Raw genomic sequence first — 113,250 nt, 5'->3', positions numbered from 1 at the left:
TAGCTGCTCTGATGTTTAGTTTCATAGTGTCTTCGTAAATTGTAATCCTTCTTCACGGCAACACTTTCCTTGCAAATTAAACAGACACACTTCCCCTCAGAGCCGGCCCAAGCCTTCATGGGGCCCTAAGCAGAATTTAATTATGGGGCCGTCTCCAATGCACTGCCCAAATCATTGACTATTGTTAAATGCCTTCAGACACCCAGTGTTACTGCTATTGCCTCGAATGTCCAGCTGGGTGAAAATTGTAGCCAGCCGATTTCCCGACCCTTCTAGGGGTGTCCGGGGGTATGCCCCCCCAGGAGATTTTTTTTTACTTTTTAAAGTGAAATGCATGAAACTGGTGCTCTTTGAGAGGAAAATTAAGAGGCTTAATCTGAAGAATTTTGTATGAAAAAATTATTTGGAAACACTGTCAGATGAATTACAAGCTATTGAAGAAGGACACACAATAATATTAATTTAAAATAAAATAGTATGCAGGGTCGTCCGGGATGGGCTCAATCAGTTTTGACACCCCTGCACTAGTGGGTTAACAAAAAAATAAATAAATAAATAAATTAAAGGGCCATATTACATTATATTTTTTAAATCGGCCGCGGGCCAATAAAAAGCGGGCCGCGGGCCGTAGTTTGGACACCCCTGTTATAAACTAAACTGAACATTGATTAATTTACTTTAGTCAAAAAATTAATTGACAATGAAAATAATTGTGGCCTAGCTTAGTGATACAACAATACAATAACAATAATACATTTTATTCTTACAGTGCCTTTCATGACACCCAAGGACACCTTCCAAAACATTAGTAAAAGAACAACAAATGTAAAAGTTAATTCAAAGACACTAGTTAAAAACATTTAAAATAGATTAAAATCGGGGTAGCATGGGCCAAGATGGTAGAGGTGAAGGCAGAGCAGTGGGGCAGACTGTAACCAGATGTGAAGCAATGACTCACAGCAGGAACAGGCTTGATGACGTCAGCCACTCTGCACGCTAAGCCCTGTGCGCGCGCGTGTGTGCGTGCGTGCGTGCGTGCGTGTGTGCGTGTGTGTGTGTGTGTGCGTGTGTGAGTGTGTGTGTGCCGGGAGTTCCAGCCTTTTCTTCCAAAACAACAAGCTTTACACATGCACAGTAATGTATGACCAACTCTCATTAATTGATGTTATGCCCTTAACACAAAGTGATTCAGTTAGTTATAATCTGAGGTCCAGGCTGATTAAAAAAAAATCATTAATTAATAAATTGCTTAGAGGTTGAGTAACTACATACAGTTGTCTCCTTCCAGTAAAGTCAGAAAGGGTGTCTCTCTTTCTGTGGTTTGCTCGGCCCCAATATTCTTGCTTTTGTTTGCCATGTTTTAACAATGCTTCACTAGCTTCCTGCACAAAAAAAATAGTTTTTCCACTGAGGGTGTTACTAAGCAACGTGAGAGCTTTCTATTAATGACTGTAAGCAGGAAAGATTAGTCTTTTTCCTCCCTTTGACTCTGTGCTGGTTTAGACAAGACACGTAGTCAGGTGGAATGTGAGTGTTGTTATAATAGCGTTTTTACAATGGGCCGTTCTGTTTTTGTGAAAGGAAATAAAAGCCCACATGCACACAGTGTGCTCGTAGATAAGAGCGTCTGCAGTTTATTCCTTGCTCTCCGCAGGATGTATTGCTCATGGAATATAGACTAATTGACACCTTTTGTGCGTGCGTGTTTGTTCACTTGGTTTCTTTTGAATTTGCAAATGGCATTGGATTGTCGAATGACCTAAAAAGCACTCCTTTCTCCTCTGTAGGTGAGCTGTCAAGCCGAGCGTGTGTTTTTTAAAAGAGAACCACCTGTGCGGAAGGATTTGCACTTGTATGCCAATGCGAATGAGAAATGTTTTGGGAAAAGGGCAAATCTCTCAGTTTTTTTCCTCCTGACCCAGTTTCTTTCTTTTTCTCTCTCTTTTGCAGAACTCCATCCGACACAACCTGTCACTACACAGCCGGTTTATCCGTGTCCAGAATGAGGGGACGGGGAAGAGCTCGTGGTGGATGCTGAACCCAGAGGGAGGAAAGAGCGGCAAATCTCCGCGACGCAGAGCCGCCTCCATGGACAACAACAGCAAGTTCACCAAGAGCAGAGGGAGAGCTGCTAAGAAAAAGGTTATTACAATAATTAAAAAAATTGTGTGGCCAGAGAATTTTTTTTAATTTAATTTATTTTTCTAAGAAGAATTTATGAAAAAGGTGAATGGGTGGCCCGAGGATGTTTTGAAAATAATCAGATTTTTGATAGACTTTTGATAAATATTTTCATGTACTATTACTCACACAAAGAGCTGGCTGATAAAATATATCATAATTAATACCAGACATAATCCACATTTTGTTTTCCTCTTAGTCTTAATGGCAACATACAATTATCTAAGCTAATATTCAGTTTGGTTATCATTTCCTCACCAAAAAATTTAAACATCCTCAACATTCTTGAGATAAGTTCACATTTATGATAAGGTATGACTAGCAACAAGACTGCTGCATTTACTTATTTCAGCACCCTCAAACCATGTGTTGTATTGCCAATGGTTTCTGTCCCAAACATAGTATGTCACACACTGAGTATCTCTGGCACTATACGTATGTCTCCTGGTCCACTGAGCCTCTCCTTGTCTTCCCTCCAGCTGTCCCTGCAGGGCGGGCCTGACGGAGGAGCAGACAGCCCGGGCTCTTACTCCAAGTGGCCCGGCAGCCCCAACTCCCACAGCAACGACGACTTTGAGGCGTGGAACAGCTTCAGGCCTCGGACCAGCTCTAACGCCAGCACGCTGAGCGGACGCCTCTCGCCCTTCATGCCCGAGGACGACCTGGGGGAGGCTGATGTTCACATGGGATACCCAGGAGCCCCGGGGGCCAAGATGACCGCCACGCTGCCCAGTCTGACTGAGATGACCAGCTCTCTGGGACACAGCTCTGAGAACGTCATGGAGAACCTTCTGGACAACCTCAACCTGCTCTCGCCCAACAACAGTCAGCAGGTTGGAGGAGGTGGGGCTAGCACGCCTGGCTCCTCCCAGTCCTCCCCCTCTCCCATGATGCAGCCCAGCCCTGGTTACCCAGCATACAGTTCACCCAGCATGGCCCCACAGCCTCAGCAACAGGAGTACCGTAAGTGTGTGTACGGCCAGGCGGGAATGAACACAATGTCCACCATGTCCTCCATGTCCATGCAGTCGCTGCCAGAAAGCAAGCCGAGCTTTGGGCCTAGTATGGGCCAGTATAACTGTGCTGCAGGGCTTCTGAAGGAGCTGCTGACCACAGACACAGACCAGCATGGTGACCTCATGCCCTCTGTGGACACGGTAGTGTCTCAGTCCAGTCAGTCCTGCATGTTGCCTCCATACTGCAGCAGCCAGCACGCAGCCAAACTCATGGGAGGAGGGAACGCTCACCTGCACACTCTCTCTCACACTCACACTCACACTCACACTCACTCTCACCCCCACAACGTGCACAGCCAAGCCCCGCCATGCACGTCACCGGCTATGAACGGCCGCTTGCTCATGCCCCTAGGCCACAGCGGGGCCCCTACGCGTTTGCCTCTAAGCAAAAGCCCTATGCAGATGCCTTATGGTCTGACTGGCCACCTGAGCGGGGGAGGTATGCCCGGTGGCTACTGCCCTCTCAACACCAACGGATACGGCCGGCCGGGCCTGCAGCAGCCCCTGCACCAAGAGAAACTGCCCAGCGACCTGGACGACATGTCCATCGAGAGGTTTGAGTTTGACATGGAGACGGTTCTGCATGATACACTGATGGACGGAGACTCCCTGGACTTCAACTTTGAGCCAATGGTGACCCAGCAGGGTTTCCCCCACGGAGTGAAGACCACCACACACAGCTGGGTGTCAGGATAAAAAAACTCCAGTCCAAGTCCAAAATAAAGTCTTAACTGACTTGTTGTTGTTGTTGTTGTTGCTGTTTATGTAAAAGGACACAATCAGAACTCATTTCAGACAAAACGTGTTTCTCAAGGATGTTCAATCCTCCACATCCCAAATTCACCTGCATATCTGTACCATCAACATTTCTCTTTCAAAAAATTATTATCGGCAAAGTTCTGGTTGTGATCTGCTGGGAAAAACACATCTTTAGTTGTGCCCCTGAACTGGTGAAGATGAAATCCGAATAATTTTTGAAATATTAAAAAGTCTGTACAAACTTATAAGTGCCAAACATTTTGCCTTAACGTAAGAGCCAAACTGAAGCACACCTCTCTCTGGTTTACTCATCACTAGGTTTCAGATAGCAGCAGCACAATCGGTAGAAGTGCTCCGACTCGTACCGTGATGTTTACCGTGTTTCCATGTAACGTTTTGTATGTACAGTGTAGTGATAATCGATTACCACTACGGAAGTAGAGTTTTGAAGGTAAACTGGCTCATGGGTTTTGTGGACTGTCATGATGTAAAGTGAGGGACTTTCTCAAGGGGTTCCTCAGATGATGATGTTACATAATAACTCACTTTGTTATTGCCTGAATGTACATAATTACACCATACAGTTTGTAAAATCAGGTCTCATAGTGTATTTTCTAAGACTGTAAATAGTGTTTACAGAGCGCAAGCAAAAATCAAGGCAGCAGAAATGAGCTCACAGAAAAAAAAACTGGATCAGATTATTTTAAACATATGGACGGATCTGTGCATGAGAATTATTCTCACTCAGACTGTAAAATGGTAAATACACTTTCAGATTTCTTGTACATACGTTGATAATGTATATTCAAATGATGTAGTAGATGTTTACTAGATTTAGTATATATATTTGAGACCTAAATTATTTGTGGGAAATATAGATTTATGCTGGTGCATAGCCTGCACTCAGACATCAGAATAGTTCTGAGTCATTCGTCACTCTGAACCTTAATACCATAGGGGCCTATTTATTGTGCCTAAAGAGTAGATATCAACTGCAGGCTTGAAGGGTTTTTATATTGTGTAATGTCTATGGTCCAGAATATACTCAAATCCAGCAGCCTTAGAAGTACAGTGACCTATTTTTTTTTTATTTTTTGTTTTTATTTGAAAGTCAAGAAGAATGGAGTGACAGTTGTCAAGGTTTCCCGAATGTGGCACGGCACTGTAAATGTTAAGAGGTCAAGGCAGGTTTTGTGGATTGAAGATCTTCTCAGTGCTGCTGTTGTTCACACTGCGGCAAAGTCCAAGACCCGCCAGACACAGTCATTGAAGACACTGTGAGCAACCAACCTCTCCTCCTGTTGAGGTTCAGACAATAACTCTGTGTCTCAAAAAGTTAGACCGATTTTAATTTAGTACAATATGATTTACTTTTTATTTGTCCAAAATGGCCCATGCTTTTAATGAGACTCCACTTTCACTCTGCCCCTCCTACCTCTACCTATCTCAATGTCTTTGTAAACATTGTGTATATCTGTAACATTTGACTAGATAGCTCCCAATCATCTTTTTAAGTAACAAGTAAAATTATTATTTTTTTAGAGTTGCCCCTGAAAATTTCCACCAAGTGTTACGTATCTTATCTAGCTTGTATATTTGCGTTTTTCTGACTCACTATCCAAACTAATCGCTGTACTAACACTGAGCTGACTTATTATTCAGAGTCACAAATGGTGTACACACACACAGACAGAATCGTTTCTTTTCGTAGATGGCGTCTCTTGACTCTTGAAACTTGACTGCTTCGTGAAGTTGACAGGTTTGGTGGCAGAAAGACCAGTGGCTTAGAGAAAAACATATTCAAACTGAAAAAAGCCTGCCTATTCAACATTAGTGTCTATCATATGATTTATCAAGAGACCAGCATATGTCAGTGGGTTTGTGATCATGTGTTTTCAAGGCCTCTTAAGTATGCAGGATTTCATTTGAGTCACACTACTAATTAGTTCACCTTTAATTAGTTTCTGTGTTTGGTTAAAATGAAAATTTGCAAACTTCAGACCAGTAGTAGGAACGCATTGGTCTGCAACACTGACATATTTTAAGAAAGCCACAGAGCGGGAGCAAGTTTGAGAAGAGTAAAATGGAATTCTTAACATTTCAAAAGGCCCTGTAAAGAAGCCGTTAATAGAAGCTGCTGATTGGCTCCTGAGCCAGGTGTTGCCTTTTCTTACCCAAACATGCCATAGTGTACTATATAGCTAAATTAGTCTTTTGAAGTTAAAGTGATATATTTAGCATTTTGTACCATGTGATATGTTCAGAATTATATGTATTTGTGCCGGTCACTTGAGTCAGGATAAACTGTAATGAATCCACATAGTCACAGGGTTCACTCTGAAAGCAAAAGAGCTATACTAAGTAAATTATATCTCTACATTTTTAAATGATTACATCTATGCATTGTATTCCTTAATTTTATGTTGCTATTGTTATATTTTTCTTTTTCTTCAAACTTATGACAGAGATATTTTATTGTAACATAGCGCTGTGAGATATTATGGTGTTGTTATTGTCAAAACTCTATGTTCCAGATAGTTGTATGGGAAAAAATGAAGTTTATTTAGAAAAATAGATGATGCAGTGATTAATATGCTATACGCTTTTTGTAAACTGACAATGTTGTATTTCTTGTATTTAGCTACAGTTTTTAGAAAATAGCATCAAAAAGCTAATTACTTTAAAAAAAATATGGATATCTTGCATTTATAAAATGAAAAACACAATATTTCGTCTGTCAGACACGTCCTGCTCAGAACGCAGATTCTGGACCAAGTTTTGTAATTTTATGAGTAGAACGATATTGCACTTTTACTTACATTTTATAACAAAGTGCTCCTCGTAAACAAGAGGAAGAGTTCCCATTACATATTTTAAAATAAAAAAATCTGTTACATCTAACTTATATATACAGGAATAAATTGGACTTCTGCTGTGTGATTTGCAATCAATAAGAATATGTAACGTGTTCAATATTAATGTATTAAGACCTGAATAAATGTACTTCTGTGTTAAAGATGGTTTAGATTTGTCATTCTACAATAGTGCATGCAGAACATTTTGGGTACTATTGAGTTAACATTATATTTTAACAATGCCATACTCTAGTTGGTTGTCCAAAACATCAGTTGATTGGAACCGATGTTTTCAGAGCAGATGATAGAAAAATTAAATAACAAACTGATTTAAATGCATATGCCCTTATTTACTGTGATAAAGGGCTAATCTGGTAAATATAAAATAATCTGACATGTTTTGGCTACTACCTTTTTATACTATAGCTTCTAGCAAGAGATCTAGTCTTCAGAATAGTAGATATAACAACTGATGATTCTTGGCTCCAGAGCAGTCAGTCGCTGATGATAGCCAAATTATTTTCTTGACAAAATCCATTCTGGTATTATATTGTTCTTCTTCAGCACTGAGTATTGTATCTAATACCTGAAGTGGTAATAGCAGGAGATGATTTTCTGAGATTGTCTGGCCTGAGCTCACATTCAGTCCAAACTAACAAGCTAACTGACATTTCCAGGGTCAAAGTGACTCATGCAAGTGTTACAAGACATCAAATCAAGTTGCAGAGGGCTATTAGCAAAAAAGCAAAAGTCATTATAAATGGTCAGTTATAAACCCATAGTCTGACAATCAAAGTGAATGCAGGGTAAAATATGTACATTATATACATGTTTGTCTCCGGTTCAATTTCCACTCCTGAGAACTGAAAAGTAGAAATTGTCACAAAGGATAAAGGGTCCCAGATCAGGAGATGTAAGCCATGTGCAGAGGCTTGTTTTAAAACAAGAAGAGAAAATTCTCTTCTGGTGTGCTGCACTCCCAGTTCTGGCGTCTCATTTCTTCCCTATAATGATTCCTCCTGGCTTTTCCTTACAGCCACATTCCGCACCATGCACCCCCTACTACTGAACCCGTTCACCCCAGACAGCAAACTGCACAGAGCCTCTCATGGCCCCACTGTCTTTGACTTTGAGTTGTAACTAAAAGATAACCTTTAACTAGACAGGCCACTGGGGACTAGTCCCATAAAAATGAGTGTTCTTCAGAAGTTGCAGTCTAGACTGGTTCCAGTGTGCAACAGTTTCTTTTTTCTCATTTTACCATTACTTTCTCCTGCTCGTTCCTTCAGGACTGACTTTAGCACTAAAGAAAAATTCCTGTGAAATGACGATGAACATCTAGGCACTGTAGCTGAAAGGATCCCCATCTGAGAAACTCTTAGCTATAGTACAGTATGTTGAGGAGAGCTGGTAAGGCTTTACTTAGATCATGAAGTACCTCACTGTATGTTTCACCTCCCCGTGTCCAGGATAATAAAGGACGTTAGTGTTTGCATTTCTTTACAGTGCACAGCAATGTGGGCCAAGGTTTTGGTGTCAGAGCGAAGTGGAAAGGGAGGTGGGAGAGGCGGGCAGCGAGGACGCTTGTGAGCAAATAGCTGAGGAATGTGGGTGTGGCCTCCTGCCAAAGGCATATGCGATCCTTATGTTCCCCTGAGTGCGTGAAGGCAAATGTGGTGAAACAGTTGAGGCCATTTCAGGACACAGATGCAGTGTGAGTGCGCAGTAATAGGCCATTGAGTTCACACTTTGTGCTGAATTTTTTCTATCCAGTTTCACCCCTGGGGGTATGGGCTTTTTTTTGCGCCAATATTTTGAATTGAGGAGGACAATGAGGCAGAGAAAAAAAAAGTGTAACATTTTATATCATATAAGTATGAGATGAATCCATTCAACAACAAAATAAAGAATTATTTCAAAACTGGATTTTCATCATTCCTTCAGAAGGAAAGTTGAGTCAATATTTGCAAAACAAGACTCAACACTAGAATACTGAATATCTTCCCCATGACCGGGTAACTGTCCATACTGTGAGTGCACTGAAAATAAATCTGCAGTTAAAACAGCCTAGGCTCTGTAAACTGGTATGTAAACAAAATGTATGTAATGTAAACAAAGGGGCCCACCATAGCTAGCAACATGCCAGTTTTTTTTACAGTGCACACACAGTAAGTGCAGGTAGTAGTTTGTGAGGACATTTTCACTAGTTTTGACAAATGGGGATTTTTATAACAATCATTCTACAGAGTTGTAATCGCAAAAAAAAAAGCCAGGAGCATCTTTGAAGAGACAAGAGTGTTGTAGTCATGCAAATATTTAGAAAGTCAAAGTGAAAAGTGGAATGGGCTTAAAACTGTAAAGTGGTTCGGTAGATTCCTGGGCTGTGAAAAGGAAAATTAACAATTAGACTGTCTCATTCAAACATAATAAATCACATTCTGTACCAAATCCAAAAATGTCCTTGTTCAATAACATTGCCAGATTAGTTTGGAATGTATATGTAAGAACTAGAGCATTTTGTACATTTGATTATTAAACAAATCCTGTATCAAAGGGACTCAACTGAACGTTACAAAACGTAAATATGAAGCCCCATTTTGAGAACTATTGTATCTACTGTACTTATCTTCTCCAGCCATCGTGCAAGCCTGAACACGCATGACTGTGTGTGTGTGTGTGTGTGTGTGTGTGTGTGTGTGTGTGTGTGTGTGTGTGTGTGTGTGTGTGTGTGGGTGTGGAAGGTGTGTCTCCAGGGCTCTGTAGGTGGGACAAATAAGTCTCAGAGAGACTGTGGACCCAAAAGACTGAGAGCCATGGGGCCTGTAACTAGTGAAGTGCCGACGTTGATGACAGAGCCCACGGGTGCTCACCTCAATCAGCGGAGGCCTGCCTGTTGTATTTTGGGAATTGACCCAGCAGAATTTAACATATTATTTTTTATTTGTTAGTCAATTCATCTGGAAGGCATTTTAAAATGTCTTTACCTGCTTCGTTATACCGATAAAGTCTTGTCTGATATTAAACGGACGAGTCATGACTGCAACAAAGCATCACAAATCCAAGAAGAACCTGTTTTGTCAACTCGGTCATCAAGAATCCATCGAATCAAATATGTTTAGCTCTTTGTACCAAAGTGTATTTAAAAAAAAAATTATTATGGGTATGTTACATCAGAATATGTTTGTACCCGAAATGGACTGGTGCGTTCCCAAGCTCAAGCCCAGGAGCCCAAAATTGTCTGTCTGCAAGTGCCTCTTTGCTAAGCCCACATACCCCTCTGGTTGACCCCAAAGCCCTTTTAGTTGGCCAAAGTGCCCCTCTGGGTGTCCCAGGTGTACTTCTGGTTGACCAAGTGACTTTCTGTTAAAGATCTCCTATTATACTACTTTTCTGGTCTTAATTTCTTGTTAAAAACTGCTATAGAGCAACCTGACATGAATCACATCACAAAAAACTATGTAGAAAACGCTTCCTCTCATCTGGGCGATTCAGCATGCTCTGCTGTCAACACTGTGCTTCGGCCATCTCCGCCCCCTTAAGTGCCCTTATAGTTTGTCCAAATACCCAAAGTTTGCCCACATGCCCCTTCACTCAGCCTACGTCCTCCTATGGTGTAGCGGCCTGAGAGCTCTTCCAGTTAAAGTGCCATTTTGGTTGCTCCACCGGGTCCTTCGATGAACCCCCTTTTAGTGCTCCTTAAGTGATGTTCTGATTGACCCATGTGTCCCCTGGTGGTTCCCAAGTGTCAATTTAGTAAGCCCAAGAAGTGACCCTTTGGTTGGGACGAGACCCCCTGCGGTAAGGCCATGTTATGCTTCTGTGGTTCGCTGACCTTCTCTGACCTTGGGGCTAGGAAAACCATAAACTTAAACATGAGCCTGCCCCTGTGCACCATTGCAGTAGCAATTGTTACACTCCATGTCCCAAACATGATGCATGCTACTGTAACTGTTTAGATGAACAGTCATGCTCCATTGCAACACATGACATTATACTGTACCGAAGCAACTCAACTTTTGGGCCAAAAAAAACGTCAACAAAACACACTGCAGGAGTAGGGGGAAAACAGAAACAGACAGACAGACAGACAGACAGACAGACAGACAGACAGACAGACAGACAGACAGACAGACAGACAGAGTAAAAGAAAAACAGATGTAACTGAACAGTTTTGTAAGTTGAGAGGAGACGGCAGAGTTCGCGGGATGTGATTTGTGTCCTGACTTGACCTCTGAAGCGCCGACCGATAAGACATCCGACAGGCATGACACGCATATGCTGATCTGATTTCTTCTACCTCTCCTTCCCTCTCTCTCTTTATCTTTTCCGCCTGACCGTGCACTGCTGACCGGCCTGTGTTACCCCCCTTTTGTGTAATTTATGCATTGCTGGAACCGATTATCCACATATGACTTCTTGAGCTTCCAGGTTAGTTACATTCCACATCAGTCTTTGCTCCCTGCAAGCCTTTGTACTGTCAAACTTTCTCGCTCAATGAGCCCTTGTCAAACACCTCTGACATTATTTTAGTATCCGTCATCACAGCACCAGATACTTATCAGTGGGAGGCTGAGAGCTCCGTTTATGTCATGTGATATATAAGCAATCTTGAGAAACGGAGCCAGACAGAGCAGTGTCTGTGAGAAAGTGTTGTGTTGAAGACCAAAGTGTGTAAGAGCCATAGGTCCCCTGACATCTAAAGTGGGCTTCATTAAGGTAGTTTACTGTCATACTGTTAAGCCCTCTAATGCTGGGAAGAGAGGGCTTAAAGGTGGAGTCAGTAATTCTGAAGAACTCTCGTTGTCAAAATCACTTTTTGTAAAAATCAGTGAATATCTCCTCAGTGACCCCCAGACCCCCCTTTTTGTTGTGAGCCCCACCTGTTTTTTACACCTAGAAACGCCACTGCTCCTCACAATCTGCCAACTGTACTCTGTGTACAATGTAGAACAAATCCAGTGTTAATAGACAGCCTAGACCCTGTAAACAGGCATGTTGCTAGCCACGGTGGGCCCCTTTAGTTTACAGAGCAGTTTACAGAGCCTAGGCTGTGTATCAATCAGAAAAAAATTCAAAGCACACAGTAAGATCAAGTAGCAGATCTTGAGGAGATATTCACTGATTTTGACAAAAAGTGATTTTGACAACTGGCATTCTCCAGAGTCGCTGACTCCACCTGTATGGTATTTATATTATTGGTTCACTTTTGACGCTTCATAGATTGAATTTAGTCATAAGGTAATACCCTGTGACCAACCCAGCAGCATACATAAACAATTACAGCCCATTTTTCTTGCCTATACCACAGGCAATTGTAACTACAGCCTGCCTTTGTGTTGCTCTAAGCTGTTACTATATGCAATGGAGGTCTATTCTAAGGCTCTTCACTCAGCCTGGCAATGGCTCGCTGACAGCCATATTCCATGATTTATATGAAGAAATCCACCCAGCTCTGGTTTGTGGTTGGCTGCGACTGGCATGCGTCTCATGGTATTTCCTTTACAAAATGATAGTAAGAGAGTCACACACCGGCACTCTCAAGAGTAAACAGGGTTTTCTTGAAAGGCACCCAGGATGTAAACACTGTCGTTTCCATGGTAAAATAACAAGAGGACAAAGAGGGGAAGGAGCAAAAGACATTGGCAAAGTAAAAGAACGGAGAAGGACAAGGAGAGAGTTAGCTGAAGCATGTTGCAAAAACTAAGTTCATCAGGCAGAACAAGTGAGCCATTGCTCAGTACTTTAGGGAAAGATGAAGGCCATGAATAAAATGTGCATGTTACAGTATTTCTGAAGTTAATCTTAAACTAACTACAGTAAATAGCTGAATATTTCTTGTTGAACATTTAAACATTGTTTCACTAATTCACTGAGGCAGGCATCTCCTTAACCACAAATGTAAAGAAACACTATCCTTGGCTTTCACCTTTTATAAACGCTTTATGTAAATGTATCTTTCCCAGAACTAATGCATGTGATATGTCTTACAAGAAAAACAGAAGAAAAACAAACTTTCTATTTCTTAGGTTACCAATCCAATCTCTGTAAACAGATCACAGCTGATAGTACACTTCCACACAGGAAAAAATGTCAAAATAATGGAATGCTGTGACTGTACTTTGCCGGGTTGTGGCTTGTGGTACAGTACATTATTCTGGTTTTGGAACACTAGCACTCATTTGCATGTTTAAGTCTCAACTTAATCCTCCTCGTAAGCCCGCAAAGATTGTCCACTCTCTCTTGTGGATAGAGCTGCCCTTTCCCTTAGGATGTTTTCATGACGAAGAATATAAGCTGTGGTTTGCTGGTGATCTGCATTGAGAGAGCTGTTCATCCTAACACATGCTGAATTGGAAACTTTAGTTCCTAAGAACTCTTTTTTTTTGCCTTTGTTGTTATCAAATTGCCATTTGAATGTAGTGTGAAAGGACACACATGTTAGTATGCATTAGTTGGCCTTACCTTGCCCATAAGTCATGAGTTTTAAAGTATTACTCATCAATGGCGGGGAATGGTGGAAAGCTATCCTCTCTATCCAGCAGCAGTGGGTCATTCAAACGCTGATGCATTTATTCATAGGTGTATTAGACAGGTGTATTATGTGTCCCTTTTACTCATGCGTGTCATAAGGTGTTTTATGCTTGTTTACGTTTGGCCCAGGAACATATCGGTTACCTGAGCCCCGGCCTGATAATCTGCAAGCGGGGTATAGGCAAACGTGTACGTAGTATTAGCAGGACATTTGAAAACAACACCGTCAACAACACGCAGTGCGGCAGACAAACACTGTGTTCTGATCCTAACAGAGCAGCATGTGTTTGGTAAAGTCTGGCACTGAGTTGCAGGTGGAGGCAATGCAATCTCAGTGTTTCAAACGGCAGAGTTGTCCCATCTACAGTATGTTGCAGTCAAATATGTTTCTACTGATATGAAAGTCAACAACCACATTATTGTCTGATTTTGGTTTGAGGATGTCGGATCACTCTGGTCTCTGCTACACTACAGTACATTTACACTAAAATGCCTTATTGAGTTCACATTTCAGGAATTTTGCTTATTTTTTGTAATCATACAAGATCAAAATAAGATAACTATTTTAAAATGCATGGGTTTCAAGCCATGCTTACAGAAAGGTTCATAGCTAGAGCATTCTTAATGTCTGCTGTTTAGCCGATGTCTTCATCTGCACAAAGCTGAGAAACAGACACACAGTAATAAAAAAAGAAAAAAAAGTCATACACCCAGCAGAGAACAAAGCAAAGGAAGTGGCAACCATTAACCATCTTTTTTTTTATAGAATAGAAACATATTTTGAGCAACCAACAGTTTTTCTTTTGTTTTGTCTGAGATTTGTTGAGGTCTCCTGCATTTGTTTTTAGCTTAAATGTGCAATCTGTAACCTCCCTCACTTCTGTCATCCTAACATTTATTTTCTGAACTTTGCATTTTTAAGGTTACGTCTGTATTGAGAGCCTATACAGTGTGTTTATGTTTTGTGACAGACATAAACAATGAAAACAAAAATCTTTGTTTGGTTTTTGAAATATCAATTTGTTGCCTAAAGGGCCATTTCTATGTCTTGACTGATGAAAGTTCTAAAAGGAAATTATCTGAACCATCTCTGGTTATGCTTTTTGAGTTAACAATACATATTTCTGTGGCTCAGGGCTAATAATAGTTAATAACAGACATCACGGCAGAGAAAAAGAAGAAAAAAAACATCAAGTTCTGGGAGAGGGCAACTCTTTAACCATTAACTGTGAGCAAGGCAATAAAATTGAGATTAAAAAGCCATAATGTCACATCTATTTTAGCTTTCAGTCTAGACATGGGAATGACCCCTGACCACTAATCAAACAGTGCAGCTCATAGGGGATTAAATGGCCCTGATTCTTTCTCTGTACGAAGTTGTGTTGTCGAGTGGAATAGTCTAAAATCCTACTTATTCTCCCCAAGTCCCTATAGCATCGCTCCTAATAATGTTTTTAGAGATAGCACTCAGTGGCTGGCCAAATGTGTGTGTTATGAGCTTCTTGGCTATTGACTCAGAGTTCAGGGAGGAGCTCATGTCAATAAACTAGCCTGCCCCATGCTGGCTGCACCATATGGAGAGGTCTGGTTGTAATTCGTGGGACTGGCCAGGGCATAGTGCCAGGGAATTAGAGAGGCAGGCGGCCGGAGACATTTTAATTTGTGCTGCCATGTGCAAAGGCATGCACCTCTAGCCTGGGTCGGTTCCTGTGATTAGGCCAGCTAGCGTATTCTTAGAAGAGGGCAGAAGCAAGAAAACATGGGGGAATAAAACAAGATGCAGCAACGATGTTGACTATCTAGCATGAGCTGGCTTAATATACTGATGTGACGTGAGTATACCAGCCTGACTTTATCAGAACAAAGTATCATCAGAACTTTACCCTCAGAGGTATATTTTCATCTCTAACATGATCAGATTCAGAAAGCAGATAAAGACCTTTTCATTGACAGCACTTTATTCGAACAAAGCAAACTATGATTAGTCTTTCTGGAGAATGCTTGTCATCAAAATCACTTTTTGAATACCCCCTCACAATCTTGTTACACAGCAGGCTCTGTGAACATGTACAGTATGTCAACAAAGGGGGCCCACCGTACATGCATGCTTACAGTGCCTAGGCTGTTTATTAACAGTGAATGTTTTTTTTTTCAATGCACACACAGTACGAACAGGTATTAGAATGTATGGAGATATTCACAGATTTTGACAAAAGGGGATTTTGACAACAAGCTTTTCCATAATCGCTGACTATACCTTTAAAGCCCCAATAACCAGATAAGTCAATTAATAATGGCTCAATTGAATTTAAAAAAAAAATCTAAATGAAGCCACTCCGTTGTTGTCCGTGAGGGTCTGTATTTGGTACACAAATGGTTAACAGGTCATTCTCTGCTACAATTCCATAGGACTATAAAAGGCCATTATGTGTGCTATGCTTCGGTAGTTTGCTATTGAATGATGCTGGTAGGCTATAACATAACAGTGTTTGCAGCTCTGAGCTGACAATCCAAGTCATTATTTTGTCGTTATTAGTTCTTGACATTGATGACACTTAAGTTAACGAGCCATTATTACTTTTGGGGTTTGTACTTTTGCACTACATAAACTTTGGACCGAGAAAAAAAGACACTCAGTAGAACAATATTAAATCTGACACTTCTAGCTGCTTCTGGAAAAATAAAGCCACAAAAAAATAAATCATTTTTGTGGTTTGTGATTGAGGCAGGTCCAGTGTCATTGTCATGTAACAGTGTCACATTAGGCCATGTACCTCTGATTACCACATCATGACGAGTTGTAATTGGGAGGATACATTTGGTCCCTTGGGATGTGGCAGGCTCTCCTGTCGGCAGGGAGGTGGCATCTTCACGTCTCCACGGCGACAGAATCCCATGAAAGTAACAGAGCAGCAGCAAACCCAACAGCCACTGATGAAGGATGACTTTGCTCCAGATTAAAGAGGAACGCCTCCTCCCAAAACAATCCAATTCAATGTTGAAAGTATTTAATAATTTGCTCTCACTTAAAAAAATTCAAATCCCTCCACAGATATTCCAACAATATCCTCATCGTAAATGGGCCCCCCAAATGTAGAAATTGTGCATTTAAATACCTATGTAAAATCTATATAATATATATTATTAGAATATAAAATATCTTTATAAAATATACATTGAGTTAAGCTGCAGAGTGATGTTTGCTCTGAACTGTGATTTATTTATTTACGATTGAATTGACTGGTGGTTTGTCAGATGAAAAGCTGTAAGCATTCCTCTGTTTCCTAGACAATGGGGTTATTGGATAAAGACAGTGAGATATGTCCAGACCCGGGGCAGCCTGGGTATGGGGAATGTTCTCCCTCTCATTAGTGAGCTAAAGGAGAGGATGCCAATTACCACTCTGAATCCCACAGGAGAACAGGAGCAACTCTAAAGGGACTTGTTAGGCTTGTGATACACTACACATAAAGCTGCATCATGTGAGAGAACACTGTATGGATAGACCTTTTAGCACTGCTAACTACAACCCATATGGATATACCTCCTAGAACTGCCAAGGACAACCCAGGAGAATTTAGCATCCAAAAGCTGAATTTCTCACGTTTTTAGTTATAATTTACCAAGTCATGCAAGATAGGTTAATACATTTTACCAGTGACTAATAAAGTATTTCCGGTAGTGAACAATAACATTATATTGAAAGAATAACTTATTTGTTTGAATAAAATAATGGGTGATATGACATAAACCCAGAGAAGGATTCATTTAATTTTATGAAAAGTTAAGTATAGAGATGACTAAATGAGGGAACAAATGTCCTCATCATTTCTGCTATGTTCATTTTTAAAAGGAAAAACAAATGGCTATACTTTCAGACTTTAAAGCACAGGAAAATGTATCATTGCAAAAGAAACTGTGCTTTTGCTTGAAGTCAAATCACTTCCACTTCCAAATACAGGCATACTGTAGATTGATGTTGGTGATGTCCTGGTGAAACTGGTTTGAAGTCACACTGCTCACATGTTACAATGACCGTTGTATGATGCTGGATCCCAACATGGGTTTTATTTTGAAAGCCATTATTCTCATGACATGACTTTATCCACTGGGTTGATTGATGAGGGATATGGCAGGTAAGTAATACATTTAAACAAGGGGAAGGGGAAACAAGACAATTAAACATATCTGAAGTCTGGAATCCAACAATATTAAGAAAACTATGTACAGTATCTGGAGGATCAACCACAATCACAACATGAACTCCAAAGCAACTTAGAGTCTATCCAGAATGTTCATTGTTAATGTCTAGTTCATTTTGCAACTTCTCTTGGGATTTAATGTTTGACCAACTGTACTTATATAATTGAGTGTGAATGATGTTGGATGTTTTACAATGAAAAAAAATCAAAATTGAATCTGTGGTCTCACGTCCAATCCATGAACAAAATATGTGTTTCTTAACCATAAGCCCTCCACCATCTGCCCCCCCCCCACCCCCATATCTCACTGACCTCCTCTCCCCCTATCAATCCCCCTGGGCCCTCAGATCCTCCTCAGCCAGTCTCCTCTCCACCCACACATCAAAACTCTGCAGCCTTGGCGACAGAGCTTTCTCCAGGGCAGCTCCCAGGCTCTGGAACAGCCTCCCCCAACATATCCGTGACTCTGAGTCCCTCACCATCTTCCAGTCCCACCTCAAGACCCATCTCTTCTCCTCCGCCTACCCCTAGTTCACCCACCAACCCAACTCTACATGTTCTTTTTGTTTGTTTATTGTTTTGTTTTTGTAAAGCGCACTGAATGAGAGAAGAGCGCTATATAAATAAAATGTATTATTATTATTATTAACCATGTGTGGTTTTCTGACCCCTCCTGTTGCCTTCTTGAACTCTGCTGTAAAGTCGTCTCAGTGATGTCACACAATAGTAAAATGAATTCTCTTTTATGGTTTGTTCTGTACTGACACAAAACAGCACAACGTAAGAAAGAACAAAGTCACAGGAAAGTGGTCAATGTGGTCACTGTGACTTTTTTTTCCCTTGTCTGCTTTGTATGGTTTTTATCCCATGTACTGCTTCGATGTCATTGCGCGTTTGTGTGTGTGTGTGTGTGTGTGTGTGTGTGTGTGTGTGTGTGTGTGTGTGTGTGTGTGTGTGTGTGTGTGTGTGTGTGTGTGTGTGTGTGTGTGTGTGTGTGCGCGTGCATTTGTGCCTGTGTGCATGTGCGTTGGGAGAGAGACGATTCAGTGTCACTAATGACTGCCTTCCCACGAGCTTAATCAAAGATTTTGTACATTTAATTGCCGTCATGTCAGTGCTCACCGCCACCTGCTGCCACCACGTCTTGCCACACATGTGCTCACCCCCTCTCTCTCTCTCGCTCTCCGGGAGCTTCTCCAGTTCTATCCATCTTCCATGGCTGTAAGGCTGAGACAACACAGCCTGCTGGGCAACCTGTACTCAACCGTCCAACCGAGCCCAGCCAGGCCAGCACAGCACGGCCCAGAGAGGACTGCTCAAAACACTACGGGAGGTCTGTCAGCACCTGGGCCTTACATCTATCCAAGCCACTCCTCACATAATTAAAAACAGACTTCAGCCTTAAACTGACAACGAATAAAGTGAGATGTATGTTTTTCTTCTCTTCTTCTCTCACAGAGGTGTCCACACGGCGGCGGGCAACCTGGCCTTGACACCAGATACATATCAAAGCAGAGGAGCTCTGGAGGGCGCTCGTGGTGTAGTGGTTAGAGATCACCCCCATGAGGCTCAGTCCTCTCAACAGCAGACCTGGGTTCGAATCCGGTGCATGGGTCGTTCTCTGCATATCATTCCCCTCTCTGCCCCATTCCATCTCTGTCTCTTAAACTGTCTATTAAAATGCACAAACAATAATCTTTTAAAAAAAAAGCAGAGGAGCTCTGTGAGACGCCGCCATCCCTGCGCCATGTTAGGCCTCACCCTTTACTCTCACGCTAACCGCTATCGGTGGTCTGCTGCTTTGTCCCTCAGAAAGAGCCCAGGATGGAATGTGGGCCCTGATCTGTTATCAGTCTCAGCTTGATTTGCCAGCTGATGCCCACAGGCCCGGTGTAAACGCAGACACAGTCTAACACAAGCTGATGTTAGCTAATGCGTTACAGAGGTTTTTACCCTTTGGATTTGTGGGTTCACTACAGCATGCATGACAGACATCATTAGTCCCCAAAGGCCTGAAAGATCCCAGGGTGCACAGTATAACACAGTGATGCAGCATCAAGAGCGTTTGCAAGAGTACTGGGAAGATGTACACTGTGCGCTCTGCCAGACAGGATTCAGTATGCAAGGACTGTTTTGTGAGGCATCCCTTTATCCTACACCTGTTACAATTGTAGTGATGCTTTCATGTTTCAATTTCACTTTATGGTACAGTACCAAAAACACATTTTATAGATTTTAACTATTGGCTATAATAATAATGATTAATCCATATGAAAGGTCGATAAAAGATCATACTGAACCATCTAGAATTTTGTTCCACAACGTTGGATTTTAAAACATAGAGCTGTCAGTTTTTTCAAATGTTTTGCTAAAACACATTGAATTAATTGTCAAATAAAGTAGTAGTAAGTATTTGTATGACTAAAATCAAACTGGAAACTTAACATGCAGAATCTGTCTACGGAAACACATGTCAGACTGGTTTCACACATATCCAACCTTTCACACGAGATCACTTCCAGTAAGCAGGTGGCTCAGGTGTTACACTTAATCTAATGTTATACTCATCCTTGAAAGTTTGCTAATTATCCCATACACACCACGGCTCCGGGCTAGACAGAGGAAAACAGGCCTGACCTGTAAGATGGGAATCACTTTGACTAAGCTGGCAAGTCTGGACAGGGCCTGGTGTAGCATGGCATCTCCTGGGGCCAGTGCACTGCTTACAAGGTGTGAGCCAGACCTGCTCCCATGGGGGCCTCAGCCAGGGAGCAGGTGGAAGGCTAAAGCTGCCTGTTTCACTCCCTGAGCTCATCAGTGGCAAAAACCTTTTTACTGTCTGGAGGAAATTCAACTTGCCTTCATAGCAGGCCTTTCAACAGGTTCTTATTTACTTCTTATTTTTTCAACCAAAGGATTTCTTTGATCGAGATTTGATGCTTACTATAATTGATTAAGTTTAGAGATAGTGGCTGACCTTAAACCCACTTCCAATACTTTGTAGCTCTCCCATTTCAAATCTTGGCCTGACAAAAAAGGGTCATAAACATAGAGAGAAAATAATATGGATGTAGCATCCGGGCTGACCTCAGTTATTCACACGGCATCCAATAATCCTGGTTTGTGCGCGTCACCATTTTGTGAGGGGGAGGGAGATAGCTGACGTATACCTCCAAGGCAAAGTGAGGGACAACGGGCAGAGAGGTGTCACTCAAGAGATCGCGCCAATACATTTTAACCTCCAATAAAATAAAAACTAGCGTGGGCCAAAAAAAATCACCCCCCTCAGTGTTGTCATGGAGATATGACCTAAACATACAGACTAAAATGGTTTCGTGGCCCAGGCTGTAAATAGGTTTAATAATGCTGTGAAAACGGTATGTTTAACATTGGAGTCAACGAGAGATGGCTGTCTTCTGCTCCCAGCCCCCAGTGGCACTTCCTGGTTACTACAGTTGTGGTCACTTCCTTATTGGATGCTGGTAAAAATCGCTGAGGTTGGGGCTTGGTCATAAACCATTACTGTAGCTGATTTTAAGTTATTCATATAATCATCCATTGGCCATAGCTGTTACTTTGATGAAGGTTATCTCTTTAAACCCATGCTCTAGAAGGCTAGTCGGTTATTGATTGCTGTTGTGTTTAATGTTGATTTGGTCTTTTTGGTAATTGAAGGAATAATTTGACTTTTTGCCATGTCTTTATGTTATGTATTTACCAGACAAGTATGACAACAATGTCCATCCTTCATCTGTCTCATTGGACCAGCCCTGCATGGGAACTGGTTTCCTCCTGCTCAGCTTCTTTCATATTACAATACATGCATTAAATGCAAATGCTTTTTTTATGCTGAAATACATACCTATTGTTCATTCTTATTATATAACGCAGCATACAGTATTCGTGCTCCGGAGCAAACCGGACCAGACAGCCCAGTTAGAGGACCGCACCGGCTGAATGGAGGCTGGACCATATGGCCACTCTTCAGGGAATAGAAAATAGATGGAGTACACGATCTCTCAAATTTTTCATGACAGCAGATGCAATCCGAGTGCTCTGTATTTGCTGACTCACTTTTTTGGGCCACCCACGTATGAGAGTGCCAGGCTAAAATCATCACACACTGTTTCCATGACAACCATAAATTATACCTCCAAAACAACTTTTTTCTTTCATCTCACACACAAAAAATGTAATTAGAAACTCGCGTCTGGATTTATAATTTCATAAATACTGCTGTTTTACAAAGTTTGAGGATACTAAGTATAACATAGAGCTCATGTTCTTCATGAGAAATACACTTTTTACATAATCGGTAAACCCAACTCCAATGGTTGTGCGACAAAACGTTTTTGATAATTTACCGTGTTGAACCCGGGCAAAGGCAACAAAAAAAACGCACAAATGCCCATAAATCACGCAACAAGACGAATGGAAAAGGGTTTTGTAAAAAGACTGAACCTCCATTCTTGAATTTTTATCTAACTTCCTACCGTGATTTCCTAGTTCAGGTCGAACACGGCTTCCGTCTCCTTGATCAATCTGTAGCATTTCATATGACGGAGCCAAGATATCACTTAAGAGAAAGTCAAGACCTTTCGCTGTATGAATGGGAGGAAATGGCTGTAGAGTTTGAGCCAGCATGCCAGTCATTCAATCATAACACCATGTCTTCTACAATACAAAAGCTTGTTTTCTCTGCATGGATTTGATTTGCTTCCATAATTTGAAACTGAACTATTAAAAAGCATTCCATGGAAGGTTTTTCAGATCACCCCCCCCCCCCCACACACACACACACACACAGTGAAAACAGGGCCTGATCTGGCCCCGGCCCCTGGCTTGTTGGGACAGCTGCTCACAGGATCTGGGCTCTCTGCAGGTTCCATGATTCATTTATCTGAGTCAACACCCCCCCGAACTTGAGCTTCAACCTCAACGCAGTCCTGATTCATGCACAGATTTTGTAAATTTGAATGATTGGTAAGATGGCGGCGCATATGCACGCAGCGGCCCGTCGCTGTCCCATAAGCGTGGTGTTTTCTCCTATTTCTAACTTTACTTTTGGCTTTTCTTAGAGTTTTTCTACGAAAAAAAAAACTCAATTACAGAGGTTATGTTTATCTTATTCTACTCTATTTGTTTTTTATCGTTCCTATTGCAACGTGGGCCAGAAATAAACGCCATTTTGATTCTTCACATCTGACAAGGGGTGGGGCGCCCTTAGCTCAGTTAGTGGGGCGTCCCCCCCGGGCCGAGCCCAGCAGCAGACCCGGGTTCGATTCCCGCCCGTGGTCGTTCTCTGCACGTCACTCCCCCTCTCTGCCCCATTTCACCTCTGTCTCTCTGCACTATCAATAAAGCATAAAGATAAATAAAAGAAAAAGATATGCAAGAGATCCTACTTCTCTCTTTCAACTGGTCCCATTTGTCATGAGATTTGAGTCGTGCACATCATTTTTGAGAGAACACATTTTCTGCAGGGTTTTCGTGGATCATTATTTCTGCTTTTATCTTGTGACAAGGGAAGATCAGTGCGTCAGTGCTACAGCAAACAGTCGTGCATGTGAGTTCCATTAACTTGAAACTGGCTATTTATGTTTGTTTCTGCGATTTAGATCAAGAATGGCACCATTATCAATTATGTTTATGATGCTTGATCAGTATGTATTTATAATGTTTCTCTTCACATATTGACACATTTTATTTGGCTCACTTGTATCTTTGCTTGAGTTTAAATGCTTTAAGTACTTGATCGATGTGTACATAAACTATCACATCAGTGTTGTATAAATTACAGCTCCATCAGCAGGTTAATACATCACTGAGAGTGTCACAAAACAAGATAGGTTAGCCAAATTGTAGCCAACTGTAATTACAGCTACTAGACAAGCTTTTTACATGACACATATTTAAACATGACGCATAGCTTTTTTTTAATCATTACTCATCCAACAACTACAAAGAATGTACGTAGTAGCGACTTGAAAGAATGCACCTTGTTGTGTAAGAAAAAGCACACTCCTTTTTTTCCCCTGCAGGGCATTACCAGGAAAGCTCCCTGCAGTCAGTCACACCCATATATGATGAGGGAACGGGCAAAAGGTTTTCAGTGTGGGTGATCGGGAATCGCTCTCCGGTTCTACTCCTCACCCTGGACTGAATTACTAGTCTGCCGTGGCGAGTGTGTGGGCTGAAGTAGATTAATCAAGTCAGGCCAGCAAAATTGTGTCACACTAGCCACTCCCAGTCTGCAGAGAAAAGCCGCTAATCACCAATCTTACCTTCTTACAGGCTGCTCTGAGCTCCCTGCTCATGCTAAATATTATTGTTGTGAGTTGTAGGTCCAGTGACTCACACTTTCCATTGGAAAGGCCGCTACAATGGGAAGGAGTGGCTATCGGCCGCCACACACATTCTCAACACACCTCTCCATACAGAGTTTTCAACTGAATTTTATGCTCCACAAATTTCATTGGAGCCACCCTTTTAAAGCAACATAAGCCTTTTGGATTTTTTTTTTGAATTGCAACATTCCACATATCTTATGATGGCCTGAAAGTAGAACTAATAATTATATTATATTATAACCCATTAAAAGGTGGAGTCAGCGATTCTGGAGAATTTTTGTCTAAATCAGTGAATATCTCCTCATGATCCGCTACTAATTTATGTGTGTGCGCTGAAAATAATCTAGGGTTAATGCAAGGTCCAGGCTCTGTAAACTGGTATTTGAACAAAGGGTAACAAATGGGTTCACCATAGCTAGCAGAAAACCTGTTTACAGAGCCTAGGCTGTATATTAACACTGGATTTTTTTCAGAGATATTCACTGATTTTGACAAAATTATTTTGACAACAAGCGTTGACTCCATAATTGACTCCACTTTAACGCTTATGTTATATTACAGAGCAAGAAAATTGTGTTTTCAAAACGCAAAAGTCTCTGCACAGTGTGGTACGTATGTGTTCAGTCATGAATAACTGACCAACAATCCAGTCAAATCTTCACAGACACTGGATATTTTGGTCATTTTATGTTGCGGCACAGTGAAAATGACACATATTTCCCCTTTGAGCTGTTTCTATTTTGCTTTCTCTGCTGTCAAGGGATACTTCTCCTTAATGCTTGTGTGTGTGTGTGTGTTGCCCTGATTCTCTGTCCCAGGCTAAGCTTTCTTGGTGTGTGTGTGCGTGTGCATCTGCGTGCGTGTGTGAGTGTGTGCGTGCATGCGCGTGCGTGTGTGTGTGTGTGTGTGAACACTATGGGGAGTCAGCATACAGGCCCACTTCACGTGGTTTGGAAGGTGAAGGGCTATTGGGGGAAAGGTGAGTATGGGACTGCTGCTCTGGGTTACTCAGTAACTGGGGCTCTCTCCTTCCCTCTAGGGCCTATATAGTTCTGTTCCTGCACAACCACCCAACCCTTCCATTCACTGAACTTCTCTCTCTCTCACACACACACACACACACACACACACACACAACGCCTTGCTTTCTCTCATGAACACACAAGCGCACGCGCACACAAAACACACACACACACACACACACACATACCATTTTAGCTGTAGCAGTTTGTTAGAAGAAATAATTAAGCAATACTTTAGCTCTCACATTCATTTCTGAACCTAAAATAAAACATTGTGGAAGTGATTCTTTCCAAGAAAAGAAAAAGCATTGGATTGAGAGGAACTATGAGAGACGGATAATACAGAAGTTCTACATTTAAAACTTGTATCTCATCTCTTAATCCTAAAAATACAATAGGATATTGATGTGACACCAATGCTCAAGTTTAAAGCTTAGTGCGTAACATTTGTTGTCCCCATGAGGAATTCTGAGGAATGACAACAACACACTCACGCATACATGAGGTAAGCCTTTGGTGATCGTGCATGGATTTTAAACTTTTTTTTTTTTCCTTTCTATATTTTTTTATTTAAGTGATGCGGTACATGACAAAACAGTGCGAGACATGACAAAAACACCATTGTGTGTGGGACAAGACTACATGAACACGTTTGGGACACGACAAGCTGTTGTCTTTCTGCTGTCCGTCCAGGTTTTTTCTAAGCAGTAGAATCAGCAACTGACACGCTTCTAGCTCCTGCGCCAGTGTCAGGGGGGCGACACCAGTTTACAAACGCTGCCATACTGAGGAATACAGAGAGAGTTTTGTGGAGCAGGCATCCTTAACAAACTGTGTGTTAACTCGATTAGTGATGGCTTGAAAGCAACCAAAATTCATGTATATGAAAAAGTTACACACTATAGCTTTAAACTTCAAACACAACAGTGATAGAGTTATTACACCTTTGGCTGGACCACAGGCTTCTACAGTTGCATCACCTTCCAGGCCTTCTGGGGTCACAACACAGCCATGTGTAATGCAGCTCCAATTAGTGCTCACAGTTTTTTTTGTTGACTGTCCCTGTGCGAGCCCACATGAAAGAGGGGTGACCGGGTATTTGGCATCAAGAGCATGCCTTGTCCATATAGGCTAACTGCTGCCTTTTCTTCCTACACACACACACACACACACACACACACACACACACACACACACACACACACACACACACACACACACACACACACACACACACACACACACACACACACACACACACACACACACACACACACACACACACACACACACACACACACACACACACACACACACACACACACACACACACACACACACACACACACACACACACACACACACACACACACACACAGCTTGGCCCTGTTGTTTCACTTCAGGATGGGAGCGACAGGACTGTGCTTTGAAGAGGCGCACAACACCGGTCACATTCGGACCAATGAGAGCGAACAACAGTGCTCTATGTGTGAGTAATGATTGACAGCATGTTGTATTACTCACGGAGGCATTAGTCATGGTGAATTTGTTGCATGTTCTTGTTCTCTATTCTGTTGTGTGTGAATAGGTCTATCTGTCAGGTCCAGGGAGTCGTGTGCTGTCTGCCAACCTGACATTCTTTTTTACATTTTGGAATAAAAGTCTATTAATGTTCCTCAGTGTAAAATATTCATGGTTCATCATGGCGAACAAACAATCGACAAGTAATGGACATTTCCAACTAAGTTCCAATAATTATTTGTTCATATTGTTCATTGATCTCCTTCTTGTGGTACACACACCTTAGTAAAAGATGTGGTGTAAATGCAAACAGTTAGAGTTTGTCAGTGATTCTGGTGAAAGCTTATTGTTAAGATATATTTTCAAAGTCAGTGAATATCTCCTCACGATTGTATGTCTGCCTGTAGCCTACTGTGTTAATAACTTAATACACAGCCTAGGCTCTGTAAACTGGCAAGCAAACACGTGTAAACAAAGGGGGACATCCGTAGCTGCCTGTTTACAGAGCCTAGGTTGTGTATTAACATTGGAGATTTTTTCAGTGTACGCACAGTACGGACAGGTAGCGGATGTGAGGAGATATTTACTGATTTTGTCAAAGTGATGTTGACAAAAAGCATTCTTTAAAATTGCTGACTCCCCCTTTAATGGGTTACTAAAACCCAACAACAAAGGACAAAATCATTCATGAAACAAACTATTTGTAATTCACTGAACATGCTTGCGTGCCGCACAGGACTTTGTACAAAGTGTTCATACCAGCAAAAGCAAACAGCATGTTTCTGCCGGGAGGAAAAGCTTACACAATGAAGTATCACAGCCACACGCAATACTGTACAAGGATTCTGGGGCACCATCAGGGGGTCCAACCTTTTCCAACAGCGCGAGGGCAAGGCAGCTCCATTATTGGCTAATCTTTGGCCCACAGAGAGCCAGTCATCTCTGCGCTCACCCTCTCATCCCACAACTAACCAAACACTGAGCTGTTAGTGTCTCTGATCTGCTTTGATTATCAGGCCACCTGGACATGCATCTGGTCAGCAAGGGAGTAGGCCTGTCAATAGCAGCAGTGGCCAGATGGACGGGCATTAATAACCTAGTCTTACGTGTTAAAGTCACGAGTCGCAAATGTGGACTTTTGAGGCAAAGTTTCTAAATGACTGTGTGTTGTGTTGAGAGCACTGAATGAAATTCTGATAAGCAGAGAATCTGAAACAAAAAAATGAATTACTGAGCACTTCTGTTCCATGTCACTACTCCCTCCCACCCCTCTTCCTGTGCTGCTAATAGACACATTACATAATAGCCCCCAGAGAGAGAGACGGACAGAGAGGTTTGACATACTGTATGGGAACTTTTCCAAATAATAAAAGCTATGTGGACAAATCATTATTATGAGTAGTATTGATATGAGGCGGGAAATATATGAGCCTCACAATAACACGGATGACCATGCCCTGGGCTTGAAGCAGCTATAGAGTAACAATGTGTGGGGAGCATGTTACATAACTTGTATTCTCTTTATTCTAAAGGATTTAATTAGTTATGTTAACGCAGTGTCAAATATGTCAAATCTAGAATGTGGTTGATATTATTAAATCCAGAAACAAAGCTTTTTTTAAGTATTGACCAAGACCATGTTACACATAATGACTGATAAATTAGATTAGGGCATGATGCAACTCTGTAACCTGCCAGTGCAGCAGTTTTTAAAATAAAGAGCCTCAACAAAACAGACAACACAATAACATTACTACTCAACCTTAAGGTACTGTGTAAGTAAGTGACACAAAGTCCAATATTTCCTGGCAGATTTCTTGATGATCTCCTATCGGTCAGGACACTATCTCTATGGGAATATAAGGGCTGTAAAGTAGAAAAGGGCATTTTGTCTGAACCATGGTGTCCCTGGTATTAACAAAAAACACACCAGCATTGATAAAGTTTTTCTTTTTCTAAGGATGCTGTTTATCATTTCAGTCTTTTTGGGGTAACCAATATCTGCTTTACATCTTTTGTTAAAGAAAAATAAATTGCAATATTTTATAATAGTGGAATAATTGAATTAATGAGAGCTAAAATAAAAAGTAGCTCTTCCTGCATTTATCTTGTACTGGGACTTTGTTAGGAAGATTGTGTCTCAAATTCAGTACATTTGAACAGCCTCACTATGTCCTCATGTTCATTTAGCCACCAGTTCCTACTCTGAGAAGCTGATGATTCATTTCCAAGCGTGGAAGCAACACATGACATTTTAAAGTATGGACTTGGAGAACATTAGTTCAGTCAACTTGCAGTAAGGCGTGTGATTTCCAATTTGTCCGTGCATTTGTCATTACATTTATTTAAAAGTTTCTGCTGAGGCGACGGAACCATGGACGAATAAAGAAAAGGACATCGTATTAAAACATGGCGCCCATTCATTCCTATGAAAGCTGCTCATTGGCGGAGAGAGACATACATGATATAATTTCTTCCGCATCATGGGTGCCTAACACGTCCCTAGCGCATGACATTCAGTGCACGTTTCACGACGTTCTGGATATAGAAATATTCTCGTTCTCTAGCATTGTAAGCTAGAAGTCTTAGGCCCAACCCCTCGTCGGGCTAACGGCTAAAACTGAAAATAAAATGGCTAATAAAACACTTGAGGTGGCGTTTTGAAAAGAGAAAACTTTCATTTTATTAGTCCATGGTCTAAAGATAAGTGTGAGCCTTTGAAGGTGTCTTCGTTGAAGTTGTTTCAGCCGGCTGTGGACGGGTCAGTTAATTCACACGAGCCAGAAGCAGATATCCCCGTTCACTCCAATACAAGCGGGAAACAGGAAAGTGTCTCTCTGCAAAACATTTCTGGATATCCGCCTTCGAATGAGGTAACATTTGTCAATTGAGCAATTCCAGACCTTCTGAACAAATGAAATTAAGTACGATGGTCTGGTAGGACCAGGCTAGTGGAGGGGACGGGGGGGGCTCAATATTGCCGGTTATCCCTTTAACCCAGATTCCTGCTGGTCTCATGCTTGAACAGGCAAAAGCTAGATGAGCGCTGTCATATGGAGCGGATGATGGGATGAATGGTTGCCGCCCTGCTCACCACTACCTGCCTCTCTTAAGTGGTGACTCCATCACCTCTCGCATCTGCTAACTCATTAATATAGCCCCACCGGCAGGCAGAAAGCTCTCACGTGCTGAAACTGTGTAGGCCCACATGTATTCACACACACACAACCGATGTCAAGCTGAGTGATAGAGGGCGTGCACTGTGTGTATTGTTTCACATGAGCAATATGTTGTTATTCACTAAATCCTGCTTCTCAAACATCATCATCCCACCTTCTGCCAAAGAGTGCTGAGTAAAAAAAAACTCAAACTCATGAATCCAGCCTGTATATGACCAGAGTCAAGCCCAATTGGAAGAGAGAGAGAGAGAGAGAGAGAGAGAGAGAGAGAGAGAGAGAGAGAGAGAGAGAGAGAGAGAGAGAGAGAGAGAGAGAGAGAGAGAGAGAGAGAGAGAGAGAGAGAGCTGTTGGTCTATTTAAAGGACTAAAGAGTGGGGCGACCAGATGCTGAACTTTGTAGTATTCCATTTATTCCCAGTACTCAATGTCCTGGCCAATGATATCGGAGTAACATCCGGTGAGCTAGGGAAATCCTGGGACTGAGTAGCTGGCAGTGTGCTACCAAAGATCAGGGCCCGCTGCCATGAACCGTGAGGTCAGATTGCAGAAATGAAATGCTGCCTCTCGGGCCAGAGACCATAACAACAGACCGGGATCAATACGCACTTGTGTTTACTGTTCCACTGGCGCTTTATTGGGGATAAAGTGGACTAGGTGGTGTCAGATTTTTATGGATATGATATTATATACGCATCTGACCAATACTGTCGAGTTTACTTTCAAGAGATGAAAAACAGACAACTATTGGGATCAGCTGTTCTGGATATGCATATAAGTTAGTTTGTTGTTACTTTAAATATAATGTAAAAAATATATCCTCTATTGACGTGAATCTTTTTGGGATTTAGATTTATTTCCACTTCTAATAATATTTTTGGTTTCTTTGTCTTTTGTGCATACTTTTAATTTAAAGAGTAAAAGCCAATGCTACAGTATTTTGCTCAATTGCAGTCGCCACAGGATTATCTAGGCTACAGTTGTCATAAACTAAAACATAACTTTAAAAAATAAAAGACTAGAAGGTGCATAGGGTCCAAAAGATAGCACATGGTGAGAAAGCAAGTTCACGTCAAAAAGTTTTGAAATATACAAATTACTAGGGAGCTTCAAGTTGTGCTAATGGCAAATACACTCTCCACTTGACACAACATCATGTGTTATGAAGGTAAAATACAGAATCAACTCGTTGGAGTCTGGTTTGCACATCTTAGTCTTTTTTTAGAGCCAAACATGATGGCGAGGCATATTTTCCATTTTATCCCTACAACTCAAAACTGTTGAGATTCAAATAAACACATTTCTGTTGAAACCTCTGAGGTTCCCCTTGGCAATGTGGCAGACATTTTCCTGCCCACTTTTAAGTGAGGAAACAAAAGAGACAAGTCAAATTCAAGGCATTGTTTTTTCTTTTTATACAATTTCAACATTTTCAAATAAAAGACATTCATTTGTACAATTATTAAAAGAGACAGAATAAGGAGGCAAATCGTACAAGTTTCAAACAGAAGTAAAAGTAAATGGATCATATAAATACAGTGTAATGTTCTTTCCTCTCTCTCTCTAAGGTCTGTGAACCACCTCCCATATTTCCCACAAAGAACCCCACCTTAACAACTACTTTCACATACATTTCTGTTATATAGTGTATAAATTACAAAGCTCTTTAAATAACCTGCAGACTGACCTTAGCTGGGGCTCACCCTGTGTACTTTAGAACAACCAGGTGAGACTAAAGTGTCTCTCAGGACAACAGGGTCTGAACCTGTTTAGGTGATCTGGGCAGCAGGGTCTCTAGTTCTTTGTAGCCGTTAGCTGGGCTGGTTAGCGCTGTGTAAACCTCATCGTAGGCTCTGCACACCAGCTCTGTCGACTGACCGAAAATCTGCTCCCTGCAAAAAACAGATCAAAACAGACTATTTAGAATTGTATTCTCACAAAATAAGAACCAGCAGCAGGATTTGGGCCTTTTAAATTCCAATTTTTCCAAACTAAATCTGACCAGCAGAGCTGGGCTGTAACTACGGGGGTACTGATAGAGAGATGAAATAAGTCGGAATGAGTAAGATTTGTCCTTTTTTTTGTTGTTGTCCAGTGAGCATTCTGTGCCCCCAATGTGGAAACAATGAGCGGCAGTATGTGGTGCACACTGCCATCTATGGATACATATTGCAGTATTAATGCACAAGCATCAGGTGTCAGCAATAGTGTAGCATGCCATATACTAATCCAAGCAAAGAAAAAGACCACACAAATGAGAGAATTGTTTTCCCTCAAATCACATATGAAACCATATTTTAATTTAAAAAAATACTTTTTAATTGTATCGGTTGCTGGATCTATCTTTACAGATTCAAATCAATCAATGAAAATAAATAAATAAATTAGATTACGTATGTCAAACAGGTTTAGTTGTTTTCATAAGAGCCGAAACATTTAGTCGAACGAAGCTCCCAAATGTGAGAATGTGCTGCTTTGCGTTGTCTTACATGGTGGTAAGTTATCTATTTTTGCATTTTGAACTGTTGGTTGAACAAAACACAGCATTTAGTAATGTTTTATAGACAAAACTATTAATGATTAAAAACAAGAAAACTGTATATTTTTTTAGCAGTAGCAGTGAGGTTTTTATTTTTGTTTACTTTACGTATGTTTTTTTTTTTCTCTTGAACTCATTAGAAACACTAGGGTTGCGTTCCGAATCGCATACTCTTTCTTTTTTCTATTCTACATACTACATCCGACGATAAAAAGAATCTAGTTAGGATGCAGTAGGCATACTATTGGGACATACTTTACTCTCTTATTTCATCATAACATTGCGCCTTGATCTTGCCTCTTGCTTTTATATCCGTCGCATCCCCATTTGTTTTCATATGGAGGCTTCGTCGATGTGACGTCACTTCACGGGCGCACTGGATTGTGGGTCAGAATCGCCCAAATAGGATGCACTTTTCAACACTAACAATCTTGGCCGCATGAAGTAGGACATCCAGGTACTTCTAACCATCCTAAATCTGGCCACAAGAATCGGGACATCCTAAATCTTTTTTCTACATACTATATAGTAGAAAGTATGCGATTCGGAACGCAGGTTAGGTTAAATGTTTGTGAAGGTGTGTACATGAGTGTGGATGGTTGTCTGTCTCTACGTGTCAGCCTCCAAAGGATCAGGGTGTATGTATAGCTAATGGCTGGATGGATCTCTTTCAAAATTTCAAGATCTCTTTATTTTTTTATCCTTTGTCATTTTAGTTCTTCAGTGTATTTTTTATATATAATTTGTCATAATAAAAAGCTCCACATACACCATTAAGTGAAGAGTACTTTTGCAAAGGAGTGTACAAATGGAAGATGGAGCTGAAGCGCCCAGTGAGAGGACTCAAGAGACACCGCGGAGCGCCTCAGTTGGATTCCATACAGGCTCTCTCCACATCCATAGAGAACACAGAACCTCAGTGCTGTGTAGTGTATAGTATATCACCTCACTCCACACTGAGTGCACTAACACAAAATGTGAAACGAAGGGAGTCTAAATGTGCACTCCCATTATTTGTGAGCTCCGGGAGTGTTTTCAGAGTGCTGGCGGGTGCTTTTGTGTATTTAGCCGAGCAGAGGAGCGGGCGAGCGGGCGAGAGAGAGAGAGAGAGAGAGAGAGAGAGAGAGAGAGAGAGAGAGAGAGACAAAGAGGAGGAACGATTTCAGGGAACGAGTGTGAGTGAGAAATGGACCAGAAGCTTATTAATGGCGTCCTGCCCATCAGTCCTCCCATGTCCATTAATAGAGAACATTAACCTGAGGTACAAAGTGTTCCTCAAGCCGGCTGCACTTCCCGGTAAACGTGACTCACAGAGAGAGCTCTCCAATGTAGCAGCTGGATTGAGCTAAAAGCATGTGCATTTTCTGATCAGTAAGACAAATGCAGGCAGTCCAGTGCAGACCCGCTCTCTCTCTCTCAATGTGTTGGTGGCTTCAGCAATTTATCACCCAAAGCCCACCATACATTTAGTTGAGAGTTTTTGTTCAGAATGCAGTAATGATCGTATTACATCTGGAAAACTAATGAATGTTGAACATTATTGTAGCTCAGGTGGTTAAGCGAGTTGGCCAACGATCCAAGGGTTGGCGTTTCGATCCCCGCCCGGCCACCTGTGTCATGGTTGTTGTGTCCTTGGGCAAGTCACTTCACCCACCTTGCCTTGTGTGAATGTGTATGATTACTGTATGTTTGAGGAGGTGGTCGGAGGGGCCGTTGGCGCTGAATGGCAGCCACGCTTCAGTCAGTCTGCCCCAGGGCAGCTGTGGCTACTCTCGTAGTTTACCACCACCGGTATTACTGTGTGTGAACGAATTGAACCAGGAACCCTGTAAAGCGTCTTTGAGTGCCTAGGCAATAAAGCGCTATATAAAACCTATCAATTATTATTATTATTATTATTATTATTATTATTATTATTATTATTATTAGGTCAACGCTCCTGTTCTATTTGGATCACTCTGAATAACTCTGTGCCATGTAGAAACACTATACTATGTTGTAAACATTTCACTTAAAGCCTTCATATTAAATGTAAGCTATTCTTCCCCCAACATAGAGGACTACTATTAACAATATGGATGGGGGCTTACTTGATAGCTGCACTGAGCAAGAAGTTGAGCTGTGGCATCACCAGAGTGTCAGGCGACGATAAGTAGCGATCGAACTGGACCTATGGTTTGCAGGAAAAAGTTTTAAAGCAGATGATGAGTCAATTAATCCTAATAATTAGGTGAGAATTTACTGGTTCCTGAAGTAAAATGCGATGTGTTAATACACACAGCCTAACGTACCATGGCTGCTTTCACAGATGAGCTGTCCATGCTAGGAAGGAGGGAGAGAGGACCCTGAGACAGAAAAAAAATTAACGTCAGCTCAGAGCAGCAACATTGGTGAATCTCAAAACGGACCGCAGGTGAGGTGGCCGTTGTCCTGAATTTATTCTGGTCTGCAGGCAGCCTTGAAAAGGTTTCTTACTTTGTCATTAGTCTACGATGCCCCTCCGCAGCTGCTTAAAATTAATGACTGGCCTTAACTGGGGCCTTCTATGCATACAACAAGATTTATTTCTTTTGAAGAAAACGGGTTACATACAGTTTATCACCACTGTGTACATCATTGTGTCCGACCTACCCTTTTTGGACAATATGATCTGCATCATAAAATAAAGGTTATCTCAACAACTATAAATGATGCATGTACGTTAAGGCATGATGCTGCCCTTATCTTGCTGGTTTGCTTTAACAAATGGCTGTTTGGTTGATTTGAACATATATTTGAATGTCATGGGTTGTTGCAGCTCTTCTCGGTTTAATCATACAGGATTCAGACTAGTCATATGTTATAATGTTCTAATATCATTGAAAATGTAAGCCCATAAGAGATACATAATGTTGGTCATTTAATAACTTCAGTTGATCATTAAGCCTGAACTAACAGTACTGAATTCATGTATTTTAATACACTGAACTTGGACATGTGAATGTTTATTTGTCAACAAGATAAATGTCCTCCCTAAATATGATGTAAACACAACAACAAAAAGGTTAACACCCTTTGTGATCACAACATTAGGTTCCTTTCAGGCGATTAGCCAACACTGATTATCCAGAATGGAAACATTAAGTCAAGCTTAAATGTCTAAATTGCCAACATTAAAATCAGCAAATAGAAGGCAGTGCAAGGGTCGAAGCTACAGTGCACTACCCAGTCATTTCATGGAGATATGAGCACATTAACAGGACACACACACATCATACTATGAGCCTACTCAGTCATCTGCTAGCTACTATCCATGAGCAGTATTTGGTTTTCTTGTTTCTGACTTCTTCATATGGTGTATTACGGAAAATTACAAGGACAAAATGTTAAACGGATAGTGAGAATACACCTTAAAAGACTTAACATACATTTTGGGATTCTTGTCAGTTGTTAACATCTGGGGTGATGTTGAATGTAAAGAGCTAGGCTTCATCTTTTCAAACACAAGTCTATGTAAAGAAAAGCCAATACAGGATTAAACCAAAGACAGACCTCCCAAGGAGAGAAGAAGAATTATGCAGAAAAGTGACAGTTCTTGATTGAGCTTTTGGTTGAGCTGTAGCAGCCGCGGCAGCAGGGTGCGGTGTGTCCTGACATGACCCAGGGTTTTAATAATCACATGCTAAACCACAACTATGGGTCTCAGTCAGCCCAGAGGCAAAGTGTGTTTCAAAGAGGGGGGAAGGCTCCAGGGCATTAGCTCTGTCATTTGAACAAGACACTTCTGAAAAAGCTATTATATTCATATAGAGAATAATTTGATCTGGCTACCACTGCCCCTTTCACATCTGAAAACCTGATTAGAAAAAAAAGAAAGCTATTACGGCCCAACAATGACGCCGGCCATGTTGTAACCATAGTGGTAGCTATTGTAAAGCTCAAAGAGATAGTGTACTACAAACAATAATGTTGCAGTCAGTGATTCTGGAGAATGCTTGTTGTATAATAACTTTTTGTCAAAATCAGTGAATATCTCCTCACAAAAAGAAATCTGCTGTTAGTACACAGCCCAAGCTCTGTAAACTGGTATGTAAATAAAGGGTTTATAAACAAAGCGGGCCAAATCTTGCTACCCAATACACCCATTTTAGGAGCCTAGGCTGTGATTTAACAATGGTTTTCTTTTTCAGCGCACACACAGTACATTCAGGTAGCAGATCGTGAGGAAATATTCCCTGATTTGGACAAAAAGTGATTTTGACAAGAAGCATTCTCCAGAACAGAGATTCCACCTTTGAGGCTTACGTAATATTACAGAGGATAATTTACAGTTCTATAACTTCACAAGTGCATGTCAATGTGTGATGTGAGCTGCTCCACCTGTTCTGCACTGTGCTGCTGCACACAGCTGTAGATGTAACTCAGTCCGGCTCTGGTCAGGACAAAGGACGCCTGCTCATTGATAAGAGTGTCAAGGTGAGCCTCGATCTAGAAAACGTGGGAGAAAAGTGGCTTAAAATCCAGGCCAAAGCTCACATTGTGAATGAATGGCACTTGTAGTTAATGGAGAACCACTGAGCTATTGTTGCTGAAACTTACACAGGAACACTTGTGGTGCTCAATTACAAAAGATGTGCTAGAAATAGAGGGATAGATGGAGCACTGAGCATTGAGCAACAATACATGACGCACACCCTACCACGAGACAGTAAATTAAATCTTTTTAATAAAGAAAAAAAGTGTTTATAATGGGATTATGGTTTATGGGTCAATGAAATGCAAGAATAGTTTTTAATGAACAATACCTGTCTGCGCACAGACAATGTGACGGATGTAAGCTGAGTATTCATGCTTCATCATTCATTTTTGTCTTGTCCTACTAAGATGTGGTGTGTTATTAGACCCCTGCCCGAGACTAACTGTAATCACATGAAGATAGATACCCACAAACTGTCAATTTCTGATTCACAACTAATGTGTTGATAACAGACCTGGAACTCGAGCATCTCGAGCCTCTTGTCAGTGAACTCAAACAGAGCCAGCGTTGTCTTCATGACATACAGAGAGTTGACCATGTATGTGGCCATGTCAGCAGTGCCCAGGTTACTGGCTGACACAGTGCACAGCTGTAGGAGGGGATCCAGGATGCAGGAGAGCACCTGGGAGAGACAAAGGGAGACAGAACTGAGATGACAGGTGGTGGGGAATTAAAATGAATGAATGAATGAATGAATGAATGAATGAATGAATGAATGAATGAATACCACAAACAATTGCACATTCCGATAACGACAGAAAATAATACAATAAAACTACTCCAATTTATGTCATACTGTATAATGCTATTAAGAAAAAAAATAAAAGAAAAAAACAGCACCATTAACATCTGTTCACTTCTGTACCTTTCAAAAAGATATATTTTTTACATTTAAATAGCATTATATGTATACTCAACAAGTCTTAATAAATACAAGCACTTTCAAGATTGGTCCGAGCATAATGCTGTTTCAGATTTAATTTCCCTCCCCCCCACCCCCCCATTTATCTGTGAACATTTGTTGTAAGTTACCAGGCAGGTTTTTATTTTTTGCCTCCTAAATTACTTGTGCGGTCTTAAATGCTACCAGATCCTGAACTTTAAAGATCTCCTATTATACTACTTTTCTGGTCTTAATTTCTTGTTAAAAACTGCTATAGAGGAGCAACCTGACACGAATCACATCACAAAAAACCATGTAGATTTTCGGGAAACTCTTCCTCTCATCTGAGCGCGCACAGCAGTCTTTCTCCACACTCGGCTTTGTGCTTCTCCGCCCCCCCCCCCCCCCCCCAGACGGTCAGCAGGGAATACGTCTAAATGTATGTACGTACGTCATTATTTGATACGCTAGTATGGTTAAACATGACTATAAATCATTATAACAACGTTTATAGGTCATAAAAGTCAAAAAGTACGATAGGTCCTCTTTAAGGATTGTCATTTTAAATACAGTATATCGGTGTGTTTAAAATATTAATGCGTTTTTACTTATTAAGAATAAACACTAATTGGTTCAAATATAAGAAGGAAGGGAGATGAGTTTGACTTTATTAACCCTCCTGATCATATTGTATATTGTTTATGCCTGAGTTTACCTGAGCAAAGTCAGCCTGGCGGGCGTCCAGAGGAACCACTGATGAGTCGTGTGAAGCCAGCACCTCCCTGAGGAGAGACAGGGTCTGAGTGAGGGAGGTGGTGGGGCCCAGGTCTGCAGGAGGCAGCTCCACCTAACCACACACACAGGGACAGAAAAAGATATGGTTTTAGTAGATGGTATGTCTGTCACGTTACAAGAAATGTGATAGTCGATTCCAATACCAGGGTAATTCCACGATTCCCTATACCCATTACCACGGTAAAAAAACAAACAAAAACAAAACAATGAATCCCATGTACTTCAACATACGCACCTTTATTACAAACCTTTAAAAAAAATTAAACAACAGTGGCATGTAGCATTCAAGTAATAAATACAAAATAAACAACTATTAGTATTGACCAGTATTACCAAAAAACAACTGCCCTATCCAATGTCCTCGCTTCATGGGAGTTTGTGTCGTATTTTCTATGCCTCGCACACACCACACCTGTGGACGTGCTTCCTTTTGCAGATAACATCAGACTAGAACACTTGTAGGCGTATATGATGATGGAATCACATCCTCTGTATTTACAACAGTACTGTGAAAAAAACAAGTACTACCAAATTATCAGAATTTTGGTATTGACTAGTATCGGTTCATGTGACATCCGTAGCAGATGGAGAGAAAAAAAAACATTGTTCTTACTGATTTGAGTTGTATTTGGCCTGTAGCCACCAAGACAAACATCCCTAATGAGCAGCTTGATTGACCAAATATACAACTGCTACCTGCTGCTACTCTCACTCTCATCTTGTTCAGAGTCAGAAGTGCTTTTTTAATGGAGAGGGTTTTGATTTCATTGGAGAACCGAGCCTGGCCACCATTGCTCACCTAATAGAACAAATTATGAGAAGACTGTGTTCCTGGTATTAGCTGGAATTGACACCAAAACCCTGAGGGCCTCCAATTTGATTAACACCAAGTCACAGGGATAATTATTGTAACTGATATCGATCAGCACACAGCTAGCACATTATGTGGAAAAGCTCCCGCCCGTGCTGAGGTATATTTGGATGCCAATTTAACGAAATTGTAACAAGTCTGGTGTTTTTTGCCAGCTAGCGCCTTATCGATGCTATGGTTGGCAGCTCAAACTGTTTACGAGCGAAAGTGCTGCAGAAATAGCTTTATATTCTTTGAGAGTTTACAGAGGCACAGCTAAAATAGACAATGTCTGTCTACAGAGTGCAAGAATACATTTATGCCATTTAAGTGATTTTATGAAGGAACATTGCGCACTGTCTGTATGTTAAAAACAAAGCTTCTTCTTCTTCTTCTTCTTCCATCTAATTCCTTTGATGATGGTATTGATTTCATTTTGGTCCCTTAAACAATTTTATGGACTACTATGTCAACTACAATTATCCTACACATACTGTACCTTGTCCATGAGTCTGCTTGCATGAAGGCTCAGGCTGTTGAAGAACATCTTTTTGCTAAGGATCTGCATTTCTTCAATTGTGATAAGTAAGGAAGCCACACTGGTCCCAATGATGGAGCTGTACAAAGATTAAATAGGTTAAGAAATTGACAAGGAATGCATTTGGTGACTATTTAAATGATTAATAATGAATCGTTTTTTCTCTTTGATTCATCAACCTCACATCAAAATATAGCACAAACCGTGCTTGAATATTTTATCAACATTGTTTCATCTTGTGTTTTATTAAGTATACTAAACTTTTTATTAAAAACTTCATCATTCAAATAATAAAAATAAAAAATGTTCCATCATAATGTTCTTTTGAGCATTTATCATTTCAGCTTTTAATTCATTGTTAAGTTAATATTATGTTTAGTTAAAATACCTGATGGTGTGGTGGTAGAACTTGAGCAGGTTGGACAGCTTGTAAAGCAGGACAGCGCCGGGCTCAGCCACAATCACCTGTTCAATCCTAACCTGAGGGGACAGATCCATAACACACAGAGTTAGAGCATTAGCTAACATGACAGAAAACTGTATGTATTCAACACAGCTGCTCACCGTGTCTGTTATAACTTCAACAACTAATTTGGTTTCTCACTTTCAGCGGCCTGCAGACTCCCTCAGTGATGTGTCCAACCACCTCCTGCATGTTCTCCTCCACACCTAATGTAAGACACACACACACAAAGTAATTTGAGATTAAACTGTTTTAATGATGAAATATAAGCCCTGTACTATAGCACTGGAATAAGTCCTTTAAATCAATGTGCAGCAACACACTAGCTGAGTAGAGTAGGGTCACAACATCCATAATTCATTGCTAAACTAAGTATTAGGATGGGTTCACACATACATGTTTACACCAACTTTTTAGTTTTTGAAAGGCAGGTTGAAGGTAACTTTTTCCATTCAACCCTCACTAATTTTTTGTTGGGAGAAGGATTATAATCCAAATCAATTTAAAACAAAAGAGGGTGTTAAGGGATAGAGGCTGAAATCTATAGGCCTCGATGTAAAAGTTAGGCCATAAAAAGAAACGGAAAGGGGAAAACCCGGGTGTCGACTGATCTCACGTCTGAGCTCTCTTTATTCTTAACTACTCTGAGAAATGAAGAATTAAAATAGGGGAATAAGCGCAGGATTAGTCAGGCTGAACTAAATGTATTTGTCCACACACAACTGTCGCCAACATTTCTAACCTCAACCTTTTTGTGAGTGTGATATACGTTGACAAGCCTTGGGTCACATGTCAAATACACCAAATAAAAGATGCTTCAAAGCAAATGTAACCAATAAGGGTAAACTTTATAAAAATATTTAAAAAAAATCTGTAGATGTTAATTCAAGGTGTAATAAGCATGTTATTAGCATGTAATAAACATCATACCTTGCAGAGTGATTTGTTTGAGCAGAGCTTCTAGATGCTCTTTCTCTGAGGCGGTGGCTTGGTGCAGCCAGGCCAGCATGTCTCCAACATACCTGAAAGAGCGTCAAAACAGTGTGTATTAAACAGTACGTCACTGAGTGGGGCCAACCCAGGGGCTAATCTCACTACGCACTGGCCACAGCTACATCGAGGCAAGGGTCATTGTGTTTCATTCCCCTCCAACACAAACAAACACACACACATGGCTTTTGGCGTTGCATAATGGAGGAACACGGCAAGGTTAAACTTGAATTAGTGTGAGTGTGTGTGTGTGTGTGTGTGTGTGTGTGTGTGTGTGTGTGTGTGTGTGTGTGTGTGTGTGTGTGTGTGTGTGTGTGTGTTTATGAGGGTGTGAGTGAGTGTGAGGACATAGGGAGGTGAGAAAGAACTTGATGTTCTCAGAACTGCTGATGCCTCCTATAAAGTGGAGGTGATTTTGTGTTCCACATACGGCTGGTGTTCTGAGAAAATGCCCCATTTAGCTGGTGGGCACAGGAGAAAGAGGGGAGCGGATGTTTGAAAACAGATAACACAAACACGCTCAGACACTCCTTGAGCAGATTTAACATCCTCCTAAATTGTATTCAAAGTCAAGAAAACATCAGGAGTGTGAAACCTAAACTAAAAGATTGGTGAGTTTGGCATGGGGGAAAAAAATGTGTGATCATGAGAAATATTTGTGCAAGTTCATTCAAATAATTATCATAATTGTAAAACAAGAAGTACATTTTGACAAAATACATGTACACTGTTTGCATTCATCAGCTCGGGTTGCTGGCAAATGGGGAACCGGTTGAAAAAGTTTGATTTAATCCAAATGAAATATTTGTTAAAAGTGAAATGACTGACTCTATAATCAATGCAGACATGATGAACGAAGCATCCACCTGTTTCTTTAAGTTTGGACACATCCAAAAACTTCCATCAGAACTAACAGTTCCTTTAATGTTTAAATGTAGTGAGAGAAGTTCAGCTCATAAATGGGATAAATCTTGGATGTACCTCATAGGGTCATGTGAATGCATCTCTATGGGGCGGGGGGTTCCTCCGTGCCCGCCACGGGTCAGAGCGTCAATGAAGCCTCGTACCACCGCACACCTGCGCGCTGTCCCAAACTCATCCAGAGTGTACCTGGCAAAAACAAAAGGGGAGAGAAGGCAACACTCAACTGCCAAAGCTTACGTGAAAATATAGGGTTTCATGATTCTTGCTTAAAATTGAATTATGATTTTCCCCCTCAAGAATTTCTATCATGATTTTCTAATACAAATCTTGTTTTTTTCCCACAAAAAACATTAACTGACATGTCAAGAAACATTTAAGTGCTGGACTTCAACTTAAAAATCTCTTCTAACAAATACCTTGGGTGTCCATTCCTTTCTTATTTTACAACACATAAATGAACATAAAAAAACATTATGTATAGTTACTGCTTTAGAATGAAAAAAGAATGGAATAAAATGTAGCACCCAACCAACCACTGTATTTAAAGTTTCTTGGTTAAGATCACAAGCCGACAGGATCAACATTTTGGGGCTTCAAGTAGGAACACTGTCAGGTTACAACATTTATCGAGTTGTTTGCGAGATTGATATGAATGAATAGCTTGTTTTGTTTTACATTGTGTAGCTAATCGTCTTTGATATAGCAGCTGAGATTGTTTCCAAGCAAATGAGTGACCGTGCAGCGTGACATAAACAAATAGCGCAAATATGAGCGAGAGAATCCTCAACATTTAGAAATGAAATCCCATGGATACATGGATCAAGATCACACTTTTTTTTATTTTGCAGCCCTGTGTGAAAGGAGGGCAGACACACAGTGTTTTGGTGCAAACAGTGTGTCGGGGGTCAGCCGCTGACATTCATCAACAGTGCAGCCAGTTCTGTCAAAAGGAAAGACATTGTGGCTGTTTTGATTACTTGGCGGTGGCAGCAGGCTCTGTGACAGACTAAACACAAGATAGTGCTGACATAAGATTCCAGTAAACTCCGGTCTCTACTCTCCCTCAGCCTCAACATCCTCAGCCAGAGAATGACCCTGAACTTAGTGACACACAGATAGAGGCCTGTCAGAGAACGCACACAGACAGATAGGATGAACATGGAGGGTCTGCCATGAAAACACATCTTGGGGTAACGTGTGAAAATATCTTAGTCCAATGCGATTGTTTTTATTCAATATGAGCACAGACAACTTCATATTTTTCTTCATAATGCCTTTCCTGTTTCACGCATGTACTTACTTATATGTTCTTTTTTTTAAATTATTTTGATTACAATAAAAATCTCATACAACGTCTCAAATGTAACAAGTGACATATTGAAGTAACTTGATAGTAATAATTATAACATTTGTATTAAACAATAGGGGTATCTATTTGGTTTAAGTTATGCAAAATATGCACCTAAACTTTGTATTCCTTACACAGTATTTGCACATGCAGTTTGTTACAATGATGATTGTCTATTTTTTCAAATCTCGTTGATTTGATTTGATTTTTGTTGATCTACACTTCTTCTGGATGGTGGCGACACATTCTCTGGTTTCAGGCTGTTTGCTAGGTTATTTCTAATCACTATTTCACTGTCAGTCTTTTGGCTAACTGTCACTTATTTTTTAATTTGCCAAAATTGTTTTTCTGCTCCTGTGATGTATCTCAGTGACGTGTCACTATCCAGCAAAGATGTAGGAAACAGAAGTGGTTCCGCAAAACAATGAAGGACCCAACTTCTAGTTAGATGATTGAATCAATCAATATCCATCCCTTGCTTTTGGGCACTTCAAAACATCCACTACTACACAGGCCTCATATTAGCTGCTGTTAATGTCATTATAAGACAGGTAAATACTACACATGGAGAGGAAGATACATGCCGCATGTTATTTAGAGAAATAAATGAAGCAGCTAGTAAGAATGTGTGTGTGCTTTTTTGTTACTTGTAAAGGACAGGTCGGTCCTGCAAGGCTTCCATGGCTTGAGTCAACACAGGGCTGATATCGCAGCTTTCTTGGGTGAGTCCTCTGCATTCATCTTTGAAGAAAAAAGAAAATAAGAGAAGAAATTATTCTATAAGCATGCTTGTGTGCTCCATTAATTGTTCACTAAATGTTTTGGCAACCAAGTTTGCAAAAAGCAAATCCAAGCACCAACAACCTATTTCAGTCATATTTTCCCATGAGCTTGTAGCAGGATGTCAGTGTACGTATGACGGACAAACAATGAAAAGGCAGCGGCCAATCTTCCAGACGGCTGAGAAAATGGGTCAAGACACTCCACTCTTGTCAGACCTTACATAATACTCTAAATAGAAATAAATGCCCTCTTCCAACACTGTGCAGAAATATCTTTGTAAATATAGCTCTCTCACATAAGCACATAAGAAATTATATCATACGCAGAGAAATTACAGAACAACTTAATAACTTATAGGTCTTTATTTAGTCCATTACTAAACTTTCACTTGCCATATTTCTGGATTTGGAGGTAACCGAGAAATATGAACCACAGCAAAACTAGCTTCTGTAGAGCGACTCATAATGGCTGCGTTTCCCAGATTCGTTAAGAGCCTCTTTGGAGCTAAGTACTTCTTTGGAGCGCTCTTAAGAACGATGTGAAAGAAGAATGCGTTTCCCAGATTCGTTCTTAGCGAAAGAAGTTATTTCACTAAGACGGAAGTGTAAGATGGAGCTGACCCACTCTTACAACCCTTCTTAGAGACCAAATCGTCAGTGATCATGCCGCGTCAGGGAAATTTATTTCCTACACTTTTCGAAATAATAAAACAATGCTCAATGCGGACCACTGGCGCAATAAACATTGACTAATAGTAGAGAATTATTATTTTTTTAATTAATTAGACGTTTACGTTTTCTACAGAGATGTGAGTTTATAGTACTACTACACATACAAAAAAAAACATCAACAACCCTGTGGCATTTCACAGATATCAAAGAAACAGATGTAATTGAACTCAGCTGAACCTCATCCAGAGCAGCTCCACCTGCTATAAAGGCGTTGCCAAAGTCCGCGCGTGTGAGAAACCATGGCTGCAATACAACACATTCTCGCCGTGCGCGAAGCCAGACGGTTTACATAAATGCATACGTGCGTCAGCACTTCTCCCCACTGGACGTGCTATCAGACCGGGCCGTTGAGGCAAAGTACCGGCTGCCCCGTACGGAGATCCAACGGCTGATCACTCTGGTGTCTCCACACATCCAGAGCAACCCGCTGCAATTTTGCCTTCAGCCCGGAGATGCAGCTCCTGGCTGCACTGTGTTTTTAGGAACATATCAACCTCTTCTGAGGTCCAACAACCCCTAGCCCCTACCCCTTTACCACCAGTCACCAAGCAAGCACTGATCACTAAACAATAAACCCACAACCACCACATAACCCATATCAACTCTCAGGCCTGAAGGTTGAAATAAATAAACAGAACCAGCAGATGTAGGCTACATGTAACGTCCTGCACACTATGATTATTGCTGCAGTGTCGGGGTGCTTTATCTGAAAGTCTGGCACTGGAATGCTGTTGAAAGGGCGCACAATACGCACACGTCATTAACCTACGCTTAGATAAATTACAAATTGCCTGGGACTTTTTGTTGCTAGGTTTGACACCATCATTTCAATGCAAAATGATCCACACAATACATGGTCTAAGCTCACCGTGATCTAGTACATTTATCTATTGCTGCTATGCTGTATGTTACTGCTGTTTGTCTAACTTCTGTTGCTATGTTGAATATGTTATTGTTGTCTATGTGTGATTTTACTGGCTATAGTACAGTGTTGTCTTGTTCTCTCCCTCTCCCCTTTCCCCCCAGGAGGTCATTCACTTCCTACCAGGCCATTGCTTAAATAAGACATTGTTTCTTAGCAATTTTTGCCTGTTTAAATAAAGGTTGATGATGATGATGATGGTTGAAAAAAAAAAAAAAAAAAAAGTTTATTGAAACCATATGGGGGAGGGGTTACTCCGCGCTGTCTTTACTGGGCGTCTGCATCACCTGCAACGACGAGAGATTGATTAGTGAAACATTTGCACTCTTCCTTTTTGTTTGTGTCTGGAACTCCTGCCACTTCTTCCTCGCAGCATGCCAGTCACGCAGGTCACATGGGCTGAAGGGGGACATCTTTTCGGCTATGGCCAGCCAAACACGGTTCTTCACCGTGATGTTCTTTTTGCCCCTTGTTCCCCCGAATAAAACTCCCCGGTGCTGCCAGACCTCGTCCACTAAGACGCCCATCTCCTCCGCAGTAAACGACGGTGCCCGCTTGTTTATTTTGCTGCCGCTTTCTTCCACTCTCACATGTGTGTGCCTATATCCACGGGGTATATATGCGCTAATATGTTTGATTCAGGGTTCGACATAACGTATAGCCCGATGGCCCGGGGCCAGTAAAATCATATGCAGGGCAAGTTGATTGGCCAGTCACTGTCCCGCCCGGGCCAGTGACTGGCCAATCACAGTTCAGTATATTTTTGTAGACTACATCATGGTTCATTGAAATGCGCGTTGAGAGTCGGAATGAAAGCAGTGTTTATTTAAGACTCAATATAATAAACCTAATATAAAATATATTTTTTAATGAAAGGCCAGTGGACAACCGATGCGTGGGCGTTTTGACAGGCAGAGCAACAAGCGGGTGCACTCTCGCTCCGTTGGCAGAGCTGCCCACCGTCCGCCTGCGAGTCGACTTGCTTTGCCCCCTTTCTTCCCACAGCAGAGGTGTGCAGAAAATGATAACTGCGCTTTTCCTTTATCTGCCGCCGTAATGTTTCAGTATTTGCATCCAAGCTCCAATGGTAATACAAATGAGAGGCGTTATTTAAACGCTGTGAATGCGTCTCCGGTGATTGTGTCGGTTGTAGACAGAAACGAACGGAGGGACTCCGCTCACTACAGTTCCTATAGTCGCGCAGTTTGGCACTGTGTTTTCAGGCTCGAGACATTCAATCAGATCGCGGAAGTCTTTCCCATTGAAATCGCTAACGGGGAGAATATCCCCGGTTATTATTTTAGCCACAAACCACAGTTCATCTGCGCAGCGGCTCACTCGCTGCCGAGATCACACGGTGAAACGCTGCTGTGATCGGACGAAGGCATTGTGTGTTTCTAAGGTGATTTAACGTCATAGTCTTAGACGAGCGTTTAACTTATGCTGCATATTTTGCACTGCATTGTTTATATCAATAGTTTTAAAAAATGGTCCCACACCGGACTCTTATGTGAAGCTGACACTTCATGGAGAAGTGACACTCCTGCAGCGCGCTCACGACCAGACGTGAACTCACATACACGGTGAAATCTCCCATTTAAAAAAAACGGCATAACCCACTGATTTTCGGATTTCTATTCTATTTTTAAAGTCAACTTGAGCGCAAGTGGAAAACCGGTCATTCGGTCGACACATTCACATCCCTAATGCATATAGAGAAAGTAATAAAAACAGCCTACCACACCACAAAGAATGATCAGACCTTCATATCTTATTTTTTTTTTATGTTTGAACATGACTTCTGCAGGTGAACTATTCATTAAACTGCCCAAATTCAAGAATACAAACAACCATCAAACTACTGGACTTTAAAATACTGGCTGACTCTTTCAACATACTTTCAGTTGTAGGCTTCTAATTCAATATGTTTGCCTGGTTTTTATATTATGTGTATGAGCAATATCAACATTTCATATAATTAACTATAAGAAAAATAACCAAATCTAAAGGGAATATATATACTGTTACAGTATAGATATTCCCTTTAGATCTGCTTATCTTTCTTTATTTTTCTAATACAGGTATTATAATTATTGACACTAAATTATGAAGAAAAAAAAAGTGTGTGCAGGGCCAGTGAAAATATACAAGGGGCCAGTAAAACTCGGATCCACTGGCCCGGCGGGCCAGTAGGAAAAAAAAGTTATGTTAAACCCTGTTGATTACTACTTGGATACACTTGTTGCCACGCACACACCCGCACCCACACACACACACACACACGTAGCCTAATTCCACCTGTGTGGGGGAGACCACAGGGGGCTGTGTGTGACTTATGCGCTGATAAAGAGGTGGGTGATCGATTCGCCTGGCAACAATTTATTCAGTTTCAGCACCACCGCGGTGGACAGCTCCCACTAAGAACCTTCTTTCGCGTTCTCCAAAGAAGGCACTTAAGATGGCATCTGGGAAACACCCGTATCTTAGCGCTCCTTCTTAGGCGAACCCTTCTTTCGACCCTTCTTTGGTCCCAAAGAACGATCGAATCTGGGAAACGCGGCCAATGTAGTAGATGCACTGTATTGCAATTGTATCATTACACAAATAGGTGTCAGTGACCTGAATGGTTTATATCCACTTCATTACGTGGCTAAGCGGAAGAAAATTATGGTCGAGGTTATGAGTCACATGCGTATCTAAATGTGTCCTTTTCACACCATTACCAATGTTCTCCTTCATTCTCACTTGAAAGAGAACAGTTTTAAACTAGCCGATTAAAAATATATAATTATGTAAGAAAAACAACAACAAAATTACTCCAAACTTATTGGAGACACAAAAAAAGATGGCTGATTATGAAAGTAGACTTTTCATTCATTCCTATGTGCACTCGCTTGATTGTCTGTCCTTGCCAATATGCAGGCCTTGTACAGCAGGGTCAGTGAGTCACTTCTTTCCCCCTGTAGTGTGCTTGTTAACTCTGTGTACTGTACTCACTCTGTGCCCAGCGGTAGAGCTGCTCATATGATGTCTCCTGTAAGACGGCCATCTGCTCCATGATCTCTAACCTGAAACAACAACGCAAAGCAAGACCCAACATTACATACCAATAACCTGCAGCATAGTCTCAGATCCCTGACACTTATATCGGACCTAGATTTTTTTCTGTTTCCCAATTAGTTTTGTCAACCATTGAGGATAAAAAGTAAATGCCATGAATTGAACAAAAATAATCACAGTAAGGCACACTAGGGCCGCTGTTCTGTGCCCGAGCTCATTTGCATACTAAAGTCTAGAACGTTTGGCTAGTGTGACCACGCCATCCGTATTCCAGCACGGAACACCGCCTTGGCCACGGCACACTTGGGAGAGGTGTGCCAGAGAGAATAGCACTGATGCTAATGAGATGTCACACGCACGGATATGCAACTTGAGCTGGATGACCCTTCTTCCCCACAATAATTATAAACAATGGCGGCAAGAGGTTCATGAGTGGGTTCCGGTGCGATCGCAAAGTCGAGAGTTTGCTAGAAATTTGGGCCGGCGACAGTATTCAGTCGCAGCCATGGTCGCAGCTGGATAAGACCCCAAAAAATTCTGAGGTGTTTGGGGCAATCCGCGACTACTGTTGTTCTCCATTGTTGTTCTAATAATTTCGGCAGCGAGTACGCTTGGTGATGACGTATGTATCGTATTAAGACGTGATGACGTATGTATGAAGGAGCAATCGTGCCCGGGCCTAGGACTTTGGGAGCAGTGTGACCAAGGGCCAGCGGGGGAGTGTGGGGAGGGGGATCTTCCTGCAGCACGGAACAGGCAAACTTGCCTAGTGTGAGTGCGCCCTTAGAGAAGGTTATTTCATTGTGTCAGAGGAAGCAGAGCATTATGTAACGCTATGGAGTGAGGCGTTCACTGTACCCTGCAGTCTGCTGGTTGGTTCTCAAGAGGATTTTCACGTCCTCGTGGATGTGCTTCACTCGGCTCAGGGCTTGGAAGAAATCCTGCAACGACACATCGATGAATATATTAGGAACATTATGGGTTGCAGATTTGCAAAAGTCAATGAACTTTTTTTCTTTCTTATTTCACATGCTAAATTATTTATATGCATATCATAATTTTATTTAAAAAAATATATAAAATATTTATTAGATTTTCATTCTATTATTTAGTATGTACAAGAGTTAGTATACAGTACACAGTGATTGGGGAGAATGGCAGGAAAAGCTCAAATCACTTCCACTTTTAGAAAGAAAAGATCTCTCTGTATAGGAGCATCTTGACCATATGTGTCAAGAGTGTTGTGGCAAAGTAAGAAAATCAATCACTCTTCAACTATAGGAAACAGATAATGGAGCCTCTCAAGCAAGCACAACTGAAGGGAAGTGGTCTAAAGAAAGCTACTGATAAGCAAGTTCAGAGAGACACCAAAGTGTAACTGAAATGGCATCCTCTCATCCCTTGAGTGTGAATGGCAGGATCTTTGACTTCTTTAAAGTATGAATTCATTAGTGATTATGTTGGAGATCATACCTCAGTAATGGGCGCATCCCGAGCCCTTCGCAGTGTAGCCATCTCCTCATTAGACAGCTGGAACTTGGCAAGGAAAGCCTGAGCAACCTGGGCTCTCACCTCCAGGCGGTGACTGAGGGGCAGAGAGAGAGGGAGAGATGTTGGAATGTAAGATATTAAAGTGAAACAGACACTTACTACTGTTGTACTACAATATCAATACAATATCTCTATTAAGAAATATTTTCTCCTAGTAATATGTTTTCATGTTAGTTTCTGTTTTATTTGATTACACACGAAAATGATGCATGTTGTCAACAAGCTGTAATAAGTGAAGTCATACAGCAGATGGCAGTCATTCTCCTCAAACAAGCACCGACACACACACACACACACACACACACGCACACACACACACACACACACACACACACACACACACACACACACACACACACACACACACACACACACACACACACACACACACACACACACACACACACACACACACACACACACGCACACACGCGCACACACGCACACACACACACACACACACACACACACACACACACACACACACACACACACACACACACACACACACACACACACACACTTTTTTTCAAGAGAGAGAAGTGATAGGCTGCAACAGGGTGGGACTCAGAGTAAAGATATCATGTGCAGGCAGCATTGAGAAAATAAAAAACAACAGGGTAAGAAGTCCAGAGAAACAAAAGAATACAGAGCAGGACACTGGGAACACTGGACCGCTTTCTTCTCACTATTAATAACAGCGGAGCGATCAGTGTCATCATAAGTGTCCCGACACAATAGTGACCATAGCAACCGCCCCAGTCAAACATGGAACTCTGTCATGGGATAGCAGAACAAGAGAGAGTCCTCCCTCTGTCCCCAATCTCTCCATCCAAAACCAGCTCATCTATATTCTCTCCATCCAGTCTGTGAACACTAGGCTGGGGCAGTAAATCTCCAGAGTTGTTTTGGTGGAAGAGAAGAAGCCAACATTATCTGAGCATTGTCTCTCATGCGGCCATTAGCACTGCCTAGCCAACTGAGAGTAACTGGTGCTAAATCTGTTCAAAGATTCTATGATTTACTATTACTCCGCCCAGCTCGCAGAGCCTCACATGAAAGAACCTGTAGGTACCTTAGGCCTTCACACAGGTCGCGGTGGGGTGGCATGGGCTGATAACCGGTTTCAAGGGATACCGCGATTTGAAGAAGTCTTATTTATTGATGGAATGTCTCTCGTCCAACCCAATAACTCTGTCAGAACCAACTGCTGTATAATGTTTATTAATGTTCAGAATATTCCTGCATCATAACTTTTACTAAAAGAGAAATGTGTAGAAAGTGAGCATGTCTCTTAAAACCTTGTTTAGCTGCTCACCTAAAAAGGACTGCTTTTATGGCGATTTCCTTTCGAAAAATTCAAATATTTATTGTATTATGTTGTAATATCCTTTTTTTTTAAAGATTGTGTTCAGCCGGAAAGGAAAGTTTCATTTCAAAATAACACATTTGAGAGTTGTAATCGCAACACCGTAATACTGTGAAATCATGTTATTTTTGCTTGAGGTAATCATACCCTCAGAATATCATACCGGCTCATGCCTAGTCGTAGGTTTAAGTTTGAGCCCTCACACAAAGACAACAGCTTGGCTTCACCAACACCTTTAATTTGACCACCATAAGTTTGGGTAGAATACTTTAAAAATGTACTTCATCAAAGCAACCTGGCACTAGCATCAAATGTGTAAGTAGTGACAACAATAGAATACATATTTGATTCTATAGACTTGTGTATTTGAAGTACATCATTAAGGCAATGTAACAGAAGACAGACAATGTTTTTGTATTAAAAAAGGTATTTGCCCGCCTCTGCACAAGTGCACATGTGTGTATAACAACACAATGCACTTCAAGTCAGGAGAGAAAATTGAAATAATGAATTGGAGTAAGAGAAAACTGATAATTGCAGATAATACATTAAAACAAAATGCACTCAGGCTACCTGATATGCCGCCACAATTAACAGTGATATATAGAACTTAACAAGCTATGCTAATGAGGTCATTAATTAAACTGCCTGATGAATAAATTAGAGAAACCATTTCCGTGTGAACATGCTGGTCTTCACAGAAGCACATGAGCCATATTAATGTGAAATCTGTAAACTGGTAGAGCGAGGAGCTCTAATTGTCTCAAGATTTTATCACCAATATGCAAATTTATGCAGCAAGCTTTTACAAAAAAAATCTAATTGGATGAATCATTCGTTCTATAGTAAGCAACTGTGGAGCAAAGATGGATTTTCTATCGATAAAAAGGTTTTTTGAGTTATTATCGTCACTGGAGGAGTGATAAAAACAGACAGATTCACACACATGCACACCATTAACTCTAAGGGCAAAAAGGTCCCACACACCATTTTTATGGGACTCGAAGTGGATTGGCCACGCGACCGTCCTAATGGTCATAAAAGCTTCATAAGCCCCATCTCATCGGTCACATTTAAACATGCCATACTGCATTTTCTACCCAGGGCTGGTGTCTCTAAGAGAGCTTGTGATAAGAGGGGACTTGAATAATCCACTGAAGTAGTACTCACAATTTTTATGAGGGAAACTTAAGGGTCAAGAAGCGCCCACACACAGTGCATACAGGTAGCAGATCGTGAGAAGATATTCTCTGATTTTGACAAAAAGGGATTTTAACAACAAGTGTTCTCCAGAATGACTGACTCTACCTACTACCCACTTGACCATTCATTATATAGTTAACTTCTTATGACAGAAATATGACCTTGTGAGCAGCAAATGTACCCAATCCCTTATTTACCTTTGCCGTGTTTTATGCCATCATTGTACATTTTTAGGCTTTTTTAATCGTGTTAAATGTCTTAGTATATGTGTTATTCTCTTTCACTATGCGTTGTGTTTCCATCTAGGTTTTTTGAGTTTGCCTGTGTGAATGACTGTGTGTCTCTATTCCTTTTCAAAGGTGCTACATCAATAAAGTTACTTACTGACAGTAATCAGTATCAGTTTGTCTAAGCACATGGCAAAAATCACAAGCCGCAGAGGAAACTCTTCCTGGCATGTTGAAACTTGGAACCAGAATCACCTCTTAGAAGATATGAAAACGCTCCCACACTTTCTCCTGTTCTAGTCCGAGAGTGACAGACCAGTTCCTCCAGGATGTAAATCACAACACAGAGAAGACAGGCCGCATACGCCTGAACTACATGAGGAGAACAGAGGGGATTGTGGGGGATTGTGGGAGCAGCAGAGCAACAGAGGGCAAGGCAACAGTGGAGCAGCAGGATCGTTTTTTCCTACACAGTGCTGTCAGGACATGACACATTCTTCTCCAGACTGCAATTACTGAATACCAGGGAGAGGCAGCACACTTGAGTGGATCGGGCAACGTCACACACACTGTAAAGGTAAAAGTATGCAGAGGCTGTGGGCTAGTGCTTCAAACGAAAGTGAACTGAATGATGTAATCTTTTCTCAGAGAATGCCCATAAAATTCCAATTAGTAATTATTAAAAAAGTTCAATTAGATCCGGGTTACATAACGTTAGATGATGGGATGAATACAAGTTGCACAGTGCGTTAACTTTGGTCTCTGTGCCTGTTGTGTCTGTGCTCAGATTTCCAAACTAGGCCAATTGATTTTGTCTGTTCAAGCACAGCAATCGCTTAAGCAGTATAACACAGCGCAGTCTCATAAACAGCCCAAAACTGTCAAACTGAAATAATTTAATCACGCAGAGCCTGAGAGTGCGGCACCAAGTTTATAAAAATGTGAGCGCTTCATCAGTGAATATCATTTACCAAGCTCACTAGATATTATACAGAGTGGAGAAACAGTAAACGTCAACAACTGACTTCCATGAAAAGATTTAATGGTCATATTTTCATTCCTTATTGAGAAAACTGACTGATAATCAGACGGAATGGATGAGGAGCTCAACTGTTTTCTGTAAAAAGTGAGTGACCAGCCCTTTCAGAAGTTGCTCCAAACCATGTGGGTCGATTACCCATTTAAATACATTAAGGGCCACTTCAAAGGCTTGTGTGGAAATGTTGCATCCACAAAGCAGTTAGCTAGTTAGCCACGTGCCAATGATCACAGAGTGCGAGCACTCACATCAGACAAACACAAAGGCATAGTCACAGCCGTATCATTAACAGCCAGCTGAGCCTTAATAAGGCTTAAGTGTCATTTTTACACAGGTCGTCATTTACCCTCTAATATCCCTGTTGCTTTTTTCTCCAGTGTTTCTTGATATATTAGTGACCTATGCAGAAGTCACACTGAGAGCCTTTGCTTTATTTTTTTAGGAGAAATTGCCTCTGTGAAAATCAGAGTTCAGAGTCTGTGATAAATGATCAGGTGCTGCAGGAATTAACTATGGGAAAAGAGTGGCTGCCTTGAGCCAAAACAGGTAAATCTTAATTGTGGTTACTAAATGTACCTACATTGGTCTCTGGCATGCGGCCAAGTAGGCACACTGTAGATATCTCACACTAATAGTAGTCCAACACCTGCAGATCCTGCTGCTTGCAAAGTCACACAGGTGATAGAGACGGATACACAAACTGTCACGCTAATGCAGTTTTCACACGGGGCATGACGGGTGATCATGGAACAACACACACAACACAACACCTATTCACAACACCTATTCATTGCTCTTGCTGACAGCGTCTTTGTACAGCACCGGCCCCAAAACAAAAGAGCATGCTCGTGTAAAGGCCGGCGGACAAACACAGGTCGGCTCCTCTCATAGGCTCGCACTCTTTCCACCTTTCACTTCTGTACACAGCTAAACAATCCGCCCTGTCATTCCTTTTCTATTTCATTAGAGGTGACAAATGATGCAGTGCCACTAGGGAGATAAGATAAGCAGTTCTTAGACAGGCCCTGCTCTGCCCGGGGTTTATACCCATCAGGAGCATCCGCACAGCTTCTGAGAACAAACTGAACTCTCTGTCTCACTACAGCTGCCATATGGGCACAAAATGTATGTGAGATTATGCTGTGGATGTATCACTGCCTATGATACTGTATGTGTCACCAGGGGAAACACAGGAAAAAAAGATAGTGGCTTGGGACTGCAGAGAGGATATTGTGTGTGTCCTGAAATAGATGTGGAGTGGTGTGGTGCAGTGAGGACAGCTCGACGGCACACACTTCCCTTGGCAGCTCTTCTGAGACCAAACAGCTAAAGACAAGGTCAGAGCCTCGTGTGCAGACACTCTCCCATCTGGCTGTGTGGGGTCATTGTGGTCCCGCCAATGAAAATGTCATGACGGACGGCAGGTCCCAATGGGGTCCTATAAAAAGACAAAGGCGAGGCAGGGGGCCACGCAGAAGGGCATTCATATAAAATCTCTGACCACTTATCTTCATCAAGACCCCCCTGCACAAAGCCATTTGACTTGTATTGAAAGGTGGAGTCAGTGATTCTGGAAAATGCTTATTGTCAAAATCACTTTTGTCAAGTCCTCACGTGTGGTGAAAAAAATTGTGAGGAGATATTCACTGATTTAGACAAAAAGGGATTTCCTCAAAATCACTGACTCCACCTTTAATGCATTGTCTTCTTGTGTTTGCTGAAGGCTTTATCCCCACTGACGTCCCAACCCTGCTCTCGTATTCAGCGCTCATCTCCTTCTTTTCAATCTCGCTCCCTTTCCCTCAAATGTCACCTTTTCGTCAATGAGGTCAGCCGACACTGTGCCAGCAGAGCATGGAATTGCAGCAGTACATCACACAGCTACAACCAGTGTCTTTTGCCAGAAATCTACATTATCGTTCCCAGTCCGCCCCCCTGCCTCCATGACAACTCACAAGGTCACTGGGCACTGAGGTCACAGCCGCCACCAATGCTAATGAACCCCACAACAACCCCCAGACGTCAGCTAAGGGAAGCGGATGGTTTATTTCCATCATCCCTGTCACACTCTGCCCGGACAAATCTCCTAGATTAACGATACCTACATTAATTGTATTGGCAGGATTTCAACACACAACAAAAATAAATCCATCAGTGTTCCAAGAGTTGTGGCTGGGTGAGTACACAAGATACAGTGTCCGACTCCACACATATATATAGGATTTGCATATTTGATGGCTCTTAATACGTGTTGTCAGCAAATCTCAATACACACGCTCAAATACAAGAGTGTGCTAATGGGCTGCACCCAGGTCGTAATCAGCTGCCTTCAATGAGATCAGGGAGTAACACAGTGTAAACAGGAAATGCTTTTGATGTGTATCTCAAGGCCAAACATCGCGAGACGTGACGCATAAAACAAATAAAGCTACATTAATAGTGATCGCTGCCCTCCATATGCAAATAGACGACTGCAGAGGAAATATTCATCAAGCTCATGAATCATTCATTCCTCCTCATCAAAAATAAAGATGTGCTTGCCAGCTCATCCTGCCCCTGCACCAAATCTTCTGACACTTAAAAAGAAGCCTGTATTTCACAACCCAGAAATGTCTTCAACTCATTAGTGTTTCGACTTGATGGGTAACATCTTTATTTGCGAACACTTTCTTAAATATATCAAAAGGTAAGTAGAACATTTTAATGCATAGGGATGGTTCTAACTGAATGGGTAAACGGTCGACTTCTGTCAGAGGCAACTCTTGAAAACAAGGAAATGCTAGCACATTAAGAAAGCTCTCATTTTTCCACACAACATGAGTGCAATAAAAGCTTATCACTTGCAACGTGAACCATGCTGATTGAAGCTCCATCAATCTGTAAACGTATATAAATAGGAAAAGGAGTGATTTCTCTATGGAAATGAGACACCGGAAAAAAGCGAAGTGATTGTGTTTAGCTTTGAAATGATGCAGAGGCCTCTATATGAGTGACATATGTAATACGTTTTAAAAAATGATCTGTACCTTCACAAAAGAATAGGGCTGAAAAGAAGGTAAAATATTTATTTAAACTTTTTGCAGATGGTTTGGAATAAAGTTGTTTTCCCAAAAGCTAGTTAAAAAGTTGAGCATGGCAGCCTCATCATCATGTATTAATAATCTATATTTAGGTGACAATTTAGTTACAATCAGATTGAGAAATGACTTGTGCTTGCAATGATGAAACAGTCTTTAGAGTCTTTTGATTAATTCCCACAGCAAACCTTGTCTGGAAGTGAGTAATGCGCTTAGTACAAGAACAAAATACTTCATCAATTATGTAATCTTCAGTCCTACTGAGGTTTATTGAGTGCACACTAAATTTTACAGAACAATATGAGGCTGTAAATTAAAAAACAGAATTGAACTGCATTGCACATTCTGTCAGCCACATTTATGAAGCAATATATCAGGAAGGGACTTCGGATATAGTGCAGTCCAAAACAAAAATACTAAACTTTGGCCCCAAAAGTTACAGTGCAACTATATTAACTGCTTTCTGATAAACTCACTGTCAAACATGTGACGACCCTTGCTGTGTCTCTACTCTTGTGTTTCCCCTCTCCTTGAAGGTGGTGGGCTGGCTGAGTTCAGTGCACCTGGACTGATAAGCTGACAAGTCATAAAAACTGGACAGTTCAGGATGTGTTGCTCATTTTCTACAAGGGTGTTTTTGTTGTCTTTTCTTTCACCGTATAACATCTTAACTATTATAAGATGTTAACTATCTATAACTATTTTTCACTCATCATCACTTCACTCACACAAGACTGAGTTACAGATGTCTCATATATAAAGGTGTTGCTTTATAAATAATTTTAGTTAATAAATTGTTCCATTTTTTATCTCCAGCTTTTGTGTGTTCTTGCTCCTTTGCCGGAACCATGTATGTATGACAAACAAGAAAACAGTAAATTGCCCTACAGTAGTAGTATGAATATTACTACTGTACTTTTCTGGTCACTGTGTGTAAGTTACTCATGTAGAAGCAAACACAAATATGTAGACTACGAACTGTAAGATATGTGTATCTCAGAAATGCCTATGAAGATACTACGGTAAGTCAGACAGTAAAGATTTCTAGACAAATACAGTCATAGGCAACACACATACACAGTACACACAAACACAACTTTGACTGCTTTAGAATCAACTCACTTTTCTCCTTGCAGCTTGTTGGTTTTGACTATGAGGTCTTGAGTTTGGTCCTTGGCAGCCTTATGAAGAGAAGTTGTTTTTAAAAGATGACTTGCAAACATTATGTTGTCAAATTGAATAGATAATTCATAAGAAATGAATAACATTCATTCAAACCATACTAATACCAAGCTTAAACAAATATACTACATTGTTGTTCTAAATAGTTTGGCTTTAGAGCTTTGTCATACCTTTAGTCTATTGGTCATTTCTTCACAACATGTGCTCATGGCCTGGACATCCTCATTTACACTTTCAAGCTCCTGTGGAGAACATAAAGTCACAGTTACAACAGCAACTAAGGCAGATTTAGTACCCCTTTTACTCATACAATAAATACTCAATTACTAAAGACGCAACAGGTTGCTGTGCTTTCTGTGTAAAAAGAACTTCAATATAGTAGTATCCTCGCATAGCTAAGATAAATATCATTCTTTGTCACCGCCTGAACTTTAAAATTCACTTAACAAATCAAATCTACTGTTCAACATCACTATCACAGCCATGTCTCTAGGCAAAAAACTGTTTTATTAATGTAACAAAATACCAGGGCCTGTGTTGGTAAAATATAGTTGACAATTTAGAAACATTCTGTGAATATTCCCAACACACTGCACTGATGCTTCAGCTGTTGTTACTTAAGGGCAACAAACCGTATATGCTTTCAAAATGTGACTGTGTAACCTTACCTCTTTTACTTCTTTAAATATACGTGCAAAGTCCTCGTTGATGGCCAGGCTTCGTCTCTCTATGTCTCCACGTAGATTTCTCCTGGTGCGTAAACTGTTCTCAGTGAAGAACACAGAGAGCGCCTTCAGAGCCTCCAGCATCTCCTGCAACACACACAAAGGACACAGGGATGTTGGGAAAAGGTGTTTCTGATGGAGATACCAACAGTGTACTTCAAACTAAACTGGCAAGGCAACAAACACAGACAAGTTGTTAAACATTTAAAAGAATTTGCATTGAAAAGACAGTATAAACAAGCAAATTAAAGGTTACAGGTTAGAAGGCAAACAGAAAAATCTTCAGAGTTGCAATCAGACCGTTGACCGACTGCAGCGACAGCCCCAACTGTCAAATGCTAAACATGTTATGCGTGTTATGCACGACATTTTTACTGTTCTTAACCACAACTAGTGAGGAGCAATACCGTTTCCTCCAAATATTCACCTGCGGTTGGGTGACATCACCTCAGACCACAGTAATGTCCAGTTTGCAACGCGACTAGTTTTCAGATTTGGCTAACGTTAGCAATAAGCTAAACTCTTCCACCTTACCTTGTCATTGTCAAGCCTCGTCTCCAATATTTTGTTAAGCTTCCTTGACAGCGGGTTATTGGGCTGAGGATTGGCATTTGCGTTCTGTATCACAGTGGGGCTATCAGTTGACATTTCTACCTTAGTATCAGCCATTGTATACAAACACTTCCACGTCAACTTTAGGAAAAAAAAATTGGTCCATGCCAAATTACCGTCCGCCCGGCGTGTAGATCCCTTGAAGAGAAACGTTCCGTTTCGCGGTTTTGTATTTTAGCTGAAATATTAAATATGTTGTTTATCAAATGGAGGATGGTATTAATGACTGATGATGATATGTTATTTTTATTTATTTTTAATGAAATATTTCCTCATATTGTTTCACTCCTCTTAATCATTGTCTTTGTGTTATGATGTTATTCCAAGTAGCCTACCGAATAACACATGCTCTGTAACTAAATAATAATTTCCAAGTCATCTGCTTAACAAGGCTGGGCGGTGGGTTCAAGGGGCTCGTTTAACCAGTTTATTGGGTCGGCTTTCACTTTTAACAGAAAAGAAAAAAGGAACCACATTTTTAAGAGATGTCCAAATTAAAGCATGTCCAAAGAGGTTAGAAATCTCTTTAGGCAAACAACCTCTATTTTTACACAGAAACAAACACAGACACACACAGGAACATGTTAACACGTAACAAATCAAAGAGCAGAGAGCAATGATGCGTTCAATTGCTATTGGACATATACATATTCAACTTAAACACCCATGTAATAAACTATATATTTAGAAAATTTAAAAAAGAAACACATTATTGTTTATTTTCAGTCACTAGTGGACTTGGCGAACGCATCTGTTTTTACAATAGAAATCTTGAAATAGAACTAGGCTATTGATAACATTGTGGATAGTATAGGTGATTATACCCAGCATTAAACTTAAAAAATAATGCTTTTGTATTAGCCAAATCATTTTTTACAAAACAAATTTAATTAAAAAAAGACAGGTTCATGTGTCAACACGTATGCCTATTTCCTACACTTAAAAAAACATAATTATGCTACATATGTATAGGCTAGAAATGTACCCAAAAATGTATATCCACCTGAAAATATGAAATTAGCCTACAACAAACAATGACTTGATTCAAGAAACCCTCAATGTGGAAATGAGACAACTTAATTACTTGTAATTAAGAGATTTATTTATAGTTTACTATTTTTCGGCTTATGCTATCATACAAAATACTTTTATCACTTAATTACCTCCATTGAGGTTTATTATATTTCATGCTTGTTGCCAAGTGCGCTGAAAAAGTTTACGAGGCGTACATGAATGCATCACGAGCATGAGGGGGGAATGATAGTAGCGGTGAGTCCGGCCCCTGGGTGGGGATTTGTGTGATAGATGGTCACCTCCCGAGAGTGTTTCATGGACTCGCCCCCTTCTCCCGCCCGCCTCTCTCTCTCGCTCTCTCTCTCGCTCTCTCTCTCTCTCTCTCTCGCGGAGCAGGAATGTGGAAACAGGACTCCAGTCAGTCAGCGCTGCACGTTTCTGCACCGCACAGGAGTGAATAATTGATCTCCGTCCCGGTTGTTTGTATTGATGGGTAGGAAGTGATTTGTAAGCGGATTCTACGTTCACTTTTTGGATTTACATTCTTAGGTCAAACGCATTTCTTTTCTCGGTTCTCCTCGACTGTATAAAAGTTTGCTTTGAGACCCAGCACACACACACACAGCTGGAGCCAGCAGATGGAAATAACCCCTCACCGTACAGCGAGCGCACCTTATCCCGGAGGTCTCCCAACATGTAAGCTTTCTTCTTTTTCTCTGGTTTCTCTATTCGCATTCCTACAGTGTGAGCACTGCGATGGTAGCCTATAGCGTTTTCTATAGGTCACCCCTAAGGAAAAAAATCACTATACTCCTGTTGTGGCAGCTTATGCAGGGATTTATAGGGTATTGTCTAAACTAAATGTCCACTTTGCATTGGTTTTGTGCTACTTAATGGATTTTATTTATATAACATTGTTATAGCCCAATAAAGGCTGCATTGTATGCAGTTTTGCTGTTATGTGTGCAATACATTAAAAGTGTTTTCTGTTTTGTAAAAGAGTTAACATTGTTTAATTTAGCTTTTAAAATGATGGTCAAATATAGATATCCATTAATATCAACAGTTGTCTCAATAATAGGCTACCTGTTTGGGTTCAGTCGTTGTTATTACAGTATGTTACTATGTCCCCATATGATAATAAAGGAACAGCCTTATATAAATGGAATCATTGTTGCTCTCGTTGCTTATCAAACTGGAGTTGATTATTTATTGGCCTGAGTTTAATCATTATTGGATTGTGTTTTGCTGAAGTGAATCAATTCAAAACTGCACTGTAAAAGTCTGACTCTTATTAAATCAGGCTGTATCTTGAAGTACTTAACAGATAGAAGATCCCGCTAATGAGAACAAGTCTCTTCCTTGGATTCTGTCATGCTTTCATCTTTGGTTAAACCTGCACATATAATTGGGAACAGGTTTTCAACTTATCTTGCTGTGATTTGTTTTTCTCCAAAAGCTTAAAACCTGTTCCACATATGATATGTGTCTCTTCCTCTTCTTCCTGACAGGGACCCGGAGTCACTGAGAAAGGTGAAGACTTGCCAGTGTTAAATGCTCACTGCAAAGCTTCCCCCCTGCTACAACACAGCATACTGCTCCGTCAAACTACTGTTCAGTCCCAGTGATTGTGTGAAAACCACCATTCACAGTTAGTGTGTTTTATACCAACCACCATGGCGTCCAGTCTGACGTGTGCGGGTGTGATCTGGGCCCTGCTGTCCCTGCTCTGCGCGGCTGCCTCTTGCGTTGGCTTCTTCATGCCTTACTGGCTGCTGGGGACACAGATGGACAAGCCCGTGAGCTTTGGGACCTTCCGGCGCTGCTCCTACCCGGTAAGGGACGAGGAGAGACAGGCCACGGTCATGCTGGAGCAGTGCGGGCGCTACGCCTCGTTTAATGGCATCCCCAGCCTGGAGTGGAGGATCTGCACCGTGGTGACGGGCGTAGGCTGCGGCCTCCTCCTGTTGGTGGCGCTCACGGCTCTCATGGGCTGCTGCATCTCCGACCTCATCTCGCGCACCATCGGACGCGTGGCTGGCGGCATCCAGTTTGTCGGAGGTGAGTGGCTTTCGCTGAGGTTATTTGTTTGCGTAGTGCACCTGTAACAAACCAAGACACAATTTAGTTCCTTTCACACACAAACTGCTGATTGTCTGGACAACATCCGGACAATCGGACCCAGAAAATGTCCGGATCTATACCTGTTCACACATGCTGCACACAGCAGGAGATTGTACATGTTGGATGTTTTCGCATATGCTAGAATTTGGGATTTAGGTCTAGGGGGGCCACCCGGGTAAGGGCAGGGTCTAATAACCTGGACATTTGTGTTCACACTTACAGCTCACCCAGGGAATGCTACGGAACATTTCCGAGTCCTATTGCATGTGTGAATGGGCCTGCAGTGATCGCTGATCAATGTGGTTCTTCTTTCCTCGCTCTGTCAAAGCACTTTGTAAACTACTGTTTTTAAAGTTGCTATACAAATAAAGTTATTGTTATTATTATATGACTGAGGGTGTGCAGAGCAGAAGGCCTGATTATAATTACAAGAGATCTGGGTCTGTCAAGTTTGAACTTTCAGATTCACATATTGTAAAATGATTTATTTTGCATTCAAAGACTGCAAAGGACAGCTGATTTGCAATAACATAGATATGGTAAGAGTTAATAGGATGTGTATAGAGAACTGGGAGGTTTTGATGGTTGTAATTAACTTCTTATCAAATCTGGTTTGAACTCTCCTACAGTGTTGTTCGTGAAACTAAATCTCATTAGTGATGAAACAAGGAGGCATAGACATCCTGATAACCATGAAAACTTCAGCTCCTGCCAACTTTTCTGGGCCAAAGAAACCTGATTTGTGTCTCAGAGGAGCTGTTGTTTTTCCTTAGATACTCGGCCCCACAAGAAAGTGAGATGTCGCTCATTTTATTAACTTTGGGTTATTTTACAGTTGTTAACTCATGCAGTTTAAAAACAACACATACAATTATGCACATTGTTATATTGAACTGAGAGGCATTATGAAAGGAAATTTCAATTTAATTTTATTATCAAACTGAACTGTTGATTCCCTATTGTTTTTTAACTTGTGTTGCAATAAATGCTTGACTACCTTTCATGCACATGTTTGGAACATCTTTTGGTTCAGATTAAGAGAGCTTGGTTTAGGCTCACATATAGCTGGAACATATCATTTGATGGAAAGAGTTTCCTACTTGTTTTTACATTTTTTTCATACTCTTTCTCTTATGTGCTGCAGACTTTTGGCATGAATTAATTTCTTTTGTTTATAGTTTGACAGATCAAATGATGGAAAAATGGCCTTAATTTGGGCTACACGCATGCCCAAAATATGTCACTGAGATTTTGCACTCTCGGTTTGATCCAGAATGTGCCCCTTCAAGTTGAAAAGAAACCCACGCCCTTTTTCATTCTCTTTCTTTTTGCAAAAAAACTGTCCAGTCCATGTCACTGCTTTGGCTATAGAAAGGTCTTTTTGTGTTTGTTTGAGTGCGCACGGTGTACCGCACGGCACCAGCTTTGTTTGTGTGTTTACTGTTGTTTTTTGGCGCATGTGTTACCCTGAAACGTGAGGTCTGAGGGAGGGCTTCCATTGAAGCTGTACTTTCCTCTGCCCTAGTTTAAGAAGCTGCAGCGCTCCAGCCCTCTCGTTAACTCAAAGCGTTTGCTCACATACTGTGGCTCACCACTCCACTATTTACAATCCCCCATCACTTCAGATTGGCTTTAGAAAGTGATAAGTGACAGAAAAGCAGGTTGTAGGCAGATTTGACAGAGCTGCCGAGAAGGATAAATCTACCACCGCGATGTGACACGTCCTCGTTCTAAAAGGATAAGCTACTTAGGAACATCAGTATTAATGATGTATAATTTGGAGGATGATCAAGGTGAAGGCCGGCTGGTTTATTCAGGAATGTGCACTTTTATGTTAGGGGAGCTCCTTTTAAGCTCACGGCAGCTCCATACATACAGCATTACAGCAAGCTGCTATTTTGGGTTGTAGTAGGATTAAAAAAGAAAAATCCTTGCCTTGTCTTTCTTGTGATTTCTCTCTTTCGTGGACTCAAAAATCCAGGAATCTAGATGGAGAAAGAGAGAAAAGGAGGGTGGGGTACAATGTGAGGGGGCACTGCTCGGCTCTCTTTCAACTTTAATGCTGCCGAGCCAAAGGGCAGAGATGTCTCAGAGGGGCTAATTGGAAGTGACACGTTTGGGAAGCTCAGTGGGCTGCTCCGTGCATTGTCTTCCATCACTAACAAAGAGTGTAGAAAATGTCAGAAGGCGGGCAGAGTAAGTCGCACGAAGTAACACAAAACGTGTGCCAAGAGATATGATCAGACCTGAGCAGCGATTAGCAGGGAGCAGACAAGAGAGAGCAAATGAGGTGAACAGTGAATTCACCTCACGGTTCACCGTCCAAAGCCAGTGTCTTCCTCCTTTTGTGTTTCCTCGGCTCCTATTGTGAGCCACTAATGAAGAGTGTCTCACCAGAAGCCAGGGCCTCTGGGCCGCCACAAGTAAAACATCCACTGCTCTGTATCCATCTGTTATTTATCTCATTCCCATGAAATAGATTAGAGCTGAAAGGATTCCTCATCAGGGCCATATCTCATTAGAGGCAGCTCCGACTGAAAGAATAAACTTTTTACAATAACTGTTATTGTCGAGACTGTTGTTGTTTACCTCTTTATATTGCTTTTTTTCTCCCAGAGCGCCACGGGCAAGTTGTTCCAGAGCTGGGTAATTGGTAATGGCAAAAGCCAAGATTTTCCTCTACAAGGCCAGAGAGTTGGAGTGTGAGAGCATGAGAGTCTGAGACGGTTCTGGCTCATAAATCAAAGGCCTGAGAACTTTGTGCTGCTTACATTAAACAACTGCCTTCACTGTAGTTCCTCGTCTAAGTTATGCAGTGCTGCAGACTCCAAGGGAATGTGGCACAGAAGGGAGTTCCATACATTAAAAGATTCTTGACTTGGATTTGATTTGTTAAGGATTTGGTTTCACTGCAAAGTTTCAGCTTGTCTTTTGGGTGTCATAAGAAGAAATGTGAACACCGAGGGGGGGGGGGGGGGGGGGGTAGTTTTGAACATTTGTTTTCAACAGGCAGGTTTTATGACCTGTACGTTTTCACATACTTTGTATTCCCCATCGGCACTACAACATGTTTTAATTTATGCTTTTGTGTCCCCTTTTATTACATCTATTTCCCCTCTGCACCTGACAGCTAGTTTTTACTTTGACATTTTGCTATTTGATTGCCCCCATAGACTGTATGATTGCCCCATGATGACTGACAGTTTGACAGGCCCTGTGATTGGTTGACAGGTCTGCTCCATCACCAATTAAACATTAGGGATAGTGATGGGAGCCTGGGGCCTCACCAACTCATTTTCTAACAGTCTTTTTTCTCCTCCATACTCAAATACTACTTTCCCTCTGTAATATTTCTCATTTGTGGGGGCATATACATTGAGATGTTTGATCTGCCTGTGGGAAGACTTGGGAATGATTTAATATCCTACAGAAACAAACTTAAAATGTGACTTCTGAAATGACTGCCGAGCTTTTGGAGTTTGGAAAAAAAGAAAGAAAAAAGGACACAGCGGTGTAACTACTCTTCTGAAAAAGATACCGTAAGTGCTAGAAGTTAAATTTGGAGTTAAAATTTAGGAAAATTATAAAAGCCCCTTTCTTTACCTTGATTGTGCACTGTCTGACTAGCTTTTGTATTTTAGTTTTGAGCTGAAAGTTTTTAATCGCTTTGCCTTTTGTGCTTGGCTGTGCTGCTCATTGAAGGAGTTTGGTGATATCCATCCATTCAGTGTGTTATTGCAAAAGTAAACCTAGTTCATTTTACCGACAATTCTACCCTGTTCCCCTTTTAAGAAGAGCTGTCTCGAATAAAGCTCCCAAGATCCCCAACAAAAACAAAGGTCGATTTCAGCAATTGAAACAACATCACTAGTCACAGCAAGAGAGGCAGGGATAAAGCATTGTTCCAAAAAATGACCGAAATCTCAAGAAGATTGCCTCGACCTGCAGAGAATGTCAGCTGGACTGAAGTCATTTTGACTCTTGATAGAAATGTCAGCAGATATAGCTTCCTAATGCCGGGCAGATAGAGGCTCTGTATTGTTTTGAGAAGGTGTTGAACTGCTGCGTCCTTGAAACTGAGGGTGCAATAACAAGACAAACAGTATGATGCATGACGGGCTGTACATGGCCCTTTGCAGGGAATGTGTTGGTACATTATGTGGGCTATGCCAGATGACTTCATATGAGCTGCTGCTGCTGCTGTTTCAGAGGAGGTGCAGACCTATGAGGTGTAGTGTCCCCAAGGGTTGTGAAAAAGAAAAAGAAAAAAAAGTTTTAAAACAGCACAACGCAGCATATTTTGCAGCCATAAGGGAAGGTTATGGTCAGCAGGGAATCTGTAGACTAATTATGTCTGTCATTGTTGGGAGCAGTACCTTGAACTTTTTACAGTTTTTGGAGTTTTGTCAGTCCTGCAGGATGGGCTAATAGCATATCAGTGATTAGACAATTTATGAAAAATCAAAACTAAAACAATAATATAGTGAAAGTAGAAACATATTTTACTAAAAGTGGATGAAACCTTATTAGGCTGGTCTGACAGGGAAAAAGGGACATTTTAGTGGGGGAAGCCTGGCCTCAACATTGTTCACGTTCTGTTGGCCGTGCTAGTTGAGTACTTCCTACACCAGCCTCCACTGCTGCCATGGTTCATCTGAACTATTAAATAATTGGCTGTGTTGACTTCTGGGAAAGCTTCCCCATTTTGTTTTCTGGATGATTGGCTCTTTTTACACCCTTGTGCCAACATCTCGTTTACCCAGACTGGTGTGGAATGTCAGTAAATGATATTGGCGTTCATAACAATATGAAGCAGCAGAGTTGGATACACACACACATGAATTACATTTCAGTTAAGCTTGCCTCCATTTCTAAATGTATCACGTTCTTGAGTTGCTCTGAGGTTGACCTATAATACACAACATGTAATAATACAGTATCCCGGGCCATGTGTTATTCAGGCTAGATGAAATTAAATTGACCATGTCTGTCTGGACAACCTCCGTCTAGCTCAAAGTGTATGTCAAGGGCATGGGCACGGACGATGAATTTAAAGACATGTAAATAAATTACTGACAGGCCCGCCATGGTGGCTTTCCATAATAATGTTGCCAAGGGGCTATTTGGCACAGGAGTGTGTTGTCCTGTTTTGAGAGCCATACCAGCACAGCCAGGAGCTTTGTCCTTGTGTCGGCTTTGTGAGCTCTTGCCAGCTGGATCGGGCCCAGTCCCAGAATGTGTGCTGTGCTTCCACTCCCCTCTCATCACCAACACTCACTTCAAGAGGTATACAACAAAATGAAATGGCATCCATATGAGGACGCCGGCTTTTCAGATGAAGAGCTCATTTTATTTTCCAGGGGAGTATTTTGTCGGGACATGCAGAGTCTGGTGACACGTGTCATTGTTTAATGGTGTCGGATCACGAGACATATCCGAGACAATGGCTAAATCTTCCCTGACGCGCCCCTGTTATCCTTCCACTTCCAAAAAACCTGCATCTGTATTCCAGCCTCCTCGCAGGCCTGCCAGTTTTAAAGTGATGATGATGGACTAGACTGTCTCATCTGCCAAGTAGGCATTGCATAAAACTAATGAGATCGCTGCAGCCCATATGTTTGAGAGGGGAAAGCCGGGGCCCTTTTTAACGGTGGACAAGACTTTGTGTAATGGTTTTTAGAACGCGATCTCGCTCTTCATTGCTCGTGTTTCCGGCCGCTGATGGTTATAAAGTGGACGTCTCTTCCTCCTTGTTGATTGATTATCTAAAGTGCAAACCACTCTTGTAACACTGAAACAAGCTCGTTCGACTCGGCAGCTTTTTTTTTGCTAAACATCCAGTTCTCCTCAAACCATCACCACAAGGGTGTTTGGTGTCGGAGAGCAGCGAAACGTAGCCTGTGCACCGTCGGCAGTCTATTTCCCCCCAACACTCTGAGTAATCCTTCCCCTTCACCCTTCATTCCTTCTTAAGATGAACTCAGTCATCCTTCTTTGCCCCCTTTTCTAACCTTTAAAGTTACTACACCTATTATTTCCAGTGCCCTCAGTCTTTAACTCTCCATTTCAGGCTTGTTTCACCTTTCCCCTAAATCTGCTTTCTGTCCACCCCTCTGTGTCCTTCCTCTCTCCTTCTCCAACTCTTTCTTTTTCTTTCTCTCCTCCTCCTCCTTCCAAGGGCTTTCCACATTTCTGTCTGCAGGCAAAAATATAAAAAAAAGATTACGTAGGCCAGTACTCACTGACCTGGAAAGTGGACCTGGGCTCAGCAAGAGAGACAGAGAGAGAGAGAGAGAGAGAATGGACACAAAAAAAGAGAGTGATAGAAACGGAGAGAAACAGGGCGGAAAGCCCCGCATCAACAGGGATTTGGTTTTGTCAAACAGGAAGTCTGGGGAACCAAAGGATAGACAGAAGGGTTATTTCAGTTTGTTCCTCTGCTAAGTCATTGTTTTCACTGCCATAGTATAGTACGCATACTGCATATCAGGCTGGTTTTGTCATTCAGAAACAGAACCGTTTAGAAAAAACCTGTCTGCATCCCAGACTGTATATAAAAGAGGTTTGCGTTCGTGTCTGGCATTAATGCACCTGTAAAACAGAGCAAGGGAGCATGGCAATCGAGTGTGATTGATGATTTATTAATGCCAACCAGTCATTTCTTAGTCATTTACAGGTATTTGCTGGTTCTGGCAACTCAAATGTTCACTTGTTGTTTGGACAAAACTTTGACAGTAGTCTCAGGATGAGCAATCTCTCAACATGTTATAGACTGACTGATGGATTAATCAAAGAGACTAACAGTCAGCCGGCTGCACTGAGCAACTTTGGCGCCTTGAGCCAAATGCTAACGATCGTGTTAACATGTTTGCAATGACAATGCTGAGATACCATGATCTGTCATAATGCTTTCCATTGTTTACCATGTTTGTTAAGACAGAAGTCATTTGGGTTTTGGTGGTGCTTTAGAACACATATCAGTGGTGGCGGGTTTCCTGTGTATAAAAAACTCTTTTCATTTGCGATCACACCGGGCGGCACTTAGCTTGATTGCAGCACGTGAGGTGAGTGCGCACGGGTGAGTTAATAAAGGTCCGCTGTTTCCGGTCGGGACGTGAAGGGTTTGTGCACGGGAGAGAGCACGCATTGGTATATATTTTCTGTTTTTGCACCACAGTATAGTTGCACAGTGCGCAGGGGTCTGGCACTGTTTTCACTTGTCATGTCTTTTATGTGTCAGCACATCAGACGGCGCAGTGACGTCTTGGGCACATTTGGTGGAAAAGGGGATCACCATCACCACAAGCAGTCACCATCCTGAGGGGGGGGAGGGGGCACTAAATTCTGAATCAAATTTCATGGCCATACCTCCAATTGTTGAGATTGGCTATTTCAGTCTGGTCTGAAGTGGTGGACTGACATCGCTCACATTGCCATCCCTAGAGCCAACCCCCAACCATGGCTAAAAAAGTAACTGACACATTTATTGATATTAATAGAACCATAGCTGTGAGTAGTTCTCTGAGATGATCACCTCTGCTTTCACAGAAAGGGTGAAGCTGACAGACATGGAATTGTCAACACACCTCACGTCTTTGCCGGTGACACCTAAAACAGCGGATATGTGTTACTGGATGAATCACCGCTAAGACAGATGCTTAACAGATGGCGGCAGCTCCGCTTTTCTGTATCACTGGTGACACACATTGTGGAGGGCATGTTTGATGTCAGAGCCCTAGCCCGTAGACTTACAGTGAGCAATACTTTAGTCACAGGTATATGGATACAAGAATAAACCCCTCTCATGCGGGTTGAGCTGTCTTAGTCCTTGTTTCTGGCAGGAAAAAAACCCTGTGTCTGTGTGTGAACAGAAAACACAAAGAGAGAACAAAAGAAAGCGAAGAAATCCAGTTTTCCCGAATCTCAGCACATGTTATGTCTAATTAGGAATGAAGAAGATGGAAAAGTCCATATTTGACCTGGTAGACAATTCTGAGGGAGTCAGAGGCCATGAGTCGGCTGAATAAATGAATAAGTATTGAGTGGATTGGGTCCGAGCCCGGTGGGATAACGTAGTTTGCTCAGTATTCATACCCTGTTTTACAGTCTCAGAGGCACCGTGCATTTAAGACTACAGTTAATTATACCCCATTTTTTCCCAGTGTGACAGAATGTGAGGTCAATAGTCCTTTTGTGCTGCCTTCATGTAGGTCAAATAGCAGTCTAGTGAGGAATAGAATATGGGCTGGATATATGGAGAGACAGATCTGCAAATAAAATGGCAGCATATTACAGTCTATTTTTGGTCAAGGAATCCACAGTAATTGCCTGTCTTCAGTTTATTTGCCTTCAAAGCCTACATATATTATAATGTAAACATCCATCCTCCAAAGAGGCAATGTAAACACCCACTTAGGAATTAAAGTAATTTTTTCTCCTTCAGCGCCGCTGTGAAAAGTGAATGTCTTCTTTGATTTGACTTTATGTCTCCTGCATCTTCTGCATGAAAGTCCAGAAATAGGTTTAAAAGCTGCATGAAGAGCCAGCACTCTCATGGTAGGTGATATGTGGGCAAAAATACGCCTCTGTTCTTGGGAGAATGATATTTGGGTTGGTTGTTGTGGGACACAGGCTTCTGCCCTTCAGTGGGTCCCTCAAACTCTTGGGGTCGAGGTGCCAGACACTGACGACAGGTGAAGGTGGCGTAAAAGGCAGCTGAAGACCAGATCAGAGGTCGGGAGTCACCTGTGCACATGCATTTGCCTTGTCACATGTGGCAGGCCGTCTGTCAATGACTCAGTGACAGTAGTTGCATGCATTAAAGGGACGTTATAATGTGAAATGTGAATTAGTTGCTTCTTGCATCTGTTTTTTTAGACTGCCCCTGTAATATAGCCTGCATGTGGTTTCGTTTTTTTAAGCCTCTTGTGCTGAGCCCTGGGGTTGTCTTTGCTGTCTGCCTTAAGTAATGCTGGGAATTTAGGGTAAATATTTTCAGTTACCCTCTACCCCCTCTACCCTCCCAAACTCCCCATCCTCTGAAACTACAAGTTTAATTTTAGAGGATTTTAATGAGTGCTGCTTGTATGTGTTGCACAAGAGAAAGTGTTTGAATTGAATCTATTTCACAGCTTTCCTTTTTTTTGCCTTTACAGCAGTGGGTTAAAATCTATATTTTGATTGCGAATGCTAACAGACTCAAGGATTTTTCATTTATCTATTCCGCTTTTATAAATTAGATTAGGTAAGACCCCTTGAGAGAATGAATGAGTGGTTGTGGTTCTTTTTTTGTGATCAATACAAATAAGCCCTTCATGTGAAGGAGTGGAATGTGCTTTGTGGGCTTTTTTTGAAGCCCTCCAGAAACACACCACCATCAAAGGCACCTTGGCATAATAAGCAAAATGTCACTCCCGTCATTATCATAAAATGACAACCTCGTAATTGTGCCGCATGAAATTAAGTCTCAGGGATAAAAACTGTGCATTCCTCAGTTTGTATAAGGCTAACACAACACAAGCTGAACTACTTTCTCCATTTTGAAGGTACCAAGGCTGCAGACCGGGAAAGGGGTTCTCTGTTTGGGTTGAAGGGCGACGCAGTGTGATTCCAGTTCTGCTTTGCTTCCCAGACTCTCATTCCAGCTGGTCAGCAGCAGTTGGGTGGGCTCCCCTATTATAGGATCTGGTTTCCACGGCAGCAGGGGGTGCAGACGCAAGGGAGAGAGAGGGAGACAGGGAGTGAGAAAGATAAAGAGAGAGGAGGAGGAGGACGGAGGAGGGTCAACATTTGGAGAACTCCCCACAGCCTTGTAGCGGTCGGTGTTCTGTTGCCTAAGATAAGCAAGTTAAGACACAAATAACCTTTAGATTCAAGAAACAACACACCGCTTTGCGCTCTTATTCAGTTAATCTCCCAAAGGCTATTTTTAACCTTCTCCAGCAGATTGTAGGCACGCTTTAAAAGTTAAACATCACCTTGTTAACTGGCCCGTCTGTGAACCTGAAAGAGAAAAATCCAGCAGCAACAGCAATACATAAACAAAACCTGGCATGAAAAAGCTTGAAATCAGGAATTCACCCTATCTAGCCAGGAGACAATGGTTGCGAAAGCTCACAGAAGTAAGAGGCCCCAAGATAGGACGCCTATTGAGCTCACCAAAAAGACAGAGTGACTGGATGTATTTTGAAGCGCTCTTTCTAAAGTACAGCCCTGTGAAAGCATATCACAAGGCCTCTGGAATGCACAAAGTGAGCTTCGTCTCTTCAGAGAGAGCTAGAGGAGGCTATAAACAGGACAGAAGACGTGCTCTAGCCATATTTGTATGTGTTTATGTAGATCTGCAAGAGTTGATGGCCATATATAGGATTGCTGTGATGAACAGCTCGGTGGAAGAGCTGTGCAGAGCTGTCCAAGCTAATAGTAAATGCCATGCAGAGGCAATTGTTATGATAAATAAATTGGAAATAGAATAGTGTTGCAGTCCCACTCTGTGGAGCTTACTTTGACAAACTGTGTCAGATACGGCAAAACAATCTGCCCTACATGCTAGCTTTTCCTCTACTGCTTTCATGCACTTTATTACCATTCGTCACAAATTCTGTCTTTCTTTTAAACTTAGTTCTCGTGTGAGTCATGCGTGTGTACTTTTTGCTCAAACAGAAACAAAATGTCACTGAAAAAAAAATGAAATGAAAGGCGAAAGCTGGGGGTTCTGTTCTCTTCCAAAGGGAGCATGGGAGCAAAAGCTACTCTTTGATCCACCAGAGTGACTTTTCTCTCTGCTCTAGTTCAGGGTGTGGACCAGTCTGATGTTACTCTCCCAGGCCTGACAAGCCAACTACAACCTATAGTCCCTGGCCCAGGGTGGGTCCCCATAGCAACAGCGACATGGGCTGTAGTTACCGTTATGCCAGAACATTACAGAACGTTTGCCTTGGAGAGATGTAAAGTAATTCTGGGACTGAACCCAGGGGTTTTTCATCATCTATTGCTCGAGCAAGTTGAAGTCTCCAGCGGGGGGATTGTCGTGTACACTACATGAATCGAAATGATTATATATAGGTTATTCTCTGGCTTTATGGTCTCACCAACGTAATGAAAACACCAATTTCAGCTTAAAGCTCCAAGATAATGCAAACACTGACCACCATTATTCGTCTGCGTTCTGTTGAGGCTTTCAATTTCGATAAATCCTCCCAGGACAAAGTAATCAAAAAAACGAAATTGGGATGAAATATGTTTTATTCCTGGCAATGTCTGAGCTGTTACAGAAGTATAGATTTATTTTTATGAAACCTCATTACAGTTTCCAAACCCTAGTGTTATAGTCTGACTCTGCCTATTTGTAAGCACCATTACTCCGGCAAATTGGAAGGAACCCAGAAAGATTTTAACAGACACAACAGAAGACAAGAATGTCACCTGTTTAAGCGAAGTAGAATGGAGGATTTGTAATTACAGAGCTATTAAATGTGGAGCCAAGCCCTTGGGAGGTGAAGCGTATTGCTTCGCTGCAACTGATATCACTTGCATCTACTTATCTCCTGCACCGCCAGCTAAGACTTGATCATTAGTGTTTTGCTATCATGACTGTCCTGATAGTGCTATTCTAATGCTGGCCCTTTGTTGGTGGAATTTCCCCTCGGGACAATTCCCTTTCGTGCTTCCTGCTGCCAACTGTTTCTCAGCTAGAGCACGTGAATGGAGGAAAACTGAAGATATGGCTTTCATTAGGAAATTGTCAAAAAGGATTTTTCCGAAATTGAATTCGGCTCTGTCTCCAGGCACGCACTTGATGTGCTTATTTCAGGGGGGGAAATAACGCAAATGAAAGGAGATTCAACTGATTGTCTGTCATAACAATGTAGGTTCAGCGGCTGGCTGAACAGTTCTGACAAAGTTATGGCAGGTTTAGAAGTGGTTGTTATTTTTCCTAACATCGCAGAATCTTGTGCGAGAGCTGCCAGGATCAGGAAGTGAAGTCCTTCAAAGCCGTTCCGCTCACAAAATTTTTCAGTCTGACCGTGATGTGCTTCACCATCTGACATTTGAAGATAACCACAGAGTAAGAGCCTGGCTGGACTGGGCTTTCCTTTTTTTTCTTTTAATAGAGAGCACTCAGCCTCACTCATGACGGATGCCGAATGGCTCGTCATGTGCGAACTGCGAAGAGAGGGAGATAATAGAAGCCGAGAAGTAACAGGCTCTCAGGCCTGCTGATAACACAGTGCAGACTGTCAGTCAGACAGCCCAGTGGACAAAGTGTAGGTTGTACTGCTTTGATTGCCGTGTCTGATATCTGTCTTGTATCTTTGATTTGATGTTATCGCCGACTTCAACGTCTTTCTCTCACGGTCGACAGTTGACATGGTCAGCAGTCAACTGTTACCCGATGTTGTTTTTTCTTCCTCTGTTACTGCATTAGCTTGGCAGAGGTGGCTATCACAGAAGTAGTCATTAAGTATTTCACATCACACATCACCCATGAACAGCAGTGCCATTCAGGTGAGTCTGTAAGCCATCCAGTTAACTTAAACCCTTAAAAGCAAAGATGGCTGTGCAGTGTTCAGCAGACTCTGCCATACACCCTGCTGCGTTTTGGCCAGTAAATGTCCATTATTATCTCAGCATCTTCCCCCTCCAGCCTCCACGGGGTCCAGGGCTCTGAGATCATTTAGCTTCCACTACCTGCAGGCAATGCAGTTGAAGATGAGTTATCCATTATTTTGCCTGGCCAAAAAAAAAGAAGCAGAGAAACAGCTGAGAAGCATGTGAACCCGCTGGCTGTGGATCTGTGTTGGAAACTTCCTCTAGGGTATGAGCTGGGTTTTATTATGTATCTTGGCAGATGCATCCTGTATGATTAGACCAACTTTTTGATCATATTTTTGGTGCAACATTTTTACCTGGAACAAAACATTATGTTTGTTGCATTACAGTATAACTGCACTAAATATATTGTGTTTTTTTCCCAGTTGTCTGCTGGAATAAATTAAATGACACCCCCTAAACTCCACTGAAAATAGACCTTTTTTTAAACAGCCTACAGTGTTACAGTGTTCCCCTCTAAAGCTGCCAGCAGTGATATAACAGCATGAGTATATTCACAGCCAATTTAGGATTACAATTATGTGATATAACGAGGCAGGAAAAACACAGTCAAGACAAACAGTCTAAACAGAAACGAAATCTGACAGCCTATTATTTTAAATTCACTGCATTCCCAAGAGGTTTGCAGCACTCATGTGCGGTTGTAAAATCTCACCCTGTCTGCCTCTTCTTCAGGCTCAGACCAAAGGACAGCGCACATTAAATGGCAAAATACATGGTTACTGGTCAATCCACAGCTTTGTCTGCTATCCTTCAGAGACACTTACAGTGAAAGACTTGAGAGAAGCTGAGCCCCTATTCTTCTGAGCAGTTGTCGTCTAGCTACTGGCAACTAGCGCGTGGAGATTTCCCCAGCGGCATACATTCAGTTTGAAAAGACGCACTTCGCCTACACGAACGCCACTCGAAACTTCCAACGAAAAAGACACTGGTGTTTTTACAATTACTTTTAAGCATGCGTCACTGCGAAATTGTTTCCACTGTTGATACGTGAGATGGAGAGATAGGAGTGGAGTCAATACAGACAAAAGTAAAAAACCTTTGTGGTTTGATAAGAAAACCAGATACATAAATTGGGATGAAGTAACTGGGTCGGGGTTCTCATAATAAACTTCTTCGCGGCAAGAGTTTGTGATTCCCTTTATGGGAAAAAAAAAAACTTTTCTGAAAAATAGTCAGAAGAAGCTCGCCTGGGATTTTTCACAGACATCCCCTCTTTTCTTCGGAAGGCAACCCAAAAGAGGAAACAACAACAATTCAAAGCAAACTTGTACAGAAGGTGTTATAGAACTTCAAAGGCTTGTTGTAATCGTGCCAAAGTGTTCAAGCAGGCATCCTTCCCCACTGCTTATTGATGGGTTACTCAGCAGGGTGTTGCTGAGACTAGAAGACACCTGCCCTGAGCCACGACAATCTGTAATCATGATCAAAGCCCAGGTCTGTCAGCTAGGGAGCGCCGGAAGTGTCCTCAGCTCTAAGCTTCTGTTGTTCTGAGCGGGCCCTACACCCCTCGGCAAGCCCTGCAGGCAGCTACACAGGAGGGGACAGTGGGAGACTTGGGTACAGTGCAGTCACCAGTTGGAGGCATCTGCAGGGACTTATTGATCTGTGAAAAAGAGATATACACCCTCTCCCTGAGCTACCGAGAGACCACTATATGCCACTTGTGATGATGGACAACTTTCTGTTGCCTAGCTGTGTGTACTCTCTGGATGTGTTGTTGTTTCTCCCTTAAATCTTGATCTCCGTTCTTCAGATACAGCAGCTCTTTGTTGTTGTCACTCTAATATCCAGCAGTCGACCTTTCTGCTGTTGTCTTTTTATCTTAAAACCGCACTAAATGATTGATTCTACACACCGCGCAATTAAGGAATCCCCCCCACACCTCGGGTAAACATGTCACCCTCTCACATCCTTCCCTATCTCACCGCTTTGTGATAATTACCCCGTTGTTAGACCTTGAGCTTGAGAAGTAACACCTAACCAAGGGCAACGTGTCGCGTGCAGTGCAGAGAGCGTGATTCATTGGCATGTATATGGCTGGCTATATATCTCCAAGAAGCAGTAATAGGTGGGGGTGGTGAAGTGAACATGGGGGAAATGGGCTGCTGTCGCTTGAGTGGCTGCTAATGTGATTTCCCCAGCGATAATATGAAACAATTGTAAAAGACGATCTGTTTTTATTATGTTCTAATGGCCTAAACAATACAAATGAAAAGCCTAGAGCCGTGCTTAGTTTTTGCATGATCAATATTTATGTGTATAGGTTTACAACTCATTTCCCAGATCCCAAGGTGCCCTTCAATTTGCTTGTTTTTTTCTAACCAACAGTCCGATATCCAAGGATATTCAATTTCAATGATGTTAAAGCAGCTAAGGAGCTTTCAATTTGTGTTGATTCTAGCTACTCCTTTGGACAAAAGTAGTGTTTTTATGACACCAGCGCCTGAGCGCGTGCTGGGGCACATGCATTTGTTTGGAAAGCAAATGAAAGAGAGACCACTGAAGCATTGTGATGAAGTAATGTATTTATATGTGACAATGAAAGATCAAAAAATATAATATGACAATGGATGAAGCAAAGTAAACTTTGATTTAGTACTGTTTAGGAAACAAAGCTCTGCCTGCCGTAAATCATTTCATCTAATTTCCTAGGAAATTGGACCTGTGAAAAGCCATACATAATAATAATATAAAAATGGTGCTGTTTTCACTGAGGGTCTCGTTTGCTGATGCAGATCATTTATAATCTTTAGAGGAAAAAATTGACTGTTTCATAAACATTTAAAAGTTCCTGCTGGGAGGTTAAAACAGAAAGAGAGGCTTTAAGCAGTGAATATTTGGCATTGTTGCTTAATAAATGAAAAGATATTCAGAAAGGTATGTATCTTTTAGAAAGGTCATAAACATCTCAAATGCCTGATCACGTTAGCTGCTCTGCTGATGAAGTGTAGTGAGAACCACTCCACCCTCTCTCTCTCTCTCTCCACCATCCCATTGCTTTCTGCTGTGGCACGTCAACTGTGATCCAGACCTAATCTACCAGCCCAATAGTGAGGTCCTTGCAGGCAGCCAGAGGGCTCCAGGCCCGGCTCCATTGCCTCATTCATCTTCAAGACAGGCTATACAGACAGAGGCCGTCCTATTGTGCTGGCATATGCAGAACTATGAAGGGATGCTGAACCCTGAAGCCTTCATCTGGTCACAAAGGTGGGCACCGGAGCAGTGGCCTGTCTCCCCTCATGCTCTGTTGGTGAGTGTGGATATTAAAATCAGTGAGATGGGCCCATTTTACCCTACGGGGAGCCTCCAGCCAACAAGCAGGCGTGACCAAGCTCGTACTCCGAGGTGACGATGGGCAAATAGCATGGCAATTTAGTTTCATTAGCCGTGCTATTTGTGCGAGTTCCTGTTTCCACATTGGGTTCCATTTTGTTCGGAAGCTGCTCACACGCAAATGTTTACTGAAACAACATTTAGGATTTTTGTTGTCTTCCTGTTGTAAATTTCCGTCAAAGCCCTGTTGCCTCGCCAGCATAGAGCAAACAATCAATCTGGCAGCTATGCAAACACATGCACATGGTGCGGAGGCAGCCAGAGCTGCTCCCAGTCACTGTGTTTGTTCGTCATTACACTAAGATTTTGGGGAGACAAAGGACTGTTTGCAAGTCAATTGTGTGATGTTTTGCTTGTGCTTTTGTCACACAATGCAGCCATCTGTAGTTCAAAAGGCTTCACAGTCTGGTTAAGCAGCATTGAGTAAATCTTTAGAAGTCAGTATATGAAACGTTGTGCTCAGAGTCTACCCAGATTCAAATTAAATAGTTCATTTATGGCTTTTTGATGATTTGTATCTCAGTTGTAAGCATCAGTTTTCAATGAATAAACCGGATGAAATAAAGCTGATGTTTGGCACAGACTTTATGTAGTTCATCATTCAACATTAAAGGTATGTTGTACTGCAACAGAAAAAACAGCCATGCTTGTGGTGAGTTATTTACTCTGGCAACTACCCTTAGAAAGTCTATGTGGCAGAGTGAATGACATGTCGACCCTGACAGAGCTGCTGGAGGCCGAGCTCCTTGTTTGTTCCTTTTCAGAGGAAGTCAAATACAGATTCAACAAACTTCAACTTCACACTGGAGTGAGGGAGACACACAGTATTGTACTGCTGGAGCCAGATGCTGATTAAGCACCAGATTAGCAATAACCTCATTTTAATGTTTTTTTTTGGTTATTTCTTAATATCCAAGAAATGAGGCATTATAAAAGGAAGCTCATCTCTAATCTCATTTTCCCTCATCTCTCCCCACTTCTCTCTGCACCAGCAAACTGAGTAAAGAATACATTAGAGGCTAATGAAATAAGGGCATTTAAAGAAAGATTTGAATTGAGTGTCAGTCATGGGTAGGCGATCACATTACCAGTTGTCCGTTGCAGTGACTTTCCTTCACATTAGGAGATACTATGATCTCCTCTAAAATGTAATTATAGTGGAAATGGGCTCATAATGTCTGTGCTGCTGAAACGTACAGGAATATACTGAGAATTTTATTTTTGCTTTTTCTTGTTGTTGGTGCCTGTGTGCCGGTATATGTGTAGCCTTCACTAGATCAGAAAATCATCTTGGCAACCAGTCCATCCTGCCATACATTTCCTGAAGAGTGTGCATTTACATGAAATGAAATACATTGCCTCCTACACACTGCTCTATTCGTACTGTAGGTACAAACCCCTTGAAAACCCCTGCACATCTTTTGAAATTCAGGTAAAAGGAGAATCGGATGTGGAATGTCAGAGGGTAAAGATGGGTTTAAATCATCCTCTTCGTCCTCTGAGCCCCAAACCTCAGCTCTGTTACCTCCACACACACACACACACACACACACACACACACCCTTACATGGGATGCTAAAGGTTGATGCAAGGGAGCTGAGGCTGGGGGATGGTTGTGGGGAGAAAAAGGGGGCTCTGGAGGCCGCCTGTGGAATCTTTGCATACCAGCACAGAAAGTAGGAGGGATTATTACACCTCCACAGGCCCCAGAGAACCCCCCCCCCCCAACACTGCAAACCCCCTCCCAATCCCAATGCCTCCCAGCCAGCCAGCATCATAAACTGTGTAGCTAGCAGCAGCTGTATCAGAGAGAAAAATACAGAGGGAGAGAGTGGGGAGCGACGCCCTGCTATCTCACTTACCATCTTTTTTAAATAAAGGCCATGCAAGCACAAGCAAGAGTCGGGGAGATTAGACTGAAGAGTGGCGGATGTGGTACCAGCCATCCCTACAGCGAATTCACCAGATGGAGCAGATCTAAATCAAGTTCCCCCTTCTGCTATAAATACAATGGAAAGCAAAGCGGGGCAGACACAGGGAAATAATAAGCGGCTGCAGCGTATGCAGTGGTCAACCTCTGTGGGTGGAAAGGAGTGCTATTCCTCCCCATGCTTTGCATTTCTCCTCTGAATTCATCCATGAAGGCGCTCAGTTTTTAGCACGCGCCACAGCAGCAGCAGTGTAAGCCCAGGCAGCAGCAGCAGGACATGCCAATCAGAGCAGTGGCCCCCATTTTGAGATGTTCTCTCTGCTGAGTAAAAAGCAAGTTGTATATCCAATGAAAATCAAGTTAAGTGATAAAATGCCGCATTCACCTTTATGGTCCAGTAACTGCTCGATACTATACAAGAGCCTGGGTGCCTTATAGCTCTGTAATTAAATGTTGAACAAGGGAGCTAGTTGGGTTAGAGGCTGCTGTGGCCGTTATTTTTCCTCCCCTCCTTGCGATCGGGTGTCATAATCTTTGGACGGGCGGAGTAAGGGTTTCGTTTGTTGGCCCACAAGGATCAATTAAGACATCAGGAGGGGACGACAGTAATAAGACGTGTAATGGAAGGTCCCTGTTCCTTGGGGAACCATGTCAAATTCATCACCGCCTCGTGTTCACACATTTATCACTGGCACATTACGACTTGTAATCAGTCACAGATGTCAGGGGTGGGGCTGACTCTCTGTCACTCTTCATGTCTCCACTGGTATCAGTTACTGCATAATGCATTCAATATGTGTTTCCTGTGAACTGCGGTGCCGTATGCGAGGAGCTCCTGAAGTGAAATTTGACAACGTTTTTCTATTCATACGTTGATGGAAGGTTTTCATTACAAAATGGGCCAAAATTGTGTTCATTTTCCTTATAGCACGAAACCTTTGCAGAGCGAAAACACAGTGGTTACACCCCATCATTTGAAATGAGCCTCCAGTTGAGAGGAGCATACTCGACACATGAACCGGATCCCGGGGTGTGCGAATGTTTCATCTTCACATTATAACACATACTCCACATGCCTGTCTGCAGCCAGAGTTGAGTAAATCTATTTGCAGCTTTCTCTCTAGATTAGGTTTCACACTTCCTTCCACAAGTTGGTTTCATTCTCACACTACTGGTGCCAACACGGGGAAAGGGGGCTATTTGTCAGAACAAACAATAGGGCATATCCATTTACTGAGGTACCTGATGTTTGGATTCCTCCCCAATCAATCACAATACGGCCCCACTTTCAAGCTAGGGAGCTGCTGGTTTATGTTTCGTGTTGCCAAGGTGCAACAACAATCTAAGTCCAGCCGTTCACTATGTACAGACCACAACTACTGCTGTAATGCACCTTGTAATTTCTGTGTGTAAAATGGTTAGCTCACACAGCCAAATCCCCAAATTTCACTCAGTGTGGTCTGGCAAGACTTTCGACCACACTGTACAACAGTTGACTGACATTGCTCTCCTTCACTCATGCATTAATACAAACTGTTTCCTGCACCTGGCTGGACGAAGACACCACTCTGGCTGTCATTGGCCCCTATGATTTCCAAATTAACATCAAACTGAATAAAATAGACAACAGTTAACTCCAGCATTGTCAACTTTCTCAGGCATTATCCAGCAAAAAACGGACAGCTACACCATCACACTTCATTTTATATCCACAAAACTTTTAGTTGAAGTAGTTTTTCACCAGGCTTTGGGGTGTAGAGAGTTTTTTTTTTTTTTTACTTTCTCCATCATCTAAACTGCTCCCCTTAGTTCAGAGATTGTTTTGCCAGCTGTCAGGCTCAATCCATTGGAGAGTTTCGGAGTGGACTAGCTGTATGGTAGATTATGGATGGGTATTTAGGGGGATATTAGCCTTCCAGGCAAATGTTTACCTTTTAAAAAAAGAACCTCAAGTATATTCAAGTATAAGATGCTTGAATATGTGTAAAATGAAAAGTCCAATTTTATTCCTTTGGGTGTAAAAAGAAGAAGTAAAGTAACGCTGTTTCCGCTCATTAACTGTTATCCTGTTGGTTTATAGTTCAGAGTGAATGAATCGTATGCGAGTAGAAAACAGATTCTACAGAAAGAAGCTAGGGCACAATTTCATGAGCCCACAAGTCTTACTCAAGATACCTGCTTTTATTTTTGATGCAGTCTGCCCATTTCTTATAGCCTCCTTGTATGGTTTTAGAAAATGTATGTGTCTAAATAGAGTGGTCTCAAATAAGCTGCACTGATTTACAACACTGTTTTTCTTGAAAACCTCCCTGAGGTCAGAGGCCGAGTCCAGCAGCAGATGCATATACCACCTGTTATCCATGGAGTCTCTTTACATTCTCCTCTGTTTCAATCATTTCTCTGTAGCCTTACTGCTATGAGTGTTGGGATCTTTTTGTATTTTCAATATATAGTAATAAGACCTTCTGTAGCTAGTACAGTGGATCCCTCAAAGGAAAACATGTAGAAAGGGGACGCTGTGAGAGCCTTGCGGAGCGCTGCCTGCCTAGCTGGCCTTGCCATATGGTGTTGGTAAAGGAGCCAGCGCCTGGGGAGGACGCAGCCTTATGGTGGCAGGAAATACACAGACGCAGCAGTATGGCAAAGCAAAACAGGAAGGGAATGCAAGTCCCCAATGCTGCAATGCAAACGATGCAGAGCCTAACATGAGTGCATTCAGTACGACAGAGACAAATGGGTGGGAGGATAAGAATGGAAAGGGTCAAAAATGACCTTCAGAGTAAATTACAAGGTGCACAGCGAATCATTTGCTCTCCGCGGAGACTAATGTCTTTTCATACATCACTCTGCGGGAGCATGTTTTTACCTCTTGCTCCCTGTCCCATTGTAACATAATAACTCTTATAAAATCTGTTTTGTTCACAAGTGCCAAAGGCTTCTCATTGAATTCAACCATTGACTTGATCTCATCAATGACACTCCGAGTCAGGCCTGCCGCCGTTGACATTTAAAGGCATTTCCGTTCCTTTCCACGTTGCACACTTGAAGGAAAGTGACGGTGGATCTTTCAAAGGATTGATGAGGGACTAAAAGCCTAGAGTAGAAACCAAGAAAGCAGCGGGAAGAATGTGTTTGCAGCAGTGAATGGGTGGGTGAGTAGGTGGGGGGTGACTCTCCTGTATTTTCCGTGACCTTTTCAGCACGACTCGGAGGATTTTTGGTGCCATCTGTGCCCTCCGGGTTCCACTAATCTCATTGCTGCTACACTCAGCAGTAATGGGTACCATAAAGCATTGCAACAAGCCCCCTGATCTATGTCCGACACACACACACACACACACACACACACACACACACACACACACACACACACACACACACACACTCACATACACACAAACAAACTCCTTTCTTTGTGGCTCTTTCCACTGAAATACCACCGATATATCTCCCTTTGCATTTTTTACTTCTTCCTGCATAGGTGTCATTATGTGATTCATAGTGCTTACCATTTGCTTTACTGTGGATATTTTGTCAAAACAAAATGAGGCGATTTGCTATGTAACGCAAGTGTATATCACTTTGTTTACTGCTCAAATACACAAAACAACACAAATTAGCCAACATAAATGCATGAGTTAGACATTTAAAAAAAATAAAATATATTTTTTCCTCCCGTTGACCTGAACTTGAATACACTCTAGGTGTATTTATTGTAGCCATTGTTGCTGCTGTCAGTTTTTCTCAAAATGCATGTTCAGCCAGTGCAGATTCCTCTTTATTCTTTTTTTCTTTATTCTCTCTCTTTATCCCGTCGGGTGAACTTTGAAGTACTCCTTCTTTCCTGAATGAATGTAAGTGTGCTGCCTGGTCGTGTTTATTGACTCGCATTCATGCAAACAGTATGTGCCTGCCATGGGCTGGGCTCTGAAAGAAAAGGAGCATCTTTTGAAACAGAATACTCTATAGTCCCTGCTGAGAGGAAGCCTATTTTAGCTTTGGCTCCATGACAGAAACTGAACTACGTAGATGCAAAAAAAAAAATCCTGTTTTAGACAATGGAGCCGCAAATAACAGAGAATCTCTGAATAAATTCTTATATATAATGGATTCTTTCTGATCACATGGCACGCATCTCCCCGCTATTGCATCAAAGTCAGCATTGTTCTTCATGTTTTCCATGTATATCCTTGGCATTCTGTCTGTGGCAACTTAATCTCCACTTTTCTCATGACATTCAGAGACGCGGTGTGTCAAAAAGAAAAAAAAAGTTTGGCAATTTGTTTTGTATGACACTTGCTTCAGCAGCTTGACTCCTGTCAAGTGTGTGGCAGCTGGAGATTCGCTGCTTCTATTTTCATGACTGTTCAGCCCATTTTCCTCTGCTCTCTCCATTACCCTGTGTTGTAAACCCAACATGCCATGCCCTGACTCTGGCTACATTTACACTACAACGGTCTCGCTCAAAACAGCAACATTTTACCTTTACGTTTTTAAAATATTCCACATTTAGACGACAGTGTTTTGGTTTTGAATGCACTCCACACAGTCCTAAAACGCTGTAGTATGCATGCCAGGGCAGTAGTCGGCGGTGGAACTTCGTAGTAGATATCCCTTCCGGTGCACATGTAAGTAATCCGTCTCCGCTGATCACAGTAATGGTGGAGCAAATCTTCACTTTTTTGTAGTAGTGTTAATCGACCTATCAGAGATAACTACATAAACATAGCTCGGTAATCTCCTTATGCTGTCTCCTAACTCGCGTGGGACTTATTGACTGCAAAGTTATACGCATGTGCCAAGAGGAGCCGTGATGTCATCGTTTCCCCAGATATGGCTTTGTTGGTTTATGCAATGTCACTGGAGTTGCATTTTCAAAAGATTTCACTCTGGAACCCGGTTTTAAAAGTTTTTCATTTTCAGTCCCCAAAAACGCTGTTGTTGTGTAAACAAACGGCCAAAACGTAAAAATACTTTGAAATATCATGTTGAAAACGTTGCTGTGTAGATGGTGAGTTTAACATAGTGGACAATTAAATTCTTCCTCATTATGATGGAGGAAAGAAGAGAAAGAAGCTTGAGGATATGGCACCGATTTCTCACTGGGATATTCGCTGTGAACTACCAGAACAGCCTTTTCATATTATTCATTTTTTTTAAATGGTAATTAGTTTTACTGTGAACACCTTGAATTCTGCACATGCTGAAGATATTTCATCAGCCATCAAGAGACCACTTGAAGCGAAACAGAGAAGCTTAAATTGCAATATTAAACCCCAGGGAAAGTCTTTTTGCCTCTTCTTTATTTTATTATTATCTCAGAATTTGAAATCATTTTCTCTAGAAGCCGATGACAAAGAGAAAGAGAATTGTATTTGAAGTGATGACAGAAACATAGAAGACACACAAGACTGACAGTCCAGCACAGTCAGATGAGAGTATAGAGCCAAGCTGCTTTGGTTTTGTGCACCGGGCGCCATATGCAATATTTTCTCCTCGCCGCCTGTGATTTATTATTGTGAAGCTTTCATGCAGGACAGGTTCTTTTTGGTGTTTTTCATTAAACGGGCTGAAGTGTGTAAGTGCTTCCCCCGAGGAATCATTCATCACTGGTTATTCCCAGGACGCTACCAAAGCTTGCCTTCCCTAACGTATGAGCAGCCGGAAAGAGTTTTCTAACTGGTGTCCCCTTTGGTTTCTGCGGTTCATTCATCTCAGCATTGATTTTTAATAGTTTAGGGGGTATAGGGGTGGGGGTGCAACTTTTGAAGGATGGATGGTCTGCGCCGGGCTACCAAGTCTGATCTTGTTTATTTATTTATTTATTTATAGCTTACACGGGGAAACACTATATTATAACCCAAGCATAACAACATTCCCTCCTGGGTGATGAATTGTGGGGGATCTGCTTTTTTGGGGGACAATCAAGCCAAAAGTCAGACTCACATTTACCTTTTTTTTCTCAAGACACAGTGCGGATCTTTGCATGCTGGCAACAACACAGAATGTGCAAATAAAGATCTTAACACTGACTGAAGCCCCCCCTCCTCTGTTTCCCTGTGATCATCGGATCAGTTAGCAGAGTAAGGACACACTGACCTTCAGGTTTGGGGGATGGGATGGGGTGGGGTATTTCTTTCACTAGACTTACCCAGTGTGGGCTGAACTCAACCTCTCCTCCATCAAGAGTTCCCATGTTCCCAGACACCAGCGATTGTGTCTTAATGAATTCACTGAATACTAATCAGGCAGCCCAAGTCCAGAGGGGTGGGGCAGGGCTCCACACACACAGACAAGGTCCTGTATTAATATGCAGAGGAATTTATTTTCCTCCCACAGTCATCACATTCCTTCTGATTTAGGAAAAGTCCCACGTCTGTTTTTGTCGCTTGTGTTTCTGACCAGCTTTTGCTTTCAAATAAGATGCCTGTTTGTCTCATTATGGAGTTGTGAGAATTCTATTTTGATTTAAGTGTGTGTCCTGGGGATACCCTGTGATTGTTTGATCCTGGCTGACTTTCAAACTGCATTCAATCCAGTGTGCGTTTATTTCTCAGGCCAGACCCTGTTTGTATAAATCGTTCGGGGCCACCGGCTAGAGGTTATATCCTCTAACATGAATCAACACTCAACCGACTCCTAATCTTTTATCCGAGTCCTGTTAGCCCCACAGACAAATTCTTTATAGCTCAATCAATCAGAGTGACTAGCTCTGAGATGTCCGGTGGTACACGTTCAACACCCCTTGACAGGCCATTCCGTCAGACTGCGAGGCCACCATAGCCGTGCTACAGTAATCAGCATTCATGAAAAAAAGATAAATCCCTGAAAAAAGAGTTTGCACATGCAATGACCTATGGTCTTGGACGATTCAGCTCCTTCTCAGAGCCACAGGCCTTCGAAATTGATTCCAATGGCAAGAAATATTGTGGGCGAGCTCTGTCGACAGTGAATAGGGGCCTTTGTGGACACATTAAAGAGGCAAACTTCTCTGCCTGAGATCACTGAGAGCCCGACCATGAGCCAGAGTTAATTTCACTGTGAAGTTTCACAGTTTCAGCCTGCAAAGTTGATCTCTAAGTCATCGTAAGTGCGGCAGACCCATGTGTTATCGTTCTTTTTAAGCTTCTGAAGAAAGTGGTTCATGTTCATGAATACTGATGACACTTCTTATAACTCTGCAGTATTTGCACAGAACTAATATAACCTGAGATTGGAAAATGTTTTGTATAATTGAGGAAGATAGTTGATGATTTTAACCCTGATGCGTGTCTGCCATGGTTATGATTTAGGTATTCCAATGCAAATTACCTACCACATCTTTGTGAAGTCAGGGGTCCCTAGGTAATTATACTAATCCCATGCAAATTTAATTTACTTTTTGGCATTCAAAGGTTCTTATTTTAGATGCGTAAAGGTGCTCTTTGTAATAACTGAAGGCAGTAGTGGAAACTAAATAAGAAGGTTGTGAATGTTTTTGGGAGGCATTTGGCAACTCATTTCAGCTCTGCTTAGTGGCAAACTATTCAAATTTTGACTTTACAGACTTATATTCAACATACTGAATTTCATTTTCTGGTCCCAAGGTTTTTCAAAAAAAACATAGCGATAAGGAGCTAATTGTGGAATTACTGGAGGTCTGAACATACTGCACTATTATTCTTATGTAAACTGAGCATAAGGCAATAAAGTGGAAATTCATTCCTGACTGTGAAACCACTTGTGCGTGAAGGGCATAGTTCCCGTTTATTATTACATCTGCTTTTCTTTAGATTTCCCCCCCCCCCTTTGAAACATCTCAGTGAGCAGCAGTTAGGCAAGGAATCAGGCAACTATTGATTTTCATTGCTTCATTCTACAATCTGTAGTATCATACCGTGCACTGACTCTTATGATATTAATGGCTGCAGCTCGATTGAAACCATATGTTTGTGGGAGGCAGTAGAGGAGGTGTTGTTAAGTCTGAATTATCTGAAGTATAATAAAAAAGAACCCTGGCCAGAGCACCCTCCTGTTTTAAAAGTTCTCAACTAACACATCATGCTGCTGAATAACTGCTCCATTGTTCAAACTTCCATTACCATGGATTTTCCCCCTTTTCCCCGAATGGACACAAAAGTAAATAAAGGAGAGCCATGAATTTATTTCAGATATTTATGGGTGTTCTCTGTATTCTGTGTAATTACCGTTATAAACTGCTTCATTTTCTGCCCACCTGCTAGTTCACAACCCCAGGGTTCTCAACTTTTGGAAATTGTTTAGAGTGAGACAGAAGCGGATTTCCCATGCGAGCGCGCGAAGCGCGAGCGAAATTTTATTGTGTGTTTATTTATTAATTTAAAGCATAATAATGGTTTTTAACACAAGTTCAGTTCAATATAATTTCTTTGTTTTAGTTAAAATATAGCCTATTGTAGTAATTTTATGATGAAAGTATAACTGGATTAATACCAAATGCCAGACTAGTGAGATGGGTGTAGGCCTAGGGTAGTTGTTCGGGGTAGTTATTTCAGTAAAACTCTTAGTTCAGTTCAGCAAATATGGATACTGGATATTACTGATGCTCGCTGTTGTAGCTTCGAGTGGCAGATTTTGAGGCCTTCAGGATAGGGGTTTTCTGGCTCCCACTTGAAGCCCTGTGGCTCCACACCAGCCATTTAGACCATCATAATGGAGGACAATGTTCCTTCTAGGGCTAGTCTGTTTCTGGTGCTGGTGAAGACCAACCATGGAGAAGACTCTTTCGGCGTCCGCATTTGAATGTGGGAGCACTAAAACCAACTTGGCCCCTCAACTAGTAGGTGAAAAATCGAAAAGCAAGTGCAAAACAAAAGCATTAGCTATGTCTTATGGGCTTCATGAGGGGCCTCTAAGGCCCCCACACACATACAGGAATAAACTTTCTACATGTAAATTATATACTGTTCATAAAAAGTAGCTTTCCACCCTGTATCTGTTGCAATGGGCCCCTCCATCATATAACATGGGTCTGCAGACCAATCTTCTGAAATGTTTTTACAGTTGCAGAGTAAAGAGTGCTGCCTGTTTAAGAAAAATAATGTTCCTTCTGCAGCTCAAGATTTGATTTAAATCTAAATTTTCCAGATTGATTTTTCAGATTGATGCATTTTACTTTAAAACTGTACCAATTTTCTTCCAGGGGGGCATGCCCCCGGACCCCCCAACAAGGTACAGGATATCTCCCACAGTATCCCAAAATCCTGTGGGGAAACACTGACTCCCTTAATATGTTTATGCCAGTAAACGTATGTATCTTTGCGGAAAAGTCAATGTAACTGACTGGATAGGGAGGGGGGCGGGGGGGCTTTAAGAGTCTGGGCCCATTATCTCATAATCCGTCTATGAACCAACTAGTTTCCACAATCTTTTTTATTTTTGCGGGGAGCATGCACAAGCATTATTCATAGAAAAAAATTTAAAAAAAAATGTGGGGGGCCCCACACAGGGTCTTGAAACGGGCCCCGAGATCGTTAGGACCGCCCCTGCACGCTTGTCGTGTAACCCGACGAAACGCTGCGCCTTCTCTCTGCCCGCTCGGCTCTCGCAGAATGCATTAGTGAGCGCAACAAACGCCACGGCCCGTGTGAAACGGCCTTAACTACTGAACGAAGGAAATCAAATTAGTTTTTCCCCCAAAAAACGAATGAGTTTTTCCCCAAAAAACGGGACAAATTGTGTCCCGGGAGAGATTTTTCTTTCCTCGGGACAGCTGGTGAAAAAAGAGAACAATTTCGGGAAAAACGGGACTGGTGGCAACCATAGATAGTATAAGGTGGCAACACTAGGTGATGGTGGTGAAGGCCAGGATTTATCGAAGCTATAGGCTATATTTATAAATAAAAATAATTGTTTGGCAGAGTTATAATTTGCGTGAGAAATGCAAGGTGTGGCGTGGAGCGTGTGAATTGCCTGAAATGCGTGTGTCTCACTCTCATTGCGTGAGGGTTGAGAACCCTGCAACCCTTATGGTTTTAATTTGTCTGAGTCCCTTTCCATCCACATGGTTGTCTCATTCCCTTAAATGTTTTCTTAAATATTTTGTTGGCCCCAGGGCTCAACTGACCAAATGCCAGCTGTTTATCAAGATAAAGATTAAATAAATGTTCCTGTAAATACAAGAACAAAGTCATTTCAAAACAAGTGCTCTGACCCAGAATTCAAGCTCAGTTTGGTAAAAAGCCTTCCGGCGCATTGCATATATTTCATCGTGTTTTACGACAACAGACATTTTTACCGCCAAAACTGAAATAAAACAAGAGTCGTTGTCATGTCTCTTTTCCACACAATCAGCATTAAGAAACTGTTGTTTGTTCCAGATCTTGTTTTATTACACATGGGCTAAAATGGCTCCTGAACAGCAAGACAAGGCTTCACTACGAGGCTGCAGTTTCATCACTAACATTTATCTGAACACAAAAGCATCTGCGTCAATTTACCTCAATAACTTTTTCTTTTACTACCCTGTCAAAGATGGCATGGCAAACATAAAAAGGCAAGATAATAGTAAATCTTCAAAATGAAAATCGGTAGCCTTCTCTTGACATCTGTTTGGTTTCAATCTGTGGACTCATCGGGGCAGAAATGGCTTTTCATCCTTGAGTGCACAGGATAAACTAGATATTATATGATTATCTTGGATCACAATACAGATTCAATATTATACAAAATGTCAAGAGCGTGCGCGCACACACACACACACACACACAGTCTCGCAAAACCTGATCTCTGCCTCTCCATTGTATTAGCCTATTGTATTGCACGCAGATTACTTGACATGTTACATAATGTGCCCTCATTTCGACTATTCTCCTCTTTCTCAAGGGTTCTCAAATGTCGGCTAACAGCATGTGATGAAAGGGGAACCACTTTAGCATCATCATATAACCTTTTATCTTTCTCTTCCATAGAAAAGCCTGGAAAAGACGTTTAAAAGGTCATATCCCTGAGCGCCGACATTTTTTAAACAGCAGCTAATTTGACAGCTAATTAACCCAGATGTGTTTAGGGGAAAAACTTATGTTAAAAAAATAGCTTGAGATTTTGGTAAACACTCTTATTATCCTTCTTTTGTAAGATGGGAGGATTGATACCACTTTCATGTCTGTATGATAAAGAGCTACAGCCAGCAGCTAGTCGGCTTAGCTTAGCATAGCATAAAGAGTGGATAAAGTTGGAAACAGCTGGTCTGACTGTGTGCAAAGGTATAAAAAAATCTGCCAACCAGAATTGATATTGAGTTGTTGTACTTTGTTTTCTGGACTATACAGTATATTAATTATAGAACAGAACCAGGCTACCCGTTTCCTCCAGACTTTGTGCTGAGCAGAGCTTGTTTTTTCTCATTAAACTCTAAGCAGGGAAGTAAATTCCCGCAATGTCAAGCTATTTCTTCAAAAATATATCTTCAAGTAGTTCAACTTGACGTGATTAAACTTGAATGAAAGTTTGTTTTATTTTGTATTATAAAAACTTCTAAGACGAGGCAATGAACTTGTTTGGTATTATTGCTTATGAGTTTTGATGCTATTGCAAACCCTTCTGGGGCTATAGAATGAGCATAGTGTCCCTGTTTCGTCTCATTCTAAATGGTTTTTGCATTACACCCACACAGTGAAATGCTCGGAGCTGAAAGTAGTTTCAGAGAATATCATTTTGGGGGATTTTAGGTAAGACTGTTTTAACTCAATCCCCAGTAAGCTAGCCTGCTGTGTTCCAGAAGACAGCATGAATGCAGTGGGCCGGCACTTTAAACGAATGCTATGGAGTACTTTGTACACTTTGCAGTGTGAGTCAGTTTTTCCTTGATCCCTGAAGCGTCGCATTGTCTTTTGAAAGGAGGCTCTTTGTGTTTGCGGTACGGTGCTGCTCTCATGATGAGCCCCAGCACTGTCAGAGAGGAGTTTGATGTCTGGCTGTGTCTGTATGGAGGATAATAAAACATTCATTGCATATTTTGATGCTATTGAAATGAATATTAAAGCACAGATTGTGGTGATATTGATTCCCCTCTACCCAGAATGACTTGCCTTAAGGAATGTAAGACGAGTAATTAGGGCAGGAACGCATCACTGTACTAATATACTGACTTTTGGACACGTGGCCTTTCTGTCGTGCTTTTCTGTCGTCTGTCAGTAGGAGGAGAGAGCTGCTCGATACATCAGACGTGACCCAGTTAAGGGAGCTTCACTTGTAGGATCATATAAAATAGATCCCAGCCCCTAAGGAGGATTTCCATACCCTTTCCTTTGTTGTTCACCCCACCTTCTCTGCTTCACTCGAATCTCTGATGCATGCAACAGACTTTACTTTCCATATCAAAATTTCAGACGGGCATGCAGATAGAAATGTGTATATCAGGTTGTAGAAGATGATCATATTCCTTCTTAGCAAGTTTTAACACGTTTTGATTTGTTTTAGATGACTGGAATTTCTGTTAAATGAGGCTGGAAAACTGTACTGAATCTACTGTACTGTAGGTTGGGCTTTGACTCTATCTTTGTCATGTGCAAGTAAAGTAGCTTATCGTCACCACCGATACCACCCAGCCTCACAATGATAGTAAGTCATTCAAATATTGCAAGATTTTGCAAAAGCTAATCTTCCCTTTGAAAAAACAAGTCTGCAAATTAACCAATACAGCATGGTAGCAGCCAGCTGATGTTGACATGGCATGTTTACCTGAAGTCATTGTGTCACACTTTAGATGTGTTTAGATTCAAACACAAGTAATACACAGGAGTGACTGCATTTATTTGAAAAAGAGTGCAAATGGGGAACATTTTAGAAAAGCTGGAGGAGGAATTTTCTCCCGGAAGCTGCCGAATTCTTTCCCTTGTTTTCTTTTGCCGGCATTTTATTTGACTTGTCTTGACTGTGAGGAGTGGGAAGAATGTCCCATTTGCATTATGAGATCAGAGGAGACATGGCTGAGGTCACAGAGATGCGTTGATTTTGGAGCTGGAAATAGTGAGACATACAGAAAATATCTGTGCCATTGTGTGAAAAGCTCATTTCCCCCACTCATCCTGAAGATGTTCATTTCTGAAAGTTATTTACTAGGTCTATTTAGCAAAAGCCAGTTTCATCTTAATGCCCTGTGTTGCGTTCCTAAGCTCCAGAACTAATGCATTTTTGCTTGATACATACCCACTGCTTAATGAGCCAGAAGTTCATTTTGCTCTTATAATTGGTTCGTTTATTAATTACCGGTTGTAGTAGGAAACAGTGTGACAAATGAATAGAGTGATTAGATAAGAGCAGTTCTTGACAGAATGCTTGTAGCGAAAGCGCTGAAACCGATCAATATAACACAAACTGCTCTTTCCGCCCAGGGCCAGTGATGGTGACTGATGGGTGGACACAGAAAGAAATGGGACTGTGTAACAGGAGAGTTGCGCAGGCCAAAAAACTAAGGACAAACTGTATATCGCTTTCTTAGGAATATGTAATCAAAACTGACTATGTAGCATTCCAAGTGTAGCCTACTACCCCAGGCCATTGGTACACATTTCCGCATTCATGTTTGCATTGCTTCCCCAGCTACTTATCTGAAGGAAACTCCCTCCAAATCCTGCACAGAATAGTTTAAATTCAAACAGAATGTATAACAATAGCAAAGGTTTACGTAGGGTCATTTTTAAAATAACCCTAATCCTGACATGAAAGTACTGTAGGTAAAATCACACATGCCCGAAGATATTACTGAGATTACAAAACAATGTGAACTTTATTGAACACAACAGTAATACATAGTCCAATTCAGGTTGTTATTAATTATGCCCTGAGGCCAACTGATCAGATAAAAATGGACAAACATAAGGGGCGCCCTTAGCTCAGATGTCCCCCCGGGCTGGGCCCAGCAGCAGACCCGGGTTCGATTCCGGTCTTTCTCTGCATGTCACTCCCCTCTCTGCGCCATTTCACCTCTGTCTCTCTGCACTATCAATAAAGCATAAAAATGCCAAAAAAATATCTTAAAAGAAAATTGACAAACATGACTTGAAAACCTCACATGAACACCACTTAACAATGAGCCTTGTTAAGTCATTTTATGGCTGATGGAATAAAGGGGTGTTTGTATCTGCTTGTTCTTTTTTCCACCAAATACCAGAGGCAAGAGGGAGAAATTCGTCAGGGAAAGAATGGTCACACTGGATGAAAAGTCAGAGCCAGATGCAGGGCTTGTTTGTCACACAGAGCTCTGTTCTCACTGGCCGGGGGTCAGTAAAGCAGTTTTTGTGAGATCTTTTGGAATTTTTCTATGCACAAACGGACTACTTCTGAACCCGCTTGAAGTAGCTTATAAACAAGTCGAAAAACCAATATCAGGAGACTGTTGGCTAAAATAACGTTTCAACGCTAACCCGCTGGCAGCATAGAGTTTTTATATGCTTGGCTTTGCACATCACATATCACAAGTACTTCACACACTCTCTCTTTAAATCCCTCCTTTCTCTTCATCCCCCTCATCCTCCTCCTTCACAGCTCCAGAATCTAACGTTTCAACTGAATCTCCAGATCCCCGCCTCGCTCACTTAAAAACACCAGCTTTGTCGACAAAAATGCTTACATAGGCGTAAGCCCTTCTGAAAACGACTGTGTTGATCAAAACTTGAATGACAGTGAGAATCAAAAGTTGTAAGAAAGCAGACACGCAAGCTGCACACGTTGCTGTGTGCCTTATATTGTGTTTTAAGTTGATGGCAAAACATGCCTCAACATGCAGGGAAGGGTCTGTTGAAAGACAGGTCACATGGGCTGCAAGGATGTAGTAGCAAGCTGAGACTGAGAGTTGTTGCTGTCCCTGAAACAAATATTAATATATTTCAATGATGCATACATTATACCATGTATCTTGAGGGTTAAGGAAAAATTGCATAAGATGTCAGCCCTGGTTGATTTAACACTCATGATAAGTTACTGTGCTATCAGCAAGTGTGATATAATACAGCCACTACTCCTTGAGCAGCTTCTTTTGTCAGAAATACAACACTAGAACAACTGGTAGGCCTATACTGTATATGTGCAGCCAAACACTTACAATAATAGAGGTCAATGTAAAATTATGTTAACACAGCAAGTTGTTTTCCTCACCACAGCACAACATAGTAAAGTTGCTTAGAAAATATATATTTTTTTTTTTTTTGTATAATTCTTTTTATTTATTTTTTGAACAATAATCAAACAAACAAACAAACAACACCAGACAATACATACAAACTAAGAAAAGACAGAAAAAAATAAGAAAAAGGACAAATGTGTATGTTGTTCATTATTGCATGATCTCACACACACACACACACACACACACACACACACACACACACACACACACACGCGCACAACATTTAAAGACAGAGAAAATAAAATTTTAAACAGAAAATTATCAAAGGTTGTATTGCTGGCAGGCCTCCCTGGGTGTGGTTTCTCTTACATTTCCCTCACTCTTTCGGATGATCCTCCAAGCCCAAATGGGAATGTCCTACTTTGAGCAGGCCCATTCAGGCACATCCCCACTCCTCCGATTCCCTGGCCACCAAAACTCTCTCTCCAGCTTAGCGGCAGCCCTTTCTCCCTGTCCTCTTTGGCCTTTTGAATGATAACCTTGAATGGTATTGTCTCGGGGCTTGAAGTAGGGTAAAGAAATCCCCTTGGTTCTTGACAGAGCAGGAAAGCTTCACAAAAGGCATCGGCATTCCTTAAAATCACAGAATGTGGGGGTTATGAAAAGGGGGCAGTTTTTTCATTCAGGTAAAAAGCATTGGCGGAAAGGGGATGGGTAACAATAGAGCAGCTCTGAGTGAATAAAGAACTTCTCTCTTTGCTTTTTACAGCACTGAAAATGCAATTTCAAAAGGGAGCTCTCAGCTATAATGATGATGAAATCTGAAGCAATGATATACAGAACAAATTTCTCTATATTAGAGCGGATCTTATGGTTTTGAAGACTGATATGTTAGACTAATTGTATTTTGTTAAGTCTATTCAACTGAACTCCTTCCCAGTTCATAGAAGAGCCTTTCAGAGAAGCCATTAGCTCCTGAGATAGTCATTCGGACATCGACTTGCACGGGAGATCAATTGAAACTTGATCCGTGAATAAGTTGTCTGGCCTCTCTCTCTGTCCCTCTCCTCCTCTTCCTTCTCCTCCGCCAGAGAAGACATATCAGGCAACAGCTGGATGCCATGGCAACTGAAACACGACTCTGAAATAGGGGAAGGTTAACAAACTGAGGTTGCTGGCAAAAAAAACACAGTAAAGTAAACAAACAGGCCTGTGTTGATTTGAGAAGCCGCTGAATCTCCAATGATCTCCCGGAAGGCTGAGGGCATCTTCAAGTTTGACCTAAGGGAATGGCTGATGCCTGCTAAAGAGAAACTGGTTATTTTTTATTCTTAATGGCGTCTATGGAAGGCACACAAAGTGTCAGTGGATGCTGGTGGTAATGGCTGATATCTCACATTTATGACCTTTTCTGTCCGTCTCTTCTACAGCCTTGTGTAGCTGCAGTTACAGGCTTCTGGTGACTCACTAGCCTCCCCATGACAGCAGCTTATAGTGAAGTTCTGCAAGGATTTCATCATGGGACGGCCATCTGCTGCTCACAGAGAAATGAGACGCTTGTTTAAGTCGATCATGTCTAAAAGAGAATAGAACCTTTTTTTGTGGTTTGTGGAAGGGACATTAAATTCACGTAAGACCTGTGTTCCAGCCAATATGGCTGTTTTCATTTTGGGTGAAGTTATTTGGGCATTTGCCAACTCCAGCCCAGTACAATATTACATAATGGGATGCACCTTTGCACTTGGTTGGTGTGTTTTGAAAGGCTGGCAGCACAACAGTTCTTAAAATAGCAAACAAGATAGAAAAGCTTCAAGCCAAATTTCATCTCATCCTCTGAGATTAGAGCCCACAACAGTCACCTGATCAGGTTAATCTTTAAACTAAGAATTAACTCTAGCCATTTATATACCATAGTGCCAGGTGGCTAGCACAGCTGCTCAACTTTGGTGTGTTTTTTTGGTATTCAATGCAGCAAATTCTTGTTCAGAATGTATTTATTTGATGCTCTGTAATACTGTGGTCAACAATTTTTCCTGTGTATTTCATTCAACATCATTCGAGAGTTTAATTTATCAATATTTTATTTGCAGTTTTGTCATTCTACTGTGTGATTACTAGTGCTACTTTATCTCCATTTTCTTTTACAGAGAACCAACCTTTCCAGAGGGGATCATTAAGTATTATCTTATCTTATGAAGTCTAGCATGTGGGGCAGTGCTTGTAATTGCAGTGTGTCAGCTAGCTGAGTGGTTCTCAAGCCGGGGGGCCAGGGTACCAGATTTAGGTCAAGAAATTTCAGGGGAATTCACAATACGATTTATGAAAAAAACATATTACATAATAGAAAGTGCCTTGGTCTGTAATGGGAGGTCACAAGAAGGTCTTTCCACAGTTTAAGAGGTCACAAGCTGCTGCAGCTGACAACAACATGCTAAATGACTCCAATCTCTGTCTGTGTGTGCAGGTCGGAGCGCATCTTAGGAAATAAGAATAACAAGAAGTATTGGTCTACAACAGCCCACACAGAGAATCGGAGCATGCAGTAGTTACCTCTCCACACTTCTTTCCAGCAGCTTGCCTCATAAACATTATGGGAATGAACATGTTTCATTCTTGGCAATCATTCTCCCACGTCCCAGTCGGCAGCCTCCCTACCTCTGGTTCTCAATAACCCACATTGTGAGATATAGTGAAGTGTGGAGGATGGGATTCCAATGTAATTAACTACAGTGGGAATGAATAAATAAACACCAAAAGAGAAATGTGGAACCACATTTCATATGGAAATTAATTATATCTGGTTGGTGTGTTCATATTAGTGTTCATCTGTTCCAACAGTGATTTGTGTGTGCTGTTTGTGTGACAGCTCACATTAGCCCCTTTTACACAGAGATTGTGGCATATTGACGGAACAACATCACTCCAATATGCTGGCTTTACTTGCTTCTGTGTTATTTACACAGAACCAAGCAACGCTGGCCTGCTGGCGCATCAGTAGCCCCTTTTACACAGCGTTCCGGAATGAAAGAGGTGCTTGTAAACAGCATCAGGTGTGACGTAAACATTTAGCGCCGCGCCGGTCAGCTGCTTTAACACTGGCCGGTGAATTGAGAGCAGAAGTGCTGGAGCTTGCAGTAAGAGGGCCGTATTTTACTGTCCCCACGATGTGCCGGTTGATCTTGCGACACGCTGAGTCCAACATCTCTGAGACTGTTATCCAAACTGACAAAAATCACTCCGCTGCTCACTGCTTCACCTCTGTGTCGGTGTGTGTGTGTGTGTGTGTGTGTGTGTGTGTGTGTGTTTGTGTGACAGGTTGGCTGTGAGCGAGTCTCTTTGTAAGGGCAGCGATCTGCCAATCAGACACTATACACGTGTGAAGTCACGTTACTGTAGACAGAAATAAAGTGTGGATATACGCTCAGACTTAGGATAATAATAATAGCGGTGGCGATCCGGTCGCAGACTAGCTTAGCCTAGCCTAGCTTAGCCTAGCTTTCCCATTGTACAACTTTCCCTGGGCAGAAATAGACTCATACACTCTGCAAAATGAAGTGTGGGGGTTTGGATTGAGCAGCGGACTTTATGACCAGCTAGATTATACGCCGTTCCTTTTATTTGGTGATTTTTACGGGACATCAGGCCGCCGTGGTTAATGTTAAACATACGTCCTTCAACTGCTAACATGGTCGCATGTTTAGAACGTAGGCTATGGAACGTCAAACGCCCTCCTGTTCCGCAACAACAAGCTGGCCGCATTTAAACAGAGAGGCGGAACTGATTGTGTCGGGAATCTTACTACCCCCCGAGGTAGTAAAATTCCCGGAACAATCTCTCGCACCTTTCTTCCCTCGTTCCGCAACGGTCGCATTTATACAGCAGGGCGGAGGGCCGAAATTCCGGCATATTCCCGGCTTTCACTGGCTGTGTAAAAGGGGCTATTGATTTCACCCACTGCAGTGTGGCAGGCTCCCCAAAAAACAACACGGTTCACCCAAAAAAAAACTTTGATTTATTTTAGCGGTTACACAATTGAACTGAGCTCCTCTCTTTGTTTTGGCAATCATTTCTCCTCTGACTGTAGTTCTTTTTTCTTCAACATTCCTTGCCATCATCACCATCTGAACTAATGTGGAAACTATTTACACAAGTCTTTACTTCTCCATTGTTCTCTCTGAGGTGCCTGCTACAGAGCAGCTGGTTTTGCTTACTTTAAAATGTGTGAATCAAAGAATGATTGAGAAGCCCCATAAATCTTGATGTTTTTCTTGGAAATACTAGTTTTGTGGGATTTCATAATAATGACTCTGAGGGTAAAAAAGACATGATTTTTTTCCCTCTGTTGTACTGCAAGTAAATTCAATTTGATTACATACTGCTGTATATCTCCGCTTCGCTGAAAGAGAATATTGGATTTTGTTAAATATTAATGGTGAATACATTATGATCACATTTTACAGTCTTTACTGTTACACATTTTAATCAAAACACAAGTTATAACATTATAGACCCACTGTATAGAACATGCTCTTACATTAATTATTGAGCCTTGTTGAATAGTGGATTTTTCTTTTCCTCGGGGTTGCACACTGCACAGTGGGTTCTTGTAGAGGGATTTACATCAAATGCTCCTGTGATACTTTTGCTGTAGTGCTTAGCTTAAGGTAGTTTTAAGGTCTGAAGGAGAAATTCGACTGAAGTTTTCTTAAGGGTCTGAAGAAGAAACAGTTTGGTTTTTACGTATGACAATCCCCCGGATCCCCTCTGATGTTGAGCTGTAACGTCCCAGACTTGGTTTGAACCTCTGTCCCTTCAGTCCCATCAACATGCAAGACTTTCACTGAATTGATTTTTCTACTGCAGGTGCCATAATGAGCGAGACTATTACACTAGAAGTGATGGCTTTCGTGACTAACGAAAACACAGATGTCTCTTTCACTTTTCCTACTCCACCTCCGACGTTAGCCGGTTTGTCTATAGCCAATCTGCATTAGCACATGGATTAATTCCTGCTTGTTATCTGGCCTAGATGTAGTAATGCAGTCCTCCTGGATGGCAGGAGTAATCAGGTTGGAGGGCTGTGCATTTTTGCATTCCCTTCCTCGCATCCCAACACTGATAGAAGGGCAGACTCATCGGAAGGGATTAAGCTAATGTGATGGCAAAGCCACCTAGCAGGGACCCCCACAGGGTAATTTCTAGAGACAGGCCTTGGCATCCAGGGAATAACTTGTCAAGACCTGGCTAAGGGCTAATATTGGGGATATTAATCCTTAATGTAATGGCTTTGACTAGATTTTACTCTTGTCTCTGTGTGCAGCTTTAAGCACCGTCATAAGTCTCTTTATCACTGACATAAAGCAGTCCCTAAAGGATTTTACACTTTTACAGTAATTATTGCATGCAAAAAAAATGCTTGTTTTTTTTTATCCGCTGTTGCCTGTGTGAGAAATTGCCAAGCTATTTGCATATGTTCGTTGTTAATTTGCAGAGGTTTTATGAGTTTCTGGCAGAGGAGTGCTTTGTTTTGTCGCAGTAAAACCGTGATGGAGTGTTAAAATCACGAGCCGTGTCCTTTTACAAAGGGATGTTTGGCTTGTTCAGGTTGAAAACTGCTGGAACAGGTCAGAGCTGCCTCGCTGTCAGTATCTGCTGCAAACGCTTGATAAAGTGGAAAAACAAAAATCACTGAGGTGAGGTCACACACTTCACTCTGCTGGATAGCAGCAGATCATTGTAATTAAAACATAAACCAAAGAATGGGAGAGAATCCCACATAAAACCTGAATTTAAATTGATATCACCTTGCTGGATGTCTTTGTGCAACAAAGCAACAAAAAAAACTCTGCTTTGCATTTTTCTTCCTCGTTAATGAAAAGATTCTTGAATTATGAAAACCCACACAGGCAAAAGGTCTCACCGAAACAATGCAGACGTCCCACAAGGAGCTGAGTGAGCACCTTGATAATAATGAGAGTTTGTCCTTGCTGCAGTTCCTTCCCACACAGACGGTGTCTTGTCTGCCTCCAGCCATATTTTGTTATATCTTTTGCACCACCAGTGCTCACTCAAGTGACTGCCATTTCTTCATCTCTGACAGACTCTCTCTCTCTCTCTCTCTCTGTGGTTCTCAGGTCTGCTCATAGGATCGGGCTGTGCACTCTATCCACTGGGATGGGACAGTGAGGAAGTACAGCAGACCTGCAACAACAGCTCAGACCAGTTCCAACTAGGTAAGATGTCTAGCAGGCACATCCAACCTACACACCCACACACAGCGCCTCAACGACACACTGATGCTTCAACCTTGACTGTGGGAGTTTTTCTTGTGGTAGTTCTATTCCTAGAACAGACAAAGCTATGAGGAAATGGGAAACTGGTAACAGACTTTTACATCTGGCCCTTGACATACTGCCTGTTTTTAGAAACCAAGCAGACAGACAACTCTCTGGTACTGTCATATATAGAAGAGACATCATTCCCTTGGTATTTTAAAATGTATGATTCAAATTCAACAGCACATGTGGGCGATTCCTGAAGTGTTTAAAAGCTATTAATATGTGCTGAGAATAACCAGGAGCCCGATTTGTACTCTGTATTCAGCTTGCGTTCTCAGGACCATCTCACAGACTGTAATATGCTACTGTATCAGACACTAAGCGGGTGGGGGAGCTTTTCATTCGGCAGCTGCTGTTTTATTTGATGCTTATCAAATAGTGTTATGTTCCGAGGTACACCGAGACATTTGCAGTGATTATAATATTTTAATTCTCAAAGGTACATTTTAAAAGAAAATGTGTTTGCTCATAACGTACAACGTATGTAATCAAGTGGCATGGTGTACACTTAAGATGTTCTGTCTATTTCAATTTACATCAACGCTACAGTGTCTGCCACTTTTTAGGGAAAATAAGTTATTTAATTTCTTCCCCAACCTTTAGGATATGCAAAGATGTTATGTGTTCATTGGACTGGATTATTACTACTAATTCCCGCTAGTCTCCCCTGTAGGGCTCGATTTTAATTACACCTCATAATACAAAGCCATCGAACGAAATAAACAACATACTGACAATTTTCTGTTCTTTCAGCCTCAGCAATGCTGGGCTTAAAACCTTATAAAATGATCCCAAGGGAGCTGTTAAATAAAAAGCAATGTGGTCATTAAAATCTCAGATATCTTCTCAGTCTGACTGAAGTTGAGGTTTTGAGCTGAGGACGGCACAAGCAGAAAACTAATGCAGTGTTCAAAATCAAAAGATCCATCCTTTTTGTAATTCAGCGAATGTCATTGCAATCTGACCATTTGTTTTTGATATTTATTGTGTCCAAATTGAATTTTTGGCCTGATGGAGGCACTATAAGAAAGGGCAGCTGGGACAACCAAAAACCTTGGATTCATTCACTGGAAACCATGCATATCCACAGCCAATTTCTAGAGAAATCTGGCCATTTGTGTTTGTACATGTCTGTTACTCAGGGGAAAGTGGCAGCAGTGCACCAATAGAAAATGGATGTACCGTATTTTCCGCACTATAAGCCGCACTGGACTATAAGCCGCAGGTGTTATAATGTTTAATTACCATATGTAAGAATTTGTGCACAGAGGGGATTGTTGGGAAAGAGATGGCTGCTTGAGGAATCTCCCATTTATTAACATTTCAACAAACAAGTTGCATATTTGCACAACGTATTCAAGTGTTACCATTTAGTGCAATAGCTACTAGGGATGGGCACGAGTGTTTTCACTACTCGTGTGATCGCTTGCATTCCTCGAGGATCAATCGATTCCTCGTTAAACTTTTTTCTATTTTTAGAACGCAACGCATCTGTCCGCAGAACAAGGGTTCACCGCAATAAAGCGCTCAATGCTTATTGTCAAACAGTCACAGTTGCCATATGATATTAAGGATTTATTCCCACAAGTTTAAAACACATTTTCCTCACTGAAAGTAATTAAATAGACGGGCCACAATTTAATCCGATCGAGTAGGTCTGCGTTGGGGAGAAAAAAAGCATGGGCTGTAGTTGTAACAAAAAAATAGCCTAAGTCACCATTTAAAATAAGAAGGACAGCAAATAATATTAAATGATTGTTCTACAATTTAAATACATATACATAACTCACCAAAGCAGATAGTTGTACCGCGTAATGCTCACTCCGTGTCCGTGAATAATTACCGCGACTAATTCCTCATTAACGGAACGTTACACCGGTCGGTTTTTGAATCTTATCCCCATATTCCCTATTGAAGGCTTCTTAACTGTTGTTGGTTCGGAGCGAATGTGCCTGAAGTAAGCCTTGCTTCTTCTTTACTTTTCTTTCCAAGCGGAGAGCACCTTGCATGCTCACCTGGAGTCTAGGCTACTCATTACTAATACTAACTGAGAGTAACAGGTGTCATCGCCCCTTTTTATAAACGTCATTTTATCATCTGCTTTGAAATAATTGGACAGTTATATTCCTGACAATGTTCTGGAGAAAGGAGAGACCGTGTTCAGCTCCGCGGTGCTGTGGAGAACACAGGCTGCGCTGCGGTGGCACGGAGGTGGCAGTTATTTGCAGTTGCTTTTTGACACAACGCTCAGTTTATTGCACTTGCATCAAAATATTTAATTTTGTTAAACTTTATTTTATCCGTTTTGTGCCGTTTTGTAGACGTATATAACATTTTAAAATAGGGGTGGCCCGCCAGCCGGCCTAAAGGCTACAAAAAAAAAAAAAAAAAAAAAAAAACGATTTTCCTCATCCACCAATCGAGTTCATTTGAAACGAGGAGTACTCGAGTACTCGATTACTAACGCCCATCCCTAGTAGCTACAGAACATATACTGTGCTGTGTAATAACAGGGTCGAAATATTGTGAAAAAGTCGCGGCTTATAGTCCGAAAAGTACGGTATACATATCACAATTCATGACAATCTGGTCAGTTGTTGAGTTATATAACTCTGGACAGATGGATGAACAAATTCGCCATCTTTCAAAACTGTCAAAGACGAGGCATAAATAACAATAATGTTATTTCAATGTTGATGAATGTTAAACAGACATGTGTTAAACAATGTTAATCAAAAACAATCAACACTAACACTGTGCTTTGAGGGATTTTAAGTCATGTGAATTATGGATTCATACCAATTACAGCTGCCACTATGTCAGCAGATGGATGCGACTGAGAATTTTAAATCCCAACTATGTTCATAAAATCCAGTCAATTATAATTTCTGACGGATATAAATTCCTAAGCATATCGTCTCTGTATTACTGAAATGTCAGAACGAACACGTCATCAGAACTAATTAAGTTGGATATCAAATTTTCATTCTGTGATTTCCTCTTTGAAATAACAAGACGTGAGGTACACATTAATTATTGTTGACATGTTTTGCTTGCGTCAGTGTGCTGTTATGGGCCTCTGGGGTATTAACTCTCCTTGTTGAAGACGACTGTGCCACAGCTATTCTCAGTTTTCACCTCATCCTTAGCACCTTTCCCCAAGGCTACGATCTTCTACCATGAGAACATTGGATCCCACACAAATGATGTGTTCTCCGCAACCAGTTCTCTGAGTCTCTCGTATAGAAACTCATTCATTATACATAAAGAGAGAATTTAGTAATTGAAATATAAATTTGGCTGTAGCGCTGCAGGACACACTAATTGCATGTATGTTTTAAGATGAGAACGTAACTCCACAGTAGGACTGCGTGTAGAATCTAAGTCATTGCTTTGAACTAACGTGTTTTTCAAGTGGAATATTCCTTGTTAATAATTTAACTACAGCAACATTTTAAAAGAGGGGGATCTCATTTGTGTTAGGGTGTTTTCGACACAGTGAGACAACAGACAATTAAACTCAGAGAAATAAGTACTTTTAGTTGCGGCTGTTGCATTAGGTTTTCCAGTGAGAAGACGATTTGTAAATGAGACAATGTTGCCTCCTCCCACCCATCTGCTCATTGGATAATTATATTCATTACGATATTCTCCTAAATTCTGTTTATAATAAGATTTCTGGATGGTCATCACAAAATGTACAAGTCATATCCTTGTTTCTTCTAAAGATTAGAGAAGAGGGGTCTTAAGAAAGCACTTTATGCTGTGTTTGCTTTTGGCTTTTGGCTCAGTTTCAGTATTTCTATGCTACTGGTGTGCTCTCCAAAAGTATGTATAATGAGACTCCATTTGCCACATACCAGACTGTCTGTTTGCTAATGAAGTTAAATGAGGTTCAGTGCATTTGTTTCAACCATGCTTACACTTTTTCACAAGTGGAAGGGAAATGTTGTGGCCTGAACACAAAATGTTAAGGACTTTAACAGCATTTTCTAAAAACACTGACATGTTAGTGTTGAATCTAAGGCAGGAATTGAACAGCTGTATGATCAGTTGGCTGTCACCTTCACAATTACGACCGTTGTACATTCTTGCTTACTGACAAACCACTGCAAACTTCCGTAGACACTGAATTTTTCTACATCATGCTTTTAACAATGTTCCTAACACTCTAGTTTGCAATAAATTAAATTGTTTATTTTATTCTGCAAACAAACCCTTAAAATCTTAGAACCAAGTAACACAACCCACAAACAAATGTATGAATGTTGACATTCCCACACCTGGATCATCCTCCTTTACTTCCTTCATACACTATTGTCCAGTAAGTAGTAGTTGTTTAGCTCTTTTGAATGAGCCCAATGGAAGAGATATTGAGATATTTAATTGAGTAAATAAAAAAAAATTAGAAAAACATGGATTAAACATAAATTATAATTTATACTGACATCAGAAACAGCAAAAAGAGTGAGCCTTGTTAAAACTAACATCTCTTAACTAGTATAATTTCTATTTTATTTTACTGTAGAAATAATTGACTGTGGAGGATTTCTAAGAACTAAAAATACTCTCTACATTTAATTAAACAGTTAAAGTCTCTTCAAACACCGATGCATTCCGGTCGAACTGAAATGGAATCAGTTGCTCCACCACCCAAAGGTTTATCTGTACACATTTCATTAAAATCCATTCATGTGTTTCTGGAGATATCTTTCCGCCGAATGGATGGATAGATAAATAAAATAAAGGATGAAAAGATTTCTCTAAATCCTCTGCTTTTTTCTCTGCAGGTTCGTGCCAGATCGGTTGGGCGTATTACTGCACGGGAGCAGGCGCTGCAGCCGCCATGTTGCTATGCACCTGGCTGTCTTGTTTCGCGGGGAAGAAGCAGAAGCAATACCCGTACTGAAGACAGCTTCAGAGGGACAGGGGAGGACAGGCAGAGACCTTAGGGGGTATACGACCAAAGGGAGAGGACTCTGACTCTATGGACTGACACCAGTATATGACACATCAGGCACCAAAGACACCAAGTCATTATGGTGCACATCACAGGACTCTACTCATCTGACAACTGCAGGGACTGTTTCATTATGCAGCACACAAACACACACACACACACATACACACACACACACGGCTTTGGAAAAACTGGTTTCTCTCTTATAAACTGTTCTTAAATGAAAAATGTAATGGACCAATCCTATTTGTAAAAAAAAATGTTACATGACTATTTCTTTTAACGAAAAAAGAGTATTCTCTTTGTATTTGTCTTCCTCCTCCTCTTGAGTCATTGATGTTTATGTGATAGTGTGCCCTGTGATGAAGAGAAAAAGTACGGTAATAATATTGCTTCCATTGTTACGTGAAGTGTTTCTGTCTCCTCTTCCTGTCTCATCCTTGCCTTAAAACACAAAACTGAAATGCAATAATCCCTATAACGTAAAGCAATCCAAACACTGGCTGCCCGCTTCCTCAACTCAGCCTTTTAGGATTCCCCCCCCCCCCCCCCCCCTCAAATCTTAAGCATATAGTTTATTTAACACATTCATAAGATATACGTTGTGTATGATAATGTATTTTGTCATATTAGCACATGTTTTGTATTCACTCTTTTCCGAATTATTCTTTGTCATTATTTTATCGTTTTTGTAAATAAATGTTTATTGAAATTCTGGATTGGAATTCCTATTATTTTAATATACAGAATACAGCCTGAGGTAAGTGGAACAGGCCACTCACATTCCTAAAAAGCTTTTCCCATGACCTCGTGATCTTAGTTGGTGTTCACAACATGTGGGAGTCCTACTTTTTTCTCCCCAGTCGATATAAAGGATGAGGACGGGCTGTGCTGTGAATTTAACATCTCCCTATTATCGATTAGCTAAATCCTGTGACCTCTAGTCAGATTATTCGCTTTTTGATCAGGATATTCAACTTCAAAGCTCCACAATCTTGCAGACAAAGCCGCAGATGCAATCATACCCCGGGACATTGAGGAGCTGTGCTTCCGTCAGCTTAAAGTCAAGGGATATCTCATAGTTCCCTAACCTGCCTTCGTAATGTGAATAACAATGACGGTAACCTTTTCATAGCAATTACCCACAGCTGTATTTCTGTCACCAGAGGCGTGAGCTATATTTTTGAGGCATTTGTTCCACTCCGGGTATTTTTTTTCCTCCTTTGCTTAACAAACAACACTTCAGAGATTCATCCGAGCCCAAATGTTCAGTCACTTAATTTACAGTATGGCTGTTACCAATGTATTTGGCCCTTATTAGCATGCACATTTTCTCACTATGTGCTCCACATTCCCCCAGATAGTGGCAACTACCCCCATCCCCCTCCTTTCCTCTCCATTCTCACTTGAGAAATCTCTCAGTACGTGCCGCTCTGTTTAATATGTTAGCGTGGCTCCTCTGCATACTGCACTCTCTCTGATCTGCAGTGCTGATTGATATCACCCGCAATTGTTACAGAGTGTCAAACCAGATGCCTCATCAGCAGAGGGTGACACATTGGGGTCAGGTTGGAACGTTCCCTCCTCTATAGCCGAACCCCAACCACAGACTGACAGGGTGTAGCGTGAAATCCCACCTCTTGTTATTCCTAGGCGGCCTTTTTAATTGTCTTAAAAACATGCAAGATGTGCAATAACTGGGATGCACAGCTGCTGTTACAACTGTTGTGCCATGGTGGTGGTAATTGAATTTTAAGTTGACCTGAGATGCTGTTGTCTGTGAGCACTTTGGGGTGTATTTTCTACTGAAAGGACCACACAATAATACTCACCTACAGTCAGTGCGTTTCCATGGCACAACTAGATTAGATTATCACATATATCGAACTAGACACTCGAACGGACCGTGTCACTTGTCTGAGTTTACATGGCCTTTCAGATATCGGATAAATGTCCAATGCATGGCTGTCTCCACTATGCTAGGTGGCGCTGTAGCCCTTTCAACCATGCTTTCAACAAGTGTTGAAAGAGCCACGTCCGGTTCTCTTCCGTCAATAACCCATGGTGTAGCCTATCACGCGCAGGCACACAAGCACAGAACGAGAAGTCCGATAAGCGATGTCCGATCCCTGTATACATGCAGAGAGAATGCCGACAACGAACGACTTATCTAGGTGTTCTTATCCGACATCTCTTGTCCGTTATTGTGCCGATTTGTGTGAGAAGTAGATCGGATAAAGGTGTTTACATGCAGTTAAAAAGTCCTGTTGAAGTCTTATTCGTTTAGTTACCCGATTATGAGTCTGCATGTAAACGCACTGAGTGTCTCGGGTAGAGGCAGAAATCTCTGATTCCAGATTAGTTAAAGGATACAAAAACCAAAACTATCTGCCGGGTTGATCCCAGAACATAAAAACAATAGTTTGTTTTATAATTTGGGTGAACTGGCAGTCACAAAGCACCATTAATACATACATGGTTTGTGCATTTGATACAAAAAAGGATACATTTTGTGTAGAGTGTCACTTTCATGGGTGAAACAAATAAACAAATGCAAATTAGCCAAAACTTTGAATACAGTCACACAAAACGTGTACATATGTAGGCTATTTATGTACAGTCATATGAAAAAGTTTGGGAACCCCTCTCAGCCGGCATTATAATTGACTCTGCTTTCACAAAAAAAAAGATACAAGTAGTATGTCTTTAATTTACCAGGAACAGCTAAATACTGGGATGTTTTCCAAACAAAGATTTTTTGAAAAGCAGTATTTGGTTGTATGAAATAAAATAAAATGTGAAAAACTGGCTGTGCAAAAATATAGGAACCCTTGTGGTTTTGTTGATTTTAATGCCTGTAACAGCATGTAAAACTGATGACTTTAAACACAAAGTTGGTTGGATTATCTTGTTAAGCCTTGAACCGCATAGAAATGTCTGTTTAATCATGAGAAAAGGTATTTTAGGTGCCTAAATGCAAGTTGCACTTCTCTTTGACTCTCTGCTGAAGTGAGACAGAATGGGATCATCAAAGCAGTTCCCAAAAGATCTGAAAAACAAAGATTGTTCATTGTCATGGTTTAGGGGAAGGCTACAAGAAGCTTTCCCAATGGTTTCAATTGTCAATTTCGACTGTAGGGAACATTGTCAGGAAATGGAAGGACACAGGCACAGTGGCAGTTAAACCCAGGCATGGCAGACCAAGAAAAAAACAGGAGCGGCATAGGTGGAGGATTGTGAGAATGGTTCCACACAACCCACAGACCACCTCCAAAGACCTGCAAGAACATCTGGCTGCAGATTGTGTATCTGTACATCGTTCAACAATTCAGCGCAATTTGCACCAAAACATCTGTATGGCCGGGTGATGAGAAGGAAGCCCTTTCTGCGCCCACGCCACAGATACAGTTGCATGGAGTATGCAAAAGCTCCTTTAGACAAGCCAGATTCATATTGGAAGAAAATGCTTTGGACTGATGAGACAAAAATTAAGTTATTTGGTCTTTATAAAAAGCGCTTTGCATTGCGAAAGAAGACAACTGCATTCCAAGAAAAACATCTGCTACCTACTGTTAAATTTGGTCATGCTGTGGCCACTTCAGGGACTGGGGCCCTGGTTAAAGTCGATAGTCGGATGAATTCAACCCAGTTTCAACAGATTATTCAGGATAATGTTCAAGCATCAGTAACAAAGTTGAAGTTGCGCAGGGGTTGGATATTCCAACAAGACAATGACCCTTAACACAGTTCAAATTCCTGCAGAGGGAAAAGTACAATGTTCTAATATGGCCGTTGCAGTCCAATGATTTGAATAGCATCGAAAATCTATGGGATGATTTGAAGCGGGCTTTCCATGCTCGGCAGCCATCACATTTAACTGAACTGGATCGCTTTAGTATGTAAGAATGTTCAAAATACCTACATCCAGGATCCAGACACTCATCACAGACTACCGAAGGCGTCTAGAGGCTGTTATTTTTGCAAAAGGAGGCTCAACTAAGTACTGATGTCATTTTTCTTTTGGGGTGCCCAAATTTATGCACCAGTCAAATTTTGTTATGATGCCTATTGCATATTTTCTATTATTCCAATAAACAAAATGACACTGCTGAATTGCTTCTGTTTCCCTAAGGTATGTCATATATGAAAAGGAATTTGCTTCTTTGAAATCCCAGCTAATGATGAACAAAAATCCCCAAAATTAGAAGGGGGTCCCAAACTTTTTCATATGACTGTATTTATCTCATCATTTCAAAAGACCAGCAGAATTACTATCTGGATAAAGTTTTTAAGAGCTTGTTAGCAAGACTGCTCGAAGTGAATCCAAAAAGTAGGCGGCATAAATGTGTTCCATTTTATTTCCTAAATAATTTGAATTTAATCTTCATGGAAAATGCCACGAGAGGAAGGAAATTCAAGGCCAAATAAACAAACACAGTCATACAGTGCCACAAAATGAATGTTCTTGTAATTATAAACAATCACATGACATCAGTGAAAATAAAACATAATCAGTATTGTCTTTTTTAATATAGTTGCAATGGGAATTATTTAAGGAAGAAATCGCCTTTAGAGAGTTTAACCTCTGCAGTCCACATCGATTCATTCTTTGTAATTAAATGTTTCCCTGACTGTACCCTAGTAGGATAATTACTAACCCTAAGACCAACTCTGCTTACATAAAAAACGTTTTGTGCTACCATAACACCAATCTCCATTAAGATATTGTATATCGCTGTAGGATATAGTGTAATAGTGAGCCATGAATGCAATCATACGGAAACTGTATAGCAAAGTTGTAGTCTATCCCTCTTTTCGCCCCTTTAGAGGCAGTTATTTTGTTTTGAAATAACAGGTGAATGAATACAGCCAGTGAAGTTAATGATAGTTACATTTAAAATGTGTATTAAAGTATACTCAGCAAAATAACTAAGACAGTTAATTGGGTGTTTTACATCAACTATAATGCAATCAGTGTGCCTAGAAAACTAACTGATTTGAAATAAAATCCCAGCCACATGATCCTTATTTTGTTTTGTACAAATCCCCACAGTACCAAAGGAACTTCCAATTAGCCTTCTATGTCAGCTTTTTGGATCTCGGACAATTATCATGCCTATATGGACAGTGGGATGAAGGGAATGGTAAGATACACTGGACAAATTGCATCAGCAAAGAGGCTCAGAGGCTGTTACTCGAAGCTCACAGACAGGGTAACAGTATATGTGGATTACAACTCAAGGTTCACTGGTTCAACTACAGAGATACAGGGAGGCTGTGGTTAGAAGGGCTTCTAAAATAGCAATTTATTTCAACTCAGAAAAGGTAATCCATGTACTGGTGGGCATATTTGAATTAGAAAAAGTGCTAGAGTCTCCTTGATATTAACACTGACACTGTTTACCTTTTAAAATGAACTGCAACACCCAAGTTAGTAGTCTGGATAATTACACCTTGGCTCAGGTTCAAAGTAGGTGGAGCTATGCTCGTAAATTACATGGGGCTGCAGAGTAAGCCCCTTTGTTACAGCAGACATTCTGATTAAGTTGTAGCAGGAAAAGCACAGTTGATAGGAACTACATTAACAATGGCTCCAATCTAGCCAAGTCCAAGTAAGCTGTGACAGTGCACAATGTCAGCAGGACATTGAAAGCAAATTGAATGAAGCCATAATTAATTTAGTTAATTACACCTGTGTTTTTGATACCACTACAAAGTGTCTTCTGTGGAAAAGGCCTATTAAAAAGTTGTAAGTTTGGCAGCAAATAAAAGGAGAGTCATACTGTCAACCAAGCGCAGTCTGCTCACACAATCCTTATTGTCCAGAATCAAAACACACATCAAACATCAGAAAAATGAGACATTGGTAAATCTATTTTATTATTATGAATCTATTTATTTAAAATGGATA

The 113,250-nt window shown here is 41.4% G+C and overlaps 3 protein-coding genes across 3 annotated transcripts in view; 2 read left to right on the top strand and 1 right to left on the bottom strand.

Moving 5' to 3' along the window:
* foxo1a (forkhead box O1 a) overlaps nt 1–6,966 on the top strand; it is a 28,714-nt gene extending 21,748 nt beyond the window's left edge. Inside the window, exons 2-3 of the mRNA XM_080053907.1 lie at nt 1,951–2,142; nt 2,661–6,966. Of these exons, the coding sequence (XP_079910033.1) occupies nt 1,951–2,142; nt 2,661–3,893 (1,425 nt within the window). The 3' untranslated portion in view covers nt 3,894–6,966. The remainder of the gene's footprint in view (nt 1–1,950; nt 2,143–2,660) is intronic.
* A 24,057-nt stretch (nt 6,967–31,023) lies between these two features.
* cog6 (component of oligomeric golgi complex 6) lies at nt 31,024–60,016 on the bottom strand. The gene is made up of 19 exons (XM_080053473.1): nt 59,863–60,016; nt 59,272–59,415; nt 58,774–58,845; nt 58,544–58,602; nt 50,429–50,540; nt 49,814–49,896; nt 48,893–48,963; nt 44,107–44,200; nt 42,169–42,297; nt 41,128–41,219; nt 40,339–40,403; nt 40,123–40,214; nt 39,696–39,813; nt 38,267–38,398; nt 37,123–37,290; nt 36,512–36,619; nt 34,444–34,497; nt 34,243–34,322; nt 31,024–31,505 (listed from the first exon to the last, which is right to left on the bottom strand). The coding sequence occupies exons 1-19, from the start codon at nt 59,995–59,997 to the stop codon at nt 31,358–31,360; spliced, it is 1,956 nt and encodes a 651-aa protein (XP_079909599.1). The 5' UTR covers nt 59,998–60,016; the 3' UTR covers nt 31,024–31,357.
* A 1,339-nt stretch (nt 60,017–61,355) lies between these two features.
* Nucleotides 61,356–108,045, top strand: LOC307271029 (LHFPL tetraspan subfamily member 6 protein). The gene is made up of 4 exons (XM_080053550.1): nt 61,356–61,650; nt 62,466–63,015; nt 102,176–102,274; nt 107,170–108,045. The coding sequence occupies exons 2-4, from the start codon at nt 62,631–62,633 to the stop codon at nt 107,286–107,288; spliced, it is 603 nt and encodes a 200-aa protein (XP_079909676.1). The 5' UTR covers nt 61,356–61,650; nt 62,466–62,630; the 3' UTR covers nt 107,289–108,045.
* Nucleotides 108,046–113,250: the final 5,205 nt, after the last annotated feature.

This window comes from Ammodytes marinus (assembly GCF_949987685.1).
Source record: "Ammodytes marinus genome assembly, chromosome: 3".
NCBI lineage: Eukaryota > Metazoa > Chordata > Actinopteri > Uranoscopiformes > Ammodytidae > Ammodytes > Ammodytes marinus.
The sequence above is the reverse complement of the archived record's forward strand: the minus strand, read 5'-3'. Positions and strand labels throughout refer to the sequence as shown.

Excerpts from the sequence above, each read along its gene's own strand:
- cog6 (XM_080053473.1), bottom strand. The coding sequence starts at position 59,997 with ATGGCTGATACTAAGGTAGAAATGTCAACTGATAGCCCCACTGTGATA. Across the intron at positions 59,416-59,862 it reads CGAGGCTTGACAATGACAAG|GAGATGCTGGAGGCTCTGAA; the intron begins GTAAGGTGGAAG and ends TGTGTGTTGCAG. Across the intron at positions 41,220-42,168 it reads CATTCACATGACCCTATGAG|GTATGTTGGAGACATGCTGG; the intron begins GTACATCCAAGA and ends ACGCTCTTTCAG.
- LOC307271029 (XM_080053550.1), top strand. The coding sequence starts at position 62,631 with ATGGCGTCCAGTCTGACGTGTGCGGGTGTGATCTGGGCCCTGCTGTCC. Across the intron at positions 63,016-102,175 it reads CGGCATCCAGTTTGTCGGAG|GTCTGCTCATAGGATCGGGC; the intron begins GTGAGTGGCTTT and ends TGTGGTTCTCAG. Across the intron at positions 102,275-107,169 it reads CTCAGACCAGTTCCAACTAG|GTTCGTGCCAGATCGGTTGG; the intron begins GTAAGATGTCTA and ends TTTTCTCTGCAG.